At 40.8% G+C, this 124,209-nt stretch overlaps 2 protein-coding genes and 1 non-coding gene across 3 annotated transcripts; 1 reads left to right on the forward strand and 2 right to left on the reverse strand.

The window, feature by feature from the left end:
* Nucleotides 1-9,646: 9,646 nt before the first annotated feature.
* Nucleotides 9,647-12,016, reverse strand: LOC132915367 (putative fatty acyl-CoA reductase CG5065). The gene is made up of 7 exons (XM_060975169.1): nucleotides 11,783-12,016; nucleotides 11,391-11,692; nucleotides 11,044-11,291; nucleotides 10,623-10,807; nucleotides 10,160-10,335; nucleotides 9,812-10,066; nucleotides 9,647-9,740 (listed from the first exon to the last, which is right to left on the reverse strand). The coding sequence occupies exons 1-7, from the start codon at nucleotides 12,014-12,016 to the stop codon at nucleotides 9,662-9,664; spliced, it is 1,479 nt and encodes a 492-aa protein (XP_060831152.1). The 3' UTR covers nucleotides 9,647-9,661.
* Nucleotides 12,017-19,272: 7,256 nt separating this feature from the next.
* On the forward strand, nucleotides 19,273-19,379 carry LOC132915380 (U6atac minor spliceosomal RNA). The gene has a single exon (XR_009659843.1). It is a non-coding gene; the product is annotated as a U6atac minor spliceosomal RNA (small nuclear RNA).
* Nucleotides 19,380-32,868: 13,489 nt separating this feature from the next.
* LOC132915182 (putative fatty acyl-CoA reductase CG5065) lies at nucleotides 32,869-99,618 on the reverse strand. The gene is made up of 6 exons (XM_060974909.1): nucleotides 99,318-99,618; nucleotides 98,972-99,219; nucleotides 98,560-98,743; nucleotides 98,100-98,285; nucleotides 97,752-98,006; nucleotides 32,869-33,109 (listed from the first exon to the last, which is right to left on the reverse strand). Exons 1-6 carry the CDS (start codon nucleotides 99,560-99,562, stop codon nucleotides 32,992-32,994), a joined length of 1,236 nt encoding a protein of 411 aa, XP_060830892.1. The 5' UTR covers nucleotides 99,563-99,618; the 3' UTR covers nucleotides 32,869-32,991.
* Between the last annotated feature and the right edge of the window lie 24,591 nt (nucleotides 99,619-124,209).

Genomic DNA, 124,209 nt, shown 5'->3' on the forward strand with positions numbered 1-124,209 from the left:
ACATTTGCACGCGTCTCGGCACTTTCTTTGTCTCACCATCTTCCATGCCACACTGCCAACGGAACAGTTACATTCATCTGTATTTGAGACGCCGCGCATATATATACTTCCGCACATTTACATTCACATACGTGTGTCACTACTACACGGCCAGTCTAGTCTAGCACACAAAATTATACATTAATATGTGTAATCCCAAACACTCAGTTGATCAGTGCGGGGACCTCATCGTGTAATTGTTACGCGTAAATCCGATCGGAAAACTCGCGCGGAGCGCGAGATCTCACTAGGTGCTTCCTTCGTGCCCTGTGTTAGGTGACGACATTTAGCATACCTGTGTAAGGGACGATCGCAGTTTTTGCCATTATTATTTAATTTGTATTTTACAATATGTCCAGCTGGACATTCGGTAAATTTTTCTAGCTTAATTGCTAAATAGCATGTGGAAGGTTACCCCCATAGGGATACTATCTTCGAGTTTGTCTATTTTATTTTTTTAGTGAGGTCGGTGGGGTGTTTTCTTTTTAGTTTTCTTTCTATGAAAGTTTCACTCGCTTCAGTGGTCAGCTGGTTTGGATGTGTCGGTCATCTGACGGTAGAATGAGGAGTGTCCCCACAAATGCTTGGGTTTGGCACTACCAACAATATTCTACTCTGAAAAAAACGCGATTACGCTCATTGAATTTATTTATTATAAGGACACCAGAAAGCTAAAAGGATCACGATCGTGGCATTCGTGAAATTGTGAGCCGCGATTTATGGATATGTGTGTGTAATAATTCCACACACATATCCATAAATCGCAGGAGGAACTTTCGCAGATCTACCACCTAAAACGGTTATTATAAAGATTTAGGATACTCGGTTCCTGGAATTAATATCGAGCGATAGCAACAAATCCTAACAATTCCACCAAGCTACGATAGTGTATCTATTTATTTAATTGTAATGACAACTTAAAAATATGGCGATAAAATATTAATTGGAGATAACAAAACCAGCCATGTTCGAATAATTGTTGTATCGATTAAATAAATATCGATCACGAAAAATGACAATACTATATGGTAAAGAGATTGGAAATAAATTTAAAAGTATATTAAAATTTCTATGCGTTTAGTTAATTTAAATTTTCAAAGCAAAACACTCTACCTGCAATATAAATTAGGAGTGATTCTAGAAAAGCGAATATGAAAAAATAATATCTAAGGACGATTTCGTTTTTTCGATAACAATAATAAATAAAAATTTAGCTACCGGTAACGTTGGAGAGGGGGTGCGCCTCCGTCCAGCCAAACGTCCCAGTCGAGGCCGGCGCGCCATCTGTCGAGCAGCTCCCGCCGAGCCCGCGCCTCCACGTCCGCGTCCGTCGCTCCAACTTCGCCCAGCAGACCCCGATTGCAGAGATAAATCTCGCGACAGCTCAGGGCTTGTAACTCGAACGGGGGAAGCCCGGCGAGCACCGCCGCTATGGTGCGAAAACCCTCGCTATTCTGATGGCCATTGCCCTGTGCAGCATCCTGATCGCTCGGAGATTGCGACTGTTGGTCACCAGCCTCCAGGAACTCGTCCCACAGCGCGAGGAGGACGTCGAAGAGATGGCGGTGCGCCTGCAGGCAGCCCTGAGAAGAGCCTGCGACGCAACCATCCGGAGGAAGAAATGGCACCATAAATCCGTGCCATGGTGGACGCCGGAGCTCACCAGGGCGAAGCGACGCGCCTACCGGGCGAGAAGAAGATTCCAGGCGACCAGGGACCCTGAAGAGAGGGAACTCGAGAAAGCGCGATACCGGGAAGCCGCCAAGTCGTACAAGAGAGCGGTGACCGAGGCCAAGAACCGGAGCTGGCAGGAGTTCGTCACCAAAGAAGGTAATAAAGAACACTGGGGCATAGTATATAAAACCGTCACAGGAAGAATCAGGAGGGAAGAGACGGTGTCCACTCTGCGGACGCCACACGGAGAAACCTCCAACTGGCGATCGACCGCGGAGGCGATGCTGACTGCCCTCCTGCCCGAAGACCAAGAATCCACGGACACGGCGGAGCAAGCCGAGATCAGGAGGGAGATGGACACCCTTCCCAACGTCGAGAATGCCGCTGAGTTCAACATTGGGGAACTCGAAGGAGCGGTTAAAAGACTGAAGAGGGGGAAATGCCCGGGAACCGACCTGATCGAGGTGGAAGTCATCCAGCGCGCCTGGGGGGTGCTCCACCAGGAAATCCTGAGGACGATGAACGCCTGCCTAGCTTGGGGGACCTTCCCGAGAGTCTGGAAGGAGGGGAACCTTATCACGATTCCAAAAGGACCGGATCGAGAAAGAAGCAGCCCAAAGTCCTACAGACCGATTTGCCTGCTCTCCATGGTGGGCAAGTTGCTGGAGAGGCTGATGGCTGCCAAGTTGACGACGATATTCCACCACCACGATCTTACCTCGGATAGGCAGTACGGCTTTCGCCCTGGGAGATCGACTACGGACGCCATACTACAGCTAAGGGAGAAGGCGGCGCGGATGAGTGACCGGAAGTACGTCCTCGCGATCGCGCTCGACATATCGGGTGCCTTCGACAACGTCTGGTGGCCCAACGCTCTGCACGAACTAAAGAGAAGAAGATGCCCCGACAACCTCTACAAGTTGACGAGAAGCTACTTCAGGGACAGAACCGTGCAAATAGCAGGTAAGAACGATGTGATCACCAGACCCGTTACCAAGGGATGTCCGCAGGGCTCGGTATTAGGTCCAAGCTTTTGGAACCTGGTATTCGATGACCTGCTGGACGAACTTACGACGCACGCGCCCGAGTGCGAGCCGATCGCATACGCGGACGACCTAGTGATACTGGTTGCTGGGAACTCCAGAGTGGAACTACAGAAAGCGGGACAGGAGGCGGTCACGCGTGTCTCGAACTGGTGCACAAGGAAGAAGCTCGAGCTTTCGGCAAGTAAAACCGAGATGCTCCTGATAAAGGGGAAATTGGATGCCGAGAGGCCTCCAATAATCAAGATCGACGGCAGGAGTATTCGAGGGAAGCAGACTATTAGATACCTGGGCGTCCACTTTGAGAGTGGCTTCAGAATCAATAAGCACACCGAGGAAACCATACAAAAAGCAAGAAACCTACTCGGCAGTCTCGCGAGGGTGGCCAAGGCGAAGTGGGGACTCGGGCAAGCAGCCATGCGTACTGTGTACAAAGGGTTGTTTGAACCGATAATCACATACGCCGCGGCTGGCTGGAGCGACCTGCTGAACAATAGCACCAAGACGAAATTTCTACGAGCACAGAGAATGGCGCTCCTGCAGGTCACAAAAGCCTACAGGACGACTTCCACGGACGCACTACACATAATAGCAGGGGTCTTGCCCATCGATCTCCTCATCGAAGCAAGGGCAAGAGCCTACAAACTCAAGAGGAACCCCACAAAAGGAACAATAGGAACGATTTACCACGAAGCCACTCAAAAGTGGAAGGCCCGCTGGGAAACAACGCCGAAAGGGAGAGCAACGTATGAATACTTCAGGACCCCTCAAGAAAGACTGGCACACCGCTGGATTAACCCGGACCACTACACGACACAGTTCATAAGTGGTCACGGGGACTTCAAGAGTAAATTGAAGTCATTCCAGCTGAGCGAGGGAGACACGTGTGACTGCGGCATGGAGGAAACCCCGGAACACGTACTGGAAGTATGCCGTCTCTTCGAGGAGGATCGACAGAGACTCCGGGACTCCATCCAGGAGCTGGAGCTTTCCTGGCCGAGGGAGAAGAGGGAGTTCGTCACCAAAGACGTATTTCCCCACTTCCAAGCATTTGCAAGAGCCGTTCTTCTGACCAAAGAACGAGGGAGGAGAACGACTCTGCAAGGAACGAGCGGCCCGCCCCAACAAGGGAATTCCACAAGGAGAAGAACGGAAGAGCACCGGAGCCGACCGCCGACGAGGACGACTAGAAGAACCCGCCAACAAACCAGTGTGGAGGAGGACGAGGAAATAGACAATAGGGAAGAACAAGGAAGAAGTGTCTAACCAAACATGGGAAAAACAAGCAACGAATACACAGTTCACCGGACCATATTAAAACAGGACCAATAGAAAAAGAAACAGAAAACCAAAACCAAAACACAGAATCAGCAAGAGCAGAAGCGCAAGAGCGCGAACCGAGGAGTAGACCTGCGACCGTCGGTGCAGGCGGCACCCACACAATGGGAGCTGTGACGGTGCAGGTTATAATCGGCTGGATAGCCAACCTGCTGGGACCGAGCCTTGTGCTGGCAGCTCCGCCTCCCCGTGGCCCCCGCTGGTAACGGCGCAGCGCGACGCGTGCGTCGCGAGGCGCCGGCTAAGTGAGCTGCTGCCCGAAAGGGCAGGTTCAACTTGTCCGGTGATCCGCAAGGTGAGGGCAGGGTTTTTCCAAACCGCGCGCCGACCACCTGCGCGCCGCTCCCTTGACAGGGGACGCTAGAAAAGTGGTAAATAGTCACAGACCATCGTGACTGCGCTCGCCGGTATGAGTTTCAACTCTAGGTACGGCACGGCCCAAGGCCACAGCGCCAGACTACCTGTTGGTCACCAGATCGGAGCTCCGTAGAGGAACTTTGCTCGCACCACGCCGGCGTACAGCCTACGCACTCCGACACTGGGCCCGCCTAGTCGAGGCAGCAAACGTCCTAAGGCGTTCGCCGTCGCCTCGACCTACGGTATTAGACGAAGTCTAAGACGCCGAATGTCCAGTGGCTGTCGAGAGTCAGGCCCAAACATCTTATAGTGGTCCCGATCCCGATCTCTGCCCCCTCCAACCTCAGGCGATTGTCCGCCGGAGACGTTCCGTAATCGGCCATCCGGCAAAAGCACATCGCCTCGGACATCTCGGGGGATACCTCCAGCCCCAACCCTTTGATCGCGGTTACCGCGCAGGACACTGCCAGATCCGCCAGACGGACGGTCCTGTCCCATACCAGCACTAACGTGTCATCGGTGTAGCACGTTAGCGCCGAACCTGGGGGCATCGGTGCACGAAGTAGCGTATCGTACGCTATGTCCCACAGCAACGGGCCATACCGAACCTTGTGGGACACCACGGCACACCGCCCTCCCCATCATCCCTCCGCCCTGCTCGGTGTAGACGATATTACGGTCCCGCAGGAACGCCCCCCGCAGGTAAGCGGGCACCCGATGGAACTCGAGGGCCCGGCTTATCCTGTCCCAGGGGTGCTGTTGAAGGAGTTGACCAGTCTAGTGACACAGTCAATGCCACGTAACCCCGCCGCACGGCTCCCTCCACGAGGGTGCGGACACGGCCGATGGCATCGGCCGCAGACCGTCCTTTCCGGAATTCAAACTGGCTGTCGTGTAGCCCGGGAGCACGTCGGGACAAATGCGACTCGAGTCGGACAGCCACAACCCTCTCCAGCAGCTTGTCAGCCGGGTCCAACAAGCACACAGGCCGGAAGGAGGAAGGCGAGTCCGGGGAATGTCCCGGCTTCGGCAACAGGGCCATCCGCCCCTCCTTCCATAGGACGGGGAATTCGCCCCGTGACAGGGATCTGTCAAACAGATTTCTCAGCCTTGGTTTCAAGACTCCGGCGACCTCCTTCCACAAGCAGGCCGGAACTCTGTCGGGACCCGCGGCCTTCCGCGCTCCGATCTTCTCGACAGCCCCCGCCAGCACATCCTCAGTGACCGCCGATTCCGGGCTTCAGTTACTCGCGGTGTCCCGTGGTTCCTCCCCCGGCAGCTGTAGTTCCCGCTCTTCGTTTGTCCTACATTCCTCCCCACTCACCGCTCCCAGAAACAGGGCCCCGACGACTTCCTCCAGGAACAGAGGATCCATGTTCTCCGCCGTGAGGGGCCCCCAAAGACGGAGTTTGTTCAATACTAGTTCGTACGGGCGTTCCCAGGGATCGGAATCGAGGGTGGCCAGAAGCTCATCCCAGGCTCGTCTCTTCGCCTCTTTGATGGCTCGCTGCAGAGTCCTCCGAGCTTCGCAGTAGGTGTCGTACAAATAAGCCAACGTGGGTTCATCCCCCCGTCGCCTACGCCGCGATCTGGTATACCGGCGCCAGGCACGGATGCACGCCTCGCGGAGATGAGCGATTTCCTCAAACCACTAGTACGCCGCAACGGCGCGGCGTGGAGCTCCGGACCGCGGCATACACGAATCGCAGATCGCGTGTAAGTCGAGCCTCAGGCGGGCTGCTCCCGCCTCCGACCAGGCGACGGCCATTGCGGCCGCAGTCATGAGATTGTTACGGATCGAGTTCTGGTTGCCACGTCTTACGCCAAATGCGAAGGTCCTTGCGAGGTTCCTCACGGTCTAGCCGCCAAGACCTACACATTGTTACACTGACCCGCAACAAACCTAAGGTATACAATAAACCGAATCTGTTTAGTTTATTTCCATTCACATAAGTATTTTCGGTTTACGGATGGTCCTTATGTTTTTTACACGCTCTTACCAATTACGAAGAAAGCGGGTGCTTAGCGAAATAGCAGGCTTTTCCCAAGAACAGGGTTGCTCATGAGCCACATCTGGTTTTCTTTGTTTTCATAGTTTCATTTATTAACCAATGGGCATCGCGGATCGTTACCCTCACTTTCCTACCGAAAAGTATAGACGACGAATTCGTGTTCTTAGTTTAAAAAGGCACACCCACACCGAGCTTTCCTCCTTGACGGTACGAGACGGATATGCGACAGTTCTTCTTGTGATCTTTTGTAATAAAAATATAACTGTGATCAATAAAGCCAGTTTTCTGCTGAATCTTATGTTTATCACTTAAAATTACGCGACGAGGTCCTCATCGCGGTGGGTCACCTCCCACCCCGAGACACGGTCGGAAGCGGCAAAGTTTGCCCACGTGAGGTCCACTATGGACTCGCCGCACCACGTCACGCACGTCCTGGACAATCCCCGATTGATAAGCCGGAGGTCGAGCGCAGCCGCCCAGTCCTACACAGCGCTTCCCTTCCATTGTTCCTGCGGGAACCCCGCGCCGTGGGGTGAATTCCCGAGTATCAGAGACTGATAGGCGCCCACACGCCTCACACGAGCCGAGAGTCCGTCAGGAAGGAGGTGTATTCCACCCGGCTGATGTTAGGCGACACGTAGGCGCCTACCCTCGCCAGGTCACCTCATTTCACGGCCACAAAGCCCTTTCCTTGCTCGATTATCGAGCAGGAGGGGTTCCCCGCAACCCCGGTCCAGAGTATGGCGATCGAACCGAGCAGGTCCCCAGCGCCTCGTGACGCATCTGGGATGATATACGGCTCCGCCACCACTGCCAGGCCGATGCTCCGCTCCACCAGGCTCTGGAGCATTAAGTTCTGAGCCCGGCGGGAGTGTTTGAGGTTGCACTGCAGGAGCGAGTGTCGTCCACCTTTTCTCCTTCTGTTTACGGGCGGAGAAGGCTCCGTTTCCATGGCCTTCTCCGAGCCGTTCCCCTTGCTGTCGTCACGACCGACCTCCTCTTTGTCTCCTCTAGCCTCCGGACGCCTGTCAACGTCTTTGTCCCTTTACTCGCCGTCGCGTCACTACCTTCGTCAGGAGCGGGCCTTATCTCTTGTACGGTCCTCCCCTTGCGGGCCGGTAGTTTACACGCTGGAGATCCCAACCGGTGCGACGCGGGCAGTCACAAGTTCGCGCATACCGGGCATTTATGTACTCGTACCAGGCAGTCCCTTGCACGATGCCCTTCCATACCGCACCGGTAGCAACGATCCGACCGGTCAACCGCTGACGAGCAAATCCGGCGCACGTGGCCCGTCTCTAGGCATTTGTAGCACTGAAGTTGGAATGCAGGGAGAGAGGAGACCCTTGCCGCTGACCATCCTATGTGGAGCTTGCCTCCTGGTAGAGCGTCTCCTTCCCCGCCGCCGCCGCCGATTTTCCTTGCCGCAGTCAGCGGGCAACGCAGCCACACCGAGCCGAGGCCTCGGGGAGCGGCGCGTATAACACCAATGCTGACCTCCGCGGCTTGGCAACCCCCCGCCACGGCGACAGCGGCTGCCACCTCTTCCGGGGTGATGGAATACTCCAGTCCGGTCACCCTCAATTCCGCCATCTTCCGCGGTACGGTGACCTTGGTGGGGAAGCTCCGAAGGGCACCCGCCATCTTTTCGGCCAGTCGTGATGCTTTGCTGCTAGCGTCCTAGCCCGCGATCTCGAATATGAGAGCACCTGTTATTGCTCTCCTCGGTTTCATTGCTGCGATGCCAAGGTCAGAGGGTTTGATCTCCCTCATGACCACTGACATCGCGTTCCCATATGTGAAGCCAGAGCTATTCCTCACGGTGAGCGTCACCACCGCGCGTCGGGGGAGGGGGGGAAGCCTAGGCAAGCCCGTTACCCGCGCGTCCCACCCGTCGGTGTGTCGCCCCTTGATCCTATCGCTGTTCTTGGCTCCCGCGCCCCTTGCGGGTTCTTCGCCGTACGTAGAGGTGCTGGAGGCCGGGCGGCCACATTAGCGAACGTCTTCGCCTTTGGTCCCTTGCAACTGTTGTTGTTGAAATCCACCGCCCCGGGTGCTGAGAACCCTGTTTGCCTCGGTGGCAACAGCAACGATGACGACGTCCGTTCCCCGGATCTCCCGCTCCTCGACGGTGCGTGGGTCGCCGGAAGGGGCTGCGCCACCGGCCCTCTGCCTTTATGTTTTGCTCCTCCCCTTCTTCTTCTCGCGACGGTGACGAAACCTTCTGTCTCGTCGCTCCATGACTCGGCCGTTGAGCGCGAGGCGCCCCTTGCCGATCGCAGCCGTGAAGGCGCGGCTCTTGCGGCAGTGTCAAAGCCCGGGGGGTCATCTCCTTATGTATGAACTCGCCTCACCATTCCTCCAGCTTGCGGAGGAATAGAGTCCTGAGGCCCTCGAGAGGACCTCGAGGTCCTGAGCCTCCAAGTTCCACCGGTCTCTTTCCCATAGCTGCTTCGCCGCTCCCCGTCCGATCGGAACGGCAGAGACGGCGCGACTTCCGCCGCGTGAGCCGTGGAGGCGAGGGAGGGCCCATTGTCCCTCACCGAATTATATCGTTTAGTTTTGTTGTAAAATGTTACACCATTTTTATGAAAATTCACATTCATATTGTTCAAGTGCCGCCCCTGGCGTTTGAACTTTACATTTTTTTAGAGGAGATGCTCCGGAAGGTCATTAGAAAGGAAATTTATGTCTTAAGAATTCGTGAGAAGTTGGATGTCGTTGCTAAGAAGAGACACTGACGTACGGAAGGCAGGTTTTTTGTATATAGAAAGAAATATAACGATTTTTCAGATAAATGATTAGGTTGACAAATGTATACTTTGGAAAAATCTAAAAAATAAGACGTATAAGGTTAGGAACCTGCCATATGATGATTTGCAAAAGGATAGAAGTCGTTAAAATATGCCTTCTCTCATTCGTATGCTATTCGACATTCGTAGTGATAAAAGGAGTGCGCTAATGAATTCACGCAAACGCGTTTTAAAATTTCGGGAAACTCTTCGTTTAGAAATTGAGTAAGTTACTGATTGATTTTGAATATAAATGCAGACATCCTTTCTAAGCAATGTCATAAATGAATTTATTTAGAAATAACACGAATGAAAAGACAAAATGGAACTGATAATAAGCCCCTTCTTCGTAAAATTGTATTTATATTGTTTTTGTTTAAAGGAGAAAAACATAACGTTTAAATGGTCAGTACTCAATACATAATATTATCCATAGCAACATTACCATACTGGATATTTTGGTGATCTGATTTATCCAGTACAACCTGAAATAACCGAAAATATATGAATTTATATTAGTTCCTATTTTTTTACACGAAGATACTTTTATGTGCACCTTGATAACCGTTGTCGACCTGTTGACTTAAAGTCTTGTTTCAGAATAAATTTCCTAATTCCCATCAGGTAAACTGCGACATACTTATCCCAATCCATATCCTCTAAATCTAGTTTGACCATATCGCTGTCGTTCAACATTTTTACCTTCCTCGCCAAGTTTGAACAGTTATCCCTTTGGAAAGTCCATTCGTACAAGATGAAATATTGTAGCGATGTGAACGGCTTATTGCCACTTTTTAGAAGTTTCATCAATCTGAAATATTATCTTTAGTTATTATTAAAGATGAAGTCAGAGATTATCTCAGAAACATTGTTCTCGTTGTTTGAGAATTTATAGAATACTCACATTGGTTTACTACCTTGGAATCTTAAAAATATATCGATGACAAACGCAGGCAAAACATGTGGAATTACACTTAGAACGTTGTAAATATGTTTATTAGCTATAATTGGACAACCCGGGTACCATAGCGTATCGTTCAGTGGCGTTTCTATGTTACACTTTATCGTAGCATCTATTATCTGACCTTATCTTGTCAATTAAAATAGTTATATTTCTACAATTAATCGAATTACGCTTAAAGTAAGGTTTAGTAATATCCGAGTATTTCAGAAAATATTATGCAATTAAATAAGTACTACATTATATTCACTATTTTTCTAAATTAACGTATTGAGATCAAATGTGGACTTTTGTATTCTACGTTTGTTTGCGCTTCCATTGTCCACGTTACTTAAATAAACTGAAACTTTTGGAATACTCTAACAATCGAATCACGATAGATGAAAAAAATTCGTAATAAATATTACGTAAAAGGGTATGCGTTACTCGTGCAGTTGTATACTTTAACTTCATGATCACGATGTAGCGTGACATGCCATGCAGTACATATTATCGTGTCGACTACGAAATCGACTGGCACTACATCCAATCTTGCATCTCTCCTACCTCGTATCGCTGTTGCACATCCTTTGCCAATTAGCAGAAAGGAACCTGGTAACATTAAATTGGTTTAGAAATTATTTGTAATTTTTGATTAGCTGAAATGTAATGTTAAATAGATAGGAATGAATTCTCGTATTAGTGAGCTACAACATACTTAAACTATAATAATGATAATCTAGTGGAAAGCCTCACATTTAGCCACTCACAACCTAACCGATTAACTCCACTTTGTGAAATGTAAGGTGTATTGAGCAATTACTATTGAATAATATCTATTAAAATACCTGTAATTCCAGAAATATTCTGTATCCAACCAGGATATGGTTCTTTCAGAGAAGCACCAATTATGCTTGGTCGTACTATCGCAACTGGCAGGTGTTTACTATTGCTTGCTACAATCTGCTCTGCTAAATTCTTACTGAATGTGTATGTATTTGGATAAGTTTTTAAAATGCTATTTTCTATTAGCTTTATCGAAGTTTCATCGAGTTTGTCACACATATTGATTACCGCTGGAGGATTCAAGTTCGTACTGCAAATTCAATAATAAGTGAACATATTCTGCACGATATAATTCTAATTATAATATTCGTAAACCATGGAACTACGTTTGCGTATAATTTATTCTTACGTATAAACTTTTTCCTCAATCTCATCTAGGTTCGCATTACTATAAGCTGTGCTAACCGGATGCCTCAGTTCGTTCCAAAGTTCGATGACACGAGCGGTACCTTTTGTATTCACATTAACAGCCACGTGTAACGGCTCATTGAATCTCACAGTGGCCGCGGCGTGAAACACTATGTTTACTTTCTCTAACAACAGATTTCTATCGTCTTGCGAAAGACCTAAATCCGGCAGACTTACATCACCTTTCACGGGGTAAACTCTGCTCAAAACTGAGGGGTGTTTCGCTTTGATGCCATCGTAAATCTGAAGACGAAAAATTCCAGTAATGGAAGTTAATCAATTTGTCTCCTGACAGGCTTAAACTTTGAACGAAACAAGAATATATTTACGAACGGGATCATCCATGATCTTCTTAAATCGTTGTTCTATCGTTTCGTTCGTTTTTGCACGAATTAGAATACAAATGGCAGCGATGCGTGGACATACGCGCATCAATTTTTCCAAGAGACCTGTTCCAAGGAAACCGGTTACTCCAGTCACAAGAATCCCACTACCAGCGTAGAATTCATCGAGAGTATTCAACCCTTTATTCATCGCATTTTCATTTTCTTTATTGACTGTATCCATGTTTCAGGATCTCCACAATTGCAGTCCCTGTTTGCCACTGAATTATCAAATAGTAAATTGGAAAGTTTTTATAATAATATCTAAAATTTGTTATAGTTGTAATCTTCAGCTTAACACGTTCGTCGTCCAACCTGATTCGGCTAAATTTCTCGCGGGGCCCAATACCCGCCGATACGCAGAATGTAAATAGAGCGACAAGCATGAATTCATCATTTATTATCTTCGATTGTTTATCGCCTTCGATTCATTGTTTATCCCCTTCGATTCATTATTTATCTCCTTAGATTCATTGTTTATCGCCTCCGATTCATTGTAAAGAAAAGATTATTCATTTCTGAAATGGAGAAAGCGATAAGCTTTCCAGTTAGAGTATTCGGAAGGATTTCATGGCGGACATCTCACATCTTTCATTTAGTCGAGAAGCATACTTGTGAGACGTACATCAGTGATTTTTTCATCCTCAAAATGTTCAGTAAAGAGCGTGAAAATATATTTGAAAGTGAGAAGAGTAGCGATGATGAAGTCTATAACTATTGTTCGAAGTGCCCAAAATCACCCCAAATGTGTTTGGAATGATTTAACGAATACCATGCGATATAGAATAATGAAATATATTATCCAGAATATAAATTAATAAAAAGTATGGTATAATGTGTTTTTAATATTGTTATGTTGTATATCCTATATATAATATCGTATATTTAATTAACTCGAACAAGATGAGCGTCACGATACTTCGGTGACGGGGTCCCCACGGAAGTATACCCGTCGCATACATATGTGCAACGTGACGACGAACGTGTTAAACAATCTTTTTTATAGTTTTCTTTAGTTTCTCTGTTCTTTGTTTTATTTGTATGTCGGATTCACATTATGATCAGAGTTGAAGGCGTGTAATGAATATTCTCTGCAATTAGCCATCGTTGTTATGCAATCGAGGTAATGTTGATTAGCACAAGTGCGAGTATTGCAGAATCGACAAGTAACCGCGGTGATTGGACACTAATAACAATGGTCTTAGGTTCGATAACGAATCTGCGGTTAACGGGATAACGAATATACTTTCTTCCTAAGTCCAAGTCGGATTCGTAGTTGAAATGTGAAGTATCCACTGGTCATAAAGACGTTGGTTTACTCGCTGACGAGATGACATGAGAATGTACTTTCCGTCGCGGTGATGCTGCAGAGGAAAACTATGATGGAAATGGACGTTGCTGTTAATTGGCTAATTTCTATGTTGGTGGTTAGAGAAAGATGCTAGTCGCCCATAAGAGAATGTTGCTAGCGGGAAGCGTCTTTCATGAGAAAAGCAGATTTCCGTACCTTCCCGTAGTAGGTGACCGAGATACGGACTGTTAGGATAAAGACTGTTTGTCAATTTGAAGGACCTTAGTTAACTAAATCCTTTTTTTTTATATATATATTTTCGTGGAGGAAATCCGCACGGACACCTGCCGCCTCTAAGGGGGAGGGCGGCGTGGTAGTGTCGGAATCCAACCGACTAAAACCTCCACGGAGACTGTCTCTACTGCGTCGAGGGGAGCCCGGGAACCGCAGCGGCGACACACCGGGCCCCCCTCCACGCAATATTCCGTCTATATTACGTCTCTCCCTCTCTCAGAGGGCGTCCGGATTCCCAACCGGACTGTTTGGTATCTCCCGGGTGCTGGAAGGTCCAGCGCCTAACTTCATTCCCCTTCGGAGGTCGCTGCGGCTCTCCCGCACCCCATATAGGCGCGTCTATGGGTACCGCCGCGTCCCCTTCGGCCAATCCTCTCGGGATGGGAGGCCCGCTCCCTCTCCCGCTCCGCCGCCAGTTAACTAAATCCTAAGATATATAGAAGAATCCTCAGCTAGCTGAACATATATCGTGAATGATGCATCGACATCTGGCATTCATCTTGCCTGAAGAATAGGGTCTGTGTGTGGCGAGCCACGGGACAGAGACCGTTGAAATGTTTACCGTTATGTATCGGTACAACTATTTCTTTTTAAGGAGAGCTATGCAATTCTATACTTCTGTTAGGTAAAATGCACATCCCGTGACCGCAGTTACGTTCGGCGACTAGTTGTCGCCTCGAGCCCAGGCTCATTATAGCAAATCTCGGACAATTATAATCAGGTTAACTTATAAAGCACCTCGAGAATACTTAATGTATGTGACTTTTCTGTGCATCCGTGGACGGGACGAACACAGTGCGTGTGTGAAATCTGTATAAACATTGTTTATATATGCTGTTATTCATTAATTACATATGAAGCAAGAGCACTCATATTTTCGATATACCGTTATAAATTTCAACGAGTAAACAGGTTTAATCTATAATCGATGATTTTTCTTAGAAAACGTCACGCAGAATGGATTACGATTTCGAGTTTCACGACCTCTTTTTCTATGACTTGTATGAGGGAAGCTGTTGTCACCCACTTAAGAGAACCATTCGCTCAGTAACCAGGTAGGCCGAACAGCCCGCATATCACGTCTGTTGTAACAATAACAAAAGGAGCCCCCTCCAAAGGGATTAAACTCTCGGTAGAAGGACCTTCCTAAACTAGCGCTAAGTCAGTCCGTTCCAGCATCTCGAGTCAGTCTGTTCTAACATTCCGAACCACGCTGTTGTAACGCTTGAACGGTCACTGTGTTGGATTTCTGCAATAAGTCTCATTGTCGCATACGAAGTCCTATTTTCTTCACCCTATTCGTGAAAGAATCATTTCGTTCGAACCGCGACGCGAGGAGATCACCAGCGATCCGTTAATTTCGCGATCTTTTGTGTCTCCGAAGTGACACTGTCGCTTACGTTAGTTTGATTTGAGGCTCACTCTATACCCCGCTGCCTGACCTGACCGATTTTCGTTCGTGTCAGGAGATTTGCTCGTGCACAGTGATATTTCAGCCGATCTTTAGTTGTAAGTAACTAAAAAATAAAGCCTCAAACGCAATTTTTTTTATTTTTGATTTTCATTTTATTTTACCTTCAAGAATTTGTAAACAAATACTCTTGTCACGTCTCGCGCTCCATACAAGCCATGACGTGATACGTCTTAAAGGGATAAGAGATACGAAGCGTACAAATACTTCAATATCACATAAAATATAAACAAGTACACAACATTATTATTGAACAAAATTAAAATCTAAGAATATCGAAATAGAAACAAGGAAGAATGAGACGTCCACTGACTTGTACCCCACGACAATGCGCAGCACAATAAGCAGACAGTGAAACATATGATGCTATGACTTTCTCATACAGCATCAACAGCTACAAACAACTAGCACGCACCAAAGGATCTAATACCGGCATCAGCAAGCTAACCACATGTTCTCCAGAGTATGAACTATGATCAATAAAAATTAATACCCATTATCTGCAAAAAGAATGCAGCAACAAGGACTAGTAAAAAAAGGGTATCTGAGAATAGTGTCGCTCTTTCGAAGTGTGCGATAAGTTTTTGAAACATTGCTATTCAATCGTTTGCCTTATTTCAAAAATTAACGAACGAGGATCGAAATAATCAAAACAGCTTAATGACTATTTCTGATGGCAGCAACTACCGGTTCGATATAGATATAATTCGAAAAACCCCAGATTCGACATGTAGAGTAACATGTAACGGTTATGAACAGCGAGTATCAATATCAGATCGTAATTGTATATAGTAGAACGTTAATAGCGTTCACAGTTCGCGATATCAACCGAACAATTGCAACCTGACTGATTGCCAATTAGTTGAGAATTCGTATCATACTCTGTACACATTTTATTAGCGTTCATGTATAATGTATTTTAATGTATCATTTCCTTTATTAGATTCAATGAATTCTGATTATAAGACTTTGGTTTGAAACTTATAGTACTCTAGCTATCGAAACAAAACAAAATAAAAACTCGACAGTGGTGTAAATACAGAAGAATTTATAAATATACATAGTGTTGGGAAAGACCAACTGAAATATGTTGTATGTACTGATATATTGAACTGGATCCATTGTGCAACAGCTAATGAAATGATAATGAACAGGTGCCTTTTCAAACGAACGTATTTGAGAAGTGGCCTCAATGACAGAGCACAAACAAATTGAAGCTCATCGCAGTTAATTATGTTGAAAGAATTATGTGACTTAGTAGCCAAGAAGATACGAAATCCATAGATATTTAAGGGAACTGTCAATCAATCTTAAACTGTGCTTGAATAAATGAAATTTCATATGAAAGTGATTTTTCCGTTATCCGTACAGTCACTACATGTTCGAAGAGATACTTTGACGAAGAATCTAAATAATTGTCAGGTATATTTATAAAGAATGTGATAAATAAAATAAGGAAATGTATAACACGTTGACCGCCACGACACCCGTATTCGGGTGTCGCTTATTTGACTACTTGCAAAGGATCGTCGGTTATTTGAAAAAATATTCCAGAGGAAATAATGAAAATATTAAATTGTTATAAAAGTAAGACGAAAATGGTTTATTAAAAAAATTAGCTGAGGTTAGTCGGGACAACTTGGACAATAAGTTGTTTTCTTTAAATTCTTTTGTGCCTTTGTTCGGTCCATTCCAAGTCTTTTATTTGTATAACATACTTTGCATGCGCGTCTAATGCTTCTTCCGGAATCATTTTTCCGAACGGCGATATTATGCTGACTCCATCGAAGACAAGAATTTTTTGTATTTTCAGACAACCCTAATAACTTTGCAGATAATAACTTTCTAAATATTCTAATATTTATATCCTTTCTTGTTGCAATTTTGGCAACCGTCAAAGCTTTACAACAGAAATTCTCAGGAGTTGAACGCCAAGTTTTCTGTACCTGATTGATTTGATTCCTTTTCTAATTTTGGTGGCATAAGAAACCATTTGGCCGGAATAATCTATAGCACACTTTCCTTCATAATATTCAACAACAGCCAATGGTTTTAATATTGCGAACAAACGAAACGAGAGATCAATAGAGTACCAGTAGTACTTCCTTTCAGTTCTTTAGCAGCAGAGAACGCTTGGTACTGCAGTGCGCGTGGCCTGAAGGAGATTTCCTTGAAAACACGCGTGGCAGTCAACGTGTTAAAATGTAAAATAACTAAAATATTTCGCATGATTAATATAGTCTCCGCGGAGTGTATGTTCAACTTTCATAAACACGAGAAGTCGAAGCAAGTCCTAACAATAAATAGTGAAATACCGTTCATAATCTCAACTTTTTCCAGAAAATAGCCAAAGTTTCACGTAACTATCATATAAAGTCGAATGTTCCGATCACCTTTACTGATTCGTTATAAATTATTGAATAACCACAATAATGAACCACTTTTACTGCGTAAAGTGTAGAATACAAAATGAATATTTTGAGAATTCAAAAACTGCATTTAAACCATTGTAGTAATTAATGATCCGATGGAATTTTTGGTAATATATTTGGTATATTGGTAATGATGATTAATAGTTAATATAAAACACGATTGGAATAGAGACTGTTCACAGAGGAATCGTAATGAAAATAGCAATGTCTACAGAAAAACTACATGTGCATTAAGTATTCTTCAGGAATCTACTGATGGCCGTACGATATTTTGCATATATCACAAACGAGTTCCATAAAAACTACTGGTCACTGCTTATTACAATACTCACTCAAGTGCACATGAAATAGGAAGTCGGGAAACACGAAAAAAATTATTTAATCTTATACTCGAAGAACTAATTAAGGTATTATGAAGTATTGTGAAGTATCGCGTAATAATACATATCAATGGACAGGTAAATGAAAAATTATATGTATCGCATTGAATAGCTCTTTTATTAAAGTTTTCAATTTCATGTCTTTCGACTCAATCGATGACGTAAGCAACCAGAGACAAATGTTTTTGTTACGTTACCAGGGTAATGAAATCTTGCGCATTATTGTGACAAATGATTAGCAAATGAACTGAATGTTCACATTCTAAGCATGTAAATACATCAGTAAATGTAAATCAGTCAGTATAGCCAGTACGTCAATAGATCTGTGCGGATCATCTACCGTACCTTCTAAAACTACTTTTTTATTGTTGTGCATTTTGTTATTTCAATGTTCGTGTTTTAATTTGTAAGGAAACAGCCTTTATAAAAATCATTTACATTTTCAATCTGTTGCAATTTATAACAAAAATTATTTTATGAAATAGGCCCTAATTCTATTAAAGTAGAAAAATGATACACAGATGTAAAGAAAATGAAATTCAAAGTGAATTGTTGTTTGATGATTTATTTGATGCACCAAACGACACTTCCGACGAAAATGAATTTAGTGTGATTGGACATAGAAGAAGACTGAATAAGAAATATAATGTTTCATGTGAAAGTGAAGATTCAGAGATGGAGGCTGATGAGCCTATAATTGAAGAATGAACTGATGAGGATACATTTCCAAATGGAACCTTTTGAAAGAATTAATTTTACGTCGACATCATTACAAAGAAACTGCAGTGTGAAGGAAGCTGTTGATTGTATATTTGGCAATCAATTTTTCCAAATTATTTCTGAAGAAAAAAGTTATCATTTACAAAATCTACATAAATATAAGGCTGATTCTAAACAAGGAAAATGGAGGAATTCTTCTTCAGAAAAATTTATTTCACCTTACTGATCAGTATCTATCATATTACTCAATATCGAGAAAAAAAATTAAATGGCCGAAAAAGGTAGTATTATACCCCACCAACTGCGGCCTGTCCAATGCATTTATGTTCTATAATTTTTGTAATAATGAAAAAATGAAATATGAAGATTTACTACTTACCTGATGATATTGTGGACGACGGAAGAAAAATCAGCGGATGCAGTTATAGATATGGAACAATGTATTTCAAATACAACAAATCATCTACGCATTGACTTACCATATAGACTCTCTGATAATATGAAACAGTATATACTTGAACCAATAACGAGTAAAGGCAAGAAGAAGTTCCCAACCAAACAATGTAAAGTCTGTTTATCCAATGGAAAAAAGAGCGAATCGAGATACTGTTGCAAATCGTTCCGAACACCATTGTACAATGGAGTATGCTTTACCAGATATCATACCGGAAAGCATTATTCAAGTTAGTGAAATAAATAATATTTAAAATGTAAAAGATCTTATATAATTGTTGAGAATTGTGGATGTTAATTGCCGAAATAAAAGTAAAGGAACACCAAGGTTACACATACAATTCATATTAAAATAGTTTTAGATTTATTTAGTAAACGATTTCCAGGATCTTCGTCGATGTGTAGTATGAAAGGAGAGACGTTATAGCACTCCCCTAGACAAGGATGGAACACATATAAATGGTAAGGGTACCGTCGCCTTTCGGTAGCACTTACCATATTCTTTTTTTTTTTTTTCAGTCACTGGATATTCGGCGCTCACTTTGAGCGTCTAATACCGTCGGTCGAGGCGACGGCGAACGCTTTGGGACGCTTGCAGCCTCGGCTGGGCGGACCCGGTGTCGGCGTAGTGCGAGCAAAGCTCCTCTACGGAGCTTTGATCTGGGCAGGGGACCTGAGGGCCAGCAGCTGCAGTCTCCGAGCGATCAGGAGACTGCACAGGTCGGTGGCCAGCAGAATTACGAGGGGTTTTCGCACCATTTCGGCAGCGGCAGCGGCGGTGCTCGCTGGGCTTCCCCCGTTCGAGCTACAAGCCCTGAGGTGTCGCGAGATTTATCTCCGTAATCGTGGTCTGCTGGACGAAGTTGGAACGACGGGCGCGGACGTGGAGGCGCGGGCTCTGCGGGAGCTGCTCGACAGATGGCGCGCCGGCCTCGACTGGGACGTTTGGCTGGACGGAGGCGCACCCCCCCCCCTCCTGACCTACAGAGTGACGCAGGTGCTCACAGGACATGGATGCTTCGGCGAGTATTTACGCCGAATCGGGAAGGAAGCGACCGCGCTTTGCCATCACTGCGACGCAAGCGTGGACTCGGCGCAGCACACGCTGGAACATTGCCCGGCGTGGGCAGCACTGCGACACTATCTCATCGGGGAAATATGGTTCGACCTCTCGCCACCGGCGATTTTTGAAGCGCTGTTGACGAGCGAAAGGAGCAGGAAGGCCGTAGCCTCCTTCTGCGAGCTAGTTATGCTGCGGAAGGAGGTGGCGGAGCGGGAGAGGGAGCGGACTTCCCATCCCGAGAGGATTGGCCGACGAGGGCGTGGCTGTGCCCGTGGACGCGCCTACATGGGGCGCGCGGGTGCCGCAGCGACCTCTGAAAGGGATTGAAGTTACGTGTTGGACCTTCCATCACCCGGGAGGCACCAAGCAATCCGGTTGGGGTCCGGACGGCCCCTGGGAGAGTGCGAGACGTAATACGGACAGAATGTTGTGCGCGGGGGGCCCGGTGTGTCGCCACAGCGGTTCCCGGGCACCCCTCGTTCGCAACAGGGACGGTCATCGTGGAGGTTTTGGTCGGTTGGAGTCCGACATTACCACGCCGCTCTTCCCCCTAGAGGCAGCGGGTGTCCGTGCGGGTTTCCTCCACGAAAAACAAAAAAAGAAAAAAGGATTTTCGTCGATGTACATTTGCACGCGTCTCGGCACTTTCTTCGTCTCGCCATCTTCCATATCAGACTGCCAATGTAACAGTTACATTCATCTGTTTTCCGAGACGCCGCGCACACACTTACTTTAAGACACTCATATTCACATATGTGTGTCAATACTTCACGGTCAATTTAGTCTAGCACATAAAATTATACATATCTCAATAATAATAAATAGATGTATAAAATATATAGTAATATTTAAGAACACTTTATGCGAATGTAATTCCAAATGCACACTAAAAATGTGCATATATGCATCCTATTGCTTGCCAAGCATACTTCTGGAGCGTTCAAAAATGTGCTCTACGCAATGTGTTAAAAAGATCACCTGAGATATCGTGACTGTTCCTAAGTAATTTCGAGAAAATCATACAAAAAATAGTGGAAGCTTTGGTGAAGAATACCATAAATTCTTCTTTGTGAATAAACTCTCCACTATTGCTTTGATACCTAACATACTTTAGCGGCTTTTGAATTTGGTTAGAGGGTAGAATAGTTCTGGAAAGACAAAATCATTTCGACATCCAAGGAGAAACGTTAGGAGAACTGTATAAACATAAAGTTGAATTTAATTGTAGTCGTAGTATAGGATTAAGTTATTCTGCTGTAGATCTTTTTAGTCTTTCTTATTGTTAGGTCCTTAACTTCCTTCCTTTATTTATTGTTTTGTTTGTTATTTAAAAATTTTTTATTTCGTTTTAACGTGAGTGATTTGGAAATATTTTGTATATTAACATACCCGTTTATAGATAATTGGTAGAAATCAAATGCGACGCTTGACGAAGCACCTGTGACATCAACCACATCTCAATCCACATCAGAGATCAGACCACACACTGCGAGCAAGATGGCAGCCAGATGTCTACACATCCTTACTGGGTACCCTCAATAATTTTAGGGACCAACCATAAATCTGGGCATTTTCATAGTTAAGGTCTTTCAGATTAAATCTTTTAGTTCAAGACTTCATTAAATTTATTGTCTACTACGGAAGGAAACGGGAAACTTGGTTTTTCCTTCATTCGGTGTCTCCCACTAGCAACTTTCTCTCGAGGGCACCTGGGATCCTTCCTTGCCCACCAACCTTCTTTTTATCCAATCAGAAGCAATGGCTATTGCCCTCACTTTTCTAGCCAAAATTGTTGTTAACAAATCCAATGGTCTCATGCGCTAAACACACCCCTCACTAGCATTCCTCCACAGGGCACCGTCACCGTACTTCACTGACTTCCCATCCTTTGATCAATCAACATATCTCTCCTAATCGCAAATTTGCCAAATCTCTTTACTAATCACTAAGTCGCTAAATAGCTGAACCCATCTCTCGGTTCAGATCTTACGATTTATATCTCTCACGATACTGTAACTCACTACTTGCAAGGCACTCCTATTACAATTAACGTGATCTTGCTAATAACTTTTCGAGTCGAACACCTCTAACCTTATTGTAAACGACATTACAATTTAACATCGTAACCTTACTCCGCGTGTCTCTCCGAACATTTATATAAGCCGCGAGACAATTTGCTGAAATAAAGAATATATTATAACCTGTTTACTAATTCAACCACCTCCATTATCCTGACCGAAATAGGGGATCATCAGTTCGTGGCGTCGATTATCCAGGAGGATAAGGGGAATTTACGACTCCCGTTGAGGTGCCACCTTCGCGATCGCGTCTCTTCACGAACGGTCAACTAAACACACGATGAATATGGATTCTTCAAGTCTCAGCGCGTTTTATTTTTGACTTATATTCCAGTGGCGCCATAAATGCAATGATTAATATTTCAGCCTTTCAAGCTTGTTAGTTAGTAATGTTGAGGTTATTAGATATATGTGAATACAAAGGAACGCGTGGATAAATTGTAAGGTAGAAAAATATATTTTACAACTAGTGTAAATACAAAGTTCGGAATATAATATGAGCTGATCCAGATCCGCACGCTAGCAGTGTTACCCTATGACTGAATACCTTGAAGTCAACGTCGCCTATTTACGGTTTGCCTTTGACGCAGTCTTTTGTCTATACGCTGTCGATGGCTTCAGTGGTTGAGAAAACTAAAAGATTAGATGTAGAGTTTCCATAGAAGTGATGACCACTTCAACAAGTAACATTACGTATAATTTTTATGTTTCAATATATGATTATATAGAATATCAGGAAAATTAGAAAATCATAAATAAAAAAACATCGTACAGTGCTGCAATACACGTATAATGTTGCGAATTGCTTGTAATATTTAATAAATAATACATGCATTGTGAATATGTGTGCGTCAATGCTAGCTTATTTTCTTGGAAACATCAAGGAAGAAATGTAGTATTTAAACTATTTAAATAGGGTCCCGTCATGAATGTTTTAACACTTTTTGTTGACTGAGATGTTAAATCTGAATTTTGCAATTTTCATGAAGAATAAAATATTCCTGCGCAACCTATAGCCTTATATAATCTAAACGATTTACCAATGAATGGTAAGAAGTATAGAGTAAAAGATAGTAAGTCTCTAGCCTACCATAACATAATTCGCCCTCTGTTTGATCGAGATTAATACAAATAGGTCACCGAAAAATTGACTTTGCTCTTGAAGTTCAAGATCAAAGGATCACACTTTTCTGCTTGCATCGTATTTGTTACGACCATTCGCGGAGAGACGCGTTTGCGAGAAAGCACGTCAACAAGAATCGTAAATACCCGTTACGATTAGAAAATCAACGCCACGATCTGATCGATCCCCTTATTTCTGTTACGATGATAGGTGTGGTTAGGTTGAGCTTACACTGTGTTAATACGTGTATAATAGCATTTATTCCAGCAGCTTTGTAAAGATGAATACGTCGGTACAAGATAAATAAGAAACCCGTCGCAGACGTTTCGATTACTCTAACGATGAAAAAGAAGTAGTACTTTGATTTAAGGGTAGAACCCATTCCAGACTTGTTGACTGTTCTAACGTCGAAAAGAAAGTAGTAAGGAAGTGACGATGCTATGTCGGAGGAGAACTAGTGATGGGTGTGTCTAGCGTTCGGAACCATCGGATTTGATAATGACATTATTGGTCGGGAAAGTGAGGACAGTAGACATTGCTTCTGATTGGCTAATAAGACAGTTGGTGCACGAGGAAGGGTCCTAGCCGCCTTCGATAGAAAGTTAATAGCAGGAAGCATCGTACATGAGAAAAACTAACTTTCCCGTGTTTTCCCGTAGTAAATCATAAACCTTAGAAAACGCTTCAGTAAAAAGATCTTTGTTCGATCTGAAGGACTTTAGCTAAAATTTTCTGAGATTTATGGTCGGTTCTTGAGAATCTTGAGGGTACGCAATAAGGATGTGCGATCATCTGGCTGCGATCCTGCCCGCGATGTGTGGCCTGGTCTAGGTAGAGAGTCGGCCGACATAACGTCTTCCCCCCGTTGAGAGGGTACCGATCAAGTGATATGGTGTGAGTTTGTGAGGTGGATCTCTTGTCAGACTTCGTTGCTGTTGACTGTTTCGGAGTCATCTAGCGTCGATCTGCTCGGTAGTGGTACCATCCGCTTGATGTTCCAATTCAAGGTGCTCGTTGCCGTTCGAATGGTAGGCGTCTGTATGATGCCAGCTGCGCTGGGTTGGACCTTGATGACTCTGCCCAATGGTCATTACATTGGGAGAACGTTGTCTTCTCTGAAGATGACGATTGCCTTCTCGTATGCCGTGATTGCCCTTGCTCCATTTGTTTCGGACATTCAACTCGTTCAAGTACTCTCGATGCCAGCGGCGCCAGAAATGCTGCTTGATCTTTTGAATATGTTGCCAGCTGGAGAGACGATTGGATGGAGTATCTCTGAAATCTCGATCTCGCAAACCTGTTAGTGAGTTTCCGATTAGGATGTGACCAGGAGTAAGGACAAGGAGATTGTTTGGATCTGTAGATATTCATGTTAGCGGACGGGAATTGAGGATCGATTCGATTTCAATAATGAGCATATTTAGGTTTTCGAATGTCAGAAGCTCATTACCTGCGACTCGTCTGAAATGTCGTTTGAAGGACTTCACTGCAGCCTCCCATAACCCGCCGAAGCGAGGTGAGTTGGGTGGAATGAAGCGCCATTCGATCCGTCGATCGGCTAAAAAGGACTGAACCTTTACCTTATGATCGTCAGACCGTAGGAGATTTCGGAGCTCTTGTAATTCGTTGTTGGCGCCAACGAAATTGGTACCGCTATCGGAGTAGATTGTTAAACAGAATCCTCGGCGAGCAATAGATCTTCGCAGAGCAGCAATGAAGGCCTCGCTTGTGAGGTCGCTGACCAGCTCAATGTGGACTACTTTGACTGCAAGACATACAAAGATTGTTACGTATGCCTAGATTTTACGCCGGTTGCGGTTCTTTCACTCCTTGATGTAAAATGATCCGCAACAAGCGATTCCGACGTTGGTAAACGGCCGAGATTCTGTTATCCGTGCGGCTGGGAGGTCGCCCATTACGTAATCCACTGGAAGTGGACTGGCTCGACAGCAACGGACGCACTTCCTCACCGTGCTCCAAACTTGACTACGGCCGTCGATAGGCCAATAAGATTTTCTTAGGGCATATAATGTAGCTTGAGTTCCGGAATTAAGGTTTAGGAGTTGTTCATGCTCGATTATGAGTGCTGTGATTGAAGATTTGGGTAGGATGTTTGGGTGTTTCTGCCTAAAGGCAGTGGTGAGTGACTGAGTCGGCTTTCGACTCGTAACATCCCGTCCTTGTCCAGAAATGGATTGGTTCGTTGTAGTTTCCCCTTTACTGCAGAATTTTGATTTGTTTGGAGAGTGCGAATATTGTCTGGAAAGTAGCATAGTTGCAGCAATTTGATTGATTTGTTATGCGCAATAGTTAAGTCATGCGTGGTTAGAGGTCTCCCTCGATCCTGTTTTTGTCGCCATCATAGGCAACAAGCGGTAATTCTGATTAGTTTGGGCCCCAAGGAAAAACTCTCCAGTAAACTGTGGTCGGAGGGAGTCAGGAACAGACAGGTTGCCTTCTTCTGCTCCGGTATTTCGATTAGTGGTACTGGATTCCATCTCGGCCAGCATCCTTCAGGTTGTTGGAGCCATTCTGGTCCATGTTGCTAAATGGTTGGTCGCAGAAAATCCTCGCGTGATTGACCTCAGGATATGACATCCACAGGGTTGTCAGAGGTGGGAATATGACGCCAATCTAAGGTGTGAGTCTTCCTTTGAATTTCTGCCACACGATTTGCGACAAAGGTTTTCAGCGTGTGCGGTAGTGTATGAATCCAATGAAGAACGATGGTGGAGTCTGTCTAATAAACGGTACGAGATATATTGCTTGGTAATGCTTGAAGGACTGCGGTGGTCAATGATGTAAGAAGAAGTGCTCCACTTAGTTCCAGTCTTGGAATGGTTTGTGATTTGAGCGGAGCCACTTTTGACTTCGCAATGAGGAGTCGTGTCCGGACATGACCATCCGGAGTGATGGTGCAAAGGTAAACACATGCTCCATACGCTTTTTCACTGGCGTCACAAAATCCGTGTAACTCAATTTCCGCTGCGGACTTGATTATGGTTTTGCGTGGAGACGTTATGTTGTTTAGTAATGGTAACTGCGCATAGTATTTGTTCCATTCTGTGTGTAAGTCACCCGGAAAGGATTTGTCCCAATCGATTTTTAATGTCCAAAGCCGTTGAAGCAGCATCTTGGCTCGAACGATTACTGGTGCTAGTAATCCCAGAAGGTTGTAGATCTTGGCGATTTCGGAGCTGATTGTTCTTTTCGTACTTCGAGAGGTAGTGGGACTGATTTTGACGGAATACAGGATCGAATCGTCAGATGAATTCCAAACAACACCCAGAGTTTTTAAAGTTTGAGATTCGCCTAGAAGAAGCTTGTCGTTTATGTCTTGTTCGGGAAATCCTTGTAGCAGTTCCCGGTCGTTCCATACTCATTTTCGAATGTTTGAACCGGCTAATTTAAGCAGTTCTCTGAGCTCCATTCTCAATGATCGTGCCTAGACTTTCGTATCGACTTCTGTGAGAACATGATCGACGTAAAAAGCTCGCTGTAAGACTGTCGCTGCTTGTGGATAGCGATATCTCTCGTCGTTCGCCAATTGTTTGAGGCACCGAATGGCTAGATACGGGATTGCTGACAGCCCGAAAGTCACTGTGTTGAGTTGATAGGTGTCAACTTCTCCTTTAGTGTTACGCCACAAAATCTGTTGGAATTTTCGATCCTCTGGACGCACAAGAAATTGTCGATACATTTTTTCGGCATCGCCTGTAAGGACATATTGATGATAACGGAATCCCAGGAGAATGAAAAATAAGTCGTCTTGTAGTTTCAATCCCGTATGAAGTATGTCGTTTAATGAAACTCCGGTGGTGGTTGATGCAGATCCGTTAAACACTACTCGGAGTTTTGTAGTTTGGCTGGACTCTTTGATCACGCCGTGATGTGGCAGAAAATATCCGTCGTCAGTGGATGGTCCGTGGTGATCTTTGTCATGTGACCTAAGCCCAAGTACTCTTGTATTACGGCGTGATAGTCGGTTTCGAATTGTCTGTCTCGTTGGAACCGATGGTAGAGAAATGCGAGTCGCTTCATCGCCATGGCCTTAAAGGATCCAAGTGAATGAATTGGTTCGGTAAATGCGAGAGCGACAATGTATCCGCCCTTCGTTGGTGCGTTGGACGTGATTTCGGAAGTATTCTTCGCATTATCTTTCCGCCTCTATAATGTGTGAAGTGGGCGGTCCTTCGTCGATTTCCCAAAAACGGGCGAGGTCTGCCTGTAATGTCGCCGTGGAAGCATGAAATGTGTGTGCTGATTATTGCGAGGTTGGGCTCCCACCGATAATCCCATCCAAATCGTGTTTTCTGCAGGCGCAAGTCGGGCCCGTTTGAGTGACTGATATTAAGTTGACCAACGCAGAGTGATGCTAGTGTTAGTCCATCGCTTAATAAGATATCGATTGGAGCAGGTCTATAGAATATTGGATCGGCTAGTTGGAGATTCCTAGGTATCTGTATCGTTGAGCGATCTACGGGTTGATCTGGGAATCAAGTCGATATACTCGGTATTATTAAGAACGTCAGTGTACGTTCGTATGTGTCGTCGATTGAGGTGATCGTGGTCGTCATATAACGTTTCAATGTCGTCGATAACGTGTTGAGGGCTCCGATTGGGACCGAACATTTCCGTTGGTTGAGCTTCAGTGAGTTGATGAGTTTTTCGGTGACAAGGTTCATACTAGAGCCGGTGTCTAGTAGAGATCTACAACGGAATGGTTGAGTTTTATTGTTCAGGATATTAATCTGCGCTGTCACTAACAGATCGCGCTGCAATGATTCAGAAGGAAGCGAGGTCAGTGAATCCGTTTTCTGTGATTCGGTCCCTATTAAAGTGGTCTGAGGCAGTCATTGTTTTCTTTGTTGTTTAGGACTGGGCGATATTCATGATGACCGAGATTCATTCATTGGGAGACGCTTGGGAAGACGATCGGGGATGGTTGGATCGTCTCGAACGATGTGACGAACGAGGTGTAGGTGAACTCGGTGATAATCGTCCATTATATGATCGGTCACTCGACAATTGTCCGCTTGAAGATCGGCCGCTAGATGTTCGTGCTTTGACATGACCTTGATCTCGATGTAAATACGTGTGATTTCGTTGTCTGCATATACAATATGAACCGGCGAAGCACTAAGCAAAAGAGTGGCGAATTTGGCGATTTCGAAGCGTCTTTTGGCTGACATTGCCTTGAAGACATCGCAATTCCATATATTGTGTTTTCTCTGGCAGGTTGGACACACCAACGTGCTATGTGTCGTGACGAATGTGTAGCTTCGCGACGCGGTTTGTCGCTGAGGGTTGTGTTGGACGGGCGCCCTTTTTATCGTGATTGATGTGGGGCTAATTTTATGTGGTGTAATTTTGATGTGGTCCTAAGCTTCGCCGAACTAAAGAATCCAGCCGCTCTTACCACAGCTCGTTTCAGGATTTAGGCCAGCCGTGCAGGGAGACCGGATGCATTCTCCCTCCTCTTACGGCCGGGGACCTGTAGAATGACGCCACCGATACACGTTCGCCACATCTCGGCAGGCGAAATTCTCTCCATCGCTGGTCGCATGTCAAACGTCAAGGATAGGATTGTGAACGAGGAAACTTGATAGGGAAAGGATATGGGATTACCATTGCTCCAATCGACATTTGCAAGCCGGTTGTTACGATCTGGTGTTGATCTTCGGTGTTCGTAATCGTTATCTGATAGTCCAGATGTCAAATCTCAGATTTCTCAAGTTATATTTAAAACGAAACGGTGATTGCTGCTACCAGAAATAGTTATTAACTATTTTGATTAATTCGACTCTCATTCGCTATTTTTTAAACAAGGCAAACGACTTGATGGAACGATTTCAAAAACTTTTCGCACCCTTCTAAGGCGCAGCACTATTTTGAGATTTCAAACTGTTGTATCCTCGATGTTCTAATTTGTAAATGTAGATGTATGGATAGCGTTAACTAGCCTATCAATACGACTGATGAGTAAAATTCCTCCTGTTGATTTACCAGCTACGTGCAGGTATACTAATACGGGGAGGATTAAAGTGTCGTTGGATTAAATAAATATTCTCAATGACTTGTTGATTGTTATCAGTAACAGTCAATGAATAATTGTATTGAAGTTGTACAAGCGGTACAAGTCCGAAATCGAAGAAGAAAATGTTACAATGTTTAGCTTCTCACCTTGCTTATATGTGTTTTTGACCATACTTTTGGACTATCGTACCAAGTTAGTGTAGTTGAAGGACTGAATGTATGAATCGTTGACGATTAATAAAATGCTCAGTTCTACTTCCTGACGCTACTCAAAGACTGGAATAAAAACAATTCTGGGCTTCGCAAAGACTGCTATTCTTCTGAACTTGATATTAATTTTCGACCTATTCTTTACTCAACTTAACTGATTCTTACTAACTGAATAACTGAATTCTAAACAAATTTTTAACTGACTGACTTTTACTGAACTCTATAACTGCATTGAATACCTGATCTTTTGATAAATAAAGAATTGAACACTGGACAAATTTTTAACTAACTGGAATGAACTCTGAACTGAATAACTGAACTCAGCTGTCTGTCTGAAATGAACTGTCTAGAAGTCTTTTAAGTGAACTGCGCCTTGATGAAATTTCAAGTGAGATACTCTCTCTACAAATTTTTACTGAACTGCCCCATCACTAACTGGCGACCCTTATTTATACTAAGACCATCTTGGGCTAATTATCACGTGACGAATTATTCCGTGATAGCGCAGAGTTTTGCTACGTGATTACTTCTGTGGACGCTTCCATCTGCGGTTCTGCTCGTGTCCTCCCAGAATTCTTAGGGTATCAGCTGATGTGATTTTCCTGGAATTATTATTTAAATTGCCCTTTTTTAAATTAATTTCTGCTTATGATATGTCGTACTCTGCTGAACACGTGGTTAGCTTGCTTATGCCGGACTTGATCCTGTGGCGCGTGCCAGTTGTTTGTCGCTATCGATGTTGTGTGAGAAGATCATAGCATCTCATTGTTTCCTTTAAGCTTTCTATTTTTTAAATTCCATTCGGCTAGAGTTGTGGCTCATGCTGTTCAAGAATTATGACGTTTCCCCTTCACGGCTCACGTTACGGCTCGTATGGAGCGAGAGACGTCAAGCCAGTATTTAACTGTCCCAATCGACCTGATACTAATGAGTGTGGAGAGTGCAATGCCACACCAGCGCTCTTCAAGACCAAATGTTAATAAACACCCAGATGATTATTAAAGTCCATTTTTCATGCATACTTTCTTTCTTATTTTTGGTTACTCGAATTTATTATGACCAAACATAAAACCTAATTTCATTCTTGACTTTCTTTCCGGCTTATTGCTTGCCACTCAATTTGTCTTTATAAAGTTATTTATATTATTTCTGAAGAGGTTTAGTTTTAAAATGGCATCAAAGAGCATATTTCCTCTTTGGTAGTACTTATAAAAACAAACAAATGGGTTTTAATAGGATCAAAAACCGCTAGTTTCAGAGTTACGAGACGTTTAGTGTATAAAAGAGTATAGCGTATAGAAAACGAATTGTTTGGTTTAATCAGTTGAACATATGCTGTGAAGCTAATGTCTTATTGACAACTGAAAAAGTAATAGTTTTTCAACCTCTGTTTATTAAGACCTTTTTGTTTGTTATGATATTGCAAAAGTACGTGCCCAGCTTTCTTCTATGCCTCATCTATGTATTCATAATGGTGCACATTGTATTAAAAATAATATTTGGTTATCATATGAAACTCGTCAAAGTTCCATACGCATTAATGAACCGGTCTATCGCGAGTGTACTGCAGGTGAAAGTCAGGCAGATCTTGCCATTAATAAAGAGGCATAAAACTTAATGTGATCTCCATTACGACCTTGTACTCGCTGACGTAGATATAATTCAATTTTTTGTGTATGACGTTGTGTATGACAAAGCCAAAGAAGTGGATCGGAAGTTCCTGTATTTAATGAGATAGCAGCTTCTATTGCGACAGAGCGGCTGCCTTTTTTCTATTTATTGGCGAGATATTATCTTTCCTCGTGACTAGTTTTGATCTCCTGTTTCCGGTGGAATACAATGTCTTCAAAAGGTGTGAAGGCGCAATATTTCAAATTAGCAACTCCTGAAACATTTTAAATTAAAATATTCCTTTACCTCGTGTGCTTGTTTACGTCCACCGCTGTACACAAGATATAAAGAACATGGAGAATCTGATCCTTGAAAGTTTCAGATTATGTATTAATCATTCAATATGCATTACTGAACAGTAAATAAATTTGTAATCTTTGTATAGTTCTTACTACTTTGTACAATTTTCTTTAATTTAATAGTTTGCAATTACAAACTTTTGTAATTCTTCCAATTATCTTCCAATATATGTACATACCGTGTATGTTTTTGTATATAATTTTTTTCTAAGTAATTAAATCTCACCAAATTATATCGTTTAGTTTTGTTGTAAAATGTTACACCATTTTCATGAAAATTCACATTCATATTGTTCAAATGCCGCCCCTGGCGTTTGAACTTTACATTTTTTTACACGAGATGCTCCGGAAGATCATTAGAAAAGAAATTTATCATATGTCTGAAATTCGTGAGAAGTTGTATGTCGTTGCTAAGAAGAGACACTGATTTACGGAAGGCAGGTTTTTCGCATATAAAAATAAATATAATGATTTGTAAGATGAATGTTTAGGTTGATAAATGTAGACTTTGGAGTAATCTACAAAATAAGACTTATAAGATTAGGAACCTTCCATATGATGATTTGCAAAAGGATAGAAACCATTAACATGTGCTTTTCCTTATTCGTTTGTTATTCGACATTCGTAATGATAAAAGGAGAGCACTAATGAATTCATACAAACGCATTTCGAAATTTCGTGAAACTCTTTTAGTTTTTTAGTTTACCAGCTACTGATTGATTGCACGATAAACTGATTGTGAATAGTGATATTGAATAATATATCAAGAAGAATCTCGACGGAAGAAGTCAGAGTCCCTTCAATATCTATCCAGTGTCGAGAAGACACGTTCTTTCTATGTAAAATATTTTCTTAATCATTTTATAACGAACAACGAGCGAGGGCTAATACATAAATTGACAACCTTGATAACATATGTGAATGTGAAGGTTATTGGAGGTGGGTGCCCTAAACATCACTTTCTATGTACACTATTTATCACTCACTGTTATGTGAAGTAATATTTTATACAGCTCTGAATGTCACGTCTGTTCCCTATTTTGTCGTTGATGTCATATTTTAACGTCGATTGGTCAAAGAACTACAAGGTTTTTCAACAAACAATTCAGAAACCAAACCGAGCCATTTGAACTATCTTATTGTAAAAGATATTTATTTTCTGTCATCATTGTTTATTTCTCAGAGGACTTTTCAATGATGAATTATTGTTGTCGTCGTATAATTATCTCTTAAGCTTTGATTGGTGAAAAATGATATCTTATACGGAAAAATATTTATATTTTCAGTGGGCAGATTTAATATACAAATTATTAGTAGTGAATATTACTATTTTTCTCTATATAATTATTTTGTTGTTTAGTATTACGTAAAGACGTATTACGTAATTTTTATGTAGAAATGATCTTTAAACACACATTTTAAGATGATGTATGAACGTTCGCAGATGTTATTGTACTAGAAACATCGCGGAGTAAAGATATTGTCACGTATGAATTGTTTTCAAATCAGAACCGTGTGGATATAAATTCATACATCCTTATTAAGCAATGTCATAAATGACTTTATTTAGAAATGAAACGGCTGGTGAGACAAAATGAAAGGGATGATGAATCCCTTCTTCATAAAATTGTATTTATGTTATCTTTGGTTGAAAGATAAAAATGTAACGTTGAAATAGTCAGTATACAAACCTAATATTATCCATAATAAAATTATTATACCGGATATTTTGGTGATATGATGTATCCAGTACAACCTGAAATAACCAAAAATATATGTATTAATATTAATTCCTATTTTTGTATACGAAAATACTTCTATACCTGATAATCGTTGTCGGGCTGTTGACTTAAACTCTTGTTTTAGGTATGTAATTAGGTAAATTACGGCATACTTGTCCCAATCCATATCCTCTAAATCTAGTTTGAACATATCGCTATCGTGTAACATTTTCAACTCCTTCGCCAAGTCGGAACAGTTATCCCTTTGGAAAGTCCATTCGTGTATGGTGAAAAATGCAAATGATGCGAACAGCTTATTGCCATTACTGTAACGATATGCGATATGTCGCTGCACTACATACTCATACTTTTAATAACATCACTCCACTACTAAAACTAGATAATGTTATGCATGAATCATTCGATTAATATATTTATATCCAAAACCACACAAGAAATAGCTTTGAGTGGTCTTTGATCGTGAAAGGTCGACAGGAATTGACTTTTTAGCACTGCTTTATCACCGCTTGCATTTTAATGACATTTGCAACTTCTTATTCGTTAAGATGAAGAGAGAAATATGTGCATTACAAATTTCATTTCTGACAAATACGGATGATTTATTGTGGTGAAGTAGAAAAATGCTAAGAGCCAATGTAAAAAGTTTTCATATAGCACATAACCTTAACAAAACTATGGTATAACATCGTTTATTATGAAAGATTTAGTAAATGAAAAATATATACATATTTCTGTAAACCCTCAAAATAATTTAAAAAAAATTATTCGCTACCTGTTATGAAGATATTAGTAAATATCTGGCTAATGGTAAAATTATAGGTGTAATATATTTGTGTTGAGTTAGCGCTTCATAGGATAAAACGTACATAAATATTTAAAACAATAATCTGCATAAAAGCGCGAAAGAAATGGGTTTAAAGACAATTTCACCCAAATGCAAGGTAATTATCTAAAGCCTAATGATACACGATATACAACGCTCTATAGGAATCCAAGTGCGATAATCTTATATCGTGTTTAGAAACGCTCATAAACAGCCCCGCAATATAAACATTATTGAAAATATATAGGACCACTTGGAACAAAAAATATCAAGTCACCATATTTCACCAATAAACTATTTAAAGAAGGCTGTTTTAGGAGAATGGAGAAATATATCAAGTAGAATAATCATAAATTTTTTACATTCAACGCCACGAGAGTTTCAGGCAATAATATTAGATTGCCCGAAAAGTTCTTTCGTTTCATAAGGTGATAATAGATGAACAACAATTTCTGTTTTATATTATTTTATTAAATTAGGTATGGTCCATTTAGTTCTATTTCTATTATTATATTCGTGCATAATTCAACAAACTAATATAAAACAAAAAACATTGTGAGCCTATTATTTCCTTATAAAATGAAAGAAACTTTTCGGACAGCCTAATAGAATCAGAAGGAAACTTCACTAACAAAAAAAGGCCGCGAACAGTCAGTGTTCGACCGTTCGCGGAAAAACGTGATCGCGAAGTAGACGCGTCAACGGGAGTCGTAAATTCCCATTACGATTATGTAATCGATGCCACAAACTGATCGATTACCTATTTCGGTTATGATAATACAAGTGGTTGAATTAATAAGATTGGGTTAACAGGTTATAATATAAACTTTATTCCAACAACTTGTCTCGCGGAGAATATAAATAAATAAAAATATAATTTACGAGGTCGAATTGTAATGTCGTTTACGTAATGGTTAGAACTGTTCGACTCGAATAGTTATTAACAAGACCACGATGTTAATCGTAGTAGGAGTGACTTGCAAGTAGTGAGTTGCGGTGTTGCAAGAGGTATAAATCGCAAATCAGATCTGAAGCGGGAGATGGGTTCAGCGATTTAGCGACTAGGCGACTAGTACACATATGTTGACTGATCAAAGGATGGAAAATCAGAGAAGTTCGGTGACGATGCCATGCGAAGGACAAAGAAAACAACATTAGCATAAGACTTTCCGCGCAAAAAACGCGGAAACTCAACCCACAACCAAAACTAGTGGGAAGGTCCAAAAGACTACCAGACAACCCGGAAAACACAGAAGAAGATCTCGTTCTAATCCAAGAAGAAAACAATACACAAGATCCCACCGTCAAAGAAAGCAAAACCATGAAAACTACAAGAAGCCCTCCCTCACCAGTGATACCAACAAAAAACAGATTTGAAGTGTTACAAACACAGGAAACCACCATACCTCAACAACAGAATCACACTCAAGCAACGTCAACAAAAGAATCAACAATACAAAATGCGATCGTGGAAGCCATAAGAAAGAAGAACAATGAAATGCGAATCAAAGCAAACAGGAGGACTACGTCCACATTGGGAACACCACACACCCAAGAAAAATCAAACGACACACGAACAAACAGCCCCCTCGCCCCACCTAGGAGGCCGCCGACACCACAAAATCAACACACTCATCTGATCAAACCAAAAGAGCAACCCCCACCGACAAAGACACCGATGGAACAAGCACAACAGGAACAGCCCACCAACCACCCCACAGAGGAACAACAGGACGCCCCCTCACCCACAAAAGGTAACAGGCCCCCGCCAATCAACATAACTCATCAAGACCCAAAAGACACCATTGCTCTCTTACAAGACGCTCTCAAAATCAGAAACTTTCACATCAACAGAATACACGCGAACAAACACGCTCTATACCTACATAATCTAAGCGACTACATTAAAGCAAAAGAATTACTGATAACAACAAACACAACGTTCTACACATACACACCAAAAGCACAAAAACAACACACGTTCCTATTAAAAGGACTAGACATTAACCTCACAGAGACAGAAATACTAGAAGACTTACAAGCATTAAAAATAGACGACATACAGTTTACGAAAGTATCGCGCTTCTCGACAAGAAAGTCAAGGGAAAGTAACAGACTGCTCCCAATATACATAGTACAGGTATCCCCCAATAGCAACGTCGTGAAATTACAAAAAATAAATAGACTAAGCTACTACAAAATAACGTGGGAAAAAATAAGAAAAAATGACATTACCCAATGCCACAAATGCCAACGATTAGGCCACACAGCACAAAACTGCAACTCTAATCTACCGCTGTGTAAAATGCACCGAGCCCCATGGCCCAGGCGAGTGCAAAATAAAAAAAGACGATACAATCACAAAGGATAAAATATTCTGCGTCAACTGCAAAAGCTACGGACACCCCGCGTCATACAAAGGGTGCCCCAAAATCATAGAGCTGCGCCAAAAACTTTCAGAAAAAATTAAAAAAGACAAAGAAACAAAAATCAAACGACTAGAACAGATAAGCCGAAAATACACCCCAGAACTAAAGTTCTCGGACGCAGTGAAACAACAAGCAAGACCAAAGCAGGAAATCGAAAACCCCCCTCACACAATAAACCCAAAACTAGATTCGCGGGCAAACCAAATCCCAATTACAACCGAGATCATCCCTCAACAAATAATATTAAACGCTTTCGAAGATTTTAAAAAATGTATCATCCAAGCACTAAATCAACAACAAATACAACTCAACGAATTAAAAAATGCAATATCATCGCACGAAGACAGGTTCAACACCATCTTCAACTCCTTAGATATCGCAGTCGACAATTAGCCAAAACACACCAAACCAACAAACACAACATAAAACATCCAAATTAGATTTAAAACACCTGAAAATAATTGCAATAAATGCAAACTCTCTAATCTCAAACCAAAAAAGATACAGTATGCTAACCCTAATAAACAAAGAAACCCCCGACATCGTACTCATCTCAGAAACAAAACTGAACAAAAGACACAAAGTATCCTTCAAAAACTACTCCATAATAAGACACGACAGACCAAACGCTATCCAAGGAGGAGGAACGGCAATCCTCATAAAAAACCCCCTGAAATTCAAAGAAATCCAAAACGACAAAATAACAAATTTTAAAACCCTGGAGACGACAACCATAAAAATAAAAATAAACAAAAAGGAAAACTTACTCATCACCGCAGCCTACGCAACCTACGGAAACGAAAAAGAATTTAACGACGAATTCAATAACCTCTTCGAACTTTTACAGCTCGACAAACAAGAAAACTTCCACTTAATAGCCGGCGACCTTAACGCAAAACACACAAGCTGGAAAAACCCACTAAACAATACGAGAGGAAACTTCATCAGAAACTGGCTAGACAATAAAAGCATACACTACAAAACAAACCTTTACAGCTCCGAGCTACCCTCCTACCCAAAAGGAGGCTCATACCTCGACATATGCCTAACAGATACACGACTAAAAATCCAAAACTTACGACCAAATAACACGCTCAAAACCCTAGACTACGACAGCGACCATAAAGCCATACTCTTACAGATAAACAAAAACACATCCGACTACCTAACACTTGAAACACAAACCGAAACCCCCAAGTACAACTACAAAAAGACAAACTGGAAAAAATTCCAAAAACTACTCGAACAGAAATGCGACCTAAATATCTACAACAACGTCAACCTAACAAACAGACAAATCGACACATACATAGACGAAATCGAAAAACACATACAAAGCGCACTCCAAAAATCCGTCCCAACCTTCAAACAAAAAAACTCTTGCGATCCATATATCAACAACAAAATAAAAGAACTACAACGAGACAAAAGCTACATACTCTCCAAAATAAACAATATAAAACACAACTACTCTTACGACAAAAGAGAGGAATTAGAATACCTAAAATACCTACTACACAAAATAAAATTACAACAGAAACAAGAATTCGCAAACTCTATAAACCTCTACTGGACAAACAAAATAAAAAATATCTCCAAAAACGACTCAGCCAACATGTTCCCACAAATAAATCAAATCTTCAGACCGAAAGAACAAAACCCCAACACTCCGCTCAAATTGCCTCCAGAGAAAGCTCCCCTCATCCAAGAAGCAGGTATAGAGATACACAAATCCAGCAAAGACATCGAGAATAACTTCATAATAACTAAAACAACAGATAAACTAGACATCATAGGCACCCACTTCTCCAAAACACATACCCAAAACGAACACATGGGCCGAGAAGAATTAAACAGAATCATCATCGCAGAAACGAACAAACTCAAAAACGAAATAGAACAAGACATAACGTTAAACAAAACAGTCTGCACGTTCTCAAACGAAAACACCTCAGACAATCCCAAACAACCAGAAACAGAAATAAATTACTTTACAAATTATAACCAACTAAACAAAATCTTCGCCAAGCTAAATAATAAAAAATCCTCCGGCTTCGACGGCATCCCGAACATCTCACTTAAGCACCTACCAAACAAAATAAAATGGTACTACACAGTAATATTCAACAATGCGCTAAACAACGCATACTTCCCGAAAAAGTGGAAAAAAGCCAAAATAATAGCAATCACAAAAAAAAATAAAGACGGCTCATCACTCACAAACCTACGACCAATAAGTCTCCTCCCCAACATAAGCAAAGTATTTGAAGTAGTCATCAATAACCCCCTAACTACATTCTGCAAAAAAAAAAAAAAAAAATACCAGAAAACCAATTTGGCTTCCGACACAAACACTCCACACTACACGCGACAAACAAACTCACGTCAGACATCTGCTGGGCACTAAACGCAAAACAACGAGTAGCCGCCTGCTTAATAGATCTCGAAAAAGCCTTCGACACAGTCTGGATCACAGGCCTCATTTATAAATTAATAAAAAAAAACTTCCCGAGATACTTAATCAAAATAATATGGGACATGATTACAAACAGAACATTCCTAATGACCGAGGGTTCCCATACATCGAACAAAGAATTCACCATAAAAAACGGACTCCAACAAGGAACTGTAAACTCCCCGCTACTCTTCAACATATACAACAGTGACATATTAAACCTGTTCGACATGAACAAATCTACCCACAAACGCTCCATAGCCTTCGCAGACGACCTAATCATCTACGTAACAGGCCGCAAAACTAAAACAATAAACACAGACCTCCAAGAACTATTCGACAAAATCAATGATTACTACCACACATGGAAACTAAGAATCAACGCAAACAAATGCGAAAGCATACTGTTCAAACCCAAAACCAGCGAAATCGACCCAGCAGAAAGAAAACACTGCAAAAATTTCCAATTAAAAGAAAAGTCATCCGAAGAGACAATCATACCACACAAAAACTGCGTAAAGTACCTAGGCATAAACATAGATGACAAACTAAATTACAAACAACACATAGAAACCCAACTCGCCAAGGCCAATAAAGCATTCTGGAGAGCAAAGAGACTATTTTACTCGAAACATCTCAAGAATAATGTAAAAACATTATGCTACCAAGCTCTAATTAGACCAATTATAACATACGGTTGCCCAATCTGGTACAACATACCAGCATCGCTAATGGAGAGAATCCGCGTTTTCGAAAGAAAATGCATTAGAGCTTGCCAAAATGCGTACAGATCCGAACAGAGCGGATACAAAAAATATATAAAAAACAAAAAAATCTACGACCTAGCCAACATTCACCGCATTGACTGTCACATACTAAAACTAGCAAGAAATCATTTCGCACAAGCGTCAAAAATAAAAGAAAACAGCCTAATCTTCAGCGGCTTATACCCAAACGTACTATATTACAAAAACACAATGACAACAGGCTACATCCCCCCAGAAGCGTTCCTATACCTAGACGAAAAAAATTACCTCCAAGACCAAAACAATATCCCGATAATTTTCCACATAAAAAGAAAAATAGGGATAAAAACAATACTCTACGAGGAAAACCTAAACGGACTGACTGCAGACACCAGGTGGAGGTACAACATGGCCCTCCCCCAAAAAGACACTAAAGACAAACACAGAAGAAACACAAAAAAATATTGGTGGATTCCAAACCCATAAGAAAATATAAGTGAAAACTACCAATTCGACAAAAAAAAAAAAAACCATTCCTACCACCGTATAACCTAGATGTAAGTACTGTAAATATGTAAATACTATAATCATTGTAAATAATATAATTTAACACCCCCCTCCCCTTCCCTCTCATCCCCCCCCCCCAAAATCCCACAACGCATAAAAGTAATACACCGAGGAGTCCTGTTTTGCGGCCAAGTTTCAGGACAAAATACAACACACACAAGAATACACAAAAATCACGCACCAATGCGACTTAAACCCAAAAAAACAAAAAAATAAACGCAAAAACCGAAAACCCACGACACATATTAGACCATGGCTACGTCGTACCGACGCGTATCGGTACTTTTGCCTAATCCACCCTACAACCGAAATTCATTGTTTATTGTGAATAACATACACATGTAATACTCATCTTCTTGGACAATAAACGTTATAAAAAAAAAAAAAAAAAAAACGTTGCCATGCGAAGGAATAATATCGATGGGTGTGTCTAGCGCACGGGACTATAGGATTTGTCTTTTTTTTTTTTATTTGCGTTTATTTTACAATCAATTCTCATTAGACTTTTAAGTAAATTTATCTGATGTGGTACTATGACAATGATGATTAGTAAATGTTTATAGTATGTTTGATACTATTTGCATCTAGTGCTTAGGTCTAAAGTGTAATGACTTCTTAGCCTGCGGATCTGTTCCGACGTGTCGAGTAGTTGAGTAATTAGAGAATTTTGGTGGTTGTTGACTCTTGTGCTATGTCTATTGGTGAATTTGGATAATTTTTCTTTGACTATGAGTATCTTGAGGTCGTGATATATCGTTTCGTTGGTGACGTCGCAAGGTGCGTCTACTAGGGATCTTAAGATTTTCGATTGAAATAGTTCGAGAATTTCTATGTTCGAATTACTTGCTGTTCCCTATAGTTCGATTCCATAGGTCCAAACAGGTTTTATTGCGGCTTTGTGTAGTGTAATTTTACTTTGCGTGTTAAACTTGGAACTTCGGCCGATGAGCCAGTAGAATTTTTTAAATTTTGCTTTGAGTTGTTTGGTTTTATCTATGATATGTTGTTTCCATGTCGATCTTCTGTCCAGAGTCATGCCCAGATATCTGACTGACTCTTTATCTGGAATAGGTATATTGTTAATCGTCACCTGTGGGCAAGTTTGTTTTCGTAGCGTAAAAGTTATGTGGCTGGTTTTGTTTTCGTTGACTTTGAAGCGCCATTTGTGGAACCACTTTTCCATAGATTCGACACCTCGCTCGTAGTAGACACCTCGAGAGTAGAGGAGGCAATTGTCGGATCTAAGTGCGAGGCTAATAAGGCTGTATCGTCAGTAAATGTCGCTGTGGTTATATCTGTCGAAGTTAGTAAGTCTGCAGTGTAGATGTTGAAGAGCAGGGGTCCGAGGACACTGTCTTGGGGTAAGCCAACTTCTATTGGAAATGTTGTGGTTATAGCATCTAAGTATTTTACCATGAATTGTCTATTGGTTAGGTAGGATTTTAGGATAGAGTAGTAAGTGTGTGGTAGGATTTTCTTTAGTTTGCACAATAGTCCTTCATGCCATACTTTGTCGAATGTCTGTTGGAAGTCTTGAAATACCGCAATGCAATATTTTTTCTCCTCTAAGTCTTGGGTGATTTTGTGAGTTATACGATGAATTTGCTCTATCGTAGAATGTTGCTTTCGGAACCCGTATTGGTGATCTGGCAGTGTTTTTAGGTCCTCTAAGAGTGGAAGGAGTCGCATTATAAACATCTTCTTGAATAGCTTGGGCAAGGTGAACAGAAGACTAATTGGGCTATAAGAGCTGGTTTCATGTATTGGTTTTCCAGGTTTGGGAATGAGAGTAATCAATGACATTTCCAGGGCTTGGGATAGTATTGAAGGTAGAAAATTGCATTAAAAATGGAAGCGATGATTGCAAACCCTTTTATGGGAAGCTTCTTAATGGCTTTGTTACTTATCAGATCATGCTCTTTTTTGCTTGCTTTTTGGGGATTTAGACGACGGATTAATTCTATGACGTCTAGTGATGAGAAAGGCTCAATAGGAGGAGACATCTGGAAGGGAGAGTGCAGGTATTCAGTTTTTCATCTGGAGTAGTGGGGGAATTTGATTTGAAGACGTTAGATAGATGACTGGCAAACAAGTTAGCTTTTTGTGTAGGGCTACGCGCCCACCAACTTTGCGGACAGCGAATTGCAGGGATTGTTAGCTGAGGACAAGAGAGTTTCCTGGATGTCTTCCATAGTGAGTAGTTAGAGTCAGCTGTGGGAGATAGGTTGGCAAAGTATTTTTGAAAACAAACGTTTCTATAGTTTCTAAGGGTTTTAGTGAATTTTCTTGTTGCATTATTTAGCTTGAATGTCGCGTAGTACCACTCGAAAGAGTCTTTATTTGTTGCCCGTCTATCTTTTGTTTATAGTATATACAGGGTGTTCAATGTAAAATAACTTAAGAGCTGATTCTTGAAGCAAAAATAGGACGAAAATCAAGAAGAAAAAGATTGCGTTTTCGGTTTTATTTTTGAATTATTGATAATTAAAAATCGGCCGAAATATCACTGTGCACGAGTAAATCTCCTTACACGAACAAAAATAGGTCAGCTCAAGCAGCGAGGTACACGGTGATCATCATACATGGGTAGCAGTTTATCTTGTACTACAAACTATGATGTTCGGAGACGTAAACCATCCTGCGTAAAGTTTACTAAGGAAAAAGATCCATAACAGCATATCGTAAACCGCTTTATGATATTTTCAAATAGAAAGTATTAGTGTATTTTCTAATCCATTGTCTCGATAAGTAATTAATAAACAAAAGCACATCTAGACAGTGTTTTTACCAAGTTTACACACGTTGGAAAATCGCATACGTACCACGAGTGTACGAAGTATTCACAAAAAAGTGAAAAAATGAAAATAGCAATGTCCAGAGGAAAATTACACGTGCATTAAGTATACTACAGATGCTACTGAATGTGGCTGTACGTTGTTTTACATAAAGAACAAACGATTCCCATACAAATTACTGTTCATTGTACATTATAATATTCAAATACATATACATGAAATAATAAATGAAGAAACACGAAAAAGCAACAAAAAAGTTATTTAAACTTATACTCGAAGGATTAGTTAAGGTATCGTTTTATGCACTAATGTGTAATATATGCCGAATGAAAAATAGTATTTGTACCGTTAAATAGCTCTTTTAAGGTTTTGATTTTGTTGACGAAATGATACTATCCTTGCAAGGAAGTTCAAAGCAATTTTAAACACGTCTGGTGAGTAGCCCATTCGTTTTCTTTATACACATACTCAATCGTGCTTTTATAAAGAACACCTCCAATATCACATATCAATTTTCTGTGAGCAATCTGTGTTTGAAATTTTGGGTGAACCTTAGTTTACGATACGGACACCGCAATTGCCTTTTTGGGAAAGTCCGAAGTTCCTACCTCCGAAATTGTAAATATGAAGATGCGGACCTTATCAAGAAGCTAATTAACACCCTAAGTGTTCGATGGGTTCGCTCTAAAGTAAATAGCTGGTATCAGTCAGCAACACCAGAGAAGATTGGAAGGAATAGTTTCCCACCTCACAAAAGCCATGGTGAGTAGGAAAACCCTAAGACAGAGAGCTGGAATGTGAGGACCAGGCGAGGTTTCTTCAGGGAATCTTAAACAAGTCTTCAAACAGTCTTCAGCATACAGTCATACTCTGTAACATTACTCTGCATCTTTAATCTACCTCCACTTTGAGCGTTCACAGCGTTCAAGGTTCGCGATATCAACCGATCAGTTGCAAGCTGACTGATCGCCACCAAGTTGAGAGTTCGCATCAGTCTGCACACTCGCGACACGTGTGCAATTTTTTCGCGGTATGCGAACTTTGTACAAACGTTTCTTATATGTACTTTTGTTTCCTAATTATTTATCGAGGCAAAGGATTAGAAGGAACATTAATCCACTCTACTCGGAAATTCCATGCAGTGGTTTTCGACATGCAGTTACAAATTTCATTGAGTAAACGGGTTTAATCTATAATGGATGATTTTTATTTTGAGATATATCTCGAGAACTAATAAACACTTGAAGCTGGAATTTTCCAATTTGCTCGCCGCCTTCCCGCAAATTTCATGTTAATCGGCCACTGGTGCTTTTCGAAACAATATCCATTACGATTAATAATTCTTTATGAAATATAAAATTTCAAATTCTTCCAATTGAAACGTTCAAGGTTGATTGTTTTGTTTAAAATATTAGAATACGGAAATTATTTCAAATAGTTTATACATTAATTTACTCGTTTCGAAATAATCGATAGAAAGATAGACGCGAAACTTGACGAAGTACCGGTGAAGATATGCCACGAATTAGGGTGATTATTTTTACGCAGGAAATGACGTTAGAGTTTAATGAGTTGCTTGTCAATATTTCTCATTTGTCAAACTGTTGTATTTATTACTCTGTATGATTGTGTGTTATTTTTTCATATCGTGTGTATCGGTGTCTGCACAATGTGATAATAGTAAGTTCAGTTTGTCATGATAGAAGAATCGATTCTAATAAGTACATTCATGTGGGAAATTCCAGTAACATCTTAACAACATTCAACATTGATATTCCAGATCAAAAGGTCATATTTTTCTGCTTACATCATATTCTACTTAGCACAGGGACCAATTTTGCAACAAGAACTATCAATCACAACTGGACCATTCTCTTGCCAAATGATGTTGAAGTTTCCTATACAGGTCAACACAAAGTGAGAGTGATTTCCTGACTGTGAATCTAAAGAAGAAATTGTAAATGGTGTTTTGTTTTATAATGTGAGAAAAATTGAACCAATACACTAGAAAAAAACTGTGTCCGCTGTTGAAGATAGTATCACGCCAAACATACCCAATGGGGCCGCAGACTTATTACAACAAGAAGTAAAAATCTACTGAACAGTATAGACATCAACAGACTTAATTACCTCAGTACAAACGAACGCACTTACTGGCCCACTGAAAATAACAGACTATCTGACTATTAGACTTCTTCATAACTAAAAATATCTCGCCAAGATATGTCCAAGTCAAATCTTCTGTGGAACTCTCTTCAGATCATTCACGCGTAACAGCAATAATTAACTCAACAATTATTGAAAATCTACCACTCTATCTCTCTAGGTAGACCAGGCCACACACAGCGGGCAGGATGGCAGCCAGATGTTCGCACATCCTTATTTCGTACTCTCAAGATTCTCAAGGAACGACCATAAATATTAAAAAATTTTAGCTAAAGTCTTTCAGATCGAACAAAGATCTTTTTATTGAAGCGTTTTCTAAAGTTTATGGTTTGTTACGGGAAAACTTGGGAAAGTTAGTTTTTCTCACGTGCGATGCTTCCTACTACCAACTTTCTATCGAGGGCGGTTAAGACCCTTCCTAGTTCACCAACAGTCTTAACAGTCAATCAGAAACAATGTCTACTACCCTCACTTTCCCGACTAAAAATGTCATTATCAAATCCGATGGTCCCGAGCGCTAGACACACCCATCACTAGTTCTCCTCCGACATAGCATCGTCACTTCCGTACTACTTTCTTTTCGTCGGTAGAACAGTCAACAAGTCTGTAACGGATTCTACCCTTAAGCCAGTTCTTCCTCGTCGTTAAAACATTTAACAAGTCTGTAACAGGTTCTACCTTTAGATCAAAGTACTACTTCCTTCTCGTCGTTATAGTAGTCAAATCTGTGACGGGTTTCTTACTTATCTTGTACCGACGCATCAGTGTAACTGTTCATCTTTACAAAGCTGCTGGAATAAACGCTATTATACACGTATTAACACAGTGTGAACTCAACCTAACCACCCAAATCATCGTAACAGAAACAAGGGATCGATCAGTTCGTGGCGTCGATTGTTTAATCGTAATGGGAATTTATGACTCCCGTTGGCGTACCTTCTCGCGATCGCGTCTCTCCGCGATCGGTTGTAACATCTACCTAATGGCTTTATTGACAACCAACTCACCAACTGGCAACTCTTTAGGGAAATCTTCAATCATACAACATGAGCCTCAATTCGTCTAAAAACCACCACTCGACACCAACTAGTGTAGGACGACGGCAGCGCAGTGGTTATCGTCTTAGGTTATGAACGTTCGGAACCCAGGATTAAATCCCGGCGACCGTAGTCCGATTTTTCTTCTGCGCATCTAAATTAAGAGAAAAAGCAGCAGTACCCAGCAGCGGCATCTACACCAGAGTAGCTCTATCACCCACAACTACTACAATCATAACACTTCAAGTGCGCATTCATTGCACAGTTCCAGCATGGTGACACCTCCCAGAAAGAAACAAAACCTAATGCTGACCGATTCAGAGCGTAACTGCCCTCTGCAACCAGAGTATAGTCCGAACAGTCGGTTTAACGCGGAACCAGCGGACTCTATTTCACACAAAGCGGCGATAATATCAATAAAACAACGTCAGAACAATCCAGCACCGGATGAACAACGACACAGTGAACCAGGATGGCTAAAAAAAAACCGTCTGCAGCTGTAAATTTTAATCCACTGCATCCAATCGTATGGAAGGAATCTGAATAAACGAAAGATAAGATACCTCTGATTTTGTCTTCCCCGGATAATAGGATGTTCAAGAGACTCGGCACTAACGAGAAGAAGAACAGCCCACGCGCCAAGCCAAGTACAATCATGACACTTCCTGGGCTAAGGTGTTCCACAACACTTCCTAGGTCGTGAACTTCAACTGGATATTTCTCGGCGATGATGGGGACGGCGGTGATCTAGACTACGAGGTAGACAACGTGCCCTCAACACAACGGCCCTTCGGCCGTGTCATTAGGTTCACCCTGACTACATTATACGGATGGCTACAGTCAGGTAGCAACGAGTATACTGGATCGAGGCTTCATGCGTCGTCTCATTATCGAGCCAACCCGATATAACGGACTACGACCAACCAGTAGTCGACAAGGAGTTGGATAGGAGTTGGAATTCGACATTTATTTAGAGCGTCGATAGAAACCTAACATCCGATAGTCAACGACTTTTTTGTTCACTTAATTTCTTGGAAACTGACAAATTTGTAACCTTGACTTCGCGTGCAAGGTTATTGAATTCGTTTCAACAATCTTCATAGTACGTACTAAGAAAAAGAAATATTTATGTGGTTCCATGCGACGACAAAAAATGTTCAAGTGATCGCCACTTCTAAGAAAACTCTACATCTGGTCTTCGGTTTTCTCAAGCGCTAAGGTCATCGATAGCGCATAGACAAAAGAATGCGTCGATTAGAGACCATAAGCGGTACACATGTGACGTTGGCTTCAGGGTTCTTTTAGTCTCAGGGTAGCGTGAGGATCTGGATCAGCTTATATTGTATTCCACACTTTGTACTTTAATATTCACAATATATATATACTTACAATACCTTACAATTTACCCACGCGTTTCTTTAATTCCACATGCACCAAATAACCTTAACAAAAAATATTCATGCCACTGGAATAATTGCGCTATATTGTTATTCTCAAACTCGTCTATCTCGGATAGACAAATAGATATGAACTTTCCCGTAGAACCATACAATTTAATAGATTCTTGTAGCGTGGAACACAATAGGTTCTTGTCTATGCTAGCGTGTAACCAAACAGGGCGGATCCATAATTTTATAGAATACTGCTTATGGTAGTATCACGGTGATCTGGGAATATAGAATAATCATATTTTACATACCAGTTCGCATACCATAACCATCAAAACTACAATTAAGTATTACTACTTACGTATTACTACTAAAGCATACCCGTATGCCGGCATCCATCGATAACCCCTCCACAGGATCCAAAACCTTGATATAAAAATCCTCCCAAGTCAGCACTCGACATTCCATTCCTATTTCCGTTCTGTTAATGTGATATTCTGTACCGTTACTCTGTCAGTTTTATAATAAACTTTGAAACAACTATCAATTGTTATTAATTGGAGTACGAATCTCTCACCTTACGTGCGGAACGTGAAATAATCTTGAACCCACGCGACAAAATTGGCGATCCTGCCAGGATCCATTAATCGCATCAAGAGGAAACTTCAACGGGAACTCTACGGATTCTACAGCGAAGGACCACGGTCATCTCCTTGATCAAAAGAAGGATCCACAAAGAACTTCGGTAAGCTGGCTTTCTTACATTATCGAAACAGTAAAACCGAGATACGACCTGAAGATAGTGACTCTTCTTCCGCTGAAGGTGTCATATCTCTCAGCATGAACTCAACTGACAAGAGAACCGCTAAACAAAACGAGCTAATCGCTGCCCTGATTGAACAATTTCAAAGCCTAACTCACGAGTATAAAAGCTTTAGAAATAGCATCCATCAAAACATTAAAAATATAAAAGAATTCACGGAAACTAATGATGGGAATCGGGCCAAAGAAATACGGGACCTTGCAAAAGCTATAGGAGTGAAATACGACACTGAAACTGACCAGCCCCACATGAGAATCCATTTAGAAACCCGTGCCGATAACGCGACAGACGATGAAACCGACAAACCAAACACTTCACAAAGACAACGAATTAATCACGTTGCGACTAGACAAGGAAACCACTGCAACGAAGATCAAGGCCTCGAAGCAGATAAGGCCACACAAACTGTCGAGACACTACGGGGTCGAGATGATGTAGGCGTTGAAGATTTCATCTTATCGGTCCGCAAAGCAAGAGTTAGGAGCAAGGCAAGTGACAGAGAGCTATTATTAGATCTCATATTGATCCAAAACGAAACATACGATATCTAAAAATTAACTCGTTCGACGATTTATATTCATGCTTAAGACAACACGTATTAACACCAACAACTATTAGCAATTGCAGGGACAAATTAAAGAATTTAAAACAAGGGGCAACAGAAAGTGTACATTCTTTCAAATCCAGATTCCGACAACAGCTCAACGAATTAAATTACGCAGTTCAAAACGAAAATCGCACACTAACCGAACGACGCATAGCTATACATATCGAAGAAAGCGAGGACTTAAGACATATTTGCTTAACTTACGATACAAAATAGGACAGATGGTAGTAGCTAGCGATCCGAAGAACCTGAACGTTGCCCAACAACTAGCAGCTGATAGAGAACAATGGTTACGAGAAGCAAATGGTTAGGAGCAATACTCTCCCAAGACGGACATCCATGCTGTTACATATCCCGAAACTTGAACCCTCCTGAGAAAAACTATTCCACAACCGAAAAAGAGTTATTGGCGATAGTATAGTCGATCAAAAGACTGAGAAAATATTTACTTGGTAGAAAATTTATGATTCAAAGCGATCATCAAGCTTTAAAATGGTTAAAAAATTTTGAGGATCCCTCATCGAGACTCATGAGATGGCGCTTGATCTTGATGAAGATTTTTTTCATTTTTCTATATAGGAATCTCATTGAAAGATTTTATACGAATTTCATAAGAATTAAATAAAATACATTCAATATAATTTAACGTCACCGTATTAAAATGTATTATATGAATTAAAATTTAAAAGAATTGGTTAGAAAAGCAAACGTTTGAACAAGTGTTCCACATTATATTCTTCTTTGTTTTAAATTGTAAATCAAAATCTCCTTATCTGTCAATATAGTTACTAGATAATAATCATTTCAAATGCGTATAACGAGATAATCAAAATAAAACATACCTAATCCCAAACTACACATTTCAGACGACAAAAGATATACAACGGCAGACTTCCACCACTTTGTCAACATACACGACACATACATATCGTATAATATGCTGCTTGTAAACTTATCGTTGCAAATATAATGAAATTCAATGTTATTTTTCATGACTGTGTTTTATAGCTCCATAAGTTTTTAATTTGGTATTGTTTCTTGTCATTGATTTATTCTAATTTTTAAATGTATTTTAATGGAATTAATTATCACGTAATCGCAATATTTTATTTGTTATTAATAAAGTTTAAATTTTAAAGTATAGTTTAATAGCTTAATATTGTATTCCAAGTAAGTGTCAACTCGTTTATTTAATCGCTTTTATCTAACTCTTTGACGTTCACTTTGCCAAAAGAACAAATTTTACGACCTCCTTCAAATCTTCTTGAATAGAAATACGAAGGTTCTTTAACATATTTTACATGTGAAACTTTTTAAGTCTACGGAGCTGTGACTTCAAAATATTCAACGATACTTCGCGTAATTTTATTCAAATTTATCGACCTTAAGTTCTCGTGAATAACGAGAAAAGGAAATTTTTGTAATATCAGAAATGGTTCCTGCATACACATACCTATATAATGGCTGCAAGAATGAAACAAAAACCTCATTTCTTTCACGTTTCTCACAGGCTACTCCTTTTTTAGGCTTTAGTCTTTAATTATTTTAACTGGTCATTACACAATATGATCTTAGTTTAATATTAGTCACTTATGTATTTTTATTAGTTACTTTTCTTATTATATTGCATCTACTATATATTACATTGAATATGCTTTAAAAAGGAGTCACATTAACTTTGTTATTTTTATTCGCTAGGACTAAGGAAAAGAATATTTATATGTTAAAAAGTGTTGCTTATACTTGCATTAAACAATATTGAAATAAAATTAAATTGGACAATGTTCTAGCAATTAGGCATGACTCTCTTTCATGTTTAGTTGGTACTACCAGAATACCTGGTATGAAAGGATGTAACAGGAAAGAGAAGAACTGGGAGTTACTGTTGAAACGAATAAACAGTACAAGCTAAATTAAAGATTTCAAATAAAGGAAGGCATGCTAAGAACAACGTAATATCCTTTGTTGTATTTGCATCGTGAAATAACGGTATCAACTGAAATACAAAATACTGATCGGAATATTCTGCCATAAATTAAGCGTAATAAAGTATAACAAAGTTAAAATAGAATAAAATTAAAGTGTAATATACAAGAAAAGTTCTAGTAATTGCGGTCTATCAAAAACTTCTTAATTTACTTTTTCAATTTTACTTTGTTCGAAAATGCTCCTTTCTCTACTATCCTTTAGTATCCCATGGAATCGTAGATTTTCATTCGCATTAACGACAGAACCATCGGTCTCCAATGAATAATTAATGAGAGATTATTACTGGAGATTCACGTCTGTAATACTTAAAGACAGCGATCTAACGTCAGAGAAGAAGTGGAACGTCCTGGTTTTCCTAAGACTGATTATTTTATTAACCAATCTGACATGTTACAAAATTATACTAGCTGGCATATATCTGGTAAGAATGCATCGCGTAAATAACGATTGCTAATTAATTCTGCACGTTAAAGTTTTGCTGAAGATTTGTATCTTATCAGGAATTTTAATTCGCAGTTCTTTGTACGTTATCATTAATCATTGCAATTATTTTCACACGCAATCAGAATGAAGCTGGATTAGTTATTCGGAATATTTATTCTCGACATAAATATATAATTACATATATAAGCAATGTACGTATTGTAACGTAAAAACTTTGTCTTACTTTTTTGAAAAAGATCGTGTGGTATAATTACTCTGGCTATTTAAATTATAAAAGGATGAATAATATACATTGAAATATTATATGCATAGTATGAAATATAAATACGTATATATTCATTATACTATTTTATTTTCGTGGTACATGTTTCATTTTGTTATATTTTATAAAAACATTTTGAATTTATGTAATTTTTTATATTCTACAAAGTAATATCATAATTAGCAAGAATAGCTGTTCTTCTCAAATAAAATAAGATTGAAAACATTAAAAAAACAGATATCTACAGATATATGTGCATTATTATTATTATATACTTATTATATATATAATAAATATAAATATGTAAATACATAAAATATAGATTTCATTTCTAAACATAACATTTCTAAAGTTTCTATATTTTTTATTTCTACTTTAACCCTTTGGTGAAGATGCATAAGCGATTATTTAAAGTATTTCTTGCAAATCTACCCGTGCAATAAACACAGCGAACATTTTCTCAAAGCATTGAGATTCTTGAATTACTCTTTACTTTTTAATTTTAACAAGGCGGTTGATTCATGCATTTCTAATAAAATTACATGAGTCGATATGGTGCGCGGTATGATGTAATTAAGCCGTACATCGACTGTGTAGCGAGGGCAATTGTATCGTCTATCGCCTTTTATAGTCTTCGTTGAATCATTTCACTTCGTTACGTAATTTTTCGTTTCATTTATAACTTTCAACAAATACATCGTTGTGCAATAATATTTCAGTAAAATAACCAGTATTGAATATACGATACACGAATTCTCCACGATCATTTTATGAAACCGAGAGAGATAAAGAAATTCACGGATTTACGACATAAAGCAAATTAGAATACACATTCTACACTTTAAAATATATTATATTAAAATTCCTTTTTTAAAATCTGTATCGATGTTTAATATTTGCAAGCAATAGATGTCATTTGCTCTAATTATACCGAATAATCAGAATTCTATCATTTCGGGAAACATCAAATTTCCTCTTTTTGCAGTTTATACTTTTGTATAAAGCTTTATCGAAATAAATTGTCCTATATCTCTCTACTACTACTCGAACATATATATCCATATATATCCATTTTATGTAACTATGAATCTTCAACGTTTTCTATAATAAAAAAGCAAGGGCAAATTAGTCATCGTGTTATAGTTCAGGCTATCTTGTTCTTCTTCCAGGAAATCTGAAAATCAGCGTGGACGTATACAAAACAGGATGTAAATCTTACTACTGGTAGAGCTTTAGATATCTCAAAATTCACGAAATTGTTATAAATCTGTTTCAGAGGCATAGAATGCACGTTGTCTATCAAAACGTGCATGTTACAAGTTGGAAAGTTTGTAAAGTGGTAAACGTGCACAGCACGTGTCTGATATCACAGAGTTACACTAGATGATGGAGTTCAAATAGATGTGACACACAGTTTAGACACACGATGAAATTTAATGCTGCAGGAATACACAGAATATGCATAGTTTTCATATGAAAAGTCTTTTTCACAGTACCATCAGAAACTTTATTTTACATAATCGATTTTTTACAATTACATATTTCTGTTGAATCAAAAAACATTCAAAACGTAAGAAACATCTGAAACGGAGGTCTACGACTTGCCGATCGTAACAGCTTCCATCAACATGTCGTTCATCCAATACTTTTTCAATAATTGTTGGATCGTGCTTCTGTATAATTTACGTGTAGAGGTCTAACGCGAGCAATTGAACGCGCAAATACAGGTCCTATGGCATCCAGTACGTAATTCCTGTTATTTGTCACCGAGATTCAACAGTTCGGTTCATGACAATGCTGCGTGCGTAAACAATATGGAAAAAGAAAGAAAACATCGAGCCAGAAACATTACCGTGCGCATTTCTTTCTTTTGTTTTTTTCTTTGAAACACATCGCGTTAACGATATGTATACAGGAATTCAATAACGTCCGATATTCTGTTTCATACTCTTCTAATTCTGTCTATATCAAATTCTCTATTATGACTAGACCGTGGATGTTTATATAAATTAGTAACTTTATTTAACACTATTACAGAAATACAATTAAGGAAATTGAACTTAAATAGAAATTTCTTTCATTCAATAAAATTAAGTATCATAACTCATTTATTACGTTAATCCTTAACGATATGATAGAAACTTTACTTTCAATATTTTCGATATCGTTGCACATTATTCTATGCAATCTGTGTATTTCTACACATTTATATTTCCCATAAATGCCCTTTTAACTCTCGAATGCCTATGAAACTATGTTTATGTTGTTACTCAAAGAGATATTTTGACGCAGCATCTAAATAATTCACAAACATAATTTGAAGGAATGTTTTAAATATAATAAGAGAAATATATTTTATGAGCATGTAGAGTATTTTGATTAAATTTAATAAAATATTTGCGTAAACACATACTCTCTCCACTACCATTTCATGGTTTCTTTTATATGTAATCAATATTACGCATGTATATTTCAGTTCATTTGCGTATATTTCAGTTTATTTACTAAAAACAAGGGATCTTGCCATTTAGAATTTTAAAATGCCTATAATATCACGCATGGTTAATGTTGTCACCGCGAAGCGTATTTTCAATTTTCATAAACGCGAGAGTCGAAGCAAATCCTAACAATAACTTATGAAAATTCGTTCCTAAACTCAATTTTTGACAAAAATTAACCGATGTCTCACGCAACTATCACGCGAAGGCGAAAATTCCGATTACCTTTACTGACTGGTTGTAAATTATTGAAAAATCAATATAATAAACCATTTTACGCAGTAAAATGTAGAATAAAAAATATTTGAGTACTCAAAAACTTCATTTAAACTACTGTAGTAATTAATGACCCGATGATATTTTTGGTATATATGATATTGATAATAGTGAATGACGTTAATGAAAAACACAATTCGAATACAGAATACTAAGGACCTGTTACCTGATGCTATTTCCACCGCGTATTGTTTTCCAAAAATGGAACAAAAATGCGACTTCACGATAGTGGATACCGACAGGTCTGTCACAGTACTCTAACGATATTCGATGTGATACTCCTCTAGAAACTCATACTTTTAATAACATCACCCTACTACTGAAACTGGATAATGTCACGCGTGAATGATTCTATTAACGTTTTTCATCTCCAAAACCAAGGAAGAAATAGTCTTGAATGGTCTTTAAACGTGAAATATCGATCGCAGTTGACTTTTTAAAATTGATTGCTTCTACATTTGCATTTTAATGACATTTGCGTTATACATAACATTTTATAGGTCAAGGTGACAGTGAAAATAATTGATTTGCAAATTCCATCTCATATAAGGAACGATCTCCTCTGTTGCGATTAAAAAACACCATCATACAGTCAGTGTAAAACGTATTCATACAGTACTTAACTTTAACAAAAGTTAATATTATGATAGAACATCGTTTAGTAAGAGATTTTTAGCAAATGAAAAATATATACATGTAATGTTGTAATATTTGTGGAAATTAGGCGATCGATTCGTGAAAACTCAAGAATTGTTTTTCTAAGTCTTTTTCCGTATCTCCTCGAAACTCTCCGCTTCTAACCCATCTTCTCTTTCTCCTTCTAATTCTTAACTTGCTTTTCTTTGTTCTCCATCTTCGCTTCTCGAAATCCTGTCTTATTCTCCCTTCTAAGTCCTCGTCCTTCACTATTTATATCGTTCGACCGACTCCTAGTTAACACAGGGAAAGTCAAACCGTCGGTTGATGTTCTAAATTCTATAGAATTTGCATATGTGTAAGTACAATATTTAACGTATGAAATCTCTATAATGAGAATCTATACATGAGATCGGTGAAAAAGTTTATACGTAAGGATAAGTTATACGCAGACGTTGTTCCGACGTTTGAAGATATTATATATAAATATAAATTGTAGCGTAAAGTATATGTTCACTTCTTATTGGTTATGCAGAACGAGTTTGAAACGTTCAGAAGTGATTAGAAAAAAAGAATTTTAAAAACTTATAAACTTAAAAACTTAAAAAAAAAATCCATTCAGTACGAATTTAACGGAGCAGATTGTACAGAGAGTAAACGCCGACCAGTTGCGATAGTACGGCCAATTGTTGCTCACAATAACGAGAATTCATTTCTATCTATTTAGTGCTACATTTCTGCTAATCGAAAATCACAAATATTTTCTAAACCAATTTAATGTTACCAGGTACCATCTGCTAATCAGCAGAGGATGCGCAACAGCAATATTGGGTAGGAGAGATGCAAGATTGGACTTGGTGCCTGTCGATTTCGTAGTCAACGCAATAATAGCTACTACATGACATGTCACGCTACATCATGATCATGAAGTTAAGGTTTACAACTGTACGACTAACGTATACTCGTTTAAGTAATGTTTATTGCGAATTTTTTTCAACTAATATAATTCGATTGTTAGAGTATTCTAAAAGTTTCAATTTATTTAATTAACGTGGACCATGAAAGCGCAAACGAACGTAGAATACAAAAAATTCACTTTTGTTCACAATATGTTAATTTAGAAAAATAGTGATATAGTATAATATTTATTTAAATTGCATAATATTTTCTGAAATACTCGGATATTACTAAACCTTACTTTAAGCGTAATTCGATTAATTGTAGAAATATAACTATTTTAATTGACAAGATAAGGTCAGATAATAGATGCTACGATAAAGTGTAACATAGAAACGCCACTGAACGATACGCTATGGTACCCGGGTTGTCCAATTATAGCTAATAAACATATTTACAACGTTCTAAGTGTAATTCCACATGTTTTGCCTGCGTTTGTCATCGATATATTTTTAAGATTCCAAGGTAGTAAACCAATGTGAGTATTCTATAAATTCTCAAACAACGAGAACAATGTTTCTGAGATAATCTCTGACTTCATCTATAATAATAATTAAAAATGATATTTTAGAATGATGAAACTTCTCAAAAATGGCAAAAAGCTGTTCACATTGATAGCATATTTCGCCACGCACGAATGGATTTTCCAAAGAGATAACTGTTCCGACTTAGCGAGGAATGTAAAAATGTTGAACGACAGCGATATAGTCAAAATAAATTTACGGGATATGAATTGGGAGAAGAATGCTGCAATTTACTTGATCGGAATTAAGAAATTTATCTTGAAAGAAGACTTTAACTCAATAGCCCGACAACGTATAAAAGTATCTTCGTATAAAAAAATAGGAACTAATATGAATGCATACATTTTCGGTTATTTCATGTTGTACTGAATACATCAGATCACCAAAATATCCGGTATAAGAATTTTACTATGGATAATATTATGTTTTCAGTACTGAGTACTGAATATAAATACAATTTTACAAAGAAGGTGCTTATTATCCGTTTCATTTTGTCTTTTCATTCGTCCCATTTCTAAATAAATCCATTTTCCACATATTGTATAAATGAATTTTGCATAGTATTTAAACATTGAATACCTATGAAATTTATTTCATAATTCAAGTAATTACACTTTTTAGGTATATTTGTAAAGGTATATTATTATCTTAGTACCACTTTGATTTTCTTTCACATCCTTGTTGTTTAATTTTGCTCTCATATTTTCATGAAATTGTACATTACGAATTTGATGAATTTTAGTTAATTGTGTTCTTAATGCTGTAGCACTATTCACATCTTTTGTCAATCCATCTATATATCTAATTCTGAGATAATATCACCCTTTTCTTTAAGATACGTACTTAATCCTGTGTCCTTTGGTGATGCATTACTTGATTTTATACTTAAAGGTTTCTGTATAAAATGGAGAATATATTTTATTTACGACTATTGAATAGAAATTATTAAATATTCTGTGTAACTCAGTATCAAATGGAGTATCTTGGGATATCTGTAGCCGTTTACCACAAACTCCAGGTAATTTCATAAGCATATCAGATAAAAAATGTGTAATTGTAGATTCTTTTTTTCTATTTGGAATAATTTCTAATGGACTACTTGCTACACACATTTGAGGATATGTAAAAACTTTAGATTTGGTAATTGAAAATTTAATTTCATAAAATAAAATTCCATCTTTATTGCTTGGTAAATAATATCCATACTAAAACGTTATACATATATGTCGGAGATGAAAGGACACCGCCCCCCCCCCGTTGGAATTATTTGGAAAAAGCCTCAATACTGTAGCATTTACGAAATAACCTAGACACAGTCATTCGAAACTTGAGACAATGAGTTTAGGCTCGAGGCGACAACCGGTCGCCGAGCGTAGCCACGGTCAAGGGATGAACGTTCCACCTAACAGAGACATAAAGTTACATAGCTTTCCTTTAAAGAATTGGCAGTACAGACACTTGACAATAAGACATTCCAACAGCCCCGCAGCTCGCCATACACAGACCCCATTCTTTGCCGATGCATCGTTTACAGTTTATGTTCAGATAGCCTGAGGAACCGTTACAAATCTTAGGACTTAGTTAACTAAAGTCCTTCAGATTGACAAACAGTCTTTATTCTATCAGCCTGTAAATCTGTCACCTATTGCGGGAAGATATGGGAAACCTGATTTGGTCACGTACGATGTTGCCTGCTAGGAACTCTCTCTCAAGGGCGGCTAGCATCCTTTTCTAACCGCCAACATAGAAATTGACCAATTAACAGCAACGTCTATTTCCCTCACCCTCCGAGTGGAGGCTTTCTTTGACGAATCCGATGATCTCGTGCCCTTAGGCACACCCCATCATAGTTTTCCTCTGCAGCGTCGTCATGACGGAAAGTCATTCTCTTCCTGGCAATCTCATTAGCTAAGAGTCAATCAAAGGATCCTTGTATCACGAGTAGTAAGTCGAGTCCGACTTAGACTTTCAAGCAAAGTATATTCGTTATCCCGTGGACCGTGGATTCGCTATATCGAACCTAGGGCCATTGTCATTAGCGTCCAGTTACCGCGTCCGCTCGTCAATCTTGTATCAGCCATACTTGTGTAATAAATATCTGCGCGACAACCATGAACAACACTGGTGAAGATTCATTAAACGCCCCTAACGCCAACCCGACATCAGAAGTGGGATCACCACCGTCTACAATTACGGGGCAGCTTCTGGCCATCGTGAGTCAATTGAAAGAGCAAGGGGTGAGTGCGGAACCTAAGGAAGTATCACCACCGTCTACAATTACGGAGCAGCTTCTGGTCATCGTGAGTCAATTGAAAGAGCAAGGGGTGAGTGCGGAACCTAAGGAAGTATCATCACCGCCTACAATTATGGAGGAGCTCCTGGCCATCAAGAGTCAATTGAGAGAGCAAAGGGTGAGTGCGGAACCTAAGGAAATATCATTACCGTTTTTCAATCCCGAAGTCACGGGCGCCGACCCGGTCGCATGGTGCTCACTTGTTAGTCAGTTCATGGATGAAAGGCCCATCCGTAGCGACGAGCTATTTTTCATCTTAAGCCGTACGCTGGGCAGTAGTGCCGCACCATGGCTCACGCGGTTACCGTTCGGTGAGGGCTTTACCTGGACCAAATTTAAGGGATTTTTCCTTACGCGCTATGGTGGTAAAGAGACGGCAACCTCAGCGCTAATGAAGATAAGATGGTGGCCGAACCTCAGCTGGAGGACGAATCCATAGGAGCCTATGGTGTTCGTCTCCGTTCCCTCCTTGGGGCAAGGTGGGATCATCTGAACGGGGTCGAGATAGTCAACGCCACCGTTCTCCATCACCTGAGTCTACGCGACGAACGTATCGAGAAATTAGCGCTTACAAGCGACATCAAGACTCTGGACCAATTTTTGACGGAAATGAATGCTTTCCACTACGCGAGGAAGAGGCTGGCGCCTTCGTCAGGAAATCCATCAGCAGGCCCCGAAGTTAAACGTAGAAGATACCTGACCCCCGGATCAAGTGTCGTCACTGTGGTATTCCCGGGCATAAGATAGCGGAGTGTCGTACGAGACTGAGAACCGAGAGACAGGAGAATGCACGACGCCAGGAGAAAAGCCGACCGGCTGGATCGTCCAAGGTGTCATGCTTCAAGTGTCGCGGAAAGGGCCACATCGCATCCAACTGCCCGCTGCTGCAGAAAACAAATCGCGACCCCCATAACGAACGTCGAGTCAACTCCTGCGTGGTGGAGTCTTCAACTGGTAACTTAAGCCATCTGGGTGAGTCGTTCTCGTTTTATTTCGATTCTGGAGCCGAGTGTTCGCTAATCAAAGAGTCCGTAGCCTCGAAATTTTCCGGCAAAAGAACAACCGACGTAGTAGTAATGCGAGGGATAGGAAATCACCGTATTAATTGCACGTCTCAAATTGCATCCATAGTACGTATTAATGGCTTTGCGTTGGAGATAATTTTTCACATCCTTGCCGACGGCTATCTAAATTACGACATCATGATAGGCCGCGAAATTTTGAGCCAAGGTTTTAACGTAAATATTACCCAAGATAGCCTCAGTATTTGCAGGGCAAAAGCTGCCAATGTTTACAATATAACCGCCGAAAGTAAAATCGATATTAATGGAGTCGACACCGAGGTGCTCGGTAAAGATAAAGACCGATGGATCTCCATCCTCGAAGAATTTAAGAGTTCGTTTATTACGGGTTTCCCGCGTACACGTGTAAATACGGGACAGTTAGAGATACGTTTGATCGATCCTAATAACACCGTACAAAGAAGCCCCTACAGGCTTAGCGAGGCAGAGCGAAGTATAGTACGCGAACGAATAAGGGAATTAATTAAGGCAGAAATCATAAGGCCTAGTAACTCACCGTTCGCGATCCCTATGTTACTCGTAAAGAAGAAGGACGGCTCGGATAGGTTGTGCGTAGATTTTCGAGAGCTAAATAAAAATACAGTCGCGGACCGATATTCTCTACCTCTTATCGCGGATCAAATCGCGAGATTGCAAAAGGCGAAATACTTCATTAGCCTCGACATGGCCAGCGGGTTCCATCAAATCCCCATTCATTCCAATTCGACATAATATACAGCGTTTGTTACCCCGACGGGCAATACGAGTATACAACGATGCCGTTTGGATTGAAAAACGCACCGTCCGTTTTCCAGAGGGCTATTCTCAATGCCTTGGGCGGCCTCGTCCACTCGTACGTCGTTGTCTACCTGGATGACGTCCTAATTATCGCTGACTCGGTAGACCAGGCTCTAGAAAGACTACGCATCGTACTAGGTACCCTCGTAAACGCCGGGTTCTCCTTCAATTTTTCGAAGTGTTCCTTTCTTAAGACGTCTGTACTTTATCTCGGGTACGTAGTTCATAACGGAGAAGTTCACCAAAATCCGGGTAAAATACGAGCCTTGAGTTCTCTACCGGCACCAACGACCGTCGCTCAACTTAGGCAGTTCATAGGCTTAGCCTCCTATTTCCGAAAATTCGTCCCCAAATTTTCACAGGTAATGAAACCGTTGTACGCACTTACCTCCGGTATTAAAAACCTAACTTGGACAGATAGACACGAAACCATAAGGCAAAAAATAATTTCCGCACTGACCAACGAGCCGGTGTTAATGATATTTGACCCGAATTACCCGATAGAATTACATACTGACGCTAGTTCGGACGGATACGGTGCTATTTTAATGCACAAAATCGACGGCAGAAACCGAGTAATAGAATACTACAGTAAGAGAACGAGCCCCGCGGAATCCAGGTATCATTCATATGAATAGAAACCCCGGCAGTTGTAAACGCCGTTAAACGTTTTCGCCACTAGCTGCACGGACGGGTTCTCGTAGGCACTGATTGTAATTCGTTAAAAGCAGCCCGTAATAAAGTAAGTCTAAGTGACAGGGTTCATAGGTGGTGGACTTACTTGCAAACTTTCACTTTCGACATTATGTACCGAGAAGGCAAACGAATGGCCCACGTAGATTTCTTCTCGCGTAATCCTGTAGACACCGACCGCGCCCCCACCAACAAGATCGAAGAAAAGAAAATTAATCTGGCCGAAATCTCGGAAGAATGACTACTAGCGGAACAACGTCGCGACCCCCAAATTTCTGAAATCGTCAACAAACTGCGAAGCGACGAGCTCGCGGAAGACATTGCGAGTACGTATGAGTTACGATCCGGTACCCTTTACCGTAAAATACAAAGGAGAGGCAAGACACTCTGCCTGCCCATCATACCAAGAGGGTTTAGGTGGTCCGTCATTAACCACATACATCAGTCAATTATGCACTTAGGTTGGGATAAAACGCTCGAGAAACTGTACGAATATTACTGGTTCGAAAGAATGGCGAAAATTAGTTGGCTTTGAATTGCATCACCAATCGTGTGACTAAATCGAGTCTGTTAGAATTACTAATCGGTAAAACAGCAAGACCCTATGGTTTATTGCTACCCGAAAATATCGAAGAAAGAAAAGTAGGTATCTCCGATGTAAGACAGCAGGCTATACAGAACATAGAGGTTAGCGCAAAGTGTGATAAAAATAGATTTGACAAGACGAAAGCTAAAATACTTAGATTCAATTTTGGTGACTTTGTATTACGCAAAAACGTGGAAAGGAATCAAACGAAACTAGATTCGAAATTTAGGGGTCCATTTGTGATAGCGGAAATTTTGGAAGGAGATAGGTACATTTTAAAAACACTAGACGGCAAACGGTCATATAAATACAGCCACGATAGGTTAAAGAAAATGCCAGATAGTCGCGTTCCTACTGAGCTGGACGTCTGCGGTGATGACGAGAACAATGACCATGACAATGCCAGTACCTCGGTCTCAGAGGATCATTCTGACCACAGCACTTAGCAGAAAGAGTTTGCATATGCCCAGTGTGGCGATATGACAAAGGTCAATGTTTTCACACATGTCTAGCGTGGTAATCAGGTGTCGGATCGAACATAATGGTTCACATACGCTTACGGGTGGGCATATGGCCCAAACAAAGTAAATGCGAGATCAACACATCGTTACCGAATTCAATTCAAGTATCGTTAACACTATGGAAATAATATCTAACATAGTGTTTGAACAAAAGCACAGTGTGGTATCATGATCCAGAGAAGTGAGAGCCGTCTAGGTGCGAGATCGAGAATGGTCCATCATGTCATTACGCTCAGACTGATAATTCACAAAATGCGACTAGCACTTCGAATATCAATCGTAACGTTACGGATTTCCGCTCTCCTTTAACTATTCCTTCATCAAACGTCCGATCAGAATTTTTGCTGTCAAACTGGACCCTTGACCTATTTTTGACACTTAACTAAATTGTAAATAACATCAGTTATATCGAATCTAACATTGGGAAAACCCAATATTCTAGATACACCCGAGGACGTGTGATAGTCAGGATGGCCGTGTCGGACATGAAAGGACACCGGGCCCCCCCGTTGGAATTATTTGGAAAAAGCCTCAATACTGTAGCACTTACGAAATAACCCAGACACAGTCATTCGAAACTTGACACAATGAGCTTAGGCTCGAGGCGACAACCGGTCGCCGAGCGTAGCCACGGTCACGGGATGAACGTTTCACCTATCAGAGATGCGGAGTTGCATAGCTCGCCTTAAAGAATCGGCTGTACCGATACTTGACAATCAACATCCCAACGTCCCGTAGTTAGCCACTCACAGATGGTCGCCAAATGTCGACGCATCATTCACAACATGTTCAGATGGCCTGAGGAACCGCTGTAAATCTTAGGATTTAGAGAACTAATGTTCCTCAGATTGGCAAGTGGTCTGTGCTCTATCAGCCCGTACACCTGTCGCCTGTTACGGGAGGTCTGCTTTCCTCACGTATGACGTTTCCGGACAAGAGCTCTCTCTCTAGGGCAGCTAGCTTCCTTTTCTAACCGCCAACATAGAAATTAGCCAATTAACAGCAACGTCAATTTCCCTCACCCTCCGTGCGGAGGCTTTTTTTGACGAATCGGATGATCTCGTGCCCTTAGGCACATCCCATCATAGTTTTCATCTGCAGCGTCGTCGTGACGGAAAGTCATTCCCTTTCTGGCAGTCTCATTAGCTATACGCCTAGTGTGCTTGTACGATCGGTGAATAATCTACGTCTTAACAAAGAGCTAATCAAGCGATCCTTGTATCACGAGTAGTAAGTCGAGTCCGACTTAGACTTCGAAGCAAAGTATATTCGTTATCCCGTGGACCGTGGATTCTCTATATCGAACCTAGGGTCATTGTCATTAGTGTCTAGTTACCGCGTCCGCTTGTCAATCTTGTATCAACCATATTTGTGTAATAAACGTCTGTGCGACAACAATGAACAACACCGGTGAAGATTCATTAAACGCCCCTAACGCCAACCCGACATATATATGTAAGATCGTAAATCTAGGGATAATTCAGGTGGTCGATTCTGAATTCTGAAAATTGAGTTTTATTGTGAAAGTAATTAGATAAAATACAAAAATAAACAACAATTGATATCCGTCTATGACAATAAATAACAATAAATTGTATGAACGAGAAGTAACAAGTTCTGTACAATGTTTACCTGAAAATCGAGAATCTATTTTCAACGTCCTGAACTATCGATCTTTCTCCGGCATTCTTCAAAATTTTAAATAATTATTCTGTGATCTTGTCTGTCTCTGATGTTGCTCTCTGTCCGTCCGTTTGGGAAATGAGTGTCTCTCAGAAATGGTTGGCCGTAAAACATAAGACGTTCGCTCTGTCCGTGAAATAAAGAGAGTCCCTATCCACGTGAACTCTAGGGAGTTTACATATATGACACCTTCGTGGAAATAGGGAACAGACGTGTACAGTCAGAGCTGGACGAAATATTGCTTCACATGACAAGTAGTAAAAGAGGGCACTCACCTCCAGTAATCTTAATATTCACATATGTTATCAAGGTTATGAAGTTATATATTAGCCCTCGCTTGTTGTTCGTTATAAATTATATTCAGACTTCTTCTGTCGAGATATTACTATTCACAGTTAGTTTATCGTATAATTAAGTAGTAACTTTCAGAATTTCTAGACGAACAGTTGCACAAAAATTCGAAATGCGTTAGCAGGAATTTGTTAGCACGCTTCTTTTATCATTACCAATTTCGAATAACAAGCAAGTGAAAAAAGGCATATTTTAACGGTTTCTATCCTTTTGTAAATCATCGTATGGAAGGTTCGTTACCTCATACGTTATTTATCGACCATTCGCGGAGAGACGTGAACTCGAGTAAGCGGGTCAACGGAAGTCGTAAATTCCCGTTACGATTTTATAATCGAAGCCACGAACTGATCCACCCCCTATTTCGTTTCGGATAATAGAGGTGGTTGAATTAATATAGCACTTGATTAACAGTTCAAATTATTATGTATTTCTAACAACTTGTAGACAAAATGCTTACGCTCGATGCGTATATGTAAATTAGAGAAATGCCTGATTTAAAGTAGATATAGACCAGTGTCGAGATGTTGACTGATCCAAAGTCGTTGAACCAGTGAAGTTTGGTGACGATGCTGTCGCAAAGGAAAACTCTTGCTGGGTGGTGATCACCCCACCACTAGTCGCTTGCGGGTGGAATCCCGGGAATAATGGGAAAAGCCACGTTTCCCCACTTTTTATTTTTTTTTTTTTATTTTTTAACGTGGAGAAATCCTCATGGACACCTGGCCCATAGTGTCGGACTCTTACCGTGTAAAACTCCACGTGGCTGCTCGACGCTCAAGAAAGGGGCCCCAGGGCATTCAAATCGAAATACCACCCAAAAGACCCCTTCCTCCCGTCATCTTTCCCGGCCATGGAGAGACTCCCTCGTATTGGCTCCCGGAGCAGTCATCCCCGGGACCTATAATTCTCATCTGTCTGTATCCGTGCGGGGAGATGGCGGTCTCCCACCTCCATTGCGTGCCGGATTCCTGCTCCGCTGCACCCTTGCTGGATGGCCGGTCTTGGTTCTGATTCTTTCTGCCCGCTCCTTTGTCAGCATCACCCGCTCACAAAATTCACGGACAGCCTCGTAGTACGACCGGCAGCGTAGCAGGGTTTCCATTACTGCCCTGGGGGACAGGTCTTCTCCGATCTGCATCTTCAATGTGTACCTCGGTACTGCCCAGGCTGGGCAGTGTTGCAGGGTGTGTTGAGCTGTATCCTCCGCCTCCCCACAGTGGTGAAAGGTGTTGGTCACCTCTCTCTGTATCTTCAACAGGAATTCCCCGAACACTCCGTGGCCGGTGAGGACCTGAGTTAGCCTGTAGCTCAGCGGAACACCCCGCGCTTCTTTCCACTTATCCCAGAAGGGCAGTATGGCATCTACTGCACGGTGGGACTGCATCTCTGCCTCTTCTAGTAACTGGGACCGCCATCTGCCCCATGTCTCCTCCTCTATTTCTGCCCTAATATTAGGGTCCTCCACCTCATCTTGTCTCCTGGCTCTCTTCTTCTCATAAATCTTCTGGAGAGCCAGGGCTTGTAGCCCGTAGGGAGGGGATGCCGCCAGGACGGTCGCGGACGCATACGACACCGTCCTGTACCCTCTCATAATCCTCAGAGCAGTGGTCCTCTGTATTTTCCGCAGTATGGCCTGACTGCGCCTGCTCGCCGCTAGGTCCTTCGCCCAGACCGGTGCACCATACAGGACTCTGGCCCTGACCACCCCATCGTATAGCCTCCGCACCCCTACTCCGGCTCCTCCGATGTTCGTGAGGATACCGCAGAGGGCATTGGCCACCGCTGTTACTTTCGGGGCGAGGAGCTCGAAGTGAGGTTCAAAAGACCAATGTTCGTCAATTGCGAGGCCCAGATATTTCATCCGTTGCCCCACTTGAACCTCCTCCCCGTCCACTGATATTGCTAGTCCCGACGGGGGCGTTCCCCTGCACCGACGGTTGAAGAAACCCAGAACCTCCGTCTTGGCTGGGGCCACCCTCAGCCCTAGGTCTTCAATGGCCCTTACTGCGCGTCCAGTGGCTTCCGTGGCCGCCTCGGCCATCTCATACCACCAACGCCCTCCTGCCACGACCAAGGTATCATCCGCGTAGCAGATCAATCCCGTGTTCGGGGGCATCGGGCTGCGAAGCACGTAATCATATGCTGTAATCCAGAGCATCGGTCCGAGAACCGACCCCTGGGGTACCCCGCGTTCGACCGATCTTCTGGTCTCTCCTTCTTTGGATCGGTAGATGATCCATCTCTCACTCATGTATGCCTGAATGACCCTCTGGAGGTACTCCGGTACTTGAAAGAAACTCAGAGCCTCCAGTATTCTTCTCCACGGGATGGAGTTGAAGGCATTGGTGATGTCGAGAGATACCGCTATTGCGATTCCATCCCGAGCGACCATTTCCTCCACTCCTCTCCTAAATTGAAGAATAGCGTCCACAGTGAATCTTCCCCGACGGAATCCATATTGGTTGCTGTGCCATCCTAGCTTCCTGGTCTCCATATGGGTTTCCAGACGGGCGGCGATTATTCTCTCAAATAACTTGCCCACCTCGTCTAAAAGACAGATCGGCCTATAAGCTGATGGGGAATCTAGCGGCCGTCCGTCCTTTCTCAGTAACACCAGTCTGGCACTCTTACATGCCTGAGGATATGCGCCTTCCCTTAGGCACTTATTGTACAGATGCAGCAGGCGGGGGCCATGATGTCCGTGGTCTCAGCCCACACCCGCCCAGAGATTCCATCCGGTCCCGGAGCCACATCCCGGGCTGCCATCTTCTTTGTGGCCGTGCGCAGCTCCTCTTCTGTGATTGTGGTCTCCAGGGATTCCACTGGTAACGCTCCACTGCTCTGAGCGCATCCCCTCTCACCCAGGGGGGCCAAGTCGTCTTCCTCCGAGTACGATGTGGGGTCGTCCTCTGCTTCTTGCCGTGGAAACAGCGTGCTGATTACTCTGTCCAAGAGCACCGGATCCATACTTTCCGTGAGAGGGGCGGCCGAAGGTCTAAGCCCCTTTAGGACCAGCTTATATGGTCTCCCCCATGGATCGGCCTCAACCGAGTCGAGCAGCTGCCTCCACGACTTCTCTTTCGCCTCTCTAATCGACCCCTGCAGGGCTATTCTGGCTTCTCTATAGGCCCTGTACTTCACCAGGATCTCCTCTCCGTCTCGACCCCAAGTTCTCCGTCGAGCCCTTCCGTATCTTCTGCGTGCTCTGCAGCAGTCTTCTCGCAGGTCCGCGATCTTCTGCGACCACCAATAGACGCCGCTGTTGTCGCGCCTTCCGCTGGTGCTGACTCGTGGCATGGAGGCATCACAGGCCTTCATCATCCATTTCTTAAGATCCTGTGCCTCTATGTCCACGTCTCCTTTTTCTTTATCCTTTTTGGCGTCCCAGCACCATGCCGCTACGGTGGCCGTTGCCCGGAGCATAACTTGGTCCCTCTCCTTAAGTTTCCATTTGAGAGGGGGCGGCCCCAGGCGGCCCGGTATCCTTCCTGTGTGGTCTCTTCTTCTATCCCCAGCGGGCTGGATTTCCACCAGCACGTAGAGATGGTCAGATAGCGTTTCCATCTCTACGGCTACCCGCCAGTTTTGGATTCTCGCATGGAGCCTCGGAGTTGCCCACGTGAGGTCAATCACCGAAGCTCCTCTCCATCCCACACAGGTGCTTTCCGAGCCTGTGCTCCCACACAGGAGCAATCCCAGACCTGCAGCCCAGTTCGTCAGCTCTCTTCTTCTCGCAGTGGTTCTGCTGTTTCCCCACTGCGTTGAGTGCGCGTTGAAGTCCCCTAGCACGAGAACCTGCCGGGGGAAGCACCTCCTGATGGATTCCCCCATCTCGTCCAGGAAATCCTCAAACGCCCGAATTCCGCAGTTGGAGGAGATATAAACACCCACCATCACGAGGTTCGTCCATTGCACTGCCACAAAGCCGCTTCCTCGCTCGACGACGGATCCAGAGATCCCGGATGTACACGGCCATGTAATGGCGACTAGGCCACTCGCATCCCCTATCCAATTGGGTGTTTCGGGGATGTTGTATGGCTCAGCCACCACCGCCACATCAGTCCTGCTCTCGCTGATGGTCTGGTAGAGCAGGTCCTGAGCCTGCCAATATTGCACTGGAGAACTTGGAAGTTACTCGGTAACCTCCATGGCCTCCCCCAGGCCACTCACTCTTGAAGTGCTGCTCTCTATCGCTGCGGTTGGACCAGCGATCTTTGCTTGGGCCATGGCCTCGGTGACTGTTCCAACCGAGGCTGTGGTTCCTTTCCTCGCCAATGCAGCCCTTCGGGCCACTAACCTTCGCAGATTCCTTCCCGTTGCTTTGGGAGGCCTACATGCTTCGCTTCCCATTCTGTGCTTGGCCGGCACCCCCCGAGATTCACAAATGTGGCACCTTGGGGTCGCCGCCATGTAATCCCGGGCCATATGCCCGCCTTCTCCGCAACGGAAGCACAGGTGCGCCCGATCCACCGGGGACACACAGGTCGCCCCGACGTGCCCTAATTCGAGGTACCTGAAGCACTGCAGAGGCCTCTTGGGAAGCGCGATGACCTCAGCCTTCGTCCATCCTAGCACCACCTTGTCCGCCATAGCTAGTTTGCGGGTTCCTGCTGCGGGGCTCTTAACAAAGGCAACCCCCATGCCGCTTTTGGATGTGCCCGCGTCCCAAATCCTGATCTCGGCAGCCTCACAACCCGCTGCCTTGGCCAGCTCTTCTTGCAGCTCGTGCCTTTCCAAGGATATGTCAATCCCCACGATCTTCAGCTCGGCCATGGTTGTAGGGGCCGACACCTTAACCGCGGAGGCATCCAATACCCTGGTTAGATGAGTCGCCAGCTGTGTAGCTTTGGTTTTGCTGGCATCATTGGGGATGCTGATGACCATCGCACCAGTCACCGCCTTCCTCACCTGCACATCTTCTAGTCCACATTTCTGCAAGGCCTGGCTTCTCCTAGCCTTGGCCAGCACCTCTACGTATGACCTGGGTGACCCTTCGCTTAACGTCAGAGTCACCGCTGACGATTTGGGCGCCTGTGGGAGTGTTGACCCCTCGGCTGTTGGCTTCCTCATCCCTGTTCCCGGTTTTAGCGTACTACCGGTCCCTTCTTTCTAATCTGTCCTCCTTCTCGTCCTGTGAACCAAAGAGGGAGGGGGCATGGGTGCCGCGGGTGTTACCGTCCTCGTGGCCACCGACGAGATGTACATTCCACCCCCTTCTTCCATTCTGGTGGGCACCCGGGCCTTTCTCCTAGCCCTCCTTGGGACTACCACTTGCCACTCATTTTCTTCTCGGCGCCAGTCCTCCTGAGGCTGATGCGGCGGAAGGGGTCGGTTGTTTGCTATAGGTAGCTGGCCTCCCAGCCGGTTCTGCAGTCTTCGATGGCCTCAAAATATCTTGAATCAGCCCCTTCATTTTTTCCTCTATGGCCCTTATGATGGTGGGATCTAGGCTTCTCACCTGCTTCTCGAGCGTCTCCACTCGAGCAAGCATGCTAACATGCCCCTGCTCTGGGCCGATCTGCTTCTCCAGAGGCACCGCTGATGCTGTTGCCCCTTTGTCGCTTTTTTGGATCTTCGTCATCTTTCTTTCCAGCTCTTTATACTTTTTCTTCAAGGCCTCATTTTCGGCCTCTAACGCCTCTCTTTTCTTCCTCTCCTCCATTATGTCGAACCTTGGAGAGGAGGCCACTTGGTCCGTCCAAGCCGCCGTTGTATACTCTACGGCATCTCTTAGGGTCTTGATATAAGTCCCTTTTAAATTGGAGGAGGTAACTGCCACTCGCAGTACTTCCGCCATGCGCCGTAGGACCTCCGCATTTATATCCCTCGGAGAGGACGCCTGTATGAGTGCCTTCAAGTGTTCCGGTACCTCTGGGGTCACACTCACGATCTTCCTTTTCTTACCCCAAGAGGTCACCGAGGCCACCGTGGATCTAGACCCGCAAGACTCCTCGTCTTCCGAACGGTTTCCTGCCACAGGTTCTTTCCTAGATCCCGAGTGCTCCTTCGAGTAGTCCCTGGACCTTGCTCCTTCCCTGTGTTTTCCTTTCTCCCCTACCTTCTTGGGGATACGAAAGACCTCCTTGTTGTGTCCTTCTGAGGGGGAAGAGGAGGAGGAGGAATTGTTTGACGACACTGATGGGGACGGGGACGGTGGTTTCCCCTGCCCTTTATCCCTTTCCTTCTCCTTCTCTCTACTCTCCTTCTCCCTCTTCTCCTTCTTCTTCGCTTCCGTGGCTACAGCCAACGTTTTATCTTCCATGGAGATTCCTCCTGCTGGAGTCCCCTCCATCTCTACGTCTTCACCAGTCGCATCAACGCGTATGGGGGCCTGGCAATCCACCCCCAAACGGCCATGGTCACGAGATGACGACGCAGCGGGGCCCACTTTACAACCCACGCTTGCGCCGGTACTGGGGTATCCCTCCCCTGGGGCCTCCATGCCACTGTGTATGGCGTATGTTTCGCCATTGTTTGATATTCAGGGCGGTGGCACTCGTTGCATTTCCCCGTTTTCCCCGCTTTTCGCAATTTCGGGGGCACTATTTTTTTTTCTTTTTCCACTTTCGGCTTCGACGGAGAGACCTCTCCAGGTGCCCGGCACGTCCGCACTCTTCGGCAGTCAAAAGGGAACTCCCCACTTTTTATCTGATGGAGCATTAACCATAAGGAACCTCTTGACTCAAAGGTGTTTTACGTCAATTAACGGCCTTAACGCTAAATCGAAAAGCTTCGTTTTGTGACAGTTCCTTAGGATTATAGCGACCCGCTTAATTCTATGTACACAACTAGTAGCCCGCTCGACCGTAAACTATTATAAATTATTATAATTAGTTTATTAATAATAAATGGATTAAACAGATGTTAATTAAACAGAAAACAATGGTTATTAAACATGAACTAATCGCAACAACGTATATGATTAAGACAACTAGATAATTAATTAATAACTCTCGTCAACACAAATTCAACTCTTCCTCAACAACTCTAACAATACTATCTCGACAACGCAATCCGCACTCTCTGGCTTCTCAACTCATACTGCCGTTAATTTGTTTATGTCCCATAGCAATACCTTGTCTTTTGTCTTATCGCCACCACGTACAGGCTCAGCAACCGCTTGTTTATAATTCGCATGATACCCCCCCCCCGCCAGGCCCCCCGTCCATGATACTACAATATATTTGTATATTACGCAACAAATTCAAATTTTGAAACAAGTATTACAATCAGTTTTCACCAATATTATAGCGTTGACATTTAACTAATTGCGAAACTCACTTCGTAATCATAATGCTAATCACGATACCACTTTAATGTTACCAGGTATTCTTCTGCTAGTCAGTAGAGGATGTGCAACAGTAATACTGGGTAGGAAAGATGCAAAATTGGATGTAGTGCCCCTCGATTTCGTAGTCGATACGATAATATGTACTGTATGGCATGTCACGCTACATCCTGAGCACGAAGTTAAAGTTTACAACTGCACGAGTAACGCCAACCCTGTTAGGTAAAATTTACTATGAATCTTTTTTAACTCGTGTAATTCAATTGTTACAGTATTTCAAGAAACTCAGTTTATTTAAGTAATGTGAACAATTCGTAAATAAAGTAAATAAATAAAAGTTCGCTTTCGCTCTCAATACTTCAATTTAGAAAAGTAGTGATATAACATAATATTTATCTAAATTCCATATTATTTCCCGAGATACTCGGATGAGAGTAAACTGTGCTTTAAGTATAATTGCAATGATTGCAATAATGTAAACGTTCCAATTGACAAGGTGGGGTCACTTGCAACAGCTGGTGTTGAAGTATAGCAAGGAAACGCCACTGAACGATACGCTATGGTATCCGGGTTGTCCAATGATAGCTAATAAGTATATTTTCAACGTTCTGAGTGTAGCTCCCTATGTTCTGCCTGCGTTCGTCATAGATACATTTTTAAGACTCCGGGGTAGTAAACCAATGTGAGTATTCTACCAATTCTCAAACAACGAGAACAAGCTTTCGGGGATAGCTTCTGTCTTCATCTTTAATAATAACTAAAAATAATATTTCAGATTGATGAAACTTCTAAAAAATGGCAATAAGCTGTTCACATTGCTACAATATTTCATCTTGCACGAATGGACTTTCCAAAGGGATAACTGTTCAAACTTGGCGAGGAAGGTAAAAATGTTGAACGACAGCGATATGGTCAAACTAGATTTAGAGGATATGGATTGGGATAAGTATGTCGCAATTTACCTGATGGGAATTAGGAAATTTATTCTGAAACAAGACTTTAAGTCAACAGGCCGACAACGGTTATCAAGGTGCATATAAAAGAATCTTCGTGTAAAAAAATAGAAACTAATATAAAATCATATATTTTCGGTTATTTCAGGTTGTATTGGATACATCAGATCACCAAAATATCCGGTATAATAACTTTGTTCTGGATAATATTATGTTTTCTGTACTGGCTATTTGAAAGTTTCCTTTTTCTGAAACGAAAACAATATAAATAGAATTTTACGTAGAAGGGGGTCACTATCTGTTTCACTTTGTCTTTTCATTCGTGTTATTCCTAAATAAATTCATTTATGACATTGTTTAGAAAGGATATGTGTATTTATATTCACAATAAATCAGTAACATACACAATTTCTAAACGAAGAGTTTCACGAAAATTCGAAATGCGTTTGCGTGTATTCATTAGCGTATTCCTTTTGTCGTTACGAATGTCGAATAACATACGAATGAGAGAAGGCATATTTTAACGATTTCTATTCTTTTGCAAATCATGATATGGAGGGTTTCTAACCTCATACGCCTTATTTTGTAGATTTTTGCAAAATCTACATTTGACAATGTAAACATTGTTCTGGAAAATCATTACATTTCTTTCTATATGCGAAAATCCTGTTTTTCGTGCCTCCGTACATTTTAGCAATGACATCCAACTTTTCACGAGTTTCAAAGACACACATTTTGTTTCTAATGACTTTCCGGAGCATCTCGTGTAAGAAAATGTAAAGTTCGAGCACGAACATACACAGTATGTACATATATTGGAATTGGAAGAATTACAAAAGTTTGCAATTACAAATTACAAAAATTTAAGAATATTATACAAAGTAGTAAGAACTAAACAAAGATTACAAAATTATTTACTATTCTGTAATGCATATTAAATGATTGATGCATAAGCTGAAACTTACACGGAACAGATTCTCCATGTTCTTTATGTTTCGACCGTTCACGTAGAGAGGCGATAGAGAGATAGCGCGTGAACGAAAGTCGTAGATTCCTGTTACGATTAGATAATCGACGCCACGAATTGTTCGATCTCCTTATTGCTATTAGGATAAAGCAGTGGTTCAATTGAGTATTCACTGAATCGTGTGTAACAAATATAAATTACTGTTTATTCAAATAACATGTTGAATAGAGAGATATAAATTGATAGAGTATAATTAAGTTTCGATTGGTAGAAAAAGTTACAGTGTAAAATACGCGAAGTAAGCTTAGATAGTAACGGGTCGAAAAATGTATAACGACTTCAGAGATGCTGATTGATTTAAAGTTAAAAAACCAGTCACGAGATATTGACTATTCTAAAAATAGAGAATAAGTGAAATTTAGTGACGGGGCTATGGCGGAGGTAGGCTAGTGTTGGATGAGTCTAAGAACATGAGATGAGTTGATTCGTTAAGAAAAATTTTGGCTAGGAAAGTGAGGGCAATAGACATTGCTTCTGATTGGATAACAAGAAGATTGGTGAATCAGAAATCTAGCCGCCGCCGAGAGAAAGTTGCTAGCGGAAAATACCGAACGTGAGAAAAACTGACTTTACCGTGTCTTCCCGTAGTAAACAGTAAACTTAAGGAACATTTGAAATAAAAGATGCTGGTCTGGTCTGAAGCACCTTAACAATGAAAATGTCAAGATTTATAGTGGGTCCTTAAGACTATTGAGGGTATGCATGTCTACACATCCTTATGTGTAGACATCTAGCTGCCATCTCGCTCACGAGGTGGGGCCTGGTTTCTGTAGAGAGTTTGGTAATTTTTATATCATAACCAAAAATTATTGTTAATACGATGTGCACCATCATGAATACATATATAAGGCATACAAGATAGCTAGGCACATACTTTTGGAGTATCATAACAAAAAAAAGGTCTATTACTTTTTCAGTTGTCAATAAGACATTAGCTTCACATCATATGTTCAATACGGTTCCAATTCATATTGACATTCACTTTGGCGCGTTCTCTCATAGAATCACATGTTTCAAGATCTCCAAAATTTTCTTAATCTTTTGGCAGCAGTTTTCGATTCGTTGCATCAATTGATTAAACCAAACTATTGGTTTTCTATACGCTATACCCTTTTATACACAAAACGTCTCGTAACTCTGAAATTAATGGTTTTTGGACCTATTAAAACCCGTTTGTTTGTTTTTGTAAGTACTGCCAGAGAGGAAATTTTCTATCTGATTTTATTTTAAAACCAAACATTAACCTCTTCAGAAATAATATAATTAACTATATAAAGGAAAATTGAGTGGCAAGCACTAAACAGAAAAGAAAGTCAAGAATGAAAATAAGTTTGATCTTTGGTCATAACAAATTCGAATAACCAAAAATAAGAAGGAAAAAAAGAATGTGCTGGTCAAAGGTGCTGGTGTGGAATTGCACTCCTCACGCTCACCAGTACAAAGTGCCAATTCCGTGTCCAGGTCGGTCGGGCCAGATAAATACTCGTGTCATGTCTCGCGCTCCGCAAGAGCCGTGACGTAAGCCGTGAAAGGGACACGTCATAATACATTAATAGCATGAGCCACAACACTAGTCGAATGGAATTAAAAAACAGAAAACTTACAGGAAATAAAAGACACTACACGTATAAATACATTAATATCGCAGTGATTCAATAAACCAATACACAACATGTTGCGTATTCTCAATTAAAAAGCAACTGGTTATGTCAAACCGATCGGTCGATATCGCGTACCGCGAATGAATTAACGCTCAAGGTGGAGGTGTTCGAATAGATCGAGTGTTAGAATAAATTAACACTGTATTTGCACTTGTATTAAAGTAAAGTGTGATATGAACACGGCGGTGGTAAGATCTTGTTGAGAGTAAAGTATTTCACCCGCACGGTACGATGTCTGCTGATGAACTGTCCTAGTATGTTGCTGATTTTCTCCACCAGCCGTTGGGTCTCCTCCATCCATCGCGCTTTCCCGGTTGGGGATTTTCCCGCGGCTTTTTACCTGATCTTGGAGTCATTAGGTTTACAACTCGTAATTATATAATTATACAACTCGTAAAATAAAACTCGGGGAGAACACGTAATTCAGAATTATCTAAAGAATTCCTAATTTCCGTCCGAGTCATAAGCGGACGGCCACTCAAAATTCCAAACACAACATTATTATTGAATAAATTTTAAATCTAAAAATATCGAAATAGAAAGAAGGAACAATGAGACGTTCACTGACACCGTAGCGCTTTGTACGCGCTCTCCCCACCACAATACGCAGTACAATAAACACACAATATCACACAATATTCTTACACAACGTCAACAGCGACAAACAACTAACACGCACCAAAGGATTAGATTTCGGCATTGGCAAAGGTAAACGCGTGTTCAGCAGAGTACGACTTATCATCAGTAGAAACTAATACTGCAAGAGGAACGCAGCTGCATTATCCTGCAGTATGCAGGAGTAGTAAAAAAAAAAAGGAAACGTGAATAATACTTCCACGAAAACCACATCAGCTGAAACCCTAAGAATTCTGGTAGAACATCATCAGAATAAATCACGTAGCAAAACCCCGCGCTATCATGGAATAATTCGTCATGTGACAATTAGCCCACGATAGTCTTAGTATAAATAAGGGTTGCCAGTTAGAAACAGAGCTGTTACGACCGTTCGCGGAGAGACGCGGTCGCGAGGAAAACGCGTCAGCGAGAGGCGTAAATTCTCGCTACGATTCGTGTAATCGACGCCGCGAAGTAGTCGTTCCCCGTGTTTCGATTAGGATAACCGGGGCGGTTTAATGAATTTAACACTGTGTTAACAGGTTAAAATATCGTCTATATTCAACAATTAGTCATACAATAATATGAGCGTCACAATTATTTGGCGATACGTACAATTAATGATTCGACTCGACTTCTGACAATTTTCGAATGCGACTGATTTAGATGCGACCGTACAGATAGAGTTTTCGAATACGACTGATCAGTTAGAATGTTCGATTGAGAATGACTGTCTTGGACCGATTCTTTGTCTTTCGGGGAGACAACCCCCACCACTCTAGGATCACGCCACCGCACGCGCCAGTGATCACGTAGGCCGACTTCTTCGTAAAATTAAACAGATCTCAATCGAAGTCTCTGGAACTTGCGGCCAGGCGGCAACCATACACCTGTCGATACATTGTATTGATTGATTGTATTGTATTGTATTGATAGACGGTTAGAAACATGACATTGAAGGCGTGCCGGGACAATGTGCGGACATCTGGTTGCCAACCTGCCCGCGGTAGGTGATCCGGTCGAGGAGAGTGTCACTCGACGTAACAAATAGTATTATCAAATCGTTGTATTATACGTAAAACACAATAAACCTCACTTACCACAATTAATATGTCGGGTTATCGTTAGGACTTGGGTTAGGGGCGTGTAATGAATCTTCACCTGGATTATTCATCGTTGTCACACAATCGAGGTTGCGTTTATTAACACAAGTATAGATATTATAAGATTGACAAGTGGCCGCAGTAACTAGACGCTAATGACAATGACCTTATGTTCGATATGACGAATCCACGGTCAACGGGATAACAGATATACTTTGCTCCAAAGTCTAAGTCGGGCTCGACTTACTCCTCGCGATACAAGGATTACTTGACTAATTCTTTATTGAGACGTGAATTATTCACCGATCGTACAAACACTAGGTAACTGACCAATGAGACTGCAAGAAAGGGAATGACTTTCCGTCACGATGACGCTGCAGAGGAAAATTACGATGGGGTGTGCCTAAGGACACGAAATCATCGGAATCGTCGAGGAAAGCCTCCGCTCGGAGGGTGGAGGAAATGGACGTTGCTATTAATTAGTTAATTTCTATGTTGGTGGTTAGAAAAGGATGCTACCTGCCCTTGAGAGAAAGTTCCTAGCGGGAAGCGTCAGTCATGAGAGAAGTAGATTTCTCAGATCTTCCCGTAGTAGGTGATAGATTTAGAGATTGTTAGGATAAAGACTGTTTGTCCGTTTGAAGGACCTTAGTTAACTATGTCCTAAGATTTATAGCGGGGCCTCAGTTTTATAATTAATCTATATCTCTATTAGGTAAAAGCGTTCATCCCATGACCGCAGCTACGCTCGGCGATTAGTTGTCGCCTCGAGCCCAAGCTTGTTATCGCAAATCTCGGGCAATTATAATCGGGTTAACTTATAAAGATTAAGGCATTGGGGATTTTCCAATGATTTCCACAGGGAAGGCCTGGTGTCCTTTTACCTCCGACATATATTATAACTGTATTATAATTACATTATGTCGGAGATGGAGGAATATGTTTAATATACTGAATATAAAGTAATATTTCACGTTTTATTGTACACTTCTTTTCATATTGGCCTTTAGAATGAACTTTCTTTCAAACGTTAAATATAATATAAAAGTTTTCTACTCTTTGGTAAATTTATGATTGACGTATAACTGAATAACCTTTCCACAGATGCAGAAGAAGACATTGGTGTGTTATATCAAAGAAAATATACGTCGAATCGATGGATAATCCTTTAACATATGCAAATCACGACTTTCGCGGAAGAAAATTTTGATTTCCAATTCTGTATTAATAGAAACTCAATTATAGGTTTTCGATTGTGATGATCCAAAGTCGAAAGAATCATCATCTACGCTATTAATATCCTCTGACGGTCCATAACAAACATGAAAAGGGGAAGACAAGTTGCGTAAAAAATTACTACTGCATACGTTATTGCAAGAATAATAAGAAAATTATTTTATCTGTACGTACTTGTCAACAACAATCGTTTTAAGTTCTGCATATAATTCTTGATGGTGACTCGTTTCGATGTAATTCAGCCATCGAGATTTGAATTGTGAAAGCGAGAACGCTGTAACTGCAGTTTGTTACTCTCAATCGTGGTAAAATAAAAAGATGATTCCAATCTTGCATAGAAACTCTGCAATAATCCCTTAACTAACGGCGTACAGTACTTGTATTATCTTTTATTAATGTTTTTAACTTTTTCTAAACATAAAGCCAATAGCACAATGCCACAATGTGGTCCTTTTACTCCCTAGATGATATCTAGAACTTTTGCTAGTGGTGTTAGACATTGTAGATACTCTTCGATATATTTGCATTTAGTACTTTTTATGCTAGCGTTTAAAGTTTCTCACGAATTTTACAAATTATTTGTAACGAGATTGGATAGGAGAATCCATTTTGCTATTCCCGGTTTGTTCAAAGTATGTCTTAATGTATTTTGCATAATTTCGGCAAAATTTGGACGTGCGATACATTTCCATAATGTATTACATTTGATTATAATGTTATTGTTAATTAAAAGCAATGTGTCACATTTTTCACGCATTGCCGCCATGCAATCAATTGTAATACATAAACTTAAAATATATGCACATCTAAAATGTTGTGATACACGCGGTTTGATATTCAAGGTGAAAGATGCATCGTCTTTATGGTCAGTTACATAATTTTCATTTTCATGATTCAGTGCCAAATCTCGATATTCCTGTTACAAATGCTGACGATAATTACTTAATGTATCTATCACATTAAAAAGTATCTACATGGATGCTAAACAAACGAAATGCATTTACTCTGATACCGGTATTGTTTGTAATTACTGTCTGTATCCTATTAGAACTTTAATAAAATTCTGAGTGAATATGACAAAGAATATCAGCAATCTTATTAAAACTGTATACTTTTTCGAATCTCTTACATGCCAAAACTGCTAACTGCCGCTGGAATGCAATTCAACCTGTACAATGACACCGAGGAAACTCCTTCTTCTATTAGATCAGAGATTGTCTGTAGTGCATACATACTGCATTTTTTGTAATTGTTGTTTTAACTGAGTAATCGGGTGCGGGTACATCTCACTTATTACCATTAACTATGTTTCTACGACTCATCATCTTAATTGCGTTTCTATGCTCTTTGATTCCTACATTTCCAAAAATAAGTCGAAAGCCATCGACAGTTGATAAGGCGCCATTCAATGAACAACATATTTGTGATATATATGCGTTACATCGTTCCTTTAATGGCCACTCCTTTGCTTCTTTGTTCATTGTAACTTATGAAGAGAAATGTGTAACTAAAGCAATAAACGAAATTTCCTTAATTTTATTAGATTTCTAGGTTTGTTTAAGATAATCTTTATACTCGTGAAGAATTGTACCGTCATGTTTACGCTTTCAATGTGATTTAGAACTAAACGGTGTAGATGATCCTATGAAGCCGACTTGTTGGCAAGCTGTCAACATTCAGCTAAAACAAAATTGTTATTATTTTTATTCATAGCTGTTCCTTCAGCCGATGTCACTGATTCCTCGAAAACGTTCTGACTTTCAATGTAATGGTTCATATTTAATTTCCATAAAAAAGACATTGATAAACACTATGTAATTTTGTCAAATGAATCACTGCAAATGTTTCCTATACTACTCCTTTATCATAAAATACTTTAACTCTCACAGTTCAAAATATCGACTTCTCATATTTACAAGATGTCGGTGATTCGTACTATTCCGTTGCTGATGACATATTTATGTATTACGTTGTTCTGCGTCGAATATTCAGTTAATTCAATACAAAAAGGTCAAGTATGTACATGATTATAGATAAAATATTATCAGCAGAATAGTAAGAATTTTACAAAATTCAAATGAAATGCAAGATTGGATATAATGCCTGTCGATTTCGTAGTCACCAGAATAATATGTATTGCGTAGTATTACGTCGTGCTCATGGAGTTAAAGTTCACAACTGCACGAGGAACGTTAACCCTTTTAAGTAATATTTATTACGAATTATTCTCTACTAATGTAATTCCAATGTTAGAGTATTCCAAAAGTTTCAATTTATTTAAGTAACGTGAACACTGGAATACGAATGTCCACTTTTGCTCTCAATACGTTAATTTATAAAAATACTGATATAATACAATATTTATTTAAATTATATTATTTATTACAATATTTATTTAAATAGTAGTAATCTTTACTTTAAGCGTATTTCGATTAATTGTACAAATGTAATTGTTTTAATTGGCAAAATGGGATCAGATGAAAGATACTACGGTAAAGTATAGCACAGAAATGCCACTAAACAATACGCTACGGCAACTGGGTTTTACAAATATAGCTAATAAACATATTTACAACGTCCTGATTCTAATTCCGCGTATTTTGCCTGCGTTCACATAGACAGCATATTAATTTATTATTAATTAATATTAAATATAATTAATTAATTATTATATTATATATAATTAATTAATTAATTTATTTATTAAAATAAGCTGTTCACATTGACAGCATATTTTGCCACGCACAAATGGATTTTCCAAAGAGATGACTGTTCCGAATTAGCGAGGAATGTAAAACTGTTGAACGACAGCGATATGGTCAAACTAGATTTACGGGATATGAATTGGGAGGAGTATTTTGCAATTTACCTGATGGGAATAAGAAAATTTATTCTGAAACAAGACAATAAGTCAATAACCCCACAACGGTTATCAAGGTGCGTATAAAAATATCTTCATATCAAAAAATAGGAACTAATATAAATGTATATATTTTCAATTATTTTATGTTGTTCTGGATACATAAGATCACCAAAATATCCGGTAATAATTTTACTATGAATAATATTATATGTTGTGTACTGACTATTTGAACGTTACTTTCTTTCCTTTCAACCAAAAATAATATATATAAAAAAAAATAATAATAATGTCAAGTACTAAAAAATTAGAAAGAAAGAATTCATGAAAAGATGGATCTAAGTAGGTCGCCTAGGTCTTTAGTGACATTTGGGCCTCTAAGTTGCTGGTGTGGCATTGCACTCCTCACGCCCACCTGCGCCAAATGCCAATTCGTCGTCCAGGTTGGTGGATCTGGTAAACACTGACTTACCAATGGCTAACGGAACAATGGCCATCCCAAATCCTTTCCCTATCCAATTGCCTTTTACACATTCCTATCTTTCATTTCGATGCGAGTTTCTCGGCGTAAATATTTCAGGAAGACAAATCAAGCGTAGGAATCCACCCTTCCCGAGTAAAGGAGTGGGGCGTCTTCGCGGATTAATAACCCGCCAAATTTGTGCCAGTCGCTGCTCTAATCCTACCTGAGACCCTCTTCGAACCGATCATATTGAGTGCGGAAATGCGGATGCGCTGGCAGTACGGGAACGTAATCCCGATGACTCCGAGTCATAAATACCGTACCCCATTGATCATGTCATTGACCATAGTACGAATGGCGGCACTCTATCAATATTTAATATTATAATCAACAGGTCACAAATTATTTAGCGATAAATACAATTTGTTTGTTACAGGAATTCGACTCGACTTTAGGATATCTCTCGATGTATTTTTTAGACTAAGCGACTTTAATTTTATTCGTCAGAACCTTTGGAGGCATTCAGTTTGAATCCTCAATTGTTATTGATCGTCCTTCGATTTAGTTTCTTTGTCTTCTGTGGGAGACGACACCTTCTTTGTGTAGATGAAATAACAGACCGAAGGCGAATCGACGTTTTTTGAACTCGCTGCTTCATGACAACTATGCGCTTGTCGCTACATTGTATATATTTTGCCGGTCCTCTAAGACGATCCATCTACGACACAGTAGAACCACGAGCGACGGTTAGGAATACGGCCTACAGTAAGCCTCGGGGCATAACATAAGTTAAATATGTAAATGTTACTATTTTATAGACTAATAAAATATAAAATAGAAGAATTTTATTGAAACAAATTCCTTCCTCCTGCTCTTCTACGATTTTTTAGAAAGGAATCAAATATACGAAGGAACAGAATAGGTCAAGTTACGTAAAATACATAACGCGTAAAAGATGTTCATCGGAAATATTATGCAACACGCGCAAGAGGTGTTCCTTCAAAATTCAGTCAGGCATTTAGGCAAAGATATTCCTCCGAAACGCTGTACGGCACCGGTGATATTCTTCGATAGCCTATAGTGCTAACTAGACTGTGGAAAGGACAAGAGGAAACAGTTCCATAGTACATATTTCATATGGGCCGGCGAAGTTTTTTATCACCATATAGATATCTATAAGAGATAACATATGTTATGCTACATTAACCCCCTCCCTTGCTTCTTCTCGGTCAACCTAAATTCGAGTTTAAACACGCGCTATTCGCGGTCAAAGAAATGCTACAAAAAACAAAAAATTCCATTGAAGCTCATGCAAAGTTGCGCAGAATCACGAAATATAATCTACTTGTGTCTTCAAAATCGAGGTGCATATACATTGTTTTTTCATCCAATCGTGGGGAGACGCGATCGCGTTGAAGCGCGTCAACGGGAGTCGTAAATTCCCTTTACGATTATACTAATCGACACAACGAGCAGGTCGATTCCCGTATTTCTTATGGGATAATACGGGTATTTGTTTTGTGATAAAACTGTAGTCTACAGTTATGTAATATATATATATATATACACATATACATATACATTACATATACATACATATACATTACATATATACATATACATTACATATATATATATATGTCGTGTTGGCGTTAGTGGCGTTTAATGAATCTTCACCAATGTTGTTCATGGTTGTCGCACCGATATTTATTACACAAGTATGGCTGATACAAGATTGACAATCGGACGCGGTAGCTGGACGCTAATGACAATGGCCCTAGGTTCGATAAAGCGAATCCACGGTCCACGGGATAACGAATATACTTTGCTTCGAAGTCTAAGTCGGATTCGACTCGTAGATTATTCACCGATCGTACAAGCACACTAGGCGTATAGCTAATGAGACTGCCAGAAAGGGAATGACTTTCCGTCACGACGACGCTGCAGAGGAAGACTATGATGGGATGTGCCTAAGGGCACGAGATCATCGGATTCGTCAAAGAAAGCCTCCACACGGAGGGTGAGGGAAATGGGCGTTGCTGTTAATTGGTTAATTTCTATATCGGCGGTTAGCAAAAGATGCTAACCGCCTTTGAGAGAGAGTTCCTGGCGGGAAACGTCGCACGTGAGGAAATCTGATCTCCCATATCTTTCCGCAATAGGTGACAGATTTACGGGCGGATAGAACAAAGACTGTTTGTCAATCGGAAGGACTAAGTCCTAAGATTTGTAGCGGCTCCTCAGACTATCTGAGCATAAACTGTGAATGATGCATCGGCATCTGGCGATCATCTTACTCAAAGAATGCGGTCTCTGTGTGACGAGCCGCGGAACTGTTACAATGTTTTATTGTCAAGTGTCGGTACTGCCAATTCTTTAAAGGAAAGCTATGTAACTTCATATCTCTGTTAAGCGGAACGTTCATCCCGCGACCGTGGCCACGCTTCGGCGACCGATGGTCGCCTCGAGCCCAAAGGCTCATTGTCACAAATTTCGAATGGCTGTGTTGGGTTATTTCTTAAATGTTACAGTATTGAGGCTTTTCCAAATAATTCCAACGGGGGGGACCCGGTGTCCTTTCATCTCCGACATATATATATGTCGGGTTGACGGCAGGGGCGTATAATGAATCTTCACCAGTGTTGTTCATGGTTGTCGCACAGATATTTATTACACAAGTATGGCTGATACAAGATTGACAATCGGACGCGGTAGCTGGACGCTAATGACAATGGCCCTAGGTTCGATATAGCGAATCCACGGTCAACGGGATAAAGAATATACTTTGCTTCAAAGTCTAAGTCGGACTCAACTTACTACTCGTGATACTAGGAACGCTTGATTGACTCTTAGCTAATCGGATTGCCAGAAAAGAATGACTTTCCGTCGCGACGACGCTGCAGAGGAAAACTATGATGGGGTGTGCCTAAGGGCACGAGATCATCGGATTCGTCAAAGAAAGCCTCCACTCGGAGGGTGAGGGAAATAGGCGCTGCTGTTAATTGGTCAATTTCTATGTTGGCGGTTAGAAAAGGATGCTAGCCGCCCTAGAGAGAGAGTTCCTAGCAGGCAACGTCGTACGTGACCAAATCAGGCTTTCCCATAACTTCCCGCAATAGGTGACAGATTTACAGGCTGATGGAACAAAGACTGTTTGTCAATCTGAAGGACTTTAGTTAACTAAGTCCTAAGATTTGTAACGGTTCCTCAGGTTATCTGAACATAAACTGTAAACGATGCATCGGCATCTGGCGATCATCTGGCCCAAAGAATGGGGTCTGTGTGTGGCGAGCTGCGGGGCTGTTGGAATGTCTTATTGTCAAGTGTCTCTACTGCCAATTCTTTAAAGGAAAGCTATGTTACTTTATATCTCTGTTAGGTGGAACGTTCATCCCGTGACCGTGGCTACGCTCGGCGACCGGTTGTCGCCTCGAGCCTAAATTCATTGTCTCATGTTTCGAATGACTGTGTCTGGGTTATTTCGTAGATACTACAGTATTGAGGCTTTTCCAAATAATTCCAACGGGAGGGCCCGGTGTCCTTTCATCTCCGACATATATATTACATAACTGGAATTCCAGCTCGTTCCAGGATTTGGGCCAACCGCGCAGAGAGACCGGATGCGTTCTCCATCCTCTTAGCGCCTGGGGTCTCTGGAATGGCGTCACCTATACACATTCGTCTCATTTCTCGCTATTTTTCAAACAAGGCAAACCACTGAATGGAACGATTTCAAAAACTTGTCGCATCCTTCTAAGGCGCAGCACTATTTTGAGATTTCAAACTGTTGTATCCTCGATATTCTAATTTGTAAATGTAACCGTATAGATTGCGTTAACTAGCCTATCAATACGACTGATAAATACAATTCTATGCGTCGACTTACCAGCGACGTGCAGGTACACTATCATGAGGAGGATTAAAGTTTCCTTAGATTAAATAAATATTCTCAATGTCTTGTTGATTGTTATCAGTAACAGTCAATGAATAATTTTATTGCAGTGGTACAAGCAGTACAAGTCCGAAATCGAAGCAGAAAATGTTACAATGTTTCGCTCCTCATCTTGCTTATATGTGTTTTTGACCGCACTTTTGGACTATCGTACCAAGTTAGTGTAGTTGAAAGACTGAATGTATGAATCGTTGACGATTAATAAAATGCTCAGTTTTACTTCCTGATGCTACTCAAAGACTGGCATAAAAACAATTCTCGGCTTCGCAAAGACTGCTATTCTTCTGAACTTGATATTAATTCTCGACCTATTCTTTACTCAACTTAACTGATTCTTACTAATTGAATAATTGAATTCTGAACAAATTTTTAACTGTCTGACTTTTACTGAACTCTATAATTGGATTGAATACATGAACACTTGACAAATAAAGAATTGAAGACTGGACAAATTTTTAACTAACTGGACTGAACTCTGAATTCAATAACTGAACTAAACTGACTGAACTCTCTAGAAATCTTATAAGTGAACTGCGCTTTGACGAAATTTCAAGTGAGATACTCTCTCTACAAATTTTTACTGAACTGCTCTTGTTACACCACGAGGCTCAGTATAGATCGTATTTCTAACCGTCGCTCACGGTCCTCCAGCGTCGCAGATATATCCTCTTATCTGCCGGACGAAACATACAATGTATCGACGAGCGTATGGTTGCCGCCTGGCCGCGAGTTCCAGAAACGTTGATTTCGGTCCGTTCTTTATTTTCACAAAGAAGTCGGCCTACGCGACCATCGGCGCGAGCGGTAGCGTGATCCGAGCGCGGTGGGGGTTGTCACGTAAAATAATAAAGAAAAAAAGAAATTAAAAAAGGAACTTTTATTTAAGATACACTTCCGAGCTCTAGGCGTGATTGTTCAAGACTGACTTCGATGATTTTGGGGTGAGTATTTAAATTCTTTTGTTCGTGGGAGTGGGAAAAGGCTTCGGTCATATATTTCTGAGAACGGATAGAGTGACCGGATGTTATCCGATGCTTACTTATGCTAAGGCGCTTGGAATTTCGCTATCTTATCGCTTTGTTTAGTCGGATTTTGTCTGCGATATTTCGTATGTGACATTCCCCCCTTCTTAGATTGAACTTGGTCCCTCAAGTTTTCCTCGGGAGACTTTTGTGGAATCGGACTCGGCGTGGCTTGAAAATCACAGCTGATTCCTCTTCTTCTTCGAGGTGGTATGAGTCGGTTGGGTTATGGATGTTGGATGTTGCGACCGGGGCGCTTGGTGGGGATGTGGCATTGTGGCTATTGATCACGGTTTCATTTCGACAGCAAAATAAATTAATACATAAACTATTCGGTATACATTTCTTGACGCATTTGAATACCCCCATCTTGTTTAATCCGTATATACCTATCATGCTTAATGCTATGTACCCTAATATCTGGATCGTGGTTAACCCCCAATACTGTATACTCTTGATTCTATGTTCGAAATTAAGATTTTTTATCTCGTCACCTATTTTATCGATCGTGGTCTTATACCCTTGTAAGTTATCTATTATCTTTGGTGCTCGCTCGAGTTTATCTAACAGATGAGTGAAGCTATCGTTTGTTTTGAGCGCTAGGATCTTAGTTTTGATTTCGTATTTGACTTCGTGTTTCGTCTCGCCTATACGCATGTGTTCATCTTTGTACAATAAATCGCAGGAAGTGTTGGCTCTTATAATAGAGGGCTTGTCAAGTTTTTGCAAGGTGTGTTTCGTTTGGCAAATTGTGTCTATTTCTATCGGGTTCGCCGGTATCGCAATGTAGCTGTTGCTAGTTCTGAGTGGTATAAAGCTAATGTCTTCAATCTTAAACACAGTTATTTGGCAATGTTCGATATGATTTTTGAAGTTTATTATTTCGCTGTGACAATCGGTTCTCGAGTTTCTGTCATGGATTGGTATTGTTTGCTTGCATATAGTGGTTCCGGCTCGTTCTTTACAAAGTTTGTCGAGATATTCGATATCAGTGTTTATAAATGAAAGTCCTGAAGTTAAATAGATCTGATGTTCGACTACTGGAGTCAAAAATACTCCGTTTCTCTTACTCGGGATAGGATATACCTGTAATATATTCCATTCCGTGTTAGAGACTAAAGGTACTATGATTTTAAAGAATATTTTGTCACCTATTGTGAAGATTTTAAGATCACTGATGTAGAGTATAAACTGAAAATGTTCGGTTTTGGCAGAGATTGCGGTGTTGTACGTCTGCCTGCCTATTGCTTTGGCGTAGTTTTCTATAAATTCATCGGGGTCGAGTATTTGTGGGCTAATTATTCCCTGTTTGCCTAATATTATGACGTTAAGTATCTCGTCTAATTGAAAGTGTAAAGTTTGTATCGCGGTGTCGAGTTTCATAATCATTTTAAGCATAAATCTGTCGATATTTGCCTGTTGTTGTTGTCTTAATACATCGTTATATGTTTTCTCTAGGTGATTTAGGTTTTCCGAGTTTACAATTTTCCTAATAAGTGCTGTCTGATCTGCTATTACAGTCCTGATTTTATTGTTGTTGTCGAATAGTTTATCTATGTTTTCGTTTATGAGTGTAAGATCGTCCTCGTCGAGAGTTCCGAATAGGCTTTTCGATACGGAACCTATGATGTTAAGTAAACCTCGTTTGCTTCGGGTGTGTATTAACGTTTTCAAGTGTTTTGCGAGTTGTTTCAGGTTATTGATACGAGTTTGTAAACTGTCTAACTCTTCAGCGTATTCTTTGCTGATTGCGCGTGAGTTTATTGTCGATTTATGTAATTCCATCGTGTTTATTTGCTCGTGTATGTCGCTAGTGTCTAATCCTACAATAATATTGGCAGTATCGCTATACAAATATCCTTTCCTTATGTTTTCTATGAATACAGAGTTTCCTTCTAGTGGTGTAATATTTATTTGCGCGGATATTATTCTGATAAAGAGGAGCGTCGACCTGGAAAGTAAGGTTTTAAACGATTACCGTGTATTTTCTTTATAATGTTATCAATTAAGATTTCGTAATAAGGGGTTTTGACAGAGTGGATTCTGTATGGTCCTAACCATTCAGTGTCCAATTTGTCCCTTTTGTGATCATTATGGATTAATACAAAATCTCCTTCTTTAAATACCGTTTGAATTCGAACTATCTTTCTCTTTTGGTCTCGAAGGTATCGTTTCTTACTGTTTATTAATGTTTTTCTCGCGATATCTAAATATTTATTTAACTGCTTTTGCCAGAGTGAGAACATATCATTGTAAGTTAAATTCGAAGTTTTCGCGATTGCCGATGGTAGGTTTGCGTCTCTACCGAACGTTAGTTTAAAAGGTGAAAATCCGGTACCTTCGTGTACGGCTGTATTATAACCCAAACATATGAAGTTTAATATCTCATCCCATTCTTTATCATTGTTATCATGCAGACTTGTACGGATTAAATCTTTTACTACGGCGTGTGTTCTTTCTAGAGATCCATTTGACTGAGGGTGAAAGCTAGTGGTTTTAATGTGTTTAATCTTAAATGCCTCTTCGAATTTTAACATAAGTTCACTAATGAAGTTTTGTCCCTGGTCTGTTAGAATTGTTTTGGGTACAGAAAATATGTAAATGTAGTGTTCTAAGAGTGCATTTATTATGGATTCTGTCCGTTGTGTTTTTAGTGGTACTAGGATCAAGTATTTTGTCAGTTCGTCATGTATTGAGAGTATAAATTGGTTTCCTTTCTTAGTTTTGGTCATAGGTCCTATGATGTCCATAGCAATTTTGTCGTTAGGTTGTAATGGTGTGTCAGATATTATTGGTTCTTCTTTCGGTCTAATACGCGTTAATTTCTCCTTTTGACAAGCTTCACATTTCTTTATAAACTCTTCGACTTTATTCAATAAATATGGAATTTTATATCGCTCCTTTATTCTTTGGTAGGTCTTTTGTACCCCTAAATGTCCTATCGTACCGTTATGATTTTCGTGAATTATTTTCTCTATCTCTTCCTCGGTTAATTCTTGGATTAGGTCCCACGCGAAAATGACAGGGTATCGGGTATCATTGAAATATATAAGTATGAGTTTGATCTGGTTTTTTTCTAATTCTGTAAACGTATTGTCTCCTATACCTACTTTCTTGTTATTTCGTAATATGTTGTCGATTTTCCGTAACCATATTGCCTCGTCGAACTCTCCTAATTCTGTTTTAGTTAATTGATAGAAGGATTGGTCGTTAGGTTTTATTTCTAATCGCTTTGGGATTTCTGACTTCTTTTTCCATGTATTAAAATGTTGTAAGAAATCTAATGTTACTGTTCCTTCAGGGATTTCTACCTTTTGAATCGCGTGAATTCTAGATAAGCTATCTGCGACTGGGTTTTCTTTGCCTTTAACGTATTCGATCGTGTATTCGTACTCCTCTAGTTTTAGTCTCCATCGCATTAATCTAGATGACGGGTCTTTGCAATTATTCAACCATTTCAAGGCTTGATGGTCTGTTCTAATAACAAATTTTCTTCCTAACAAGTATTGTCGTAGTCGTTTCAATGCCCATACGATAGCTAATAATTCTTTTTCTGTAGTCGTATAATTTTTCTCTGGAGGGTTTAGTGTTCGAGAGATGTAGCAGCACGGGTGTCCGTCTTGTGATAGTACGGCTCCTAGTCCTTCGTTACTAGCGTCTGTCGTTAATGCGAATGTTTTAGAGAAATCTGGGTATGACAGAACAGGTGCTTGACAAAGTTTTCGTTTGAGTGTATCGAAACTGTTTTGTTGTTTGTCCGTCCAATGGAAGTTGGTGTCTTTTTTGTTTAGGTCCGTCAGGGGTTTGGCTATTTTAGAGAAGTTACGTATAAATTTCCGGTAGTATCCCACGAGTCCTAAGAATGATTTGACTTCGGTAAGGTTTCTAGGAATTTTAAAGTTCTCGACTGCTTCTATTTTCTTCGGATTGGGTTTTACTCCTTCTGACGTTACTATGTGTCCTAAATATTCGAGTTTTGGTTTTAGAAATTCACATTTATCTGGTTGGATTTTTAGTCCTAATTCTCTTAGTCTTTGTAATACTATGGCTAAGTTCTCATTATGTTTTTGAATAGTGCTTCCAAATATAATAATGTCGTCTAAATATGCAAAGCAATGTTTATTAATTAATCCGCGTAACGCTGTATCCATCATTCTTTGGAATGTGGCTGGTGCGTTTTTGAGTCCAAAAGGCATTCTGTTAAATTGGAAATGTCCTTGTGGTGTTGAGAAAGCGGTGTATTTCTTTGAGTCTTCGTCCATAGGGATTTGATGAAAACCGGATGATAGATCGAGTGCTGAGAAAAACTTCGCGTCACCTAGTTGGCTTAATATGTCTTCTATGTCGGGTAATGGGTAGGCGTCTTGGTCAGTCAGTTCGTTTAGTTTTCTAAAGTCAATAACTATTCTCCATTTCTGTTTTCCTGACGCGTCTAACTTCTTGGGAACAACCCATACTGGTGAATTGAAAGGAGAGTCTGATTCTTCTATAATGTTTTTATTTAGCATGTCTGTTATTTGTTCCTCGATTTCTCGTTTGTGGCACTCTGGTGGTCTGTATGATTTGGTGTTTATGATTTTGTCTTGTTTTAATGTGATTGTATGTTTTGTCAGATTAGTACATGGTAAAAGGTCTGTTTCTAAATTGAATACGTCGACGTAATGTATTAATATTTTCTCTATGGGTTCGCGGAGTTCGCGTTCAATATGATTTGTTCTCACTACGGTTTTAAATCTAGCAATTTGATCTAATTCTTTACTGTTATCAATGTCGTTAGAAATTTCATGGTTTGTCTCACCAGAATTGAAGAAGCATACTCGCGTTGGTTTGCCTTCGAGGTAGATGGTTCGAACTCTTTTTTCGCCTGGTTGTATCGTTTCCGGTTTCTGAAAGTACAGAATATTATTGTCAAGTTTTAATCTATCGTTGGAGATTTCATATTGATACTTCTCTAAACAAGGTAGACCTATTATTCCATCTTCTATTAAGGGAAAGTCATCCGGTACTATATAAAATTTATGTTCCTTGCCAAACAATTTAGATATAATAAATTCGTTAGTGGTATATCTGTCTTGTCCCATGGAGAACATTCGAGGTTCGTCGGTCTTGAAGGTTTGACAGTCTACCTTGTCCCTTTTCAATAGGTTGATTCCTGCTCCTGTGTCGATGAGGTGTGTCTCGTGTCCAGTCCTTGTGTTAAACCGTATTGTGAGAAGCTTGCCTGTCGTGGTGTTGACTCTTGGAATTTTCCTTGGTCTTCCGTTGTTTTGTCGTAAGTTTCCGTTTCTGTGTTGTGTGTCTCGAGATTGTGGACTGCTGGTGGTCTCGGGTGTTGGCTGGGTGTTTGAAAATTTTTACACTGATTGGAGACATGTCCGATTTGGCTGCATTTGAAGCACTTCAGTTGAGTTCTTTGGGTAAGTGGCGTTCGCTCAGCTTGCTGGAAGTTTCTTGGCATTGGTTTAGGTGTTCCTTGGAATCGGGTTTTAGCTCTCTCAATTGGTTGATATATTGTTCTTCCTAATCTTTTGTTGCGTTCGATCTCCCCTATGACTAACTCCGCCTCGAAAGCTGCATCTTGCGCTTCTTGAAGATTCTTTGGCCTTGTAGCTGATGTGCGTATCTCTATTTCGGGTTTTAAATTCAGCACGAAAATTTTGGTCGCTCGTTCGGTTTCAAGATCTATGGCGACTGCTCGGCGTACTGGATCGCGAATTTCATGTTGGAGCGCGTATATCAGTTCGTTGAGGTTGTGTCGAAACCTCTTCACATAATTGTGTACCGATTCGGTTTGTCGCGTACGTTGCAACTTATCACGAACTCCATTGGAAGTAATACTTACAGATACAAATTTTCTGAGGCTTTCAAATAGGTCCTCGTAGTTCTCGATTTCAGAGTGACGGATACTACGTTCCGCTTCTCCGATGATTCTTTGCGTCAAAATTAGTCGTAGTAATGTGCGTTTTTCTCTACATTCGGCTCGAGCTTCCCCTACCCGTTTAATGAACCCTTCTACTCCTATATCATCTTGTCCGTTGAGTATGGGGATAAAGTCTAAGCAGGTTTTTGCATTGTACATGGGGTTGTTACAACTTACTACTTCTTCTTCACTGTCCATATCGTCCGCTTCGTTAGGTTTTACAGGTGGTTGCTTTCTCTGAATATTGCTGGTATTAGACTCATCCATCGTAACAAGGGAGCCTAACTCGGTAGTACCGTCACGTCCTAAATTTATTTTAGTGATATGTTTTCCTAATAGTTCTATCTCCGCTGCACGTTTTTTGTTTTCGGTATCGGCTATTCGTTGCGTCTCTTCTATTCGTCGCGCAAGAAGTTCGAATTGCTCGAGTATGGCACGGGTTGAATTATCCATAACTTCGGTTGCAGAGGCAGTATTAACGGTTTCGATTTTATCTTTTCTCGGCGCGGACATGCTTCTATTTAAGTTCACTGAGTCCGAACTATTGTTGCTATTTGAGCTCGAAACGCTCGAAACGCTTGAGAAACTTGATTTTCTCGTACGGTAGTGTACAAATGAATCCAGATTTTCGGCTTACCGTAGTAGCTATGGCCGTTGAGGAGTCTCTGGGATGTTTCCTCTCTGGTTGGTTCCAGATTCCGAATCTTATTCGTAGGCTTGCTCTGCGCTGACCGTAGTCCTCTCGTCTAGTTTCACCGTAGTGGAACGTTGAAAGTTGCTGCAGGGCTTCGTAGTAGCAAAGATTCGCAGTGGTCCGCTGATCCTTCAATCTTCAATGATGCGCGTACGCCGAAATCGTAATTTCGTTTTCACTGAAGCGAATGGATCCTGGCAGGATCGCCAAAATGTCACGTAAAATAATAAATAAAAAAAGAAATTAAAAAAGGAACTTTTATTTAAGATACACTTCCGAGCTCTAGGCGTGATTGTTCAAGACTGACTTGGATGATTTTGGGGTGAGTATTTAAATTCTTTTGTTCGTGGGAGTGGGAAAAGGCTTCGGTCATATATTTCTGAGAACGGATAGAGTGACCGGATGTTATCCGATGCTTACTTATGATAAGGCGCTTGGAATTTCGCTATCTTATCGCTTTGTTTAGTCGGATTTTGTCTGCGATATTTCGTATGTGACAGGGTCGTCTCCCCGAGAGGACAAGGAATTTATCTAAAGGCAATCAGTCTCATACGAATATTCATACTGCAAACATCGAGAAAGATCAGAAATCGAGTCGAATCACTAACTGTATTTATCGCGAAACAACGTCTTGTGACATCTTTACAACCATTTAATTTGTTGTTAAAAATATATGCTATATTAACCTGTTAACACAGTGTTAAATTCATTAAACCGCCCCGGTTATCCTAATCGAAACACGGGGAACGACTACTTCGCGGCGTCGATTACACGAATCGTAGCGAGAATTTACGCCTCTCGCTGACGCGTTTTCCTCGCGACCGCGTCTCTCCGCGAACGGTCGTAACAGCTCTGTTTCTAACTGGCAACCCTTATTTATACTAAGACTATCGTGGGCTAATTGTCACATGACGAATTATTCCATGATAGCGCGGGGTTTTGCTACGTGATTTATTCTGATGATGTTCTACCAGAATTCTTAGGGTTTCAGCTGATGTGGTTTTCGTGGAAGTATTATTCACGTTTCCTTTTTTTTTTTACTACTCCTGCATACTGCAGGATAATGCAGCTGCGTTCCTCTTGCAGTATTAGTTTCTACTGATGATAAGTCGTACTCTGCTGAACACGCGTTTACCTTTGCCAATGCCGAAATCTAATCCTTTGGTGCGTGTTAGTTGTTTGTCGCTGTTGACGTTGTGTAAGAATATTGTGTGATATTGTGTGTTTATTGTACTGCGTATTGTGGTGGGGAGAGCGCGTACAAAGCGCTACGGTGTCAGTGAACGTCTCATTGTTCCTTCTTTCTATTTCGATATTTTTAGATTTAAAATTTATTCAATAATAATGTTGTGTTTGGAATTTTGAGTGGCCGTCCGCTTATGACTCGGACGGAAATTAGGAATTCTTTAGATAATTCTGAATTACGTGTTCTCCCCGAGTTTTATTTTACGAGTTGTATAATTATATAATTACGAGTTGTAAACCTAATGACTCCAAGATCAGGTAAAAAGCCGCGGGAAAATCCCCAACCGGGAAAGCGCGATGGATGGAGGAGACCCAACGGCTGGTGGAGAAAATCAGCAACATACTAGGACAGTTCATCAGCAGACATCGTACCGTGCGGGTGAAATACTTTACTCTCAACAAGATCTTACCACCGCCGTGTTCATATCACACTTTACTTTAATACAAGTGCAAATACAGTGTTAATTTATTCTAACACTCGATCTATTCGAACACCTCCACCTTGAGCGTTAATTCATTCGCGGTACGCGATATCGACCGATCGGTTTGACATAACCAGTTGCTTTTTAATTGAGAATACGCAACATGTTGTGTATTGGTTTATTGAATCACTGCGATATTAATGTATTTATACGTGTAGTGTCTTTTATTTCCTGTAAGTTTTCTGTTTTTTAATTCCATTCGACTAGTGTTGTGGCTCATGCTATTAATGTATTATGACGTGTCCCTTTCACGGCTTACGTCACGGCTCTTGCGGAGCGCGAGACATGACACGAGTATTTATCTGGCCCGACCGACCTGGACACGGAATTGGCACTTTGTACTGGTGAGCGTGAGGAGTGCAATTCCACACCAGCACCTTTGACCAGCACATTCTTTTTTTCCTTCTTATTTTTGGTTATTCGAATTTGTTATGACCAAAGATCAAACTTATTTTCATTCTTGACTTTCTTTTCTGTTTAGTGCTTGCCACTCAATTTTCCTTTATATAGTTAATTATATTATTTCTGAAGAGGTTAATGTTTGGTTTTAAAATAAAATCAGATAGAAAATTTCCTCTCTGGCAGTACTTACAAAAACAAACAAACGGGTTTTAATAGGTCCAAAAACCATTAATTTCAGAGTTACGAGACGTTTTGTGTATAAAAGGGTATAGCGTATAGAAAACCAATAGTTTGGTTTAATCAATTGATGCAACGAATCGAAAACTGCTGCCAAAAGATTAAGAAAATTTTGGAGATCTTGAAACATGTGATTCTATGAGAGAACGCGCCAAAGTGAATGTCAATATGAATTGGAACCGTATTGAACATATGATGTGAAGCTAATGTCTTATTGACAACTGAAAAAGTAATAGACCTTTTTTTTGTTATGATACTCCAAAAGTATGTGCCTAGCTATCTTGTATGCCTTATATATGTATTCATGATGGTGCACATCGTATTAACAATAATTTTTGGTTATGATATAAAAATTACCAAACTCTCTACAGAAACCAGGCCCCACCTCGTGAGCGAGATGGCAGCTAGATGTCTACACATAAGGATGTGTAGACATGCATACCCTCAATAGTCTTAAGGACCCACTATAAATCTTGACATTTTCATTGTTAAGGTGCTTCAGACCAGACCAGCATCTTTTATTTCAAATGTTCCTTAAGTTTACTGTTTACTACGGGAAGACACGGTAAAGTCAGTTTTTCTCACGTTCGGTATTTTCCGCTAGCAACTTTCTCTCGGCGGCGGCTAGATTTCTGATTCACCAATCTTCTTGTTATCCAATCAGAAGCAATGTCTATTGCCCTCACTTTCCTAGCCAAAATTTTTCTTAACGAATCAACTCATCTCATGTTCTTAGACTCATCCAACACTAGCCTACCTCCGCCATAGCCCCGTCACTAAATTTCACTTATTCTCTATTTTTAGAATAGTCAATATCTCGTGACTGGTTTTTTAACTTTAAATTAATCAGCATCTCTGAAGTCGTTATACATTTTTCGACCCGTTACTATCTAAGCTTACTTCGCGTATTTTACACTGTAACTTTTTCTACCAATCGAAACTTAATTATACTCTATCAATTTATATCTCTCTATTCAACATGTTATTTGAATAAACAGTAATTTATATTTGTTACACACGATTCAGTGAATACTCAATTGAACCACTGCTTTATCCTAATAGCAATAAGGAGATCGAACAATTCGTGGCGTCGATTATCTAATCGTAACAGGAATCTACGACTTTCGTTCACGCGCTATCTCTCTATCGCCTCTCTACGTGAACGGTCGAAACATAAAGAACATGGAGAATCTGTTCCGTGTAAGTTTCAGCTTATGCATCAATCATTTAATATGCATTACAGAATAGTAAATAATTTTGTAATCTTTGTTTAGTTCTTACTACTTTGTATAATATTCTTAAATTTTTGTAATTTGTAATTGCAAACTTTTGTAATTCTTCCAATTCCAATATATGTACATACTGTGTATGTTCGTGCTCGAACTTTACATTTTCTTACACGAGATGCTCCGGAAAGTCATTAGAAACAAAATGTGTGTCTTTGAAACTCGTGAAAAGTTGGATGTCATTGCTAAAATGTACGGAGGCACGAAAAACAGGATTTTCGCATATAGAAAGAAATGTAATGATTTTCCAGAACAATGTTTACATTGTCAAATGTAGATTTTGCAAAAATCTACAAAATAAGGCGTATGAGGTTAGAAACCCTCCATATCATGATTTGCAAAAGAATAGAAATCGTTAAAATATGCCTTCTCTCATTCGTATGTTATTCGACATTCGTAACGACAAAAGGAATACGCTAATGAATACACGCAAACGCATTTCGAATTTTCGTGAAACTCTTCGTTTAGAAATTGTGTATGTTACTGATTTATTGTGAATATAAATACACATATCCTTTCTAAACAATGTCATAAATGAATTTATTTAGGAATAACACGAATGAAAAGACAAAGTGAAACAGATAGTGACCCCCTTCTACGTAAAATTCTATTTATATTGTTTTCGTTTCAGAAAAAGGAAACTTTCAAATAGCCAGTACAGAAAACATAATATTATCCAGAACAAAGTTATTATACCGGATATTTTGGTGATCTGATGTATCCAATACAACCTGAAATAACCGAAAATATATGATTTTATATTAGTTTCTATTTTTTTACACGAAGATTCTTTTATATGCACCTTGATAACCGTTGTCGGCCTGTTGACTTAAAGTCTTGTTTCAGAATAAATTTCCTAATTCCCATCAGGTAAATTGCGACATACTTATCCCAATCCATATCCTCTAAATCTAGTTTGACCATATCGCTGTCGTTCAACATTTTTACCTTCCTCGCCAAGTTTGAACAGTTATCCCTTTGGAAAGTCCATTCGTGCAAGATGAAATATTGTAGCAATGTGAACAGCTTATTGCCATTTTTTAGAAGTTTCATCAATCTGAAATATTATTTTTAGTTATTATTAAAGATGAAGACAGAAGCTATCCCCGAAAGCTTGTTCTCGTTGTTTGAGAATTGGTAGAATACTCACATTGGTTTACTACCCCGGAGTCTTAAAAATGTATCTATGACGAACGCAGGCAGAACATAGGGAGCTACACTCAGAACGTTGAAAATATACTTATTAGCTATCATTGGACAACCCGGATACCATAGCGTATCGTTCAGTGGCGTTTCCTTGCTATACTTCAACACCAGCTGTTGCAAGTGACCCCACCTTGTCAATTGGAACGTTTACATTATTGCAATCATTGCAATTATACTTAAAGCACAGTTTACTCTCATCCGAGTATCTCGGGAAATAATATGGAATTTAGATAAATATTATGTTATATCACTACTTTTCTAAATTGAAGTATTGAGAGCGAAAGCGAACTTTTATTTATTTACTTTATTTACGAATTGTTCACATTACTTAAATAAACTGAGTTTCTTGAAATACTGTAACAATTGAATTACACGAGTTAAAAAAGATTCATAGTAAATTTTACCTAACAGGGTTGGCGTTACTCGTGCAGTTGTAAACTTTAACTTCGTGCTCAGGATGTAGCGTGACATGCCATGCAGTACATATTATCGTATCGACTACGAAATCGAGGGGCACTACATCCAATTTTGCATCTTTCCTACCCAGTATTACTGTTGCACATCCTCTACTGACTAGCAGAAGAATACCTGGTAACATTAAAGTGGTTTAGAAATTATTTGTGATTTTCGATTTGCAGAAATGTTGCACTAAAAAGAATTCCTTTAGTTGTGAACAACAACAAACTTGAACTATAATAATGATGATCTAGTGGAAATCCTCTCATTTAGTTTTCCACAAACCAACAGATTAACTCTACTTCTCTGAGATGTGACGAGTATTGAACAATAGCTACTGGAAACGATCTATGAAAATACTTGTTAATGCAAAAATATTCTGTATCCAACCAGGACATGGTTCTTTTAAAGAGACACCAAGTATACTTGGTCGCACTATCGCAACTGGCAGATCTTCGCACTTCCTTGCTACAATCTCCTCTGCCAAATTCTTACTAAATATGTATGTGTTTGGATAAGATTTTAAAATCCTCTTTTCTATTCGGTTGATAGACGTTTTATCAAATTTGCCACATATACCGATCACCTCTGAAGGTTTCAAGCTCGTACTGCAAAGTCAATACTAAGTGAACATATTCTTCACGATATAATTATAAATGTAATACTTCTAAACACGAAACAGAGTCCGTATATAACTTATCCTTACGTATAAACTTTTTCCTCGATCTCATGTAGATTCGCATTACTATATGCTGTGCTCACGTGCACGAAGCTAATTGGATGCCTTAGTTCGTTCCAAAGTTCTATGATACGAGCAGTACCTTTCGTATTCACATTAACAGTCACGTGCAACGGCTCGTTTAATCTCACAGTGGCCGCGGCGTGAAACACTATGTTTACTTTCTCTAACAACAGATTTCTATATTCTCGCGAAAGACCTAAATCCGGCATACTCACGTCACCTTTCACGGGATAGACTCTGCCGAAATGTGAGGGGTTCTTTGCTTTAATGCTATTATAAATCTGAAAACGAAAATTCCAGAAATGGAAATTAATCAAATGTTGTTCAACCTTTTCTGCATGTAAGTCTTCTGTTATACCTGTATTCTGATATACCTACAATTTTCTGCTGCTTCATCGATAGTAGGTTACTTCTCTTAGTAAAAGTAAATGCAAATGTGCGCACAAAGATATACACAAGCATATAAATATAAACTTATTGCGAATAAAGTCAATTTAAGTATTATTAAAATTTTGAAATTTTTTATCCACAGAAGTTTTTGAACAAATTATTTTTTTACAAATCTTCAGTATATCGATCCGAATGATTCTGTTTACACTTACTCTCGTACGTGGTAATCTATTTCGCAATATTTTAATAAATTCTATGAAAGATATATCTGAGCGACTTAAGGGGTAAAAAAACTTGAGGGGTGATTCTTGAAGCTAAAATGGGATGAAAATCAAAAACAAAAGTATTGAGTTTTCGGCTTTATTTTTTAGTTATTGACAATTTAAAATCAGCCGAAATGTCACTCTGCGAAAGCAAATCTAATTCCATGAACGAAAGTAGGTTGGCCCAAACAGCGGGCTGTTTCAGTGATCAATAAATCGAATGACCATTATGGAATGACCATAAATGATCATTATGGATTAATACAAAATCTCCTTCTTTAAATACCATTTGAATTCGAACTATCTTTCTTTTCTGGTCTCGAAGGTATCGTTTCTTGCTATTTATTAATGTTTTTCTCGCGATATCTAAATATTTATTTAATTGTTTTTGCCAGAGTGAAAACATATCATTGTAAGTTAAATTCGAAGTTTTCGCGATTGCTGATGGTAGGTTTGCGTCTCTACGGAATATTAGCTTAAAAGATCCGGTACCTTCGTGTACGGCCGTATTATAACCCAAACATATGAAGTTTAATATCTCATCCCATTCTTTATCATAATTATCATGCAGACCTGTACAGATTAGATATTTTACTACGGCATGTGTTCTTTCTAGAGATCCATTTGACAAAGGGTGGAAGCTAGTGGTTTTAATGTGTTTAATCTTAAATGCCTCTTCGAATTTTAACATGAGTTCGCTAATGAAGTTTTGTCCTTGGTCTGTTAGAATTGTTTTGGGTGCAGAAAATATGTAAATGTAGTGTTCTAAGAGTGCATTTATTATGGATTCTATCCGTTGTGTTTTTAGTGGTACTAGGATCAAATATTTTGTCAGTTCGTCATGTATTGAGAGTATAAATTGATTTCCTTTCCTAGTTTTGGTCATAGGTCCTATGATGTCCATAGCAATTTTGTCGTTAGGTTGTAATGGTGTGTCAGATATTATTGGTTCTTCTTTTGGTCTGATCCGCATTAATTTCTCCTTTTGACAAACTTCACATCTCTTTATAAACTCTTCGACTTTATTTAATAATTATGGAATATTATATCGTTCTTTTATTCTTTGGTATGTTTTTTGTATCCCTAAATGTCCTTTCCTTTTTTTTTTGTCGTGGAAGAAATCCGCACGGACACCCGGCGCTTCTAGGCAGAAGAGTGGCGTGGTAGTGTCGGACTCCAACCGACTAAAACCTCCACGATGACCGTCCCTATTGCGACCGAGGGGTGCACGGGAACCGCTGTGGCGACAAACCGGGCCCCCCGCGCACAACATTCTGACCGTACTTCGTCTCGCCCTCGCCCAGGGGCCATCCAGATCCCCAACCGGACTGCTTGGTGGCTCCCGGATGCTGAAAGGTCCAGCACCTAATTTCAATCCTCTTCGGAGATCGCGGCAACTCTCGCGCGCCTCATGTAGGCGCGTCCACGAGCACCGCCGCGCCCTTGTCGGCCAATCCTCTCGGGATGGGAAGCCCGCTCCCTCACCCGCTTCGCCGTCTCCTTTCGCAGCATAACTAGCTCGCAGAAGGAGGCTACGGCCTTCCTGCTCCTTTCGCTCGTCAGCAGCGCTAAAAAAATCACCGGCGGCGAGAGGTCGAACCCTATTTCCCCGATGAGAGAGTGCCGCGGCGCTGCCCACACCGGGCAATGTTCCAGTGTGTACTACGCCGACTCCACACTTGCGTCGCAGTGATGGCAACGCGCGGTCGCCTCCTTTCCGATTCGGCGTAAATACTCGCCGAAGCATCCATGTCCCGTGAGCATCCCTAAATGTCCTATTGTACCGTTATGATTTTCCTGAATTATTTTCTCTATCTCTTCCTCGGTTAATTCTTGGATTGGGTCCCATGCGAAAGTGACGGGGTATCGGGTATCATTGAAATATGGAAGCATAAGTTTGATCTGGTTCTTTTCTAATTCTGCAAACGTATTGTCTCCTATACCTACTATCTTGTTATTTCGTAATATGTTGTCGATTTTCCGTAACCACATTGCCTCATCGAACTCTGCTAATTGTGTTTTAGTTAATTGATAGAAAGATTGATCGTTAGGTTTTATTTCTAATCGTTTTGGGACTTCTGATTTCTTTTGCCATTTCGTAAAATGTTGTAAGAAATCTAAGACTACTGTTCATTCAGGGGTTTCTACTTTTTGAATCGCATGAATTCTAGATAAGCTATCTGCAACCGGGTCTTATTTGCCTTTACCGTATTCGATTGTGTATTCGTCCTCTTCTAACTTTAGTCTCCATCGCATTAATCTAGACGACGGGTCTTTGCAATTATTCAACCATTTCAAGGCTTGATGGTCTGTTCTAATAACAAATTTTCTTCCTAACAAGTATTGTCGTAGTCGTTTCAATGCCCATACGATAGCTAATAATCCTTTTTCTATAGACGTATAATTTTTCTCTGGAGGGTTTAGCGTTCGAGGGATGTAACGGAACGGGTGTCTGTCTTGTGATAATACAGCTGCTGGTCCTTCATTACTAGCGTCTGTCGTTAATATTAATGTTTTAGAGAAATCTGGGTATGACAAAACAGGTGCTTGACAAAGTTTTTGTTTGAATGTGTCGAAACTGTTCTGTTGTTTGTTCGTCCAGTGGAAGTTAGTGTCTTTTTTGTTTAGGTCCGTCAGGGGTTTGGCTATTCTAGAGAAGTTACGTATAAATTTCCGGTAGTATCCCACGAGTCCTAATAATGATTTGACTTCGGTAAGGTTTCTAGGAATTTTAAAATTTTCGGCTGCTTCTGTTTTCTTCGGATTAGGTTTTACTCCTTCTGATGTTACTATGTGTCCTAAATATTCGAGTTCTGGTTTTAGCAATTCACATTTATCTGGTTGGATTTTTAGTCCTAATTCTTTTAGTCTTTGTAATACTATGGCTAAATTTTCATTATGTTTTTGAATAGTGCTCGCAAATATAATAATCTCGTCTAAATATACAAAGCAATGTTTATTAATTAATCCGCGTAATGCTGTATCCATAATTCTTTGGAATGTTGCTGCTGCGTTTTAGAGTCTAGAAGGCATTCTGTTAAATTGGAAATGACCTTGCGACTGTCCTAGGACCCATATTATACACACTATACACGGGCAACATACCAACAACTACCAATAGCTAAATATTGACATTCGCGGACGACACAGCCGTACTAGTCAGGCACACTAACCCTGTAACAGCAGCCACAATACCACAAAAACACATCACAAAAATAGAAAAGTGGCTACAAGACTAACAAATTAAAGCTAACCCTAACAAATGCAACCACATCACATTCACACTGAGAAAACAGATAACACCAAACATCTTCCTGAACGGCACGCAAATAACACAAACAAGGCAAGTCAAATACCTTGGACTTCACATAGATACACATTTCACATGGAAACAACATATCAAATCAATAATAGGCAAAATACGGACAGCAAGAAGACAAATGCACTTGCTAACAAGCCAACAATCCAAACTAAGCACAGAAAACAAACTAAAAATATACAAAATAATCATAAAACCAATCTGGACATACGGAATTCCACTATGGGGAACAGCAGCAAGGTGCCATGTAACAAAAATTGAAAAAATGCAAGCCAGAATCCGTAGAACGATAGTAAACGCCCCATGGAACGTTAGATACGAGGACATTCGGAAAGACCTGGGAATACCAACGGTCAAGGAGGAGATTACCAGACTCGCAAGAAGGTGCAGAGAAAGAACAAAAACACACCCGAACAAGCTGGCAGCGGAAACGAACAACACAATAAACATCGCAAGAAGACTAAAGAGGAAACACCCAATAGACCTCATAAAAGATATAACCTAGCAAACACGAAGATGGCACCCCGCTGGGGGTGGCCACCCACATGCTATATTTTTATTCTTATTTTTTGTTCTTCATAACTAAGATATAATACTTTATCAATTGTCCTTCAGGACAAATTGTAAAAAAACCAAAATAAACTAAAAAAAAAAAAAACAAAATATAGATAGTTTATAAAATTTTCTGACAAAGAGAGGTTATTGTATGATGTATTAAATCCATATACTAAGATTAATCTTTCGAAAGCGAAGGTAATCGAACCTAAGAACTATGCACTAAATTTGAAACGTATGCGATGTATTGAAAGTTTTAAAAGTTTCTTTCAAGTTTCAGATATTTAATCTAAATTAGAGATACATTAGTAAAACATGAAATGAAATATATGTATTTACATTATAATTTTTAAACATTCGTATTTTTAAACATCATGAAGTAAATTTCTAAATAACTAAGAATATGCTGCTTCTTATTAAATAATTACGAATTGTTTGTAAATAGCGAGAAGCTATTAAGTGATGGTTGACAAGTTGTGTCGATATATCATAAGTTGACGAAATATATTAGTAATAATATAACAAAGCAAATTCTTCACCGCGCGAAAAATTCTTATTTCGAGAGAAATTCTTTCGAATTGGAATTGTTGTAACGAATGCAGCTGCATTTATAACATGCTACATAAGTTTACTCTCTTATATACTAAGCTATTTGATTAATTCTAAGTATATAAGGAATTACAAAAAGCTTTTAAAATCGTATATTTATCATTGTACTATTGATTTTCTTACCATTTCAAAATGTACAATTTTGAGAATAATTACTATATCTTTGTTCTTAAATAATGGAGCAACTAGCAAAAAAGAAAAAAGAAAAAAAGAGAAAAAATGACGAAAAGGCGAAGACACGATGCAGAATATTCATGACGTGCACGTGACTCATCTACATGTTGCAGTTTTGTTGTATATTTCACAAACGAAATGACTGTTTCTCGTGGGAGATAAGAGCAATACGAAATGTGGCCTCTAGCATTTAGCAAACAAAAAAGGACAAAACTGTTCGCTTTTCTTCTAGTTTCTTCTTTTTCAATAGAGGTGAAAGTAGAAAAGACGTATATCTACAGAATTTATTTAATCTCCATTACACATTCTGTCGATTGATTATTTTCATCTGGATCAATTGAATTACTTAATAAATTCTTCTTGTTTACAAGCATAGCTAATAAAGATCTGAATAGTCTAACATAGCTTATTTTCATTCTTTTTCTTAGCTCTAACGCTTTGTTTAAATCTTTCTCACCAAACCTTATAAATTTAAAATTATTGACACACTGTAATTTATTCTTCCAATTCATTAACATTTCACATTGAGTTGTAATTACAATTGTTGAAAATTGTGTATCTTTGGAGCTGAAATAATGTTATAGGAACACTGAATATACACAGAGGATTAATATTAAAATAATAATATATTTATTTCATGGACGATTTCTCATATATTCATCGATACACACTTGCACGCGTCTCAGCACTTTCTTCTATACTCGACTGTTAACCGACTCTTCCAGATGCTGCTGAACTACTGCCAATCGTCTTTTGTTCTAACAAAGGCCTGGACGCCCTCTGACGCTTACACACATATTCATCCATACACTGATATTCATATACAAGTATCTCTAATACGCATTTAACCCAGTCCAGCACAGAAAATTATACATATCTCCATAACAATATCAGGAATTTCTGAAAAATAAGGGAGGGTTTGTATATCAGCATATATTGAAAATAAATTTGGCTCTAATTCTTTACCTATTCCACATTTATCATATTCTCCTAGTTCTCTCTACTTGATTATTCTAATTATATGTTCCTTGCTGGCATGCTGTCTACCCCTGTTGCTACCTATAGATCTTTTAATAGTAATTTGTTCCATCTCTTCATTCTTCCTTGCTACGTACGTTTGGATCAAATATAGAACTATAACTAATCACATCTTTAATGTGCAATCTCTGTATTATCATGTACATATATCTTTGTTTTACCTCCGTTTCTAACAAACTTGCAGTTAACTCTGGAGTATAGGGACACACACCTGGAATCATATTATTTCTGATCCACGATATTTTCTCTCCTTTTGAATTCTTTTTTATCAAGCAGGACATTTTTGCTTTCTATTTGATATTATGAAACAAAACACATTGTCCATTTCCTTCTTCGGTACACAAAAGTATTATATAATCATATAAAATAAATGAAATGTACATAACAAAATCACATAATTTAATAATAATTCTATTTACTTTTTAGCTTTTTTCGTAATAGCGATAGACTTTCTGCTATTTGGATGTGTCATTTTCTTTGGCTTTAGGAACTCTTTTCACATGCAGTAGCCTATAAGAAACAACAACACATTCAAATAGTTTTTCTAAGATAATCTATTTTGTATACGTATAAATTAGTAAAAATATTACCATGGCTATGAATTGTTGGGTTGACAACTAAGTGACTGCGGATTTTGTTATTAGGTGGTAATGACGATTCCGATTATCCTAACCTTCAAAACTCCAACTCAGGCGACGTCTATCGAGAGTAAAAGTAATATCGAAGTATACCTTACCATGATATTTCCGTGTCAACAAACTTCAAAATTTGTCTCTTCTGTTTTACGATATTCTTAGCTATTTTCTTTTTAATCTTATAATGATAACCTATTTTAAAATGTGTAATCTTAGATAAATGTATATTAGTAAAATTTCATATGAAGAAAGTTTTTGGAAATCTGTACCATATTCAACGACCAGAAAACGAAGGCTTGACGGAAATCGACAACAATGAAAATAAAAGTCTTTATCGTAATACTGTTTTTATTGATTTTGACGTCAGATCAAACGGATTTTGGCAGAAAACGATTCGTCAAATGTCAAACAGGCAACGAGCAAACTTTAAGTAAAAACGAACAGAATTCAACATCCGATTATTATTATTACTGTGATCCAACAGAGTTTGGAGTAATACAAAAGGTTCCGTATTTGCGTATTCTCTGCGATTTCTTGCGATTCTTGCAATTTCTCTTCTTTTTATCGGTCTCAATTATCATATTTCTCTTTATTCGCGTATTTTCTAAACTCGAATATAGATTTTTTACGATTATTTATTTTGTTCACGACATAACTTAACGAATTCTTTGAGAACTTCGCAAGGGAATGCAGATATAAATGATATTTAAAATGTTTATAGCAGCTCTGAAATAAAGAAAAGCGATATGAATTTGAAATGATGGATCATTTCAATGATTTTATTATTTCTATTTTAGAAATAACACAGCGGAACTTTATAATTTTTAAATCTCTTTGATCTTATATATCTTTCAACATCTATTTTTCTTTATTCATATCTGCATGTTGCCTTAATTGCTTTCTTATTTCCGCGCGGAGGGGAGAATGCTATTACCCATGCCCAGTAATCCGTATCACTGGGTTATGTGAGACTCGGCAGGTCGTACGCCATATCCACTAAAAAGCCCTCCTCTATACATACCTCTTATGGTACAAGTACCAACCCCGGATCCGTCTTTCGGTATTACTTCAGGGTTGGCCTTAGGTATGTACCCCTCATTTAATCTACCTCTTCTCACGCAGGGTTTCTTCTCTTTTCAACGTTCCTTTCCTGTACTTGTCTCTCTTGCATGATTTTCGTACATAATCCCTGGAACCTCGTCCAATTCTCTACCTTCCTGGACACTACCTCGATTAAATTCTCGATTGACAATGGTGTGCCAACGTAATTCTCTAATTCTGTTCTCTCGTATATCCACCTAGGGCAATGGATACTCGTATACTCAACGTATACTCCGCATCATCTCCTTCGGTATCACAGTTTGAACTTAGTTAAACTAGTTAAATTAGAAATTATTTATTGTTAGTACCGATAGACTTTTATTTATTTCGATCACTGTAAAATGCTATAAGACATTAAAATGTTAATAGTCTTTGAAAACATAATTTTAGAAAAAAGTAGTTCGTATATTATTCATTAATGAATACGATAAAGTATTTACATATTAGGATTTTCAAGGTTACATGCATATGTCCACATGGTATTATTTATGGAATAGCGTAATTCATAATGATAGAATTTACAATTACTAACTAACTGTTGCTTTCTTGGTAGAAGTGTTAGACTGTGATAAGAAATATCTATAAAATATTAGAATACAAAGCATCAAATTATTATTGAAGGACTTTTTGAGGTTAAGAAATATACACGCACATTGGCGAATAGAATAGAAAGGACTATACAACTAATATATGAATTTAAGTGATTACGAATTTTCAACTTATATTCAAATATTTATCTCTCCGTCACGGTGATGCTGCAAAGGAAAACTATGATGTCTCGGGGCATGAAATCATAGGATTCGTCGAGGACAACCCTTGTTCGGAAAATGGGGGAAATGGACGTTACTGTTAATTGGTTAATTCCTACGTTGGTGGTTAGAAAAAAGTTGGTGGTTAGAGAAAAGCAGATTTCCCGTATCTTCCGTAGTAGGTGATAGATTTAAGGACTGTTAGGATAAAGACTGTTTTTTCGCTTGAAGGACCTTAGTTAACTAAATCCTAAGATTTATAGCGGGTCCTCAGGCTAGCTGAACATGTACTGTGGAGATACATCGACATCTGGTAATCATCTTTCCCGAAGAATAGGGTCTGTGTATGGCGAGCCACATGGCAGAAACCATTGGAATGTTTATTGTCGAGTGTAGCTACAATTATTTCTTTTTTAAGTAGAGCTATAGAATTATTCTATGCCTCCATTAGATAAACACGTTCATCCTGTGACCGCGGCTACATACAGCGACTAGCTGTCGCCTCGAGCCCAAGCTCATTATTGCAAATCTCGGACAATTATAATCGGGTTGCTTACAAGATTAAAGTGTTACGGATATTTTTAAGAATTCTGAAGAGAAGGCCCAGTGTACCTTCATCTCCGACACGGCCATCCTGACTATCACACGCCCTCGGGTGTATCTAAAATATTGGGCTTTCCTAACATTAGACTCCATATAATTGACGTTATTTACAATTTAACTAAATGTCCTAAGAAACCAAGGGTCCAGTTCAACAACAAAAATTTTGATCGGAATTTGATAATAAAATAAAAGAAACCAAAAATCAGTAACATTATGATTAGTATTCAAAGTACTAGTTGCATTCTGTGAAATACCAGTCCGATCGTAATGACACGATGGACTATTTTCGATTTCGCACCCAAATTAATCTCGTATGCACGACCACGCGGAGCTTCTTTCCACGGTCTTACTGAGCTTCGTTACATTACCGCTCCGAACACATGTGAACTACATCACACGGTCTCACTAAGCTTCATTACATTATCGCCCCGAACACATGTGAACTGCATCACACGGTCTCACTGAGCTTCGTTACATTGTCGCCCCGAACACGTGTGAACTGCATCCGCCAAATGGTCATTGTGCTAATGATCTTCCGAGATCAGGGTACTCATATCGTTATGGTCACTGTCCTCTCCATCATTACAGACATCCAAATCAGCAGGAATACAACTATCTGGCATTTACCTCAATCTATCATGACTGTATTTATGTGATCGTTTACCATCTAATGTTTTTAAAGTATACCTATCTCTTTCCAAAATCTCTGCTATTATAAATGGACCCTTAAATTTTAAATGTAATTTAGTTTGATTTCTTTTCTCGTTTCCGCGCAATACAAAATCACCAAGATTGAATCTAACTACTTTAGCTTTCGTCTTGTCAACTGTATTTTTATCACACCTAGCGCTAATCTCAATGTTCTGTATAGCCTGCTTTCCTACATCGGAGATACATACTTCTCTTTCTTCAATATTTTCGGGTAGTAATAAACCGTAGGGTCTTGCTGTTTTACCGATTAGTAATTCTAACGGATTCGATTTCGTCACACGATTGGTGGTGCAACTCAAAGCCAACTGTATTTCGCCATTCTTTCCAACCAGTAATACTCGTACAGCTTCTGAAGCGTTTCGTCCCAACCTAAGTGCATGTATGTGATTAACGACGGACCACCTAAAATCTCTTGGTACGATGGGCAGGCAGAGGGTTCTGCCTCTCCTTTGTATTCTACGGTAAAGGGTACCGGATCGTAGTTCATATGTACTCGCAATGTCTTCCGCGAGCTCGTCGTTTTCCAATTTGTTGGCGATTTCAGAGATTTGGCGGACGCGACGTTGTTCCGCTAGTAGCAAATCTTCTGAGATTTCGGCCAGATTAATTTCCTTTTCTTTGATTTTATTCGTTGGGGTACGGTCGATGTCTACGGGGTTAAGTGAAAAGAAATCTATGTGGGTCATTCGTTTACCTTCTCGGTACATAATGTCGAAAGTAAAAGTTTGCAAGTAAGCCCACCACCTATAAATCCTATCACTTAGATTTACTTTATTGCGGGCTGCCTTCAACGAATTACAATCAGTGACAACGAGAAATTCCCGTCCATGTAGATAGTGGCGAAAATGTTTAACAGTGTTTACAACTGTCGGCGTGTCTAGTACATACGAATGATACCTGGTTTCCACGGGGCTAGATTTCTTACTATAATACTCTATTATCCGGTTTTTGCCGTCAAACTTATGCATTAAAATAGCCCCATATACACCCGAACTAGCGTCAGTATGTAATTCTATCGGATAATTCGGGTCGAATATTATTAACACCAGCACATCAGTTAGGACGGAAATTATTTTTTGCCTTATAATTTCGTGTCTATCTGTCGAAGTTAAATTTTTGTTACCGGAGGTAAGTGCATACAATGGTTTCATTACCTGTGAAAATCTAGGGACTAATTTTTGAAAATAGGAAGCTAAACCTATGAACTGTCTCAGTTGGGCGACGGTCGTTGGCGCAGGTAAAGTACTCAAGGCTCGTACCCGGGTTGGAGCGAACTTCTCCGTTATGAATTACGTACCCAAGATAAAGTATCGATGTCTTAAGAAAAGAACATTTCGAGAAATTGAAGGAGAACCCGGCGTTTACAAGGGTACTTGGTACGATGTGCAGTCTCTCTAGAGCCTAGTCTACCGATTCAGCGATAATTAGGACGTCATCCAGGTAGACAACGGCGTACGAGTGAGCGAGGTCGCCCAAGGCATTGAGAATAGCCCTCTGGAAAACGGACGGTGCATTTTTCAATCCGAACGGCATCGTTATGTACTAGTATTGCCCGTCAGGGGTGACAAACGCTGTATATTCCGTAGAATCGGGATGAATGGGGATTTGATGAAACACGCTGGCCATGTCCAAGCTAATGAAGTATCTCGCCTTTTGCAACCTCGCGATTTGGTCCGCAATAAGAGGTAGGGGATGTCGATCCGCGACCGTATTTTTATTTAGCTCTCGAAAGTCTACGCACAACCTATCCGAGGCGTCCTTCTTCTTTACGAGTAACATAGGGCTCGCGAACGGTGAGCTACTAGGCCTTATGATTTCTGCCCTAATTAATTTGCTTATTCGCTCACGTACTATGCTTCGCTTTTCCTCGCTAAGTCACGCAGGAATCCCGTAATAAGCGAACCTTTAAATTTTTGGAGAATAAAAAACAATCGGTTTTTATCATAACCGAGTACCTCATTAATATCGATTTAATGTCGACTTCATTAATATCGATCTTATTATTACAAACATTGATAGCTTTTGTTCTACAAATAGTGAGGCTATCTTGGATAATATTTATGTCAAAACCTAGGCTTAAAATGTAATCATGATGTCATAATTTAAATAGCTGTCAGCAAGGATATGGAAAATTATCTCCAATCGAAAATCGTTAATACGTACTATGGGCGAAATTTGAGACGTACAGTTAATACGAGTGTTTCCTATCCCTCGCATCAATACTACGTCGGTCATTCTTTTGCTGGAAAATTTCGAGGCTATGAACTCGCCGATTAGCGAACATTCGGCTCCAGAATCGAAATAAAACGAGAACGACTCACCAAAATGGCTTAATTTACCAGTTGGAGACTCCACCACGCAGGAGTCGACACGACGTTCGTTATCAGAATCACGGTATGTTTTCCGCAATAACGGGAAGTTACGCGCGATATGGCCCTCCTCGCGATACTTGAAGCAGGACACTTTGGACGATACAGCTGGTCGGATTCTCTCCGAACGTCGTGCATTCTCCTGTCTCTCATTCTTCATTCTCGTCCGGTACACCGCTATTTTATGTCCGAGGACATCACAGTAACGACACTTATTCCGAGAGTCAGGTAGCTTCTGTCGTTTAACTTTGGGGCCCGCTGATGGATCTCCTGACGAAGGCGCTAGCCTCTTCCTTTGCTCTATCGGCTGATTTATTTGGCTTATGATTGCCATGAGATGCTCAATAGTTACAAACGTAAATGATCCAACTTCTCATGTCGAGTTGGCGTTAGAACTTCACATAGGTGCGCGTAATGAATTTTTGGCTGGGTTAGTCATCACAATCGAGGTACCGTTTATTATCACAGGTATAGATAGACCAAGATCAACAAGTGGCTGCGGTAACTAGACGCTAATGACAATGACCTTACGTTCGACATGACGAATCCACGGTCAACGGGATAACAGATACACTTTGCCCCAAAGTCTAAATCGGACTCGAGCTTTGGGGATTGCTTCGACGCAGAAGATAGCGTTCTCTATATTTTGCATGAAAAATGGTGCAACTTGAGCGTCTAAACGTCGAAATACCTCCAAAGAGAAGGAAATTGCAATAATTTTTCGTCAAAATCGACGAAAGATCGCGCTTTGCGAGTTCCTGGGATTGTTTCGAAGCTGAAGTTAGTGTAAAATATATTCGGCATGTACAGTGTAGTAAATGAGCGTTCAAACGTCGAAACATCTCCAACGGGATGGAAATTACAGCGATTTTTGGCCAAAAGCGACTATAAAGATCGCGTTATGCCAGCGCCACGGCTTGTTTCGAAGATGGACGTGGCGAGCACCGTATTCGGCGCGTCAAAGGGAGTAAAATGAGCGTTTAAACGTCGTAATATCTCCAGCGGGAAGGAAGTTACAGTCAATTTTCGTTTTAAATCGACGAAAGATCGCGCTTTGCGAGCGCCAGGGCTTGTTTAGTCGATGGATTTGGCGTGCACTGTATACGGCGTGTAAAATGGAGTTTAATGGGCGTTTAAACGCTGTAATATCTCCAATGGGAAAGAAATGACATTCATTTTTCGTTCTAAAGAGACGAAAAACCGCGTTTTGCGAGCGCCAGTGATCGTTTCTACGATGGATGAGTCCTGCACTGTATTCGGAATGTAAAATGGTGTAAACTGAGCGTTTAAACGCCGAAATATCTCCAGGGGGAAGTAAATTACAGCGACTTTTCGACACATTCGAGGAAGGATCGCGTTTTGAGAGCGCTAGGGCTAGTTTCTACGATAGATGTGGCGCACAATATATTCGGCGTGTCAAATGGAGTGAAATGAGCGCTCAAACGTCGAAATATCTTGAACGGGAAGGTAGTTACAGCGATTTTGCGCCAAAATTGACGGAAGATCGCGTTTTGCGAGCGCTAGGGCTTGTTTCGGCGATGTATGTAGCGCGCAATGTATTCGGCGCGTCAAATGGAGTGAAATGAGCGCTCAAACGTCGAAATATCATGAACGGGAAGGTAGTTACAGCGATTTTTCGCCACAATCGACGAAGGATCGCGTTTTGCTAGCGCCAGGGCTTATTTCGACGATGCATGTGGCGAGCACAGTATTGGGCTCGTAAAATGGAGTGAAATGAGCGTACATACGTCGAACTATCACCAACGGGAAGGTAGTTACAGCGATTTTGCGCCAAAATTGACAAAAGATCGCGTGTTGCGAGTGCCTGGGCTTGTATCGACGATGCATGTGGAGTGCAATGTATTCGGCATGTCAAATGGATTAAAATGAGCCTTTAAACGTCGGAATATATCCAGCGGGAAGGAAATTAAAGCGACTTTATGCAAAAATCGACGAAAGATCGCGACTTGCGAGCGCCAGGGCTTGTGTCGTTGACAGATGTGGCCCGCAGTGTATTCGGCGTGTCAAATACAGCGAAGTGAGCGCTCAAACGTCGAAATATCTTGAACGGGAAGGTAGTTACAGCGATTTTTCGTCACAATCGACGAAGGATCGCGTTTTGCTAGCGCCAGGGCTTATTTCGACGATGCATGTGGCGTGTATTGTATTCGGCGTGTAAAATGGAGTTAAATGAGCGTTTAAAGATCGAAATATCTCGAACGGGAAGGAAATTACATTCAACTGTCGTTCCAAATCTACGAAAGATCGCGCTTTGCGAGCGCCAGGGCTTGATTCCAAGATGGATGCGGCGAGCACTGAATACGGCGTGTAAAATGCAGTTTAATAGGCATTTAAACGTCGAAATATCTACAGCGGGAAAGAAATAACAGTCAATTCACGTTCTAAATCGAGGAAATATCGCGCTTTGCGAGCGCCAGGGCTTGTTTCGACGTTGGATCTGTCGTGCACTGTATTCGGCATGTCAAATGGATTAAAATGAGCCTTTAAACGTCGGAATATATCCAGCGGGAAGGAAATTACAGCGACTTTATGCAAAAATCTACGAAAGATCGCGCTTTGCGAGCGCCAGGGCTTGTTTAGTCGATGGATTTGGCGTGCACTGTATACGGCGTGTAAAATGGAGTTTAATGGGCGTTTAAACGCTGTAATATCTCCAATGGGAAAGAAATGACATTCATTTTTCGTTCTAAAGAGACGAAAAACCGCGTTTTGCGAGCGCCAGTGATCGTTTCTACGATGGATGTGTCCTGCACTGTATTCGGAATGTAAAATGGTGTAAACTGAGCGTTTAAACGCCGAAATATCTCCAGGGGGAAGTAAATTACAGCGACTTTTCGACACATTCGAGGAAGGATCGCGTTTTGAGAGCGCTAGGGCTAGTTTCTACGATAGATGTGGCGCACAATATATTCGGCGTGTCAAATGGAGTGAAATGAGCGCTCAAACGTCGAAATATCTTGAACGGGAAGGTAGTTACAGCGATTTTGCGCCAAAATTGACGGAAGATCGCGTTTTGCGAGCGCTAGGGCTTGTTTCGGCGATGTATGTAGCGCGCAATGTATTCGGCGCGTCAAATGGAGTGAAGTGAGCGCTCAAACGTCGAAATATCTTGAACGGGAAGGTAGTTACAGCGATTTTTCGTCACAATCGACGAAGGATCGCGTTTTGCTAGCGCCAGGGCTTATTTCGATGATGCATGTGGCGTGTATTGTATTCGGCGTGTAAAATGGAGTTAAATGAGCGTTTAAAGATCGAAATATCTCGAACGGGAAGGAAATTACATTCAACTGTCGTTCCAAATCTACGAAAGATCGCGCTTTGCGAGCGCCAGGGCTTGATTCCAAGATGGATGCGGCGTGCACTGAATACGGCGTGTAAAATACAGTTTAATAGGCATTTAAACGTCGAAATATCTACAGCGGGAAAGAAATAACAGTCAATTCACGTTCTAAATCGAGGAAATATCGCGCTTTGCGAGCGCCAGGGCTTGTTTCGACGTTGGATCTGTCGTGCACTGTATTCGGCATGTCCAATGGATTAAAATGAGCCTTTAAACGTCGGAATATATCCAGCGGGAAGGAAATTACAGCGACTTTATGCAAAAATCTACGAAAGATCGCGCTTTGCGAGCGCCAGGGCTTGATTCCACGATGGATGCGGCGTGCACTGAATACGGCGTGTAAAATGCAGTTTAATAGGCATTTAAACGTCGAAATATCTACAGCGGGAAAGAAATAACAGTCAATTCACGTTCTAAATCGAGGAAATATCGCGCTTTGCGAGCGCCAGGGCTTGTTTCGACGTTGGATCTGTCGTGCACTGTATTCGGCGTGTGAAATGGAACAAAATGAGCGTTTAAACGTCGAAATATCTCCATCGGGAAGGAAATTACAGCGATTTTTCGCCAAAATCGAAGGAAGATCGCGTTTTGCGAGCGCCAGGGCTTGTTTCGACGTTGAATCTGCCGTACACTGTATTCGGCGTGCAAAATGGAACAAAATGAGCGTTTAAACGTCGAAATATCTCCATCGGGACGGTAATTACAGCGATTTTTCGCCAAAATCGACGAAAGATCGACTCTTGCGAGCGCCAGGGCTTGTTTCGACGTTGGATGTGGCGTCCACTGTATTCGGCGTGTAAAATGGAGTGAAATGAACGTTCATATGTCGAACAATCTCCAACGGGAAAGACATTACAGCGATTTTTCATCAAAATCGACGAAAGATCGCGTTTCACGAGCGCCAGGGCTTGTTTCGACGATGGATGTGGCGTTCACTGTATATGGCGTTTAAAATGGAGTAAACTGAGCGTTTAAACGTGGAAATATCGCGAACGGCAAGGAAATTACAGTAATTTTTCTTTCTAAATCGACGAACGTTCGCGTATTGCGAGCGCCAGGGTTTGTTTCGACAAAGGATGTGGCGTGCACTGTACACGGTGTGTAAAATGGTGTAAAATGATCGTCTAAACGTCGAAATATCTCGAACGGGGAAGAAAATTTCAGTCATTTTACGTTCTAAATCGACGAACGATCGCGTTTTGCGAGCGCCAGGGCTTGTTTCGACGTTGGATCTGCCTTGCACTGTATTCGGCGTGTAAAATGGAACAAAATGAGCGTTTAAACGTCGAAATATCTCCATCGGGAAGGAAATTACAGAGATTTTTCGCCAAAATCGACGGAAGATCGCGTTTTGCGAGCGCCAGGGCTTGTTTCGACGTTGAATCTGCCGTGCACTGTATTCGGCGTGCAAAATGGAACAAAATGAGCGTTTAAACGTCGAAATATCTCCATCGGGACGGTAATTACAGCGATTTTTCGCCAAAATCGACGAAAGATCGACTTTTGCGAGCGCCAGGTCTTGTTTCGACGTTGGATGTGGCTTGCACTGTATTCGGCGTGTAAAATGGAGTGAAATGAACGTTCATATGTCGAACAATCTCCAACGGGAAAGACATTACAGCGATTTTTCATCAAAATCGACGAAAGATCGCGTTTCACGAGCGCCAGGGCTTGTTTCGACGATGGATGTGGCGTTCACTGTATATGGCGTTTAAAATGGAGTAAACTGAGCGTTTAAACGTGGAAATATCGCGAACGGCAAGGAAGTTACAGTAATTTTTCTTTCTAAATCGACGAACGTTCGCGTTTTGCGAGCGCCAGGGTTTGTTTCGACAAAGGATGTGGCGTGCACTGTACACGGTGTGTAAAATGGTGTAAAATGATCGTCTAAACGTTGAAATATCTCGAACGGGGAAGAAAATTTCAGTCATTTTACGTTCTAAATCGACGAACGATCGCGTTTTGCGAGCGCCAGGGCTTGTTTCGACGTTGGATCTGCCTTGCACTGTATTCGGCGTGTAAAATGGAACAAAATGAGCGTTTAAACGTCGAAATATCTCCATCGGGAAGGAAATTACAGCGATTTTTCGCCAAAATCGACGGAAGATCGCGTTTTGCGAGCGCCAGGGCTTGTTTCGACGTTGAATCTGCCGTGCACTGTATTCGGCGTGCAAAATGGAACAAAATGAGCGTTTAAACGTCGAAATATCTCCATCGGGACGGTAATTACAGCGATTTTTCGCCAAAATCGACGAAAGATCGACTTTTGCGAGCGCCAGGGCTTGCTTCGACGTTGGATGTGGCGTCCACTGTATTCGGCGTGTAAAATGGAGTGAAATGAACGTTCATATGTCGAACAATCTCCAACGGGAAAGACATTACAGCGATTTTTCATCAAAATCGACGAAAGATCGCGTTTTCCGAGCGCCAGGGCTTGTTTCGACGATGGATGTGGCGTTCACTGTATATGGCGTTTAAAATGGAGTAAACTGAGCGTTTAAACGTGGAAATATCGCGAACGGCAAGGAAGTTACAGTAATTTTTCTTTCTAAATCGACGAACGTTCGCGTTTTGCGAGCGCCAGGATTTGTTTCGACAAAGGATGTGGCGTGCACTGTACACGGTGTGTAAAATGGTGTAAAATGATCGTCTAAACGTCGAAATATCTCGAACGGGAAGGAAATTGCAGTCACTTTTCGTTCTAAATCGACGAAAGATTGCGTTTTGCGAACGCCAGGGCTTGTTTCGATTATGGATGTGGCGTGCACTGTATTCGTCGTGTAAAATGGAACAAAATGAGCGTTTAAACGTCGAAATATCTCCATCGGGAAGGAAATTACAGCGATTTTTCGCCAAAATCGACGGAAGATCGCGTTTTGCGAGCGCCATGGCTTGTTTCGACGTTGAATCTGCGGTGCACTGTATTCGGCGTGCAAAATGGAACAAAATGAGCGTTTAAACGTCGAAATATCTCCATCGGGACGGTAATTACAGCGATTTTTCGCCAAAATCCGACGAAAGATCGACTTTTGCGAGCGCCAGGGCTTGTTTCGACGTTGGATGTGGCGTCCACTATATTCGGCGTGTAAAATGGAGTGAAATGAACGTTCATATGTCGAACAACCTCCAACGAGAAAGACATTACAGCGATTTTTCATCAAAATCGACGAAAGATCGCGTTTCACGAGCGCCAGGGCTTGTTTCGACGATGGATGTGGCGTTCACTGTATATGGCGTTTAAAAATGGAACAAAATGAGGCGTTTAAAACGTCGAAATATCTCCATCGGGACGGAAATTACAGCGATTTTTCGCCCAAAATCGACGAAAGATCGCGTTTTGCGAGCCCCAGGGCTTGATTCCACGATGGATGCGGCGTGCACTGAATACGGCGTGTAAAATGCAGTTTAATAGGCATTTAAAACGTCGAAATATCTACAGCGGAAAGAAATAACAGTCAATTCACGTTCTAAATCGAAGAAAGATCGCGTTTTGCGAGCGCCAGGGCTTGTTTCGACGTTGGATCTGTCGTGCACTGTATTCGGCGTGTGAAATGGAACAAAATGAGCGTTTAAACGTCGAAATATCTCCATCGGGAAGGAAATTACAGCGATTTTTCGCCAAAATCGACGAAAGATCGCGTTTTGCGAGCGCCAGGGCTTGTTTCGACGTTGAATCTGCCGTACACTGTATTCGGCGTGCAAAATGGAACAAAATGAGCGTTTAAACGTCGAAATATCTCCATCGGGACGGTAATTACAGCGATTTTTCATCAAAATCGACGAAAGATCGCGTTTCACGAGCGCCAGGGCTTGTTTCGACGATGGATGTGGCGTTCACTGTATATGGCGTTTAAAATGGAGTAAACTGAGCGTTTAAACGTGGAAATATCGCGAACGGCAAGGAAATTACAGTAATTTTTCTTTCTAAATCGACGAACGTTCGCGTATTGCGAGCGCCAGGGTTTGTTTCGACAAAGGATGTGGCGTGCACTGTACACGGTGTGTAAAATGGTGTAAAATGATCGTCTAAACGTCGAAATATCTCGAACGGGGAAGAAAAATTTCAGTCATTTTACGTTCTAAATCGACGAAAGATCGCGTTTTGCGAGCGCCAGGGCTTGTTTCGACGTCGGGTGTGGCATGCACTGTATTCGGCGTGTAAAATGGAACAAAATGAGCGTTAAACGTCGAAATATCTCCATCGGGAAGGAAATTACAGCGATTTTTCGCCAAAATCGACGGAAGATCGCGTTTTGCGAGCGCCAGGGCTTGTTTCGACGTTGAATCTGCCGTGCACTGTATTCGGCGTGCAAAATGGAACAAAATGAGCGTTTAAACGTCGAAATATCTCCATCGGGACGGTAATTACTGCGATTTTTCGTCAAAATCGACGAAAGATCGACTTTTGCGAGCGCCAGGTCTTGTTTCGACGTTGGATGTGGCGTCCACTGTATTCGGCGTGTAAAATGGAGTGAAATGAACGTTCATATGTCGAACAATCTCCAACGGGAAAGACATTACAGCGATTTTTCATCAAAATCGACGAAAGATCGCGTTTCACGAGCGCCAGGGCTTGTTTCGACGATGGATGTGGCGTTCACTGTATATGGCGTTTAAAATGGAGTAAACTGAGCGTTTAAACGTGGAAATATCGCGAACGGCAAGGAAATTACAGTAATTTTTCTTTCTAAATCGACGAACGTTCGCGTATTGCGAGCGCCAGGGTTTGTTTCGACAAAGGATGTGGCGTGCACTGTACACGGTGTGTAAAATGGTGTAAAATGATCGTCTAAACGTCGAAATATCTCGAACGGGGAAGAAAATTACAGTCACTTTACGTTCTAAATCGACGAAAGATCGCGTTTTGCGAGCGCCAGGGCTTGTTTCGACGTTGGATCTGCCTTGCACTGTATTCGGCGTGTAAAATGGAACAAAATGAGCGTTTAAACGTCGAAATATCTCCATCGGGAAGAAATTACAGCGATTTTTCGCCAAAATCGACGGAAGATCGCGTTTTGCGAGCGCCAGGGCTTGTTTCGACGTTGAATCTGCCGTACACTGTATTCGGCGTGCAAAATGGAACAAAATGAGCGTTTAAACGTCGAAATATCTCCATCGGGACGGTAATTACAGCGATTTTTCGCCAAAATCGACGAAAGATCGACTCTTGCGAGCGCCAGGGCTTGTTTCGACGTTGGATGTGGCGTCCACTGTATTCGGCGTGTAAAATGGAGTGAAATGAACGTTCATATGTCGAACAATCTCCAACGGGAAAGACATTACAGCGATTTTTCATCAAAATCGACGAAAGATCGCGTTTCACGAGCGCCAGGGCTTGTTTCGACGATGGATGTGGCGTTCACTGTATATGGCGTTTAAAATGGAGTAAACTGAGCGTTTAAACGTGGAAATATCGCGAACGGCAAGGAAGTTACAGTAATTTTTCTTTCTAAATCGACGAACGTTCGCGTTTTGCTAGCGCCAGGGTTTGTTTCGACAAAGGATGTGGCGTGCACTGTACACGGTGTGTAAAATGGTGTAAAATGATCGTCTAAACGTCGAAATATCTCGAACGGGGAAGAAAATTTCAGTCATTTCACGTTCTAAATCGACGAACGATCGTGTTTTGCGAACGCCAGGGCTTGTTTCGACGATGGATGTGGCGTGCACTGTATACGGCGTGTAAAATGGAACAAAATGAGCGTTTAAACGTCGAAATATCTCCATCGGGAAGGAAATTACAGCGATTTTTCGCCAAAATCGCCGAAAGATCGCGTTTTGCGAGCGCCATGGCTTGTTTCGACGTTGAATCTGCCGTGCACTGTATTCGGCGTGCAAAATGGAACAAAATGAGCGTTTAAACGTCGAAATATCTCCATCGGGACGGTAATTACAGCGATTTTTCGCCAAAATCGACGAAAGATCGACTTTTGCGAGCGCCAGGGCTTGTTTCGACGTTGGATGTGGCGTCCACTATATTCGGCGTGTAAAATGGAGTGAAATGAACGTTCATATGTCGAACAACCTCCAACGAGAAAGACATTACAGCGATTTTTCATCAAAATCGACGAAAGATCGCGTTTCACGAGCGCCAGGGCTTGTTTCGACGATGGATGTGGCGTTCACTGTATATGGCGTTTAAAATGGAACAAAATGAGCGTTTAAACGTCGAAATATCTCCATCGGGACGGAAATTACAGCGATTTTTCGCCAAAAATCGACGAAAGATCGCGTTTTGCGAGCCCCAGGGCTTGATTCCACGATGGATGCGGCGTGCACTGAATACGGCGTGTAAAATGCAGTTTAATAGGCATTTAAACGTCGAAATATCTACAGCGGGAAAGAAATAACAGTCAATTCACGTTCTAAATCGAGGAAATATCGCGCTTTGCGAGCGCCAGGGCTTGTTTCGACGTTGGATCTGTGGTGCACTGTATTCGGCGTGTGAAATGGAACAAAATGAGCGTTTAAACGTCGAAATATTTCCATCGGGAAGGAAATTACAGCGATTTTTCGCCAAAATCGAAGGAAGATCGCGTTTTGTGAACGCCAGGGCTTGTTTCGACGTTGAATCTGCCGTACACTGTATTCGGCGTGCAAAATGGAACAAAATGAGCGTTTAAACGTCGAAATATCTCCATCGGGACGGTAATTACAGCGATTTTTCGCCAAAATCGACGAAAGATCGACTCTTGCGAGCGCCAGGGCTTGTTTCGACGTTGGATGTGGCGTCCACTGTATTCGGCATGTAAAATGGAGTGAAATGAACGTTCATATGTCGAACAATCTCCAACGGGAAAGACATTACAGCGATTTTTCATCAAAATCGACGAAAGATCGCGTTTCACGAGCGCCAGGGCTTGTTTCGACGATGGATGTGGCGTTCACTGTATATGGCGTTTAAAATGGAGTAAACTGAGCGTTTAAACGTGGAAATATCGCGAACGGCAAGGAAATTACAGTAATTTTTCTTTCTAAATCGACGAACGTTCGCGTATTGCGAGCGCCAGGGTTTGTTTCGACAAAGGATGTGGCGTGCACTGTACACGGTGTGTAAAATGGTGTAAAATGATCGTCTAAACGTCGAAATATCTCGAACGGGGAAGAAAATTTCAGTCATTTTACGTTCTAAATCGACGAACGATCGCGTTTTGCGAGCGCCAGGGCTTGTTTCGACGTTGCATCTGTCGTGCACTGTATTCGGCGTGTAAAATGGAACAAAATGAGCGTTTAAACGTCGAAATATATCCATCGGGACGGAAATTACAGCGATTTTTCGCCAAAATCGACGAAAGATCGACTTTTGCGAGCGCCAGGGCTTGTTTCGACGTTGGATGTGGCGTCCACTGTATTCGGCATGTAAAATGGAGTGAAATGAACGTTCATATGTCGAACAATCTCCAACGGGAAAGACATTACAGCGATTTTTCATCAAAATCGACGAAAGATCGCGTTTCACGAGCGCCAGGGCTTGTTTCGACGATGGATGTGGCGTTCACTGTATATGGCGTTTAAAATGGAGTAAACTGAGCGTTTAAAACGTGGAAATATCGCGAACGGCAAGGAAATTACAGTAATTTTTCTTTCTAAATCGACGAACGTTCGCGTATTGCGAGCGCCAGGGTTTGTTTCGACAAAGGATGTGGCGTGCACTGTACACGGTGTGTAAAATGGAGTAAAATGATCGTCTAAACGTCGAAATATCTCAAACGGGGAAGAAAATTACAGTCACTTTTCGTTCTAAATCGACAAAAGACCGCGTTTTGCGAGCGCCAGGGCTTGTTTCGACGTTGCATCTGTCGTGCACTGTATTCGGCGTGTAAAATGGAACAAAATGAGCGTTTAAACGTCGAAATATATCCATCGGGACGGAAATTACAGCGATTTTTCGCCAAAAATCGACGAAAGATCGCGTTTTGCGAGCCCCAGGGCTTGTTTCGACGTTGGATCTGTCGTGCACTGTATTCGGCGTGTAAAATGGAACAAAATGAGCGTTTAAACGTCGAAATATCTCCATCGGAACGGAAATTACAGCGATTTTTCGCCAGAAATCGACGAAAGATCGCGTTTTGCGAGCCCCAGGGCTTGTTTCGACGTTGTATCTGTCGTGCACCGTAATCGGCGTGTAAAATGGAACAAAATGAGCGTTTAAACGTCGAAATATCTCCATCGGGACGGAAATTACAGCGATTTTTCGCCAAAAATCGACGAAAGATCGCGTTTTGCGAGCCCCAGGGCTTGTTTCGACGTTGGATCTGTCGTGCACCGTAATCGGCGTGTAAAATGGAACAAAATGAGCGTTTAAACGTCGAAATATCTCCATCGGGACGGAAATTACAGCGATTTTTCGCCAAAAATCGACGAAAGACCGCGTTTTGCGAGCCCCAGGGCTTGTTTCGACGTTGCATCTGTCGTGCACTGTATTCGGCGTGTAAAATGGAACAAAATGAGCGTTTAAACGTCGAAATATCTCCATCGGGAAGGAAATTACAGCGATTTTTCGCCAAAATCGACGGAAGATCGCGTTTTGCGAGCGCCATGGCTTGTTTCGACGTTGAATCTGCCGTGCACTGTATTCGGCGTGCAAAATGGAACAAAATGAGCGTTTAAACGTCGAAATATCTCCATCGGGACGGTAATTACAGCGATTTTTCGCCAAAATCGACGAAAGATCGACTTTTGCGAGCGCCAGGGCTTGTTTCGACGTTGGATGTGGCGTCCACTATATTCGGCGTGTAAAATGGAGTGAAATGAACGTTCATATGTCGAACAACCTCCAACGAGAAAGACATTACAGCGATTTTTCATCAAAATCGACGAAAGATCGCGTTTCACGAGCGCCAGGGCTTGTTTCGACGATGGATGTGGCGTTCACTGTATATGGCGTTTAAAATGGAACAAAATGAGCGTTTTAAACGTCGAAATATCTCCATCGGGACGGAAATTACAGCGATTTTTCGCCAAAAATCGACGAAAGAT

Source organism: Bombus pascuorum, chromosome 16 (assembly GCF_905332965.1).
Source record: "Bombus pascuorum chromosome 16, iyBomPasc1.1, whole genome shotgun sequence".
Classification (NCBI taxonomy): Eukaryota; Metazoa; Arthropoda; class Insecta; order Hymenoptera; family Apidae; genus Bombus; species Bombus pascuorum.

Excerpts from the sequence above, each read along its gene's own strand:
- LOC132915367 (XM_060975169.1), bottom strand. The coding sequence starts at position 12,016 with ATGGATACAGTCAATAAAGAAAATGAAAATGCGATGAATAAAGGGTTG. Across the intron at positions 11,693-11,782 it reads AGAAGATCATGGATGATCCC|ATTTACGATGGCATCAAAGC; the intron begins GTTCGTAAATAT and ends TTTCGTCTTCAG. Across the intron at positions 11,292-11,390 it reads ATTGAGGAAAAAGTTTATAC|TACGAACTTGAATCCTCCAG; the intron begins GTAAGAATAAAT and ends TTGAATTTGCAG.
- LOC132915182 (XM_060974909.1), bottom strand. The coding sequence starts at position 99,562 with ATGCCGGATTTAGGTCTTTCGCGAGAATATAGAAATCTGTTGTTAGAG. Across the intron at positions 99,220-99,317 it reads ATCGAGGAAAAAGTTTATAC|TACGAGCTTGAAACCTTCAG; the intron begins GTAAGGATAAGT and ends TTGACTTTGCAG. Across the intron at positions 98,744-98,971 it reads GAATATTTTTGCATTAACAA|GTATTCTTCTGCTAGTCAGT; the intron begins GTATTTTCATAG and ends TAATGTTACCAG.